This window comes from Vipera ursinii, assembly GCF_947247035.1.
Source record: "Vipera ursinii genome assembly, chromosome: 6".
NCBI lineage: Eukaryota > Metazoa > Chordata > Lepidosauria > Squamata > Viperidae > Vipera > Vipera ursinii.
The window spans coordinates 46,776,436-46,898,331 of record NC_139515.1 but is presented as its reverse complement, the minus strand read 5'-3'; the positions used below and the strand labels follow the sequence as shown (position 1 = coordinate 46,898,331).

Genomic DNA, 121,896 nt, shown 5'->3' with positions numbered 1-121,896 from the left:
TATAAATCCTTAATAGTCTTGTTTCTATTCTTTCAGAACTTATTGCAACACTATATGGTCCTGATTGCCATATTATTGTCCCAATTTACAATAATACACTAGAGATTTTAATTCTGTTACATAGCCATCACTATATTCATCTTTGTAAAAATGCCTTATATGACAAAAGCAAACATTCTCATAAAACATTATAAACATTCTCATAAAATTGACTTTAAATTTGTAGGCACTGGAATAAGCACCTGAACAACAAGTGAAGCAGATGTATTTCTTCTCATCAAGGTTCTCAAATTAATAACCAGCTATAAAAACTAAATATAATTTCATGAACATGTAGCATAAACAAGGTTTTACAAGCAAGGATGATGCATTTTACCGTTCTTTAGCCTGCCAGTCTCCCAGAATAATTTGCAGTCTGATATTATAATACCAAAATATTTTGTAAACTGCTGTGTCTGTTTTGGTAACCAAACCGAAACTAATTTAGATCAACTGATCTCTCAACAGAGGTGGTTTTCTCACTCTCTTTGCCAGCATTTTAGAATTCTCAAGAAATAACTATTTTATTTTCAGCTTTCAGAAGTTCTATATAAACACTACAGAATAATATATATTATATAAAGTATGTTATATATTATAATATTATATATTATATTATATATAATAATCAGATATACATATATGCTTAATATAGGAAAAGAGACACTGCTTGAAAATTGAACAGTAAAAAACAAATATAAACTTGTTATAAATGGTGACTCTTATGAGGAACCAAAATAAATATGTGCTGATTGTATTCATCAGCTCATGAAATGTATTGCCTATCACAAACTGGGATAGAAATTTGATAGAACAATTTGTGTTTTATCAAGTTCATTGAATCATTCTGGCTCATATATGTGCAAAGAATCATACAACTTATCACCATGGAATATTAAGTTCCAGGAAGGAAGTTCAGCTCCCATGGGCACAGGTGATGTTCTCATCCATTCTCTCTGTGAAAAGGAACAGAAATGGAAAGAAAAATATTGCAAGTGAATAATTGTTTATGAAGATGTCAAGAGAGATATTTGATTTCTGGGAACTTAAGTTTCTGTAGATGATGGCCTGTTGTTATAAGTTACATGTCACAAGGCATAATAAATATATCCTGGTAATAATTATTATTATGAAAACTTTAAAATGAATTCTGTAGGAGTGGAAACGAATCCTTTCCCAAAGTAAAGAGTTCACATAAAAATTAGTGCAATTACAAAGCAAGGAGAATGTTGATGAGAAAGTCAAAATAGTCAAAAAAGTTAAACTAGGCAACAAAATGGTAAGATAGCACCTATCCATTCTAACGTTCAAATCCCCAGGACCAGATGGATTACATCCCAGAATTCTGAAGGAGATGGTGGATGTGATCTTGGAACTACTGAACCATATCTTTTAAAGGTATTGGAGCATCAGAGAACTACCAGAGGACTGGAAGAGAGTTGATGTTGTTTTCTTTCAAAAAGAAAAAAAATACATCCAGGAAACTAATCAGCCTGACATCAATGCCCGCAAAGATCCTGGGGGGAAAAAATCAAGCAACGGATCTGCGAACCCTAAAAACAAGCAAAGCTATTACTGGAAGTCAACATGGGTTTGTCAAAAACAGATCATACCAGACAAACCTTATTGCATTATTTGACAAAGTGATTAAATTAGTAACCAATGAAATGCTGTGGACATCAGATACTTGGACTTCAGTAAGGCATTTGACAAATCAGACTGCAACTCACTTCTTGGTAAGATAGAAAAATGTGAGAGAATCACCACTAAAGGGATTCATAACTGACTGACCAACTACTCTCTATAGAGGGCGTTCTCTGTGGGCGCGCCTGACCTATGGAACTGTTTACCGGTTGAGCTCCGGATGGCTCCTGACCTTCGCTCCTTCCGACGCGACCTAAAAACCTATCTGTTTGAGCAATCCGGTCTGGTCTGAGGGGTTTTGTTTTAATTATTGTTTTAATGTAACTTATCTTCTGCATTTGGGCATTAGGGTTTAATTTGTTTTCAATTTCTGTATTTGTGCATTTTGATATTTATGTCACTGTTCACCGCCCTGAGTCCTTGGGGAGAAGGGCGGTATACAAATCAAATAAATAAATAAATAAATATATCTACATGGAAGGAAGCATGCAGTGGGGTACCCCAAGGTTCTGTCTTAGGCCCAGTACTCAACATCTTCATAAATGATTTAGAAGGAAACTCATCAAATTTGCAGTTGATACCAAGCTCAGGGGGCTAGCCACCACTTTAGAAGGTAGGCTCAAAATCCAGAAGGACCTTTACAGTCTTGAACACTGGGTCCTGTCTAACAAAATTCAGTGTGGAGAAAAGTAAGATTTTATACTTACGGAAGAAAAATCAAATGCACAGGTATAGAACAGGTGGTATGTGGTTCAACAGCAGTGATTGTGAGAAGGATCTAGAAGTCCTAGTGGACAATCATTTAAACATGAGCCAGCAGTGTGCTTCAACTGCCAAAAAAGCCATTGAAGTCTTAGCTACATCAACAGAGATAGCGCATCTATGTCACATGTACTGCTTTATACTGCTGTGGTAAAGACTACATTTGGAATACTGAGTCTAGTTTTGGTCACCATAATACAAAAAGGATGTTGAGACTCTAGAAAGGATGCGGAGAAGGGCAACTAAGATGATTAAGGGATTGGAAGTTAAAACGTATGATGAATGATTGCAGGAAGTGGGTTCTAACAAAGAGAAGCACTAGGGGTGACACGATAGTGGTCTTCTAATATTTGAGGGTTATCACAGAGAAGAGATAGTCAATCTATCTCCAAAGTACCTAAGGGCATGACAAGAAGTAATGGAAAATTATCAAGGAAAGATCAAAGCTAGAAATAAAGAGAAATTTCCTGACAGTGAGAACAATTATCCTACAGAATGTTGCCTCCAAAAGTTGTGGAAGCTCCATCACTAGAGGTCCAGAATGGTATAGGATCTCATCTCATGTTTGGGGATTGGACTAGAAGATGTCCAAAATCCCTTCCAACTGTTTATTCTGTATCTTTTCAGCAGACCTCTTAAACCACTAAGTGAAAAATCAGAAATAACATTGGTTCATAAAATTGATAAAAAATATAGCTTTCATATTTTCCATCCTTTTGCTCAGATTCATTTTAATGTAGCTTTTAATCCTTCTATGAATGACTACACCCTAACAATTATACTTTTTATAATAATTCATATGTGGGTGTTATGTAGATGTTGCATTATTTGAGGGGGGGGTTTCCCTGTTGTGTGCTCCATTTCAAAATGATAATTGCAAAGCACATAAGATTAAAGCTTTGCTTGGGTAAGATGCCTGGAGATGTGCAAGAGCAAAATTGTAGTTGGCTCCACTATAGAGGCTATGGATTCCATTTGTTCTTGCATCAACTTGTATTTTATTTTGTGATGCCAAGGTGTGTACCTGTCTCAATGAGTTCACATCTATGCTTGAAATGCATTGTTATTGGCACAATTTTATTATTAGGTGGTTTAAATATTTAGTTCATAAATACTATTTACAATTAGAAGATTAGCACTGCATCAGCAAAAATGCAAAATAAAGCCAGAACTTTCATGCTAGAGAAATATATATGCATAATATACAGAATTTGTACAACAAATTAAACCATACATTATTTTGTCAGATTACTGAATAATTCACATGCTATACTAACCAGAATGTTGGTCCGTGTCATACTGGGTTTGTTTCATCTGGTGCAAGAAGTCATGGCAAGGAAAGTAGAATTTAATACTTTATTTCTGTAAAGAAGCAAAGAGTACACTCAGGACCCAAGTTCAAAATCAAGCAGCCACAAGTCATGAAAATCAGCATCTTTTAGAAGAAAACCACTTTATCATTAGTTCCTATTTTTACCTAAGCATACACAGTACAATGTACTGTCCATAATGGGGTGCACTTAATTAGTTAATCTTTCCACCTCCCATTGTGTTTTCTAACATGCTAAACTCTGCTTTACCTTTGGACCTCTGTCCAAACAATCAGCTGAATATTACCTTACCTTCCTTTTTTCTAGTAATGGGTCCACTTATAAAGTTTCTTAGCAAGATTACCACAATCTTCAGCTAGACTGACACTCGTTTAGCTTCTACTGGCAAGCATTAAAGCAGGTGTTAACTAACTGCTGATTCTAACATTGGCTGTGTCAGGCAAAAACACAGACGAAATTATTAAGATGGAACAGTTCTGGCTGAGACTAATTCATGTCTCACTTATAAAAGCCCTAATAGGTTGCTAATAAGGTAATCAACTAGGCCCTCAAGAACATGATTTGCTATAACTTAACATTTTATGTGAACAAAATTATTTATGGTTAAGCAAATCCAACTAATTATCAAGAAAATTTGATTTATACAAACTAGTTTCTTGAGCTATGTAAATCAAGCCAATAGTTGAAATCATTTTACCGTACATGCACAGCAAAAATTAAACCATAGCAGGGCTGATCTAGTCATGTACAAGTGGTAGAAAATAGTTCTGGTAGCTAAGGAATCTCATCTTCCAGTTCTATAAAAGGAAAATATTGAATTGTGTCAGAAAGTGCTGGGTCAAGAAAGTTGAACTGATTATTCTCTAAGAACTCATAGCTAACAGCTTCTTAAATAAAGGGAAATAGATATGCCATTTATTATGATTATGAGACAATTAGATTCAAATCGTTCCATATTTCTCAGAGGGAATCTTAAATTTGCTAAATATTTGCCTTTTAGATAGAATTCATTTGTGTGTAACAGTCCTACTTAGATAGCTGTATAGTAGCAGATTTAAACATGAACTGTGGTTTGTTGGCAAGGTCAAAAATATTATTGTAAAAGTATCTTGACATACCACTATTAGAATACTTTCTGAATATATTATTACTGAAAATTTAAAATAACAGCATGATTGGCAGTAACAGATACTATAGCAACAAAAATGCTAATTGGAAAGACTTTACTATATTACAAACTAGAGGGATTTTTTTTCTTTTATGGAAACATGAGAAGTAATTGGAAGATACTTGGTTTCTCAGAGGCATAACATTTTTCTTTTAAAGCCTACAAGTGTTCTTTCCTTGTTTTTCCGTGTACAATAACCTCTTAACATCTTAAAAGATGTAAAAAGAGAAGCATTAAGGTAACATACAAAATGCAGAATTTTGCATCTCTAAAAATCCTATTATGTCAAGAGAGATATGCGTTTCTTCTGCCATGCTGATAAAACTAAAAAAACAAAATCCATCGGACTTTTAATAATGCTTTTTTATATTCCAATTTATTTTAAGAAAATCAAGATATGTCATTTGTCCGTTGTTATGATAAAAGACTTCAGCAACATTTAGTCCAGGGGTCTTCAAACTTGGCCCTTTTATGACTTGTGGACTTCAACTCCTAGAATTCCTCAGCCAGCTTTGCTGGCTGAGGAATTCTGGGAGTTGAAGTCCACAAGTCATAAAAGGGCCAAGTTTGAAGACCCCTGATTTAGTCGAACATTTCCCATTTCGTTTTTTGTTTTTTTACGGTGGGACTACCCTATTGTTGCAAATCAACCTCTCCTGAAACACTGTGCTCAGATAAAAACGAAATTACCGATGACTTAGGGGAAAAAAAATTGCAAAATCGTCGGACAAACTTAAGCTCACAGCAGCTGAGCCACGCGAGGAAGGCCTTCAGCTCAGGCGCTGGGTAAAAGCGGAGGGCGGCGCCTCCCCGTGGTTACCTCAGCCCCGTGCTGAGGATGCCCAATCACATGACTTTCCAGAAGGGCGTGGTTGGCTGCGAAAGGCCCACCCTTTTCCCCAGCGCTGACTCGCGGTCTCCGCGAGCGGGAGGTGAGGGAAGAGTTGTGGCCGCCGTTGATGAGAGAATCAAGCGGCGACGTCCTGAGCGGCAACGGCAGCGAGCGAGAGAGGCGGCGAGAAGAGCTGCGTGCGCGCCAGGCGGACCGGGAAGGGGAGGAGGGACACGCGTGCGTGGTTTTCCACCAGCGAGGGACAAGAGCGTGGTTTTCCACCAGCGAGGGACAAAGAGCAAGCATCCCGACGGGCGGGCGAACGGGATCCTCTCGACTTGCAAAAGCTTGCCCTTTTCCTCGAGCCTCTGGGTGCCCTGGCCCTGCCCCTTTCCGGAGCCGGAGGGTCCGGAAACCGGTGGATCGCTCCTCCCCCTTTGCCTCTGGACCCCTAGAAAGAGAGGTAAGGGGGCGGGACGGAGGGAAGCGTTGCACCAATCTGGTGCCGCTGCTCGGAAGGCGAAGCGTTGTCCCACCGAGCTGCGTCGTAGCCCGGTTCCTTGTGGGGAGGGAGGCGTGGGCGGCGAGGCAAGGCCAGACTCGTCCCCTCAGCGGAGCTTTTGGCTAGTCTTCCTGGCGTCTGCGCCCTGTTGCGTGCATGACCTTGGGCGCGTCTCTCGGTTCCCGGCGGCTCTGCCTTGGTATCGAAGCGAAAAAAAAAATTTTTTAAGATGGTGCTGATGATTCCAGTTGCGTTTCGTGACGGCTTTGGGGATGTGAACCGGAGTTTTTAATAGCACAGCTCTCCTGCCTCTTCGTATAGATTGGTTTCTTTTGAAATCATTTTTGGTTGTGAAAACAAAGGTGTCCCCATTGTCGCCCCGGTGTTTTGATAACTATAGATACCGTAGGGTTTGATAAAGGTGTGAGATCAGCTTTCTGCTTTCTAAAGCAGCGTTTTCCAACCTTAGGAACTTGAAGATGCGTGGACTTCAACTCCCAGAATTCCCCAGCCAGCTATGCTGGCTGGGGAATTCTGGGAGTTGAAGTCCACGCATCTTCAAGTTCCTAAGGTTGGAAAACGCTGTTCTAAAGCCACAATACTGGGGCACCAATAAATTTAACGAAAGTGTATAACTCAGAAATGGCTGTACATTAAAATTTGCTGCAAGAGCCCTGAGTAAGCGAACTAAGTAGGCAGATATATTGCGCTACCTGAATTGCACAAAAGCAGCACACCATGTTCCTGTTGCCAGTACCATTTAAAATTCTCAGTCATATAATTTGACTTACAGCACTGTATTCCTTTTTACCGTATTAATCAGCGCCCAGTTCTGCATCACAACCAATAGCTCATTCTGCCAAGATACGTTGCAGTATTTGTAAGTCATTATGAATACATGTAACTTGATTGCATAAGAAATGTATGTCGAAGCAAATCCTTTTGTTTCTGTGCTGCTTGTTTCCATGTTTGCCATAATTTAAAGCACCTTTTTAATAGTGTTTGAAGGTATAATCTAAATCAAGGATCTGAAAGTCAAATTGTTCATTAGCTTGAAGGCAACAGTAATGAAGCTTTTTTATATTTCATGATAAATATGTCTACTGAATTAAATATAAAGAGCATCACACTATACGATTAAACAAAAATATGTTAAATACATTTTTTAAAAGAACACAGATTGATTGTTAAACAGACCTACAGTTTTGTTGTTTCACTTTGGCCACTTGTTCTAGCACTGTTTTTTTTTTCATTAGCCAGAACACCAATGTTTACCATGAGTGTTGTTAAAAACAAACTTGAATGTAATCAAGTAAAATGTGGCAGCATTTATCCCCTCAGGAAAAACAACAAAGCCTGAATATTATATCCAGTTCTATCAAAAAATAAAAATGATATTGGGAATTTACAAAGAAAGAAAAAAATATTTTGTCTTTATTTTTACTTGTCACCTAATAGGAGGGAAATGCAGCTCATTTTTTGATTGTTTTAAATGAAATTCAGGCTTAAAAGGTTACTAATAAAATGCATTACAGTGCACAGGGGGAAACAGCAATGGCTTTGGTATTTTTCAGTAATAATTAACAGGGATGCATGCAAGTTTGGAGGGGAGGCTATCAAGTTTAAAATTTGAGTCTAAGCCTCTGAGAGGTTTGTCATCTGTGGGAGGCGACTGACTATTCTAGACTAGAAACGGGCCAGCCCCTTGAGGATTCATAGTGATAATTTAGTGTCAGAAAAGAGAGAGGGCAGTGTTGTGCTGAGAGACTCTATCTGAGCATAGCTCCTAAATGTTGCATGAGCTTTGAAGTGATAATTTTGCAGGCTCCAAACAGCAATGGAGGGCTTACAGACGCTGTACCAGGAGTGCATCTTTCTGCTGTTTGGGTGAGAGTGGCATTCCGTCCTCCTTCATGCAAGGAATCACACTTCCCCTCACTGTCAAGTTCTTGAAGACTTGGCGAAGATGTTGCCTCCTATCACTTTTCTGAAGCAGCAATCTGCTCACATCCTGTCTAATAGTATGGAATACTGAATCTTTCCTGTCCCATGTTTTTCTCCTCTGGCTAGAGTGGTTGAAGGAGGCCACCAACAGGCCCATATTTAGCTATTCGGCTAAATGCTTTTACTGTATTGTTTGGAAATGTGACAGAAAATATCTTTATTATGGATCTAGCATTCGGACTAGAAGAGCATTAAGTAAATCCAGTTTTCTCCATTGACTTTGCTTGTCAGAAGCCAGATGTAAAATACATGCTGGTTGCCAAATGCCCAAATTTTGATCGCATGACTGTGGGGATGTTGATATGGTTGTAAGTGCAAGAACCATTTGTAAGTCACTTTTTTCAATGCTATTCTAACTGAATGATCACAAAATGAGTGATTGTAAGTTGAGGATTACCTGTATAAGGAAACAATGATGAAATTTTTCTATTATCTGGCAAAGATGTAGTTTTTGAAAATGAAACCAGTGCTATGAGAATGTTGAAAAACATTAAGGCCACACATATAAAAGATATATGAAAAATACTGAGCTGGGAATGTGGTTACTCTTCAACATGTCACCATCATTCCCATACATATCTCTAAAGTGTCTTCCATTCTCTCATTTCAGTTTCATCCAAAATTATGTCATTACTTTCATTCTTATTTCTTATTTTCTTTGCTGCTTGTATAGCCCTTTTAACCTCCTTTCAAACTCTTTTTATCATTTCAGTGTCTTTAATTCTGGTTTTTCTCTATATAAAAATCTTTAATACTGATCTTTTGCAGAAATAATACTCAATTTTTCTTCACCACAGCTTTTCACTTCATAGAGCCATCAAACATATTTTTTTAAAAGACTTCACACTTTTGTGGCACTTTGCAATATTTTCACTTTATTCCAAGAAGTCTTTCTTTAAATCCACCTTCCTATTCATTCTAGGGAAATTAATGTTTTTCATACCGGACTCATACTTTCTTTTCTGACATTCATTCCTTCATAAATATTTTTTTAATGTGTATTTCTTCCTATATCCTCTCTAGGCACTACCAAATAATGGTCTGCCCATATTCAGAGGTTCATACTTTCCTCATATCCTTTGTTAATTCTCTAGCTTTCATAAAAAAGTCAAATCAGTCATGTTGTTACATTCATTTCTTTTGCAATTTATTATGTGTAGATTTATAATTAAACATTCAAAGAAACCTTTTACTAAACAGATCTGAACCTATTAATATTCCTATTTATTCTTAGTTTTGTGAATTACCCAATCATTTTTTTTTATATAATCTCTGTCCCATTCATTGTTGCAATCCATGTGCAAGCTAAAAGTTAGTATCCCCATCCCTGATTGCATTCATTCAGAATATTGGGCAATTTTCTTTCCATCCTTGGTTTTTTAATCATTATTCATGAGAGTATAACGTAATTATCATTAGCTTAAAAATTCTTTCGTACACACCCACTACAGTTTAGATGATACAACTTCATATATTACATTCCTTTTGCTCATAATTAAAAGATACCTTCATTTTCAGCTATATATTCTACATGATTTATGTTATATAATTTGATATAATTTAATTTATTGGATATTGAAGCCACCCAATTCCAAAAACTGGGTAGCTGACAATATTCAAAATGCATAGTTTAAAAAAACATGACAAAGCCACATCAATAACATTCACAGAAGATTCAGCGGGATATCCATAAGCATCCTAAGTCATTCCTAGAAACAATGCCTGGTCTCAAGAGACTTGTAGAACATTTGGAGGGTGGGAGCCATCCATATCTATGGTGGGCATGTTACTCCACAAGGCAAGGGCTGTGAAAGAGAATGTATCAGAATATGACAATGTTTAAAAGAGGGGGGGCATGGTTCACCTCCTATTTATTCAGCTTGGTTATATTCTTCCCGTTTGACTTTCACAAACATATAAGATCTGTAAAAGCAGAAGAGAACTGAAACAAGACATTTGTGCTGCTGCTGATGTTACCTTGCCTGGTGACTAAACATTCGGGAATTGAACAAGCTTGGAGAACAAACCGCCACCACCATCTACCACCCAAGCTACAAATATTTTCCACCATGTGTAATACCTATTTTTTATTTTTGTTTTTATTTCCTCATTCATTTTCAGTAGCATTTGTTCCTCTTCCTCTTAATCTTCATTTGTCAACAGACCTATTAATATTAATACCATTTTACCTTTACCATATATCATGGCTTTGTTGAACCAAGCCTTTCATATAATGTTTTTAATAAAAGAACTTACCAGACTTAGGTATATCAAAACCACCTACTGTGTTTTGTGCTAACAGTAAGGACACAATGACGGTCACTTTTCTTAAATTCTGGTTAATGTTAAATGTCGCCATAGCCCTGTCTTACTCAAAACATGCTCATTCTGTTTTCTAATTTAAAGATTGTCATGCAAGCCAATATATTGTTGCCAACAACCCATCAACTAGGTGGTAATATAAGTAATAACATTGTAGCAACATATTTAAAATACTCTGGATCTCTGATTCAGTGCATAGCATACATAATATTAATAACCTCATAATTCTACATATTTTGTTCTACAATAAGACTTTATCTGATGGGCTACCTGTTCCCAATTAAAATCTATATTGAGCTCACTATTTCAGCGTCCATAAGAAGGAATCCTGCAGAATTATTTTGTGATTATCCATAATGAAGAGAAAAGAGAACAATGTAATGTCAAAAATTCATCTTAATCTTTCTATGATTAATAGAAAGTCAATTCTCAGATTCTCAAGATTTTTAAGAAAGAGGAATCTGTGTATTCAGGACATATGTAATGTATAGTACTAATCTTAAAATTAAACTTATTTGTTCCACGCATACAGTATGTGACACATCAGATTTTAGAGAACTGTTTGTGTTTAACATCAGCAATATGGCAACCTGTTGTAATGAGATTGCATAAACTATAGCTGTTTACTAGGGGAGTTGATGCAATCTCCTGTGCTGCTGGCATTCATAAAAAATAGACTTGGAATTGTTATTTTCTGATTAGGTATTGTTAATAAATGATTTGGCCAGCAACTAGTTTGTGGTAATTATAGATATTTTCTGACCTCTCAACTTCTTATTATAAAAAGACAATTTTTCCCTTGTAAAATATCTATGCCCATCTCAAGATACTTCTCTTAACTTGTGATGTAGTGATCATTAATAGAATTTATAAGATGTAGTGATCACTAATAGAATTTATTTGAGATATATTTCTCTTAACCTGTGATGTAGACAGCGCTAATAGAATATTCAACTCTTTGCTGAATATTGATTGGGTAGTCAAGCTTCTAGAATTACTGTTTGAATTGGGAATTCTGCATATGCAGAGATTGGTTTTAATAGCTTTTGTAATTTATCAAATTTATTATTTGCATTTTTATCATATTTATTATTTATTTTATCAAATGTATATGGCCTTTTAAGACTATATGTATTTTTAATTACAATGCTTAGTATCACAAGATAGCATTCTATAATTTTTCTGATTTCTGATTCTTTTTTCTTCCTGCTTTAAACAGATTTTCACAAATTTTGCAAAGTTGTACCTAAGGTATAATTTATTGAATTTTCCCTTAAGAAAAAAGTTTCTTTCCCAAAATTCACATTTCCCATAGTCTTATTTCTTTAGAAAATAAACGAAATCTGGAGGACTTGATGTAGATTTTTAAAAAAGAAAAAAACACCAAGTTTCTTGCTAATACCAAAAGAGGACTAACAAATCTATAACTATTTTATCCAGAAATAATATTCTAAAACAGTTTTATTGTGTGTTATAAATGAATTCCCACACTACCATTTTTAACAATTTAATAAGTTATTTAGGACGAAAAGTGTTAATGATTCCAACATTCACTTTAAGCTTGTTCATAGTAATTTCATTTTTGCAATGTGAGAATTGATTTACATTTCCTGTACTGTTATATACAATCATAACTTTTTCTTAAATAGGAATGATAACTAGGGCTGCTTTTTAAAAATATCTGTGGTTTCTATGGAAAATGATGAGTGGTCTTCTTTATAAAGAAATGAGTGCTTAAATAAGCAGAGTAGGCTCCATACTGAAGATACCGTAGTTACTATTCAATTCACATGGAGTAGAGCCACCTATACACAATAATGTATGGAACATTTAGAATGCCTACTTTCATAAACAGGAGTATTTGTAAAAATTTTCAGGAAAATGTATACATGATTTCCCCCCCACACACACTTAATGAATACAGTGTTAGCAATTTTTTATCTAAATAAAACCACTGATTAAGGCTGTGGTGGTTCAACAAGTTTAATGACTGATCATTTGTTAATTTGTGTTTTTTCTCCCAAAATGGGATACAGTGTGCATTTTGAATTACCTTCCCCTTTACAGTATAATTCAGTTTGGTTAGCAGTTAGGAAATATAAGCACTAAGTTAACTCTGAATTAGTTGATATAATGGAGAACTTACAGAAATGAACAGAAGACAGCACCTAGCTATTTTATATGGGCAAATTTATATGGCCAGATATTCAAAAGGCCGAAGAGAAAATATTTTTTTTTCATTTCCTTGCTGTATTGGATTAAGAGGCTGACATCTCAATTGCAACTACAGTAGTTACCTTTAGTTGGAAAGGGAATTATCTATGAAAAAAGATGCACAGTTGCATACTTATTGATCTGCTCCTTAGAAATGTATTACCATAGTCTGTTTTTAATATACTCAATTTAATTTACTCAGATGAGCATGCAATGTACTATGCAATGATTTCCTGCTGAGATCTGTCTTTTCACCATGATTGCCATGATGAAAGATTTTATGTAACATAATTTCCTTTGGATATTGCTTTAAAAAGTTTGGGGTGAAAATGTGCGGTAGTACTAAATATTATCAACATAGGACTCATGCAAAATATGTTTATAGTGAAGTATATTAAATGCTGTTTGATATTCACCATTGTTTGATACAGAGAATGCCATGCTTTTCAGTTTCCTATGACTGCAGAGAGCACAATCAACTTTTGAAGTCAGTAAACAGGATGCTCAAAATTGAAATAGCAAGTTAACAGAGGAAGTGTTACTGAATGACTTTTTTGCTCAAGGATTTTTTTGTTGCATTATTTGCTATGGAGACATTTACTTTATTCCTTTAAACTAGGATTAGGATTAGGATTTATTAAATTTATATTTCACCCTTCTCCCTAAGGACACAGGGCGGCTCACAACAATAAAAATTAAGAGACATAAAATACAAAATTTTTTTAAAAAAATAACAATGAATATAAGAAAAACGGGACAATTTAACACAATAAAAACCAAATTAAAAACCATGGTCAGTCCAGGCCCGCTTGTTGGAACAACCATGTCTTCAGGTCACGGCGGAAGGATCGAAGGTCATGGGCCGTCCGCAGCTATAGAAATCATTTCTAGTATTAATATTAACAAGAGTTGGGAAGAGCATGGGAGTAGATAATTATTCTTGTTATGGAAAAACATAAACTCGCTTTATTTATTTATTTTCCTTTTTATAATTAATATCTAGAGACAGACTATGGGAAAAATTGGGAGTTATAAATCATGTTTTACTAAGTTTAATTGCAATATTGCATGAAAAGAAGTATATGCAAGGTAGATGGATTATTCCAGGAGATTTTCCGGTTTCTGTACTCATTTTAAAAAGAAGTAAACAAGGGTATGTCCTTGCTTTCCTTTTGTTCAATTGTTATATTTACTGTTAATATTCCAGAACAGTGTTTTTCAATCTCAACAACTTTAAGATGTATGAACCTCGAACTCCCAGAATTTTCCAGCCAGCATGAAGTCCACACATCTTAAATTGCTGAAGATAAGGGCATTTGTTAGGACAAGGGTTTTTAAATTTTTTCAGGCCATCAGCAAAAAAAAATCCAGAACCCCTAATTAAGAGACAAAACACTTGCAATAGAATACTAGTAATAGAATGAAACTTCTGCTTACTTAATTTATACAAATTTATATATTAAAATTACTTAATTTTTACAGAAATGGATGCCCCAATTATGGCATTAGAATGTTTCACTTTTTTCGCCTTTTGCTGTACTGTCTGCAATTACCAGCTTGTAAATGATCCATATCTTAAAAAATGTTATCACAACATAAATATCTGTTAGGCCTAATAAGAAAACAAGCTAAAATATACATATGCTGAGGATGAGGGTGACAGCTTAATATTATGAAGTTGAAAAAATTATGCAGCAGAATCAGCATTGGTGATGTAATTTAGAAAGCATATTTTACTTAGAAATGCTAATAGCATGGCATGCATAAACATGAGATGCTGCGTAATCAGAAATAATGGACTAATATAGCAAAATTAAATTCAGTTTTTTCCTCACTATAACAGCCTTGCTAAAGCCACTTTAGCACCCATCCTCTTCCTTCCTTTGCAAATGCAGTTCTCATATATATTTATTCTGGAGGAAATCTCACTCCTATAGGATTTGAAGCACATATAGTCATATACACTGCAGCTGGGCTGTTGAACCCTATGTTGCAGCATTAATTTCTTCATAGCTCAATAGATTTAATCCTGAGTAAGTTTGCACAGGATGCTGCCTTAGTAAGTAAGCTGACCAATCGGGGACATAGCATAAATATCAGAAATGGGCCTGCAACATAAAAAGAGATACATTGCTTCCAGGACTCTGTAGCTCTTGGGCTTTTAACCTTTTTACAAGACATCCTGTCTCTCTTTACCTCTTTTAGGAAAGGTGCTAATAAGACCAAAATCAGGAAAAAGATTTAGGTGGGAAGAGGGATTCATCCTGACTTTGTGCTGCCAAGTAAATTAACAACTCCCACTGGATTTTAAGCTCTCTGAGGTTAGGATTAGAGTTTTTCACCATCTAAAAGCAATAGTCCCTTTTAACTTTCTCACGCCCTTTAAAATAGTATTTTCTATTTAATGCCCTGGAACATGTTCCTTACAGTTCCAAGGCAGGCAGGAAATTTGATGTTGTGTATGTGCGTGTGGGAAGAGAAAAAAGAAAATTCAAGTGGTGGTGATGGAAAGGCAATCAGCTGCCTCCAGAATGGATTGCTTGCAGTTTTGACAACAAACTTTGGTGATATTTAGGTAATCCATTTAACTAACCTAATTGGATCCTTCAATAGAGTCAGTAAGCTCTAGCACTGAAAAATTATATACCGGTATGTTCCAAAACAAAGGCATGTTAATTGTCTTACCAATTAGAAAATAAATGTTATTCGCATCGTCAGATCATTGCCTTTTTGAAGGAAATCTTATTATAGTCCTGTATCTTTTTTGGGTGGGATCTCTTATACCATTATCCTTTAAAAAAGCTCCGTTTTCTCTATCAAATACTTCATAGTTATTTACCACCACCACCACCACCCTTCTTGTTTTGATAGACTGAAGAATGGAAGTACTTTAATGGAAAGAAAAGCTGTGCCCACAGGATGGAAATTGCTTCATTTGAGGGGGACTCTGATAGAGCTTCGGTGAGTAATTTTATACAAAGTAGTTGGCAAATAATACATCCATAGGGAAGGAATTTCCTAAAATATATGCCTGTATATAAAAAATATATTCCTTTCCATAATTAATTTTGACCAAGGTCAACTTTTAGATAAGCAGTCTCATGCCCCACTTTAAGCCTACTGTATATCCCTCAGTAATTTTAGTTAAAATTTTAAAATGGATAAAATATTAAGAAAGCTAGTTTGATATGGTAATTAAAGGAACTGATGTGGAAAACCGCATGAGTATGAGTTCTAATCCTTAGGAACTTTAGCCTGATGGTGGCAAAGTGGTGTTGCCAGTGCTCCAAAAGTGGAGTGGGGAGAGCGGAATGAGCATGCCCTGCTTGATTGCTTTGACTCACTGAGGTTGCATGCCACTTCTGGAGTGGCGGGCAGCCTTGGGGAGTCTCTCCCAAAGGCTTCCAGGGTGCCGTGATCTCATGCCTATGTGTGCCTGAAGTCCTGCGAGATCACAGCATCCAGAAGCTTCCAGTTGCCAGTGGGACACTGAGGCAATGCAATTTTGCTGCCCTAAAGCCGCCTGTTGGCATGCACTTTTCACACCAAGACTGGAAGGCTTTGGGGGAGACTCACCAAGGCTGCCCACTGCTCCAGAAGTGGCATGCAGGCTTGGTGAGTCAGAGAAACTGAGCTGAGCATGTTTGTCCCGCTCTCCCCACTCTGCTTTTGGAGCACCAGGAGCAGACACAGAAACCGCGGCAAAGAGGCTGAAGAGACAGCTTGCTAGATCTTCGCATGGTGAGTCTCCTCCCAGCATGGCAGGATGGGGGGAAAGTAAGTGTGGGGAGCATGAGGTATCAGTGAGTTGAGGGAGGCCTTGGGTGTCTCAAGCAGGTGGCCTGTTCCATCACTAGGCCCCCCATGGCCTTCCTCACCCTGAGATACATCATGTGCACTTAACAACCTGCACATTCGATTAGCGAACATGTGGGCGAAAACAGGGAGTTTTCACATTCATTTTACGTGATTCACTCCAACGAATTCTTGGGTTACGAATATAATTGACAGGCTCCATTACATTTGTAACTCAAGGATTACCTGTATTTATAATATGCTTATATCTATAAATAATTAATTTTTATCACATTTACTTTTTAACTTATTATAGGTCTGTATTTTTATTATAGTGCTTTTTGAACTAAAGGTCATAATAAAGGCTTTTGATTTTATACAGCTGCAGGGAGAAAGTAGTTACCTGGATCTTCTCAAATGTTACTGGATTTATTTTGGGCAATGAACTCAACTTGATTTCAAAAACTGCTTTTGGAGAGCTCCTGGCAAAGCTGGAACTATTGGTTGTAAAAGAATTCCCCATGAATTCCAAATAGAATTATTATAATAGTATTTGGCAAATCAATCTGGAGGCTATGAATGTGTTCACTGAGTAAACCAACTGAAGTTGAACCCATTCTAAATGGAATTTCCATTTGTTCATTGTGATTCTCAGCTGGATCCATTGCTGTGTCTGCAAATAAGAGGTTCTCCTATATTCACAATTACTGTTATATGGCTACGTATGGGCCATGAACAGAAGATCTTTTGCCCGGCTTCGGCTAGTGTGCCAATAGCAGCCCTACGTACAGCAGAATAACCTTGCAAACGTTGTGCTTTTATCACTTTGCAGGTGATGTGCTTGCATCACTATCGCAATGTCTACTACATAGAGCTGACTGTAAAGACCCCTGGAAGACTACATTTTGTGCAAAATGTGGCAGCCCACATATTGGCAGGTAGTGACCATCAGGGTCATAGAACGTTTTATTGGTGGATTGCATTTATAAAATTCTTCTAGAAAGAATTTTACATTCATCTTTGTTAAATTTCATTTACTGTTTTATTAAGATCATTTTTCTAACTAATTAAGATCATCTTGAATTTTATTCCTGTGTTCTCTATGCCAGCGGTCCCTAAACTTTGTGGCTTGGCAGCCTGGCTTGAGGGGGGGAAACAGGCTGAGATCAGCAGGCTGGCGTGCATGTGTGAATGTGCGCAGCTTGACCTGCACAAGTTTAGCTTCGTGCGTGTGTGCACGCACGCCATCCCACCGCTCATGTTGCCCGGTTCTGAATAGACCAGTGGTCCTCAATCTTTGCAGTTTGGTGCCTGGATGAGGAGAAGCAGCCTGCACAAATGGCAGTCCGGCACACATACACTCATAGGTCAACTGGCGCACGCATGCATGGCTGCCCGCCAGTCACATTGCCCAGTTCCAAATATGCCATGGCCCGATAGTGGGCTGCAGCCCAGGAATTGGGGACCCCTGCTCTAAGCTATTAGTTTTTGTGTCCTGCAGATTTGTTAAGCATTTTCTTCACCTTTTCAAACATTAGTAAGCTATGCTGAAGAATGTAAGAGTCCATAGTGCCCCATTTTGCACTCCACTTAACATCTCACTATAATAGATGGAAAATAGTTGATGAGCATAGCAATTATTTATTTGAAACTAAAGTTGAAATATTTCCTTTAAATCAGACATATTTACCATGATAAGGTATTTCATATCAATGAGACAATTTCACAAAGGTCCAAACAAATTTTAAGGATGGATAGACACAACGACTATGGCTGATCCTGAGATCTGGTCATTCATTCAGGGAAGAAGGATTCTTCAAATAGTCTACAGAAAGGTAGTTTGTATTTTTAAGATAAGACATCAGGCTTTTTAAACTTGGTTCATAAGGTATACTAGTATCTATTGTACCTGGAATTGGATCACTATTATATGCTCTTAACTACTTATCTCTCTTAAGCTTAGCATCTCCTGATCTGTCTTCGAGTACTGTGTTACATAGAATGTGTTTTTAGTAGTTTAGACTAGATTAAATCTGATTATGAATTGTAGGAAGTTCCAGGTGTTGTTGTTTTTTTTTGATGGCATGGCAGCTGATAAATCATAGCTTTGTCAGTGAGGATAAAAGTCTCTAAAAATAGTGTCACTTGAGATTTAACTTAAGAAATTTAAAAGTATGTACATAGAAAGAAAACTGGCAGAATTTCTTTAAAAATCTTAAATTTGAGTATATTTTAATTGGACCCTTGAATAAGTCAAATATCTTCAATATTTATAAATATTCTTGATACCATCTACTACTAAATATGCAGGGAATCCACAATGGCAATTTCAGTTTCATAATTTTTATGGGAGATTTATAAGATGGATAGGAATGGAAATTGTTGGGGAAAAGTTTAATGAAAATTTATTTACTTTTCCTTAAACAATGACAGTGATATCTAAAATATAGAGAAATAGAGCATTACTTATATGGAATCTCAATCAGTGGAGTTAATAAAATTAGCTGTAACTAAGAGATTTATTAGGCTAAAATAAATATTTGAAGGCACTTGTAGATTATTTATTTACTTATTTATTTATTTATGCTGAATATACAGTCCTATGGAAAAATGCTGCTCCATTTTGTCTTTCTTTTTGTAAAATAAATGATGACATGGTGATTGGTATAATACAAGGGTGTCAAACTGCCGGCCCGCAGGCTGGACGCGTGATCTGGAAGCCGCACCCACCCTATTGCCGGCAATGGCAAAACTCTCCCGATATGTTGCGCGACATCACGTGACATCGCAAGTTTGACACATCTGGTGTAATATGTCATGTGTTGTTCATCTAAGGTTGTATTTACCTGCTTTTAAGAACTGCTAAGGACCAGATGATTCTTACTATCTCCTGATAAACAAACCATAGCATTCAAAGAGGGTGTTTTTCTTTTTCACATGACTATATATTTAGGGAAGCCGGAAGAAAGTGAGCATTGTTTTAAAACTGGAGAAAGGAACTTCAGCAAACTGTGCTATACTCTAATAGCTGAAAATGGAAATGATCTGCAAGTAATGAAAACCATTGAACAGAGTAAAAAACACAAGGCTAACATATTCAGAACTTCATACAGTATAGAAAATTCAGGTTATGTATAACTCTACATTATTCATGTTTTCAACATCACTGAAACATAAGCTGTTAAAAAATTAATTCAGTACAGTTAGCTTTGTTTCCTATTTCTGCTTCTTGTCCTTCTTTCTGGCTCCCCACCCTAGTAGTCAGGGCAAGTTGTCAGTTTCAGCAGAGGAGTATTAGGGAGAAAGAGATACTTAGCTTTTTTTTTTGCAGCCATTTCTATTTTCATCTTAGCTGATTTTCTCCCCATTTGAGAAAAACCTGAAACAATCTTTGTTTTTCTAATAAGAAAAGGAAGTTCTGATGAATGTAGTCTTGAGTCAGGAATAGGGCTTAAAAACTCTTTCTGCACTTGACTTGCAGCTTCCAAAACCAACTATTAATAAGCTTATACAAATATGGCAGTCATTAAGTGAACCCATTCATAAAACCCATTCATAAAACAACTGATCATTAAGCAAGGACTACCTGTAATCTAACTTTAGTTCACCACCTTAGCCTACTAGTTCACTGTACTCCATAACTGTTTTTGCATCTTGGCAGTTCATCTATTCAACCATCTATCCAGCCAGCCAGCCATCTCTATTCTAAATTCTATATGCCCTCTGTACTCTACTTCAATCTCCCAATTTCATGTTTAAAATTGAATATATTAGCAATAGAATCTTAATTCACTGTTGACAATATTCTCCAAGGCACGTGAAGGGCAGGATAACTTGGAGTGCAAATGAACCATGTGGCACATCTTCATACTTCTCAGCATTAACTGCCTAAGGTTGCTGCCTCATTTTATTTAATCTCTAGCTAGCCCTGTTTGCATTTATGGAACGTGTTGCCAAATCCTATTTCCTCTTCATGGAATACTTAAAATTAGCTAGTTGAAATTTAACAAGATTGGTTATCTTTCCCCTCAGTTATCAGTTTCTCTTTCTTTACCCTTTGACCAACCACTCAACATAAGTGTATATTGGAAATTCACAAGAAAATTCCTTTTCAAGTTTTGGGGGATTTGTATATTGTGTTTAAAGGGACGTGGTGGCTCAGTGGGTTAGGACACTAAGCTTGTCGATCAGATGGTCGGCAGTTTGGCGGGTCGAATCCCGAGTGCCGCGTAACAGAGTGAGCGCCTGTTACTCGTCCCAGCTTCTGCCAACCTAGCAGTTCGAAAGCACGTAAAAATGCAAGTAGAAAAATAGGAACCACCACGGTGGGAAGGTAACAGCGTTCCGTGCGCCTTTGACGTCTAGTCATGCCGGCCACATGACCACGGAGATGTCCTCGGACAAGCGCTGGCTCTTCAGCTTTGAAACGGAGATGAGCACCGGCCCCTAGAGTCGGAAACAACTAGCACGCATGTGCGGGGGAACCTTTACCTTATATTGTGTTTGGTGTTAACTGAAAAGTGTCTATTTCTCCATACATAGGATTGTAGGGTTTGCATATTTGGAAGATTTCTGTTAATGGCTTGTGTTTTGCTTCCACTTAGTGGTCTCTGTCTTGCTTCCAGTTTAATTATTCAATCTATAATATGTCCATCTTCACTTGCTGAATTTGGTGCAACAGAAAAATACATACAAGTAGTAGCAGTGAGTTGGTTGTTGTTAAACTGAAGGCAGAGTGCTTGCTTTCATTCATTCCTTCATCCATTCATCTTTAATATATATTGGATGTACTTTTTAACTTCATCTCTTGATGAAGTATTTTCTTTCAAGTTTCTAAAAATAAGTATAGCCAGGCTTCATTTCTAATTTCCTCTGCCATGTAACACTTGGAGCAGGAATATTGATGAATAAATTAAAAGGACTTTAGGAAAAAATATGACTTTCCAGATAGTATTAGCCTTACAATAAAAAGCTAAAATTACCTTTGCTTTGCTAAATATACTTGCCTATGCTTTTTTTTTAAAATAGTTCTCTATTTTGAAGCTATTAAGTATTTTTTTTAAAAAAAAACACACTCAAATTTGATATGCATGTTATATGTTTAGTTTCAAACTAACCTATTTTCCTTGTTCTTTTCCTTTTCTTACATCTCCTGCGTTCCTCCTCCTCCTCTTTTCCTTTTCGCCTGGAAACTTTTGTTTGCCATTCTCCGTACTCAATTGCCCTGTACCTCCAGCACCATGGTGAGATCAAAGAATGGCAGGGAACTTCAAGTAAGTAAATAGTTTCTGCAGGAACATTGAGAGATCTATGTTTTCATAGGGCTATACCTTCATTTTGTTTTATTAGCAAATTCTGAGTATTTAGTAAACTTAGAAACAACGGAATAAAATGCATAAAATAGGAGACGGGAATATTAAGTGTACTGCCTTGAATTGTATAAAAGGCAGGATGAAATATAATAATAATAATAATAATAATAATAATAATAATAATAATAATAATAATAATAATAATAATAGTGATACAAGAAAAGAAACTGGCTCCTGCTCCCACTGCTTTTTTTAACTCACCGTTGCTCATTCTCTTTCTCAGTTTAAGTAAGGAAATATCTCTGAAACAATGACCCAACAAGGTATGGGTTGTCTAGTTATTGTTAAAATGCTTCATAAAACATTACTTTTAAAAATGAAAATCCTATTGAACTGAATTAAATTGTTTTCCATAGTTTGGTTCAGACACATTGCTCAACCAGTGATGTCCAGATATGGAGATTCCATTTAAATTGCTTGAAAATGAATAGATAATGCATAAACATTTTTATATGTGTCTCCAAATTATTGCAGTTACCTAATTCACTTCCTGTAACTTAGGGTTCTTCCGTTTCTCAGCTTTAACATTCCAATTACTTGTTAGTCATTCTATTCCCATTTTGTTTGCTTGTCTTACAGTTTACCATAGATTTTTGCTGACTAAATTATTCTAACAGGTGTGATCCTGTCATTAGACTCATTAAAATTAGTTAATATTCAGCAAAAATCTATGCCAATTAGTGTTCTTCATTTCCACTTGACAGTTTCAAGTTTTCCTTGATTCATATTTAAGGTTTAGGTTCCAATTAATCCTGGAGTTACAACAATTCACTTAGTGACCATTCAAAGTTACGACTTCACCCCTAAATGTACTTACGGCACAATCCCAAAGTTACAAATGTTGCAGCACCACAGCACTAGTTCACCCTTATCATCAACCCCCGAGACACTTGCAACATTCCCCATGCCTATTTATACACACACCCCACACAGGGACCTAACAGGCACTGGGCCTGTGGAGACTCATTTACCTTGCAAAGATCTCCATGATCAAGTGAACTATCTCCTCTCCTGCCTCTCTGCTGCAGTTTCTTTGTCTGCTTCTGGAACTCCAATCAGCAGTGATGAGACCAGAGGCAGAATGGGACAAGCGCGCCCTGCTCAGCTTGGCTGACTTACAGTGAGGGGAAAAAATATTTGATCTCCTGCTGATTTTGTACATTTGCCCATTGACAAAGAAATGATCAGTCTATAACTTTAATGGTAGGTTTATTTAACAGTGAGAGAGAGAGTAACAACAAAAAAATCCAGAAAAATGCATTTCAAAAAAGTTATAAATTGATTTCCATTTTAATGAGTGAAATAGTATTTGATCCACTATCAATCAGCAAGATTTCTGCCTCCCAGGTGTCTTTTATACAGGTAACAAGCTGAGATTAGAGCACCCTCTTAAAGGAAATGCTCCTAATCTCAACTTGTTACCTGCATAAAAGACACCTGTCCACAGAAGCAATCAATCAGATTCCAAACTCTCCACCATGACCAAAGAGCTGTCCAAGAATGTCAGGGACAAGATTGTAGACCTACACAAGACTGGAATGAGCTACAAGACTATCGCCAAGCAGCTTGGTGAGAAGGTAACAACAGTTGGTGCGTTTATTCGCAAATGGAAGAAACACAAAATAACTGACAATCTCCTTTGGTCTGAGGCTCAGTGATCATGAGAACAGTGAGGAATCAGCCCAGAACTACAGAGGAGGATCTTGTCAATGATCTCAAGGCAGCTGGGACCATAGTCACCAAGAAAACAATTGGTAACACATTACGCCGTGAAGGACTGAAATCCTGCAGCATCCACAAGGTCCCCCTGCTCAAGAAAACACATGTACAGGCTCGTCTGAAGTTTGTCAGTGAACATCTGAATGATTCAGAGGAGAACTCGGTGAAAGTGTTGTGGTCAGATGAGACCAAAATCGAGCTCTTTGACATCAACTCAACTTGCTGTGTTTGGAGGAGGAGGAGGAGGAGGAGGAATGCTGCCTATGACCCCAAGAACACCATCCCCACCGTCAAACATAGAGGTGGAAACATTATGCTTTGGGGGTGTTTTTCTGCTAAGGAGGTCAGGACAACTTCATCGCATCAAAGGGATGACGGACGGAGCCATATAGCTTCAAATCTTGGGTGAGAACCTCCTTCCTTCAACCAGAGCATTGAAAATGTGTCATGGATGGGTATTCCAGCATGGCAATGACTCAAAACACATGACCAAGGCAACAAAAGAGAGGCTCAGGAAGAAGCACATTAAAGTCCTAGAGTGGACTAGCCAGTCTCCATACCTTAATCCCATAGAAAATCTGTGGAGGGAGCTGAAGGTTCGAGCTGGCAAATGTCAGCCTTGAAACCTTGATGATGTGGAGAGGATCTGCAAAGAGGAGTGGGACAAAATCCCTCCTGAGATGTGTGTGCAAACCTGGTGGCTAACTACAAGTAATGTGTGACCCCAACAAGGGTTTTGCCATCACATACTAAGTCATGTTTTGCGGAGAGGTCAAATACTTATTTCATTCATTAAAATGCAAATCAGTTTATAACTTTTTTGAAATGTGTTTTTCTGGTTTTTGATCACATGGCCATGGAGATATTGCAAAAGCTGTAAATGTGAAAAATGGTCATCAGTCACTTTTTTCAGTGCCATTGCAACTTTGAATGGTCACTAACTGAACTGTTTTAAGTAAAAGACTACGTGAACTCCCTTATTCTTTGGTCTGGTCATGGCATCACCTAGAAGTATATTCATGAAAGTGCTTTCCCAGTAGCCATAAGAATGTCTTCTTTCTAGAGAGGCATCTGGCCCCCAAGCATGACTAAATTCTTCAGCCTTGCCCATATATTTCCCTCACAGGACTATAGGTATATCATTGTCATCTTTTTGAGTTTTTGAATTTGGAATTTCTATTTGTAAAAGAGCTGACTTGCTTGACTGACTCACTTCAGAGCCTTACCTGCCATCATACTGGGCAATACTCTTAGCTGTATCTACTATTTCGTCCATTTGTAAAAAGAAATAATATAAATCAGACACACTTTAGCTTTGTGCAAATGCTGACATTTCAAGACTTGTAATTTTTCTGGTATCTGAAATACAAAGAGCAATGTAAGAATGAAGAATAATGTGGTCTGGTTAGTCCTTTTCTTTAATCATTATCTCCCTGGAATAATTTGTTTCATAGATTCCCAAAATTATTATACATACTCTGCTTTCGCTACTTTGCAGTGAGATGATGAGACTAAAAAGAAACAGGAAAAGCAATGCAAAGTAAACTGGTAACGCATTGCTTTTTCTGAAAATACATTTTCCCCTCTAGTATTTAATTTGCTAGTTATTGTTATAAATAGGGCTTCTGTATTATATTCAGCATGATAGCTTCAAGAGCTGTGAGATTTTCCATCTGTGGAGCCCAGTCTAGTAATTGAGAATTTAGGAAACTTACATTTTTTTGTAATGTCTCTAGAGGGCACTGTGACTGTAAAATATCAGAAGAAGGAAAAATTATCAAGCGGTTGTATTGAGAGAAAAATAGGATTAACATCTCAAAAAATTCAAAAATATGTGTTTGGGAATTAGATTTTGGATTGATAAATCTATAGAATCTATAGCTTTTTAGTTTAGAATCTCAAACATTGCTTAAGGAATTTTATGTATGGAATTGGTAATTAAAAGGGAGAGGAGTTGATTATGGAGTATGCATGCTGATTATACATTATGTACATACAGCTTGATAATTTTCATAAATTTAATTTTAGGAAACTTCAGTTTTAAAGATAACAGAAAACAATGATATGAAGCAATATTAAAATGCTATGTTTTTATAATATTTTAAATTGGACCTGCAGATCATCGAAAAGTTACTACTATAATATGATAAGAAATCACCTTGCAATTACTTCATTCATGTTACCCCATGCTTCTTTCATGCCCTCCAGATATATTGGACCAAAGATATCATGTCCAGTTAATCAGGCCTTTGCAACATTGATTTAAAAAGAAGGAAGAGAAGCTGAATTTAGAAACAAAGCATGTAACCCTTATGTTGAACATTTTTCAATCAAATAATTTAAAATTATCTCACTTTTCCACTTTAAGTATTCAAAAGCACGGATGTGCCACCATTCAACTTTCTACATTTTCTGAGCAGATATCAGTGGGTAATATTTCTATGTAGCTTTTTTCACCATTGTCGAACATAAATAAATGTCCTATTTTCAAAACACTCTAAAACAATGTTTTCCCTTCTTTCTATTTACATATTTTCTGATGGAGCTCCAGCACCATTTTAATAGTCTACTGTTTCTTTATTCACCCTTATACATTCTCAAATCCCGCTTAAACTATGATCTTTAAAACTGACAGTTTACAGTGTAAGTTTTTTCTCAGTATGGCTTATTACAAGTCAGTTTTACAATATGTAGCTGAGGGATTCACATAGTATTTGCCTTTTTACTTTAGCTTTCATTTCCTTCCTTTTTCTGTGTTGCATTTTAGCACTTAAATTCCTTAGGGTGGAGGCAATTTCTACTGTATTCAGTGAAATATCACTCATCATTTTATGATGTTTATTTTACAGCTGCAGTAGCAAGCAGTGATGAATCTCATACTTCTACTCCAGGAAAAATGAGCCAGCGTCAGGCAAAAGAAGGATGTCTTACTCCAACCAAAGAATTACACCAACTTTCTTTGAGTCCAGGCCAAGGCCATGGTAAGAGCCATTTTGTTGAATACAGTATCAAATAAAATATCCTACAACACTTGCTGTACAGTGACCAGTTCAAAGGAACTCGTTTTATGTTATATAAACCATGCCTTAGTTTTGTATCTTGTGCAGAAATCAGCACAGATATTTCTCTAATTTAGAAAAAAAATGTGGTTAAAGATTTCTTGGTTTAATTGTGTAATAAAGGAGATGTGAAAATGCTGAATGTGGGGTAAGTCCTCTTTCATACATCAGTTCATTAAGTCATCAGCAGGCTTTCATGTACTTCACATATGTATTTCACTGGGAGGTGGGAATGTATTGGTTGAGCTAGGAAATTGATATGTTGTACCTTTAAGACTGTTATTACAAAATTACATTCCATTTGTTACCTTCTCACAGCCTGCTATAGGGCAAATTAGTCTTTTATATGCTAAAGGAAGTTAGTCTCATTAAATCATAAATTTAGTTTCAATATATCCAAAATACTTTGTTTCCTAAATGAAAATTTTGTCTTTTAAGTGGATCATATCTAATTAATTCCAGTTCATTTGGAACTCTTTGGCATAAATGAAGATTAACAGGTTTCAGCAAATAATTTGGAGTAACATTTTATTTATGGTGTTATTGTGACTGATAAACCATGTGAAGCCAATCATTGAATTGTTCGGACAGCCTCATCCTCCTGAAGGCTTGGCTGCTTTGAGTGCTTTCAGAGGCTTCTTCATTTGTGTGAATATCCTCTTAGGAACACTTCTACAAATTTATATTATTTATTTTTATTTATTTTATTTATTAAAATTTTATACTATATCTCCCCTACAAGGTGACTCTAGGTGGCTTTTAAGTTACAAAACAAATACAAATAATAAAAATATTAAAACTACATAGATTAAAAATATAATTAAAACTGTATTAAACCTAAACTAAGAGAGCTTAGAGATGGACAGGGATGATGTCTTCTTACCCCAGCAGCTACCTCCAGCTGCGAGCTCCCTCTCTTGGGACACCAGGCCAATCAAGAAAGCCAATTTTAATACCCTTCCGGAAAGCCAAAAGGGCAGAGGCAGTTCTAACCTCCAGTGGTAGAATGTTCCACAAGGATGTTTGCATAACTCAAAAAAATTGAATGTGCTTTGGAAAAGCATTTCCTATGCGCTTTCCAAATATCAGTATTTTTAAAAGAGAAATGCTACACTAGATTTTGTAAAAACAAAAAAAAGTATGATATATGTAGATTTTAGAAGTTGTCATGGTTGCTGCTAAAAAAACTACCAAGAATAGAGAGAAAAATTAACTTTAAAATTGCATTTCTCTTCAGATTGCAGTGAGATTTTGATACTGAAGCAGCTTTACCCCATGCCTTTCAGTGAATATTTAATCATATGAATATGTTTGACATCTTAACTTGTGGCTTATTCCTATCACACCTTGCTTCCTTCATTACAGTTTAACTCTTCCAGTAAAAAAGCTTTATTCTTATATTTTTAACATTTTCAAATGTAAATATTTCCCTAGCAACATGTCACTTTTTAAAAATACAACCAAATACATTCCATATCTCACTCTGTTTTCTATAAACTCATCTCTAAGTCTTCACTTCTCTTTATTAATCCACAAAAATGCAATAAAAATTAACAAGAATATATAACATAAGAATATAATCCCCCTTTCTTTTAGTCTAAATTCTCTCCATCTCTCTCTTTAACAGTTTAACATTGCAAAAAATAATAATAAAAACTATTAAACATTACCAGAAAGAATAACTACTTATTTACATATCAAAAACTAATCCATTACACCATTAAATGTTCCAAAAGAATAACTGCTCAATTCAGATAACTTCCCTTCTTTCTTCCAACTGCCAAATGCAGCCGTAAAGCCCCCACAAAAAGTATGGGTGTTGGTTCTTCTCACCTCACTGGAAGTCATCTAAGCTGCACAATTTCTGACTGTAAAGTGAGGAGGATTATACAATGTAGTTCTATTACATAACATGCTAAAGAAATATTACAGTACTGAAGATTTATACTCTATATACGGGAGATATATCATGTGTTATATGATTGCAGATATGGCAGTCTATGACCATAGTAAAGATTTGTTTTGATGATTGTATAAAATACTAGTAATGCTTACAAAAGTAACAATTCTATACTTATTACCCAGTATCATGTAATTTATTCTAGTGCTGTGTCTTCAGCCCAATGCCTTTTGTATAGTTGATTTTGTTATTTGTTGAACATGTCCTTTTGAATTGTTGATCAAGCTATCAAAGTATGTTTAAGTATGTTTACCAGAAGAACCAGAATGAAATGGGGGGGGGGGACATTTAGTTGGCATAGTCCAGGGCTGTCAAACACAATTCCATTGAGGGCCGCATCAGCATTATGGTTGTTCTCAAAGGGCATCATATTATGTCTAAGACGTGGGCCAAACAGGATTAACATTTCAAATATGAACAAATATTTCAAGTCTGCAAAAACAATTTTAAAACAAAGAAAACACATAAGCTATTTAGTTCTCTCTCTCATGCCATTTTGTCTGAGCGAGATGCTTGGCATCTTTTCTTGCCTACAAGTTCATTCATGTTTGAGGTAATGTTCTAAGCCAGACATGTCAAACTCGCAACATCATGTGATGTCGCGCGACCTATCGGAACTTTTTCCCCATTGTCAGTAATGGAGTGGGTGTAGTTTCGTCATGATGCATTCGGCCCGCAGGCTGTCAGTTTGACATTCCTGTGCTAAGCTGTGGAAACTCTCAGGATAGAGTGGAGATACGCATCAATGAGAAGATTTCTCTGTGTGCTTTTGTTCACTTTCATCACAGAAGAGTTGCTCATGCCGCTATGTACTACCAAACATGCAGAGTATTCAAGCAGCTTATAGGCAGAGTTGGGGCATTGTTTTAGGGATAAATCTGGTGAACTGTGTGGGCTCAACAGAATCATACTTTGCTTTAAGTATGCTGTTACATTAGAGTTCTATCAGCTCCATCTGGATGTTTACAGGTGCTTTTTCCACGTCAACTGCAAATGGATTACTGAGCAGTCCCAAATTGAATTTTTTGCTTTAATGTTAACAAAGTGGCGCGTAAACTCCATATGAAGTATGCTCAGTTTATCAGCAAAATGAGCATCTGAGAACACAAGCGGTGGAGATTTGGTTTATGATTGTTTGACAACAGAGAAAGTGACTCAAGTTTCCTTGCTGCATCTGAGTCTCCCACAATCGCAGCTTAACCTGAAAGGCTTTCATTGCATCATACATGTCTGTGATCATACGGTCCTGTCCCTGAAGCTAAAGGTTTAGCACAATGAGATGCTTAGTTATGTCTCACAGAAAAGCTAACTCACACAGCCACTTTTCATCCCATAATACTGTGGAGCCTTTTCCTTTACTTTCCATGAACTGACAGATTTTCTTACGCAATTCAAAAACTCTATTGAGCACTTTTTCTCAACTTAGCCATCACACCTCTGTGTGATAGGGGAGATCACCAAGTTCAGAATGTATTTCCTCCAGAAAAGACTTAAATTGATGGTTTTTCCTGGTGTATGATGCAGTGATATGCTGTCAGCAAACCTGTGCAATTCTTGCTCTTCCATCTTCTCTCACATCCTTCCCACTAATCCACTTTTTTATCCACACATCGAAGGTGCTCCATCTGTTGTCAGCCCCGTAAGTTTGTCCCAGTGCTAGTTTCATGTCATTTACATATTTAGATACTGCTTCAAATATGTCTTTCCCTGTGGTAGTTCCATGCATTGATTTCATATCCAAAAAATCCTCTGTAATGCATAAACCTGAATCTACTCCACGGATGAAGATTGTCAGCTGTGCTGTGCCAGTGGTGTCAGTACTCTCATCCACAGCAAGGGAATATGTAATGAAATCTTTTTCCTTTTCAATCAACTGTACTTTTAAATCAGTGGCAAACTGACATATCTGATCAGCAGCAGTATTTCTGCTTAGGCTTACATTAAAAAAATGCTTGCTTTTGGTCTGGCCACAAGACTTTGCACACTTTAATCATGCAGCGCTTCAAAAACTCCCCCTCTGTAAATGGCCAGGCTGATTTAGTTATCTCTTCTGCCACTATAAAAATAGCTTTCATAGGAGCTTCACTTTGTGATTTTGCTTTTCTGAGCAGACGCTGCTGTGACATCAGACGAGTTCCACCTTCTTTAGCTTCTGCTGTATGTCCACGTTTTTGTACTTGTCCTGATGTTTCGTCTCATAGTGCCGTCTCATCTTATATTCTTTAAGTGCAGCCACATTAGCTTCTCAAGGTACACGGCCTTATCTTAAGTGTCAACAAACAGGCACTCTGCCTCCCACCTCTTTTTAAAGCATCTGTTTTCCAAGTTCGCTTTCCGTTCGGCCATTTTTGGGGGTTTAAAATAGGCACACAGGTCTTCTTCACAGCAAATGTTGTATATATGGAGTATGAGACTGCACAGAAGTCCCAGGTGCTGCGTGAGGTGAGCAGTGGTGAGCGCTCTAGGTATCAACTCTGGAAGCTCAGTAGGATGCTGTGAGCCCAGATCTTATGGCGTATAAGGGGGCTGTATTCTTTGTGGCACTCTTAAGGTCCCAGAACCTGAGACCAAAGAGTCTGAGCAGTGAAGAGACTTAACTGCAGATCTCTCACCCAAAGGGGCAGCAGCAGCAGCTTCGAGGGAAGCGCGTGCACTTCAGCAGTACACGGCTCAGGTTTCTCAACTAGTTTTGGCCTGGGCCCGGCGTGTGCGAGCCTCCTGTCTTGTGTTTCCTCATTTCTTTTGGGGAAGAGTCTGCGAGGTGAGCGGCTACTTGTGGGAAAGTGCAGCCCAGAAGGAGGAAAGGGGAAGGCGGCAAGGCAGGGAGGGGTGAGAACTGAAGAAACATACCGCCTGAGCACCTTCTGTCCTTCCTTTCCTTCCCTCGCCAGCCACTTGCTCTCAGGCAGAGGGCGCTTTAGCCATGCCCACCTGCCCCTGTGGTTACCATTGCCGCACAGCTCCATGCGTTAGAGAGGCTCCGGCTGCCAGTTCTCTGCTAGCACTGCTGCCACTGGCAAGACACCCAACGAAGCAAGGAGGTAACTCTCAATCGCCTCCTTCTACTAGTCTGCTTGTGGGCCAGATCTTAAACACATCCTTGGCCAGATCTGGCCCACAGGCTTTGAGTTTGTCAAGGTGCTTAACCAGCACTGCCATCATTTCTCCTTATATTCATTTCCTAACTTTCTGATAGATTCCATTTTCTTTTAGATAAATTTTCAGTTTCCCAGGTTGCCTGGAGAAATACCAATAAAAAGGACTAGGATAAACAAAGTTGTAATTTTAAGTAAATAAAGACTATATTGAGTGTTACTGCTCCAATGCTACTCACAGATTCTTTTCTGAAGTTATTCACCCTCCCTGCTTCAGTGTTACTAGGGAAACCATTGTTTCCACTGTAACATCTAGCACCACCCTTAGATTCCTATTCTAAAGAACAGGTTCTCTCTTTTGTGTTATAATGTGTGTCATCATAATAATGGCAAAGCTGAAATTTGTGAACTTTCTCAAATAGTATTTTTCCCCATTACAGACCATCCCCGAGAACACTGGTGGTATGAAAGTTACATGCAAAAGAAGTGAGATTTACCATAGCTCCAATTAGTGTTTATAGTGCTGTAAGCTCTGTCCACAATTTAGTTAATAAAATAAGAAATGAAGTGTAAAACAGGAATAAAAGCAAGTTTTGATGGGGAATTCTTAGCACTGTCCTGTATACTTTTTCTATTGCAGTTATGGAAGGAAAGGAAGATAGCTGAATTTGACCTTCCTTTGTAATTTGAAATTATGTTACATTTTCATGATGCCAGGAAATGTGAATTATGTTCCTTGTTTTGAAACAATTGTTCACTTCTAATAAATGGAGTATATCAACTTATAAGAGTAGCAGTGATATTGAAATCTAAGTCTCTTAATACTAATTGTAAACTTCACAACTGAAGTAACACTATGTATTATGGTAGTTAAAAAACTAAAAGCAAGATTTTTAATTGAACTATGAAATAAGTGAATAGAAAAAAATCTGGTAGCTCAGTTTTATCTTGGACAAGTTTTTAGATATTTTGCTAACTTTTTTTGAGCATACAGATAATGTGTGTGTGCACACATTCTTTTAAACCATCCAATCTCACAATATTAAGAACTTGCCCTTTGTCCAAAATCTCTGGCAGAAAAATCAGTGGCTGTGGAAGACAAGAGTTAAAAATTCTAGACAACTTATTGTGTCATTTTTTCAGAGACATTTCCTTACCAGATTCCTCAATGTCTTCAATAATGGCAGAACTTCTAATTTACTGCCTTCACTGCAAAAGTTCATAAAAGTTTAGGGAGACATTTAGGAATATATCCACCCTGAAAATAGTCCATGTTGAACTGTATAGCATAATATCAGAAGGCACCACAAGAAATGTTTTATGACATTTTGCATTATGTCATAAAATGCTTTATGATTATTTTTATATCATAAAATGTTTTATAAAGTTTGCCAAGTTTCAATTCCATGGGTCCCGGATTTTGAACACATTCTGTAAGTTTGCATGTTCGAGGTACCTTGATTCAAAATTTGTTGCCCTGTGATCCACAAAATATTTTGCCAGTTAAAGATTGCATACAGACATGAGAATTTTAGTAATATACAGATGATGTAAATTCAGCTGATCCACTGAAAATGTCATGTTTTGCATGAAAAGCAGGCAAAATTGACTACCCAACACATATTAAAAGGGGGCAAATCTTCAGTTGTTTGTAGTCAGCCCACATTCTTATTTTTTTTTATTCTTCCTTACTCCGTACATTCTTGCCACTTAAATACGTAATTTAGATACTCAGTATCTAAATCAATTAAATTATCAGATATTTAAACTTTCAATCAGAAATTATACCTATATAGTGCTGTAGCTACATTTCTTTCTGTTAAAATATAGTTGATTTGTATTTTTTGAACAAATAATATATTTAACTTTTAATGATTACCTTCATGTTGAAAATATACCAGACTTTTTAATGGGAAAAAACCCTCCTAAAGCTGTATTTTCTTCAGGTTAATTATTCTAATCTGAAGTCTTCATGTAAAAGCCATGTCTTTTTATTTGAAATTAGTTTAGAAAGGAACTTTATTATTGAATGATAATTATTTTAATAATAAAGAACTTGTTTTCTAAAACATAATTTTTAATGTGCATTATTAATATTTGTGTAATATTGTTTTAAAAAGCAATGAATCCTTTTCCATCAAGCTTTTTTGTGGATCTAGAATTCTTAGACATTTTTTCTGGCGGGTGCTATTTGGTTTGCTTTAGTAAGACTTCATTTGATTGAGAAATTCATTTTATTTAGTAACTGTAATTTTCTGCTTTCTTTCACAATGTTGGAAATATACCCATGTTAGATTATTGTGTGTGTTTTAAAATGTTTTAAAGATTACGGAGTAGAAGAATTACTTTGATGTATTTGATCATGCCAATTCTCTGTAATTTCCAAACAGTGTAGAGTAACAGCTTGTCTTAGAACATACTAACTAAAATAGGAAATATTACTGATAGAGAAATGGTAACAACTTGACGTTATTACCAATGTACTTAGTATATCTTCCTTTTTCAAATACATACATGACTCTCTTACTTGCGGGTTGCTAACAATGGCAACTGCTTTCTCTGCAACGTTCTCATTACCACCAGCCTTTTGAATGACAAGAATAATTATATAGAGCATCTAGCTCATAAAAGAAGAAGGTCCTATGAGGCGTAGGTTTTCTCTAGGTGCTGGGGTTTTACTTCCTCCACAAACTGATGGCCGAAAGCTTGTTCGGAATGCTTCATTTGGAGGATGCAGTGAACTCTCGCCAGTCTTTCAAGGTTTGTTTTCTATTTTTTATACTGTCACAAAAGTGGGTTGCATTACTAGGTGCAATATTAACAAATGGGGTAGATGTTGACTTAAATTATGTTTATTGCTAAACAATATTTTAGAGGTTCAAAATTTTTGTGATACTCTAGGAATATTTGAATGTTGTTTCTAATACATTTAGTCAGAATTTAATGGGTTTGCCTTTAAAGAAAGTATACTTGGTATTTATAATTTTATTCTGTAGAAATTGTTGTAAGCTCATACGTTTCTTTTTAAGGTTTTGATAGAGGGAAAGATGATGCTTCGCAGAATAAAGATGATTCTTCACAATCAATGTCAAAAAGTAAGGTAAGTACAATGACTGTATGTATCTTTACCCTACCAACTTAGATGTATTTATTCCTTCTGAATTAAAAAGTGGACTTAGTTACAGCATGTGACACATTTACTTGTCTATACATATCTTTCTCTTGATCTTCACTCAGTGATCAAAAAAGGGAGATCCAGGATACAAAATAAATTAATATTTATACTTATTTTGTATTATTTTTACACTGCCTTGTACTGAAATCATATGGTAGTTTACTGATTAAAAAGATTTTCCATTTGTAAAATAATAGGATTCTCTGTCTTCATTTACAGAGGCATATCAAGTATGCATGCCGTTATATAGGTCCCTCAGTAGAAAGAGCAGAGAAGAAGTAAACAAGATGTTTATGGAAGTACTGGATAAAGGGAGAAAGAAAGGGTTGGGGGAAAATATGAAGAAGAGTGGAAGAGATGTTGTATCTAACTAGAAAAAGAATTAAAAGGAAAAAGACAATAGAATTATTAAATTCAGAAATTGCATATTCCTGTTCAGAGAATAATATTAGATCTTTTTCAATTATTTTCATGTTTAGAGAGTACTTGCCATAAGCCAGGGGTGGGGTGGGGGGAGAGAGAGAGATTTGGTACTACAGTGGAACCTGGGTACTCATGCTTAATTGGTTCCAGGAGCCATAATGAGTACTAAAAAGAATAAATAGCAAACAAATCATGTGACATACCACAAAACAGTTTGTTTTGGCTGGGAAGAACTATCTGTCCCTTTTCCTATATTAGTGACCCTCCTAGCATGGCCAAATTCCTCTCCACCCTCTGCGGCTGTCCCCCATTTCTTTTTGCAGCATGTTGAGTACCAAATAAAGACGAATACCAGGACAACATTTTCACATCAAAATGTATTGAGTACCAAATTCGATGTGTTTTGAAGCAATTGAGTACCAAAGTGCCAATGTATTTCTGATTCTTATAGCAATGACTAGAAAAATGCGTGTACTCTTATGCATTTTTCTAGAATTGTAGTGAGGCAGAAGTGAGGATAAATGACCTTTTCTTTCTTTCTTTCTTTCTTTCTTTCTTTCTTTCTTTCTTTCTTTCTTTCTTTCTTTCTCTCTCTTTCTTTCTTTCTCTTTCTCTCTCTCTCTCTCTCTCTCTCTCTCTCTCTCTCTCTCTCTCTCTCTTCCTATGTGTCTTGACTTCCTACCTATTCCCCTCATTTTTACTAGTATCTGCCTCTATTCAGTTAAAGGTAATGGGAAGGCAGCTACTTATGGAAGCTTTCAATAGTAGTTTAATCTTACACCTGGTTTAGATTTCTACCTTTCAATTTTATTCAATTGGGTTTCATATTTTTTCCCCAAAAGTTATTGGTTTAAAATTAAAATTTTGTATTCTGTTAACCCACAGTAAGTTGAGTATTCTGCATATCACAGGTAATTTTGTTAAATAGCAACTTGAATTACATCTGTGTTTAGGTTTTAGCAGACGAGGTTTATTGGTATGTTTATACATAATTATTTAAAGACAAATGTATAGACTGCTAAACAGAAGTACTAGTTTTTCTTTAATAAACTAATTGGCTTCTCTGAAGTAAATGATGATGAACTTATTTGAAATGTATCCCATTTTCATATAAAATTAATCAAGTGGAAACATGGCAGATTTGGAATTGAGATATTGAAATCACCATTATCTCTTCTTTTATTTTAAAAATATGAAGCGTGATAAATTTACAGAAGATTTCATGTTAATGGTGAAAGAAAGCATTTTCATAGTTTCCTTGTGTAATCTGTATTTTCAGTCAGAATCTAAAATATATAATGGATCAGAAAAGGACATCCCTGCTTCCTCTCCCACTACTAAACTCACAAAGAAGGAGTCCCTTAAGGTGAGTTATTTTCAGTATTAGAATACCTAAATCTTCATATTACCTTTGTCCCATAACACAATTACTGGTAGATTTGGAAACTGTGCTATGATGCTTCAGAAAATATTATGTGTTTGTTTGTATCCAACTTTTATTATTTGTAACTCAAGTCAGCAAATGTATCCAACACACCTTCCTCCCCCTATTTTCCCTACAACAACAACAACTGCCCTGTGAGGTGAGTTCGGCTGAAAGAAAATGTCCAGAGTCGCCCAGCTGGCTTTTATGGCTAAGGCAGCACTTAAGCTTATGTTCTCCTGCTTTCCAGCCTGGTGCCTTAAACAATAAAGCAAACTGTTTCGCACATAATTATGGTATATAAAAGTTGTGCAACATAGTCTTAACCATTTTTTCCATTACAGAAAGATGTATCAAATCAAATATCAAATATGTATTACAGTCAAGGACCAATATAATTAAAAATACTCAGAGTATATAAAAGTTTAAGAATAAAATAATAAAATCCACATTGAAATTATTTGGCAGCCTATCTCTCAGATGGACATAAACAAGACTGCAGCCTAAGCTATAATGTAATATTAATCAAATTATGAAAGCCTACACCCGTGGTGGCGAACCTATGGCACGTGTTCCACAGGTGGCACACAGAGCCCTCTGTAGGCACGCATGCCGACGCCCCAGTCCTAGGCCTTTAGTCCCATCCATGATCAACCTGCATCAATACCCATGCAGGGTAAGGTTGCCGTGCCCACCCCCACCTCCCCAAGCGTTTTTTGTTTTTGTTTTTTACTAACCTGCTTTTCAGCTGCATTCCGTTTCTCCATCTGCTTCTCAGCCTTCACTGCGTGTTTGTGGGACTATCGGTTAAAAAAAAAGAAAGTTCCATCAGACTTTCTAACTTCTCGCGAAATCTCAAGAAGTTAGAAAGTTGGATGGAACTTTTTTTTTTACCCATCGCCAAACACATGGCAAAGGCTGAGAAGCGAACAGAGAAACGGAATGCAGCTGAAAGGCAGGTTAGTAAAAAAAGAACACTTGGGCGAGGCGAGTGCATTTGGGCGGGGGCAGCAACCTTACTCTGCATGGTGGCGGGAGGGTAGGGCACGTGCCCTTCCCATGCCAGGCCAGTTCCTGCAGCCCCAGGGCAGCGGTGCTGGGCAGCGGTGGGCAGGGTGTTGATATGGGGGCCGGCAGGCTGACCAAAGCAGCAGGTGGAGCGCTAGAGGCTCGGGGAAGGCGCTGAAGTGGGCAGTCGGGCCATTGGCAAGAGCAATGCGTCTGAGCGGAAAGCGGCCTCGGAACAAGTGGGGCAGGTAAGGAAAGAAATCCTTGCTCCCCCCCCAGAAATTGCCTTTCTTTCCTTACCTGACTTCCAGCCCCGTGCTGTTGCTCCTTCGCAATCCGTCGCCTCGTGCAAGGAAACAAAGAAAGGTTTGGGGTAACAAAAGGTCAATCAATCAATTCCAACTTCTCGTAAAAGATCGTGAACTCCTGATAAATTCCTGATAAAATGTGTAATGTAAGTAAATCTATATGTTTATATAAACAATTGAAAGCAGATACTGTAGATTTCTCACCTTGGATTAACCATGCTTTAGAGTCCAGGTAAAGGGGTCTTTGTGTTCTTGATAAACATAGCTGAAAATTAAAACCATGTATTCTTTTATATGAAATTGTCCAAAAAAGAACTTCTAGTTAAGTTCTTTTGTTAAGACTTTTTTAAAAACTATTTTTTTCTGTATTTTAACAATTTTCAGCTGGACATTTTATTTTCAGATTGATTGGATTCGCTACTTCTTTCCATTTATTTGCTTTCTTTTCTCATTTCTCATTCATTCTTTACAGGTTCAAAAGAAAAATTACAGGGAAGAAAAGAAAAGAGCCACTAAAGAATTACTCAGCACTATCACAGACCCATCAGACATTGTTATGGCTGATTGGCTGAAGGTAAGAAACTGAGATGAATAAAAAAGCTGTAAATGCTTAATGTTTAATCTACAAGTAAGCAAAAGAATTAAAATTGTATTGAACTGCTAGTGTTTACCAGTGGCAGAAAAATATATTAATTGTATCCCAGAGGTTTAATATTCAATACATAGAAACCCAGGGGGAGATTTAGTTTAACATGGTTGCCATAGTTAGAGCAAATCTATAATGATTAATTGTGTTGATAATTTCCCTATGTTAAATATGATATTAACAGAAAGATATTCCTCTTAATAACAAGCATCTGAAATATCACTGATGTATTGAAATTTAAAAAATAGTTTTCTTATTGCAAATTTTCTTTTTTCCCTCTTCTACACGTGATGGTGTAAAATGTTATGATTTTCACTGTCTAAAAATCAATGATGGTATCAGATCTGCCATCTTCAGCATATTCTGCCTTGCTGACATCCTGCCATTAAATGTGGGAAGGAGGAAGAGGAAGAGAGATGGGAGAGGTAGCAAGGGGGAATGACAAGGTGACAGGAACCAGAGGCGTCAATCTGGAACAGACCAACCAATCAAGGGCGGAGCTGTGAGAATGGAATGTGAAACTCCACTAAAGAGGCGCCAGATTTCAAGGCCATTCCCAAAACATCTAATTTGAATATAATTGAACACTGATGGATTGGTTAAGGGGGGGAGGGCCAGGGAAGAGGGAAAAATGCAGGCTTTGCTTGGGAATATTCAGATCCAGCTTTGCTTCTGCTATAACCACTTTGGTAAAAGTAAACCTTTTACTTCAAAAATGGAGTCGAAAACCTTCCTTTCCTAAATGCTCAAGTTGGAACAAACCTGACAGATGGTATGAACAAACGAGAAGATTGTGAATGGAATGTGGGGATCAGATAACCCAAGCTGTTTAATATTAATGCTTTTTTCACATCAGAAACATTAAGTAACACTGGTCAATGATATATGTAACATGAGATGTTACTATTCAAAATTTCCTACATAGATTAAAATCAAAAGGCATTTACATTTCTACCCTACTCTTTGTTCAGATCACTCAGGGCACCATTTTATTTCTACAGCAGTACTCAGAATTAGAATAAGAGAAAGAGAGATTTGCTCAGGGCAATCATTCAAGAGTTACCAGATACCTGAATAAGGAAAGGAAGACATGGACAATTGCAAAGTAGAGTAAATGGGAGGGAAAAGGAGGACACACACTGTTTAATGATTGTATTTACATTCATTGGAGGGGAAGGGAATACAAGTAAGTAAACAGGTACTCAGTGGTAAGTACACATTGAGAGGAATGTGCTAGCAGCTGCTGTTAACCTAGTGCAGACATGTCAAACACAAGGCCCGGGGGCCGGATCCGGCCCGCAAAGTGGTTTCATGCGGCCCGCGAAGCCATCCTGGAAAGAGTGAGGGAACGGCCCCCACTGCTTTGGCCCTGGTCCAGAGACCCTCCTTTTGCCAGAGACCCTCAGATCTGTCCCACTCCTGCCCAGGCCCCCATAGGCACCCTTGATGCGAATGATGTAGAGCTGGCCACGCCCACCCAGTAGGCCATACGCACTCTAGCCACGCCCACCCAGTAGGCCACACCCACCCAGGCCACGCCCACCTGGCCCCATGATGGCAACTGCAATGCTGATGCGGCCCTCAATGAAATTGAGTTTGACACCCCTGACCTAGTGTGTTCAAGTTGTGAGTCATCAGCTGGTTATGAGGCAAATGCCTTCATCTTGTTACTGATTAAGGTCTTCTCAAATTCAGGAAGAGCTTGTTAACTTGCAGTTAGCACTTATTAGGGAGGCACAGCTCCATGAAGAAAAGCTGCTCAGTTAGATATTTAAAAAAACAGACCAGATGAAGGAACTGAGGACGAAAAGGAGGACATCAGGTAATCCTGAAATTAAATCACAATTCACATTTACTCTTCCATTGATTGCCCGGCCCCTCTTTTCAGACATTGGAGCTACCCAAATATTTACACTTACTGTATGTATTTAATATAATCTAATATCTGAGGGTAGCTTTATGAGCATTGCTATTTCACTAGAATTTAAAATAATTTTACAATACTAAACTTGTTACATATTTTGTAAAATCAGGTTTTTGCCTGGGAGTAAGAGACTAAAAAATACTTGAAATAATAATAATTAGATATATTTTTATTTTCTCCCCTTTTTTTCCTGGGAAGATTCGTGGTACATTGAAAAGTTGGACCAAACTTTGGTGCGTGTTGAAACCAGGAGTATTGCTAATTTATAAAACACCTAAAAATGGCCAGTGGGTGGGAACAGTACTTCTGAATGCTTGTGAACTCATTGAGCGGCCTTCCAAAAAGGATGGATTCTGTTTCAAACTTTTCCATCCTTTGGAACAGTCTATCTGGGCTGTTAAGGTAAGTGAGCTTGTATTCTTAATGGAGTTGGTGCCAACAGACTATTATACCCATGTCACATTAAAACTCTTTGTATCATTAATGAATTCAAAATGCTTTTCAGTTGTCATAGATTGGTCCAGATGAATGTTTCTTTTATAAAGTTGTTTGATCAGTCTAAAATTCTAAAGTTCAGCTGTTCAGTTGGTTTGGATAGTTAATGAAGACTGAAAAGGAAGATCTGACTTTTGACTATGGATGGCAAGCAGATAATTGTTAGCATTTCTTATTTCCATTAACCTATGGCACAATTATAGGTTTTCACAGTACATGACTTCCAGTGTTAAACTGTTTAGTATTGCTTTATTAAATTTCCATCAAACAAGCTGCTTATATCTGATTTTTAAAAGCAAAATTGCCTCTTTCTGCTTAGTGGACAATAGATAGTAGAATTGCCTTTTGCTCCTATCGCTTCCTTTCTGTGCACTCTTATTTATTTGGGTGCAAGTATCTGTACATGCAAATTCACTTTTGCTAATTCCGTTATGGTTGAGCTGCTTCTCAATTTCTATGGGGAAATAAACATTCAGATGGAGTTGTCATCACTATTCTTTCCATCAGCTAGATTATTTAAATGTATTATTGCTAATACATTTTGCTTGTTTTTCATCCAAAACTGAATGGGCCATGTAGAGTTCCTTAAAGCCGCCTTCTTAAAAGAGAAAGATACTGCTTTTGGGGTGCAGTGAACGGGAAAGTAAAGACGAAATACTCTCAAATTGAGCTCAAGTCTTCTTGACTATATCCATGCAGCTTTTTTTTTTTAGCAACGTGGAATAAATACTGCAGTTTTATCATGTTTTTGATTTCCCTGCCTGGCCAACAGTCACAAGTTGTTCATTTATGCAGTTATTAATCTGAGTATAATTTGTTTAGCATTGAATTACATCCACAGTTCGCTTGTGGTGCCATCTGGTGAACTAGGAAAAGGGCTCTTGTAAGATCTCGTCTAGTGAAAACTATTGCTTGCTGGTAAAATCATTTTTTAAAAAAGAATTTATGAATAGATTGTATGCAAGTTGATCTACAATACAATCAACTTAATATTGTTTTGTATTTTAAGGGTCCTAAAGGTGAAGCTGTTGGCTCTATAACACAGCCATTACCCAGTAGTTACTTAATCATTCGAGCAGCTTCAGAATCAGATGGTAAGCATTTATTTTGTCTTTCATGATCAATTTTTTAATTGACGTTACTTGAGCCAAGTGCCATTGACAATGGAATTTTAAAGTTTTGAATAATGTGTACATATTAGGAACATTGTTTTAAGTTTTTTTAAGTGATGTGTTTTATTTCAAATGGAGAACCAAGTAAACCATTTTTTAATTCCAACTAATTACTGGAATTGAGACATGATAAAGGTAGCATATCAGATCACTATTTGTATCCATGTTTTGGAGTATAAGCTAATTAGATAGCACATAAGCACAATACCTCCTCCTAAGACAGGATCATTTTTAGGCAATTGGATATATATGGCTTTATTTTCTTGAGGCAATCTTATAGCCATACTTTGTTTTATTGCACTTCACTTCGCTTTGCAAATATTTCTTCCTATTGTTAATCCCGCACTATTATATATACATACATTCATACGTATATATATGTATGTATGTATGTATATGTATATATAAAAGATCCTCCACCCAGCAAAAATATTATGACCCACTGAAAACTCAGATTATGATTAGCATTTTTTAGCAATAAAGTAGTTTTTTTTTAACTAAGGTATGTACATTTTTTTAGATGTAATATTAGAGCACACTTAATAGACTTCAGCGATAGTGTAAGCATAACTTTTATATGCGCTGGAAAACTCCCCAAAATTGTGTGACTCACTTTATTGCAATATTCACATTATTATGGTGGTCTGGAACAGCACTGGTAGTATCTCTGACGTATGCCTCTGTGTTGAACAGTTTTTATTATTAGGATTTTTTTCTAATACTCAGCCAAGGTCTGCTTCCTTCCCATTTAAACCCATTGTTTCTTTTCCCAACACCTCTACAATTGTTCATCACTTTTCATTTCAAAGTCTATTATCATCTTGATTTACTCCATTTTGTCAGTAGTCTTCCTAAAATGTGGAACTAGAATTAGAAAGAAAGTTGATTCTGACCAATCATAGTAGAAAAGAATTATGACTTTCTCTTCATCTTGACATTATAGTTTGGTTAATACAGTCTAGAATTGCTTTTTAGTTGTTTTAAGCTGTATTACATAAGCAACTAATGATCCCTCAAGACACTCAGACACTTTTGGCATATATTCCTTCTCCCTGCCCCTCATGAATTCTATACTCGTGACTTTGATATTTCCTAGGATAATGCCTTCATTGAAATTCAGTTTCCTAGTTTTTGCTTTGTTCAGCCTTAGGAACATTGATAATGTTTCCAAAGTGATTGCAGCCACCCTGTTTCTCTATCTGCAAATGTGATAATTCTACTTTCTATCCGTTTTAACCATTTATAAATATTTTGAATTGCATAGGGTATAGAATAGAATTGACGCTTCTCTAGCTCGATGAGAGGTTTTTGACATATTCTGCTTAGGTTCACTTTAGGAAGAAGACTAAAGCAAAGTAGGAGTTATTCTGTCCTCTCTTTGTCACATATTACTGTCCTACCATGCTCTCCAAGAAGTAAGCCTACCTTTACATTTTCCTTCTTTTACTACTGACGTAGTCAGAAAACCACTTTTTGTTGCTTTTAGTTTTTCTTGCAAGTTGTTTCTCTGATTTTGTTTTTAGCCTTCCTGCAGTACTAATTATTGCTGGTAAATTACCTTGGTGTTATATCTATCATTCTTTTTTCCCTGATTCATTATTGTATTGGTACATTAAATCTCTGTTTTCTGCTTCAAGTATAACCTCAATTTTATTATATTTTATTTTAATATATATTTGAAAGAAAAAACAATAAAAAAGAATGAAAAGCACAAATTTCTGCATATGTTCCTTTTAGTTTTTAGTGGAAAAATTTCTACATATCCACAATGATTTCCTAAACCCCATTTTCCCCCATCTCTAGAATATTCTGCAATTTACTGATTTTTAAAATATTCCCAGCTTTTCAGTGCTAACTTCGACTTGACGATTTATCTCTATGGGCCCCTACCTACTCTTACTTAAAGCTTGTTGAAATTGGTTCTTGTGAAATCTAATGTGCATATATGATTATGCTCTAATTTCTGTAACACAAGCAGAGTTAAGAATGAGTCATATTACTAAGTCAGTCCAACTTGAATTAAAAAATCTTTTCTAATATTAAAAAGTTTTGCTCAGTAGTATACATCAGCATACCACAACCTTTCCAGATTGGCAGCCCAGCTCAGAGGGAGAGATGGTTTTGTGTGAAGGGCAGGCATGTGTGCGTGCACAGATTCACTTGTGTGAGCAGTGGGGCTGCAAGTGCCGTGGCCCACTGCCAGGCTGCCCTATTCGCAACAGGCTGCTGTGTGCGCTCGCAGCCCCACTTGTGCGAGATTGGGGACCCCTATTATACATAAAAGTGACAAATAGCTGAAATGCATATAACCCTAACTGTTGTGCTTGCCCTGTTTTGAATATTATACTCTAAAACATGTTTATTTTTAGGTAGATGTTGGATGGATGCATTGGAGCTAGCTTTAAAGTGTTCAAGTTTGCTCAAGCGTACAATGATTAGAGAAGGTAAAGAACATGAACTGAATTTAGCAGATAGTACACATGTTTCATTCTATGGTCTGCTGCGTGCAAACAACGTTCACAGCACTGAAAGTTTCCCGTAAGTCCATAATTTTTGTTTGTTTATTAAACTTCATGGTTCATAGGAATCATCTTTTAAGGGTAGGGGTTATGTGTTGTTTTTTTGACTTCAACTTCCAAATTAGAACATTTTTGTTACAACAATCACACGAGGGTTTAAACCCTACACCAAGGATACAATTCCATCTGTTTATGTCCTAATAACTTATTAAATATACTTTTTAACTATACTTAATGTATAGAATACATATTTTAGAATGATATGGTTAGTGCAACTTTACTTAAGTTGTCATAGCAGAGAGTTATTGATATTACATTAAATCATGTTCTCATGTATGAGGTTCATATGACTTCTCTATCCTCTCCCTAGAGTTGAGGTGGGGTATTATTTTTAGTCAGTTTAAATCCTGTGGGATATTTCTACTTATATTGACCACCAAGAGGCAATATGTGACCAGTTTTGCCTTATTTAGGACTCATCCAAATAATATCTGATGAGTCTCAAATAAGAACAAAAACAGTCATGAATTATCTCCTGGTATACAGTATAAGTAGATATTTAACTTATACCACTGCTATTTCCTATAGACCTAAGCACTATTTTATTCTCTATCCTATGCTGATAACCAATAATTTTATACTTATTCTGTGATATAGCTATAGCTTTTTATGCTACACTAATTTCTTTATCCTTCCCAGAAAGTCCTAACTCAGAGTTACTTGCATTTTGCCTAGTACATATCTAATATTATCCTCTTCTTCCATGATGGAAAAGGGAGCAGAATAGGCACCAAAAGCTGATTGAATGAGAATGGAGGGGTTCCTCTACCTGAAATCTGCCCATGTAGCTCTTGGGGGATTTGAAGTAGCCTTAACACCAAGATCCATGAAAAGGCCTAGCAATGATGTTTTATGAGAATTTGATGATAGCCAAATAAACTGTTCCATAGGTAGCCTGAAGTAAGTTGCAGTATTTTATGTTGAGTTCTCTGAACAAACTCAGTGTACTAGTGAGGTAGTTCACCCATCACTTCTCACCTCCTGCAGATTCTCTGTGCTAAAGGATCTCCACTCCTTGGGCATGTAGTCTGAGCAGATTGGGAATTAGGGCTGCTATGACAAGTATGCTCCTACCCCAAGCCAAACATGTATTTGAAACATACTAGGAACAGTGTCTTAGATCTGCTTTTGGCCCCCAAGCAATTAATATATGACCTGAAGTGGAAGACAGTATCATTCCTTTGTCATAGTCAGATCACTCATAGTCACTTCTATTAACCTCTGTATGGTAGATGATCTGCCAAAGGCATCCTGTGGATTAAATTGAGGAGTTTCTCTGCAGTCAGGTGGGTACCTACATTAGACACTTAGTCATGTTCTGTAATACAGAGGAAATAAAAGAAGTGTTAGTTGCATTTAGTAGCATAGATTGTGTTCATTTTTTTGGAGAATCTATGATGGTTGTGGTGGGGAAGGAAAAATAGACCCCTTTGGAACTTCAGTGTGGAGTCCTTCAGAATTTGGCTTGTTTCCCTATTCTCTTCAGTCTGTGTGTGTTTTTTAGAGTCTTGGATGGAGTAGAACAAACAGACTGAATCCCAACAAAACAGAATTGCTTTTGGTAAAATGGCACTTAGGACCATTAATGTTCCATCTGTGATCTTAATAGATTACCTGAAAGACCAGTGATAAATCAGAAAATCCTGCTGGGCAATAGCTCTTACTAGAATAGCAGGTACTAATTGTGGCCATAAAACTGGTCTGCCAATGTGATCTCTTGGACAAGAAAGCCTTCTAGACAGTAATTCAACAGACTACTGCAATTGAATCTACAAGGGGCTTTCTTTGAAAATAATTTAGAAGCTGCAGCTGAAATGGAATATGGCTCCCTGAATGATGACTACTAACCAGTTTAGCAGAATAATATCTATGCTGAGGGATTGTGTTGATGACCACTAGGTTTTCAGTTGCATTTCAAAGTATACAAAGCCTATATAGTTTGATCCTTGCTTGCCTTCAAGACCATCTTCTTTAGTTGACATTTGTCTGACAAAAATCAGCTTAAAGGGAGAACTATAGGTCTCTAAGTTAAGGAATCAAGAGACAGGGGCCTGGAGGATGACATTCTCAGTAGCAGCTGTAGCAGCTTGCCACTTATTAAGATGGTGCTGTTCTACAGAGTCTTTGTGGGCAGCCCAATTAAATGGAGAATAATGGTAGATTTTTAGTTAGGGGTTTAATTGTAGTTCTATAATAATAACCTGCATAGAATCTTGCAAATAGGTGACATAAAAATGAATGAATGAATGAATGAATAAATAGTATATAGCCTTGGCCATCAACATATTGCACACCAATAATCTAAAGTAAGACTGCAGCTATGGTACCTTTCCATGGTAGAATGATGGTTAGAATTGGAGGCATTGTAAAGTAGTTTAATTGTTCCCTGAAAAATGATTCTAGGAAAATGTCTTATAGCACCACTGCACTGATGTATGGTAAAGAGGCTTCAAGTTTATTCCAGATTTTTTTTTAGCTTAAAGTTATTTTTTCTTGTTTCTTTTCTTTTTTCTTTTTTTTATTTTGGTAAACTTGGAATGAAAATGATTAAAACTATAACACTTCAGAAACTAAGGTGAATAAATATGACTCGGTATATAAATAATAATTCACTATTTTTTGCAAATAAGTTATCAAAGGCAAACAATCTTGGCCTATATATTCATGCACTCTCAGCTTTTTATTTCAATCTGGACAATAGCCATGATGACTGGTTATGTTAACTTATGTGTCACAATGCAAGTACTTTCCAGTCATTTCATCTGCTACACTATGCTTGTATCATTCAGTTCAAGGAGAAATTATCACAGTGGTTTCTTTAAATAACCTGTTATCTCTATAAATACTCTTATGTTCACTAATATTAATGTATGTAGGAAGAAATCTTGTTTGCTAATCATTAAACTAAGGGCATCCCTAGGTAAATTACCTGTATATACTGCATATAAAATGTAAATGTGTTTTAACATCTGAAACTGGGAATATAGCTTGTTTTCCTAAATCTTGTAAAGATTCACTCTGTGAAATAAGGTATCGTGAAAATCTAAGAAAGAAATTCATAGTTGATTGCATTTAGGCAGTAGTTCTTGCATTCTTTAGTGTATGTGTTCAACTTAATTGAGTGCTGTAAGATGCTGTTCAAAATAGCGATAAAGATATAAAGAATGGAAAATAATATGAATTAAGCTCAAGGATTCTTCTAATTAAATTGAATACATTAAATTGAATTGTAAGTCCTAATGATTTCATTGTGTTTAAATTTTCCCAATAAAATTAATTTGAATGAAAAATGCTTAAATTTAATTTTATTGACATTCGGTTTGACATGAGTTTTGCCGTGAAAAAATTCAGTAAAGTAACAAATTAACTAAATGTACTGTTCCTTACTATATAAAAGATTAACATGTCTCTTTTTGATAGGTTAAATGACAGTGAAATTGAAAGACAACATTTTAAAGATTCAGATATGTACTCTGATAAATCAGATAAAGAAAATGACCATGATCGTGATGAGTCAGATAATGATGGTTTGGTAGAAAGTGACACAGATACATCAGAGAGACAGGATGATTCATATATTGATCCTGAACCTGATCATGTAAAGGAAACAATTTACATAGAAGAAGACAGTGAAGAACTGGGGGAGGTAACAAGTTATATTTTTACTTCACAATATTTGAATTGTAAAATGGTTTGTCTTCCTTTCATTTTTTTTTATCCACTATTACGTGGTATGTCCATTTTAGAACTTCTGGTAAAACTGACTATAAAGAGATAGTATAAGATGTTTTATCATTGTTATGTTACCCTGTGGATTGATATCACATCCAAAATTTTGATTTATTTATATAGAATTTCTATTTCAATGTCATGAGATACCTAGCTTACTACAGGTTAATCTGTTAATTGATTTATATTATATTAGTCATGATTTTTGCTACTCATTTTAGCTTAAGTTCAATCATTCTTAAGTTCGATAACATTTATCTCTCCCTCTGTATGTATGTGTGTGTGTGGATGGATGGATAGATAGAGACAGACAGAGATATAGATATATTGATATATGAATATATAGAATTGATAGAGACCAATCTAAGGATGCAACTGAAATAAAATCATAAATATTTCCCAAGGCAGTAATAAAGCAAAATGAAAAATCCTCTATTTCTTAAATTCAAGATTGGTCTGGAAGTTGTAATATTTGGTCTAGTGCAGGAATCTCCAACCCTCCAGTCTGCGACCCAGTGCCAGTCCACTGCCTGGTAGGAACTGGGCTACACAAGTGGCGGGCGAGTATACATGCATGAGAAGCTGCATTTGCACAAGTCGTGCATGTGCATGCAAAACCATCCCCTTCCCCGCTGTTTCCATTGACAGTCTGCAGAGCTGAAAAGGTTGGGGACCACTGGTCTACGATTAGACTAGGAAGCGGGAGACCGTGAGTTCAAGTCCCACCTTAGCCATGAAAGCCAGCTGGGTGACTTTGGACCAACTGCACACACTTAGCCTAACCCACTTTACAAGGTGGTTGTTGTGAAGAAAATAGGAAGGTGTGTTGAATATGTTCACCAGCTTGATTTATATGTAAAAATAATAAAGGCAGGAAATAAGTAAGTAATAAATATTATATGGCTGTTACATTTTCATCCCATTTTTTCTTAATATGCATTGTTTCACATGCTGCATATTGAGCCACAATCAACTATAGGGCCAGGGTGCTGTATGGGGACACCGTTTGTTTCTTCAATATTAAAGTCACATGGATTTACATATTGTCCTGTGTTTAGAAAATAGGTGGGTAAGACAAACACATGGACAAATATGGCTTTGCAGCCATGAAGAAACTTTGAATCCTGTATCAGAGTGGCATGGGCAAATGTTTGGGCTGCTAAAAAAATTCTGCAATTTATTTAAATGCATTAATATATTTTAATATCTGCTCTTACTTCATTCTACATGCACTTTGCTGAAGGCAGGAGAAGCTTCTCAAACAGAAATAGTTTCAGAAGAGAACAAGAGTTTGATCTGGACGTTGTTGAAACAAGTACGCCCTGGAATGGATCTCTCCAAAGTGGTACTACCTACATTTATATTGGAAACACGTTCTTTCTTGGATAAACTCTCTGATTACTACTATCACGCAGACTTCTTATCTGAGTGAGTTGTTTGTATTCATCTGTAATAAGAACTATCTTGATGTATCGTGTCATTACTAGTTCAAAAGCATTTTCAAGAGAAGTTGAGTGATTTAATAGTGACAGATCTGAATTTTTAGAGAAAATAATGCCTCACACCATAAATGGGACTTAGAGCCAGCCACATGCTTCCTGGCCTAATTTTAAAAGTTGACTGCAAATGATGAATTCATATACAGTTGCAAGAAAAAGTATGTGAACCCTTTGGGATTACGTGGAGTTTTGCATGAATTGGCCATAAAATGAGCTCTAAACGTCATGTAAGTCACAACAATAGAAAAACACAGTCTGCTTAAAATAATACTACACAAACATTAGCTGTTGTCATGTTTTAATTGAACATAAGATGGAAACATTCACAGTGCAGGGTGGAAAAAGTATGTGAACCTTTGGACTTAATAACTGGTTGACCCTTCTTTGGCAGCAATAACCTCAACCAAACGTTTCCTGTAGTTGCAGATCAGACCTGCACAATGATCTGGAGTAATTTTGGACCACTCCTCTTCACAAAACTGTTTCAGTGTAGCAATATTTTTGGGATGTCTGGTGTGAATCACTCTCTTAAGGTCATGCCACAGCATTTCAATCAGGTTGAGGTCAGGACTCTGACTGGGCCACTCCAAAAGGCGTATTCTGTTCTGTTGAAGCCATTGTTTTGTTGAATTACTTGTATGCTTTGGGTCATTGTCCTGTTGCATCACCCATCCTCTGCGGAGCTTCAGTTGGCGGACAGATGGTCGTATGTTTTCCTGCAAAATGTCCTGATAAACTCTGGAATTCATTTTCCCATCAATGACAACAATCCGTCCAGGCCCTGAGGCAGCAAAGCAGCCCCAAACCATGATGCTCCCTCCACCATGTTTTACAGTGCGGATGAGGTTTTGATGTTGATGTGCTGTGCCTTTTTTTCTCCACACATAGTGTTGTGTGTTTTTCCCAAACAACTCAATTTTGGTTTCATATGTCCACAGTATATTTTACCAGTAGTGCTGTGGAACATCCAGGTGCTCTTTTGCAAACTTCAAATGTGCTGCAATATTTTTTTTGGACAGCAATGGCTTCCTCCGTGGTGTCCTCCCATGTCCTCCATTCTTGTTTAATGTTTTCCTTATTGTAGATATGTCAACAAAAATGTTAGCATGTGCCAGAGATTTCTGTAGGTCTTTAGCTGACACTCTAGGATTCTTCTTTACCTCATTAAGCATTATGCGCTGTGCTCTTGCAGTCATTTTTACAGGACGACCACACCTAGGGAGAGTAGCAACAGTGCTAAACTTTCTCCATTTGTAGACTGTCTTACCGTGGACACATGAACATCAAGGCTTTTGGAGATACTTTTGTAACCCTTTCCAGCTTCATGCAAGTCAACAATTCTTGATCGTAGGTCTTCTGAGAGCTCTTTTCTGCGAGGCATGGTTCACATCAGACAGTGCTTCTTGAGACCAGTAAACCCAAAACAGGTGTGTGTTTTTAAAGGGCAGGACAGCTGTCAGCAACACATCCAATATCATCACACTGATTGGAGTCAAGGTTGGCTCACTCCTGGCTCCAATTAGCTCTTGGAGAAGTCATTAGGCTAGGGGTTCACATACTTTTTCCACCCTGCACTGTGAATGTTTCCATCTTATGTTCAATTAAAACATGACAACAGCTAATGTTTGTGTAGTAATGTTTGTGTAGAGCGCACTTTATGGCCAATTCATGCAAAACTCCACATAATCCCAGAGGGTTCACATACTTTTTCTTGCAACTGTACTCTGGTGTACACTGCATATCCTTTCCTGGCAGCCTATTGCTTGAGGAAAGTAAACTGTTTAAAAATGAAAAAGGGAAGCACATAAGAGCTTGTGGACATAGAACACTTTTAACTATGCAGGTAAAAATAAGTAAGGAATTGTACAATTAACATGGAAATATCTAGAGTTATACCAGCACAGTTAGGTGAAGTGCATAGCAGAGTGTTTAAAACTGTGCTCCTTGGAACCTTAGGGTTTTGAAGAATTTGATAATTTCCATAAGAGACTAAGGGTGGGGGGAATCATCCCTACACAACCATTTTTCTACCTCATTGATATATATGATTTTTCAAAGAAAATGTTGCTTATGATTTTCAAATAGACCGATTGGCAACCCATCTACTTTGACTTGTTTTTCTAAGTGAAGACCAAACTCTCTTCTCCGATACACACATCTGGTTGATTCTGTGAAAAGTAACATCACAAATGATGCTCTTATCTTTTCCCCTCTCATAGAGGAAAATACATGTGCCATTCGTGTTTCAGGATGAAATGCAATTTATTTGCTTCTATGTTAGCAGTTTAGAATTCTTTAATATAGTGTTGCATAACTTTTAAATTAGTTGATGTTCTCTTACCCAGTTTTATTTTATCAGTTACTTTTTCCTTTTATTTTACTGTATGTTTGTAGTACAGCACACCATTTGTTTTTAGACACATTTTAGCATGGATGTAGGGGTTCCTGCCCAGTGGACACATTAGTTCCTGAATCCGAAAAACGTGACGAGCAAATAGTTGCTTCTTAAGGCATTCATTATCAAATGTTCTTATAAGGTTCTGATTTAGGAACTACTTACTTATCTTTGAGCTTCTTTATGGGAACACAACCTTCACACTTTTTATAAAATGGATTCTGATGTAGTTCAATCAACTCATCATGTCATTTCCTTGAGATTCTATTTTTAAACTATCTCAAATTGCAAAATAAAACAAAGAGTATGATTGCAGAAATAAAACTCTGAATCAAGGAGGACTGAAACATTCATTCTTTAAGTCTTGGGAAACAAGTATCTGAAAGGGACTGAGGTAGGCTCATCCCCGATTAACTGAAATGAAGTGAAAGGGAGATAAAGCATAATTGAGCTTGCACATCTCTATTATTATAGCCCGTTTCAAAGAAGTATAGTTCTAATCTGTCAGTGGAATCTGTTTCCCAGATCTACCCTGAAGGTCTGACATTGGCAAACAAATTTAATAAAGCTTAAGTAAAATAAATATATAGTGCAGATTTGAATTGTGAAAATCAAGATAAAAGAATAATTTATGTACAAAAAATGTACCCTTATTCAAATGTTTTCTCTAAAGTAGTCAGTATCTATCTGATTTATATATTTTACTAGTTAAGGTTTTTTATTCTGGCTTTTCGCACTGTTTGGATTCCCAAACGTGTAACCATACTTTAAGCAGTCTTTGATAGATTGCAGTGATTCTTGAAACATCTCTCCCAACAGTTAACTTTTTTTTAGAGGAATTAAGAATACTATTTCCTTCATTTCTCAAATAATTTTCTACTTCCATAGATTTCATAATTGCTGTTGGTTCATATCCACAAGGGGAGAAACAGTAGAGCAGTCTTCCTAGCCTTTACAATTATTAAATGATGTCACTTTTCCCGATCTTGGGATATTTTGCAGATGTAAACTGGTTGAGTTTACATCTGGGTTTGGTGGTTTGGCAACCAAGGTCTAGGACAGGGGACACGAGACCACTCAGTTGCTTGTGGTCTGCATAGCAGGTCACCTTGCCTCTGAAAATGCCAGCCACAGTTGCCAATGAAGCCTCAGAAAATCTGTTGTCTAAATTGGTCACTTTAAATGTTGATGATTAGGGTTAAATAAGAATGATTAGGGGGCTGGAGGCTAAAACATGAAGAATGGTTACAGGAATTGGGTATGTCTAGTCTAACCAAGATAAGGACTAGGGGAGACATGATAGCAGTGTTCCAATATCTCAGTCTCCTACAAACACAAGGGGGTCAAACTTGCAAAGCATTAAAAGACAAGTCGAGAAACAATGAATGGAAACTAACCAAGGAGAGAAGCAACCTAGAACTAAGGAGAAATTTCCTAATGGTGAGAGCAATCAACCAGTGGAACAGCTTGCCTTCAGAAGTTGTGGGTGCTCCATCACTGAAGGCTTTGAAAAAGAGACTGGACAACCATTTATCTGAGTCTCCTGTTTGAGCAGAGAGTTGGACTACAAGACCTCCAAGGTCCCTTCCAACTCTTATTATTTTATGTTATATGGTGTATACATTTCTTATCACTGTGTTTGAATATGAAACTCTTATATGGTTTGTTACATTGATATGGATAAAATTTACTTTGATTATAAGTCTGTATAATCTTTTTCTAGAGCTGCCCTTGAAGAGAATGCTTACAATCGAATGAAAAAAGTTGTGAAGTGGTACTTGTCAGGATTCTACAAAAAACCAAAAGTAATCCTTTGGCATTTTTTATCTAGTCCTTAGTTTTCAGCAGCTTTTCTTCTATTCATATTTGCAGAGTAAAATGCTCCCATTCCGTTTAAAATTAATGGGTGGGAGGCAGTTTCCCATTAAGTAAATACAGTAATTGTAAGCATTTCGTTACAGTCTTGAGAATGTTTTTGCTTATTAAAACTTCTTGTTGTTATTAAACATTTTTGGAATTGGAATGTATTTGTTATGTATTTACAAATATTGTGTATCTTTCAGGGACTTAAAAAACCTTACAATCCTATACTTGGTGAGACTTTTCGTTGTTTGTGGATTCATCCAAAAACAAATAGCAAGACTTTTTATATTGCTGAACAGGTAATGTGAAAATAAAAAAATAATAATAATAAATATGTGAAATAAATATCTGTGAAATATGTGTGAAAAACTATAGCAGCATTTTTCAACATCTACATTTGATTACATTAACTCAGAAACAATACCATACCTTCCTTATTCTAAAATTATTAATTACAATGGAGTAATCATTAGGTATACTGCATTTTCATGTTACTGGAATTATGAAAAAGGCAAGGAATTCACTTTAATTCCAGTTACAGGTGATCCTCAACTTACAAGCACAATTAGGACCAGAATTTCCATTGCTAAGCAAGGCAGTTGTTAAGTGAGTCATGTGCAATTTTATGACCTTTTTTCCATGGCAGTTAAGTGAATTACTGCAGTTGTTAAGTAAATCATGCAATCAATCATTAAGGAAATCTGGTTTCCCTGTTGACTTTACTTGTCAAAAGCCAGCTAGATTGCAAATGATAATGGCATGACCCTAGGATGGTGCATCTGTTGTAAATACATGCTGGTTGCCAAGTGCTTGAATTTTGATCATGTGACCATGGGGATGTTACAAAGGTTGTAAGTACGAGGATCAGTTGTAAGTCATTTTTTCCAGTGCCATTGTAACTTCAAATATGTCTATAATGAGTGTACCATAAGTATACATACCAGATTTTTTTAAAAAAATCCATTCCCACCCTTATGGGTGGTCTGTGTCTCAGGTCCTCTACCAGGGGCTTGGTAATTTGAGGGTTCTGCTCAGGATTTTAGCTGTCCTAGCACTGCATTTTTCTGGACAGAGAGTTCTGATGTGATTCTGGGATCTGTTGGAGTCATTCCAACTTAACTTAGGAGTGACAGTACCCAATGCTTTACCATCACTGGGACCACTTTGCCTTTTACTTTCCACATGCTCTCCAGTTCCTCCTTCAGGCCTTGATACTTCTCCAGTTTCTCATACTCCTTCCTGATACAGTACCTGCCTGCTAGTCTGGTCTGGAAGTCCCATAGGATTTTAGCTTTCTTATTCTTCACAGTCTTTTGTTGGATCTCCAATTTGGACTTAGGACGATCTAACCCATATTTTCTATAGAGGTTCCTGTACACAATGCCAGCTATGCAGAGAGGTCTCAAGACAGTGTAACACATATAGACATAGTGGCAAGATGTAAGATGTATATATTTATGCGTGCGTGCGCGCACACACACACACACACACACACACACACACACACACACACATCATCCTCTTATACCTGAGTATATATATTGCATATATGTATATAATGAGTATAGCGTAAGTGTATACCATATATAGTGCTAAGGGGACAACTGCCCCGGCATCTGGAGGACAAACTAGTTCTTATGAGGAACATTGATTTCAGTTGACTTCTATCTGCTTGTGTATACAAGAATTTTTATTTTTATTTTGCCCTTTAAGTCAGTGTGGATTCCTGACAACTGCCTCAACTATCTTTCAGATTTAAGATATCTCTTCTTTGTGGCCAGGTTCTCCACCCCAAAGTATACCGGAGCCTTCTGTTGTCTCATCCCAGGCTGATTTGTCTCATTGTTGAGATCACTGCCTCCCTCTTGTTCCAGAAATAATACTTTCTCAAAAGTTACTGATATTCCCATAAGGCCAAAAGGAATCCCCCCTATCTCTTTGTAGGTATTTGTATTCTTTATGCAGCTTAACTGGATTCTTCCTTTCTATAAGTGTTGATCTCTTCACTCAAGTTGTCCTGGAATCTCTTAGTGGTACTTATCCAACTCTCAACAAAACCTTTTGAACAGATGGCTATTTTTCTCTCTGCATTTTCTGACCATAAAGATGGTTTTTCTGGGGGTAATCACCAAAGCCCAGAGATGTTAGTGAACTTGGTACACAGAGATGATCTGTTGGAAAGACAAAATAGTTTTCCACCTGGATGGAGGGTATATCTCTATTTCACAAATCCCAGGATGTAATTCTATCATTTTTTCTCCCACCTGTCGGTCTTGGCAATAAATCATAGCCCTCCAAACACTGAATCTCTTGTAAAGACCTTGGCTTGGCTTAGCAGAAGATTGTCAGATACAGTTTGATTGACTGATTGAGTCTATCTCTTCCTTGACAAGAATGATACCTTAAACGTACAGAGCAAAGAATTCTGACTTTATACACATACTCTCCAAAGTTTGAACTCTGCTTCATCTGCCTGTCTTTCCGAATAAAATGTTACTTGGCAGTTTACTTGGTAACTTTAAGTAGCTGATAAATACCTTTGTTAATTGATCTCTCTAGTCTTTTAATTCCCATCTTGCCAGCTTCAGGCTTTATAGCAGCTCCAGTGGGGTCTTATTTTGGAACCTATGTTTCATGATTTGGATGTTATGCATAAACTAGTTCTTTTTGCATCTGGAACACAATCATTTCAGTAATTTGAATAGCATTGTGGTCATCCTGTCGCCTCTCAGTTATTTTTATATTAAAAGCTGATTTTACTTGTGTCTGTTCAGAATATTCTTGTATATAACATTACTAGCTGGATATGTATTGAAGAGAAGATACTTATTTTAAAGAATAGTACTGCTTTATCATGGGATTAGCTTTCCACATAAGCTCATTATTCTGCTATCGATGTTTTACACCAAGACCACAGGATAACAGAAAGTTGCCTGCCAATCACTGTGATTATTTCAGCAGTCACTAGTGTGACCTCACATCCCCTCCTGTCTTTGTCTCAACAGGTTGTTTTACTATAATCACATAGCCACAAATGATAATGCAGATGAGCAGATTTTGGTGTGCTGATGATGTTTATATAGTTGAAAATGAGCAGCCATCTCATCTAATCTAGAAAAGATTTTGTAATGTTATCTGGCATAAGTGTAAATGCATGGATGGCGACTGGAATAGATTTAACACTCTCTGAATGCACTTAGGGTTTTTCCCATATCATCTGCTAACTGCCATTTGAAAACATCTGTAACATGCAAAGATAGCTCAAAAGTTGATCCTGTTATTTTTAATGCATTCTGCCCACATCCAAATTAGCCTCTCGATAACTTGGCAAGTGCAAGTTATGACGAGACACGAGGATCACTGAAACATAATATTGCATGTATCATTTCAAATTAGTTGAACAATATATTCAGTTCATATTCATATTTACACAAACCCGAGCATACTCTTTGGTTTTGACGAAATATTTTATGGGTCTTTCTGATGGGATTTTGCATTTAGCTGGCATTAGGACAAGTGACTGGAGATGCCCTGTGTGGATTTCTATGTCGCTATTTTGGTGTGTACATGAAAGACTGAGAAAAGCACCTCAAACTACAGATAGGAAGAATGAGAGCAAGGCTTAGTACAGATAAGATATAATATAATCTCAAGGCCAGAGATGGTGTCAACGCCAATAACAAAGGATATCTACAAAACACTGTCTCAGAACATTGTAAGAAATAATGACAATGCTATCAAAGGTTTCCTAAAAACAAACAAAAAAACCCAGTAAGGTCATGATGAATATTAGAAAGCAACAATTATGAAGAGTCAAAACTAAAATAATAGAAAAATTATCCAAGATCTTCTTGAACAAGACATCAGGTTTCTGGATATTACATGAGGGGAGCAAATCTGGGTGGTAAAAATCAAGAGAGGCATGGTTGCACCTTTTTCCAAATGCAGGATCAGATTTGTATAGGATCATAAGCAAAAGGAACCAATCAAACGGAGAGCCAGCATGGGAATAGTATAAATATTGTGTACAAAAGCAAAGATACCCCAAAATAACAAGCTCACAGGGGAAGAGTAGGAAACTATTATCATCTTAGGTATATATCAGGACTTATGTGCACAGTCAATACTTACTCAGCATATTTAAGACAGATTCTGCCTTCATGTGCTGTGATACAAGAACTCATTTGAAAACTGCTTTTAGACATCAGTTTGCCTTCAGAAAATCTGTAAATATTTCTGTTTAGCCAGCACAGTTTTAAGGATTTGTATTTACTTCTGTGTTTGTGCTTTGTTTTGTTCTAAATTGTAAACTATGTTGAACATTCAGTTTAAACAGAAAAAGGACTTGTTTACTGAAGTGCATGAATAAATACAGATATTAGTTGGTGTTTTAATTGAAGACCATAGCAAACAGTTAAGTATGCCTGAAATAGAGAGCACAATTAGGTATGTGAGAATCCCAACTAACCTACCTGCAGTCAAGGAAAATGTTTTAAACAAAGTAGCTTTCGTCAATATTTTGGAGACATGTGTTCCGTTGATCTAAATGAGTATTTGTTGAATTACAATAGAATTTACATCTTTTGCTTATTTCTACTGATATTCACAGCAGGTCACTTCCACTATTGCTTTTAACAGGTGTCTCATCATCCCCCAATATCTGCCTTCTATGTAAGCAATCGAAAAGATGGATTTTGCCTTAGTGCTAATATTTTGGCCAAATCCAAGTTTTATGGTAAGTGCTTAAAAGCTTTCATTATGTTCAGAAAATACAAAAATAAGTTCTTTGTGAAGGATTTTTGATGAATGCAGTTGATTTTTTTCACTACTAAAATAAGTGGCATTTCTTTTTACTTAATCTTAGTCTATGATTACATAATTTGTGAGATGACAATTCTTTAGTCTGGCAAGTCTTCCTTTTCTAGGATGTAATTTTTTGAGTCTTTCATTTTTGTATTTCAGGAAATTCATTATCTGCCATTCTGGATGGTGAAGGCCGACTGATGTTTCTAAACAGAGGAGAGGACTATGTAATGACCATGCCATACGCACACTGTAAAGGTATTTAATTTTATTAAGTGTTTTTAAATACCAATTTGCTTACCAATCAGGCATCTGACATACTTGGAACCAATTTCCTACTTGCTAAACATCAATGACTTAAAAAAGACAAAGTGTTCTTGCACAAGTGATTTAGTATAGCAAGCAGAAGCAATCACTTTTGTTTTCAGTGCCAGATCAGCAAATAGTAAAGTTGAAATCATACATCGCAATCATGCTGGATTGTATAATAGACCTAGTTGGATTAGACTCTAGGCTCAAAATGGGCTCAGCTTTTCCCAACTCTATATTCAGTTGTGGAATAGACTAGAGTGAGAGAGATGACTACATTGCATTTGCCTGAATTCTGAATACAGATCTGGCCTGTATTGTGGGTATATAATCTTGAGTAATGGATGGATTCTGCTTGTCTAATGAGTACTTCGGTGTCTTGCAGAATTTCTGACCATGGCAAATCTGGGCTATCCAAATTGATTTCAGAGTCAGCGTATGTTGTTGGTCACATATTTTATTTGGTCTTTTGCTCTGGGCAGAATAGTGTTTAATGGGAGAATTCCAATTGCATTATATGGACTGATGTCTATTTAGTTAAAGTCAGGTTTATAATCACCCCTTAGCCCCTAGAAGTAGAGGACCAGTTCATTCAAAAGAAGAATTTATTTGTTGTTCATTTAGGCAGTGATTTGTAAGCTAAAAATCACTAAATATTATGGATTTCTGAAGAGTTTTTTAGGGGTGTTGATTCTACAGATGATTGTCACGACCCTCTGCTGTATGGGCTATAGAGGCAGAAAAATTGCTAGAGTGCCCTTGCAGAAGACTTGTCTTCATGCTGATAAGTTAAAGAATAGAGCCACACTGAGTCAGTACATACACAGAAAAAGCAATTGTTTTCTCACTGACTGCATTTGCAGTTACTCAATTAGCTGAGTTATTATAGCTGTCCCTCAGTCAGAATTAGAAGAAAAATATTAAACCTCTGTGGTGCTTTCAGTTAGTTCTTTGCTGGTAAAATCTGTAGGGTTTGAGGTGACTTGGATAACTGTAGAGTCAGATAGAAGTTGAGTGTCCTCATATGGGATTAGAAATGATTGGTTTGAGTTGATAACTCCTGAGGATGTGGATAGAATGCTTGGGTGAATATGATTTACCAGCTGTCCTTTTGACCCCTGAAGGAGATTAAGGGAACTACCTTGGTAAATATTATTAATGCCTTTTTCACAGAGGCAACATTTATTTATCTTTAAAGAGGGATTTTTAAGATTCCTACTAAAGGAGTCCTTCCTTGAGCCTTACACAATTGGAGGCCCAGGACCATCCACAGAGAGGGAAAAGAAGATGATGAACATCATGTTCACCATCATGACATAAGTTCAAGCTATTTTCTATATGTGTCACAATGTTCCATGCATGCCCAAAAGAAGTGGAGTTTGCACTGCAATACCACAACACTGCTTTCATCATTCTGACAAAAAGCTGCAAAAGTTTTTGCACAGTCTGTTAAAACAGATTCTATCCTACCATAGTTGGACAAAATAATCAAGAGGATTATGGCTTTTCAGCTCCATGTAGCCCTATAATATAGCTATTAGCTAAAGCCATTTCAAACCAGCTTTAGGGAAGCTACAGAGTTGAGACTACCTAAGTCAGATGGTCTTTGTTATACCATTCACCAAGGCATTCTTCTAGACCAAGCATGTCAAACTCTCGATATTACGTGACGTCGTGCGACATATCGTGACTTTTTCCCCATTGCCGACAATGGGGTGGGCACTGTTTCAGTATGATGCATCCAGCCTGCGGGCCAGCAGTTTGACATGCCTATTCTAGACCATATAGCATTTTTAAGAATTGGGAACATTGCTGTGGTTCCACTGCTGTGTCAGAAAGCTTCCAGAGAGTCACATATGTTAGAATTTACTAAATAATAAATACAATTTGTGTGGCTTAGAAAATATTTTTGAATGGCAGATGAACACATCTTTTATTTCTACATGTACTTCATACAGTTCTAAAAGCTAAATTTATTTCCCATAACCTCTCTTCTCAATGACATCCAAAAAGTTGACTGAATTGTTTTTGCATTTTATCCCAGTAAAAGTTATTCCCCTCAGACAGATTAGAGTTAAGTGATTGTTTAAACTATGTGATTTGGAAAATAATTTTACCTTTCTTTTCTTTTTTTAATGTTTTATTGATTTTTAAAAATTACAGTCTTTAATGCTTAGTGAACAATGTATTGTCTGGGTTCACATTTTTAACACTAACTTCTTCAATATAAATCTGTTCAGTACTGCACAATCCAGTATTTTTTACCTGATCCTCCTTACCCATATTTTTTTCCATTTTCCCCTCATTACACAGTTACAATTCTTGCTACTATTAATGTATACAAATTTATATATAAACATCAACATATTTTAATATTATACAAATAACTAGTATCAATTCATAAATCAATATCCTGGTTTTCAAGCTCTTGTTAAGGTTTGATTTCCCATCAATATTCGAAATATCTTTGCCAGTTATGATTTTCTCAATATTAATTACATTTATATAGCTAAAAAAATTATTCATACCAGCCATATTTTCCATATCAGAAAAATAAATAAAAAGGATGCTATTTTAATTCTAAATCATACCTATACTTTTAATCATATTTAAACATGTAATGCCCCCTCTAATAGGTCAAAACCTCTGTTTTTTAAATCTAACTCTCACTTTTTATCTTTGCCAAGTAGCTTTCCAAGCCAAGGCAATTAAATTGCCCAGGAATTTTCTTTATATTTTTGTAAAAGTTGCTTGGCATGAGGAAGACAATTTAGGTATGGTATTGGGGGGGGGGAATTCCACCTATTTATATTTCTTAAGCAAATCCCACTTTCCTTCTCCCTCAATTACTGTTTTCATTTTTTGTCTCCCAAGTTGTGACACTTCCCCTGACAGCTCTATATTCCATTTTTAAAAATCTTGTTCCTTATCTTCAGGTATATTTTGCAGACCTAAGGTATAAAGCATCTTTTCCATTTTCTTGTTATGGTTAAGTCTTGCATTATTTTATATGTATATGGTAGTTTATATTTCCCTTCTTTTATCTCTTCCAACTCTAGGTCCATTTCCTCTGCTTCAACATTCTGATTTCTCGTTTATTTGTTCATACTTTGTAGTCATTGTCTGGAAATTTTCTAGTTGTAGATTTAATTTGGAGATTTGCTCATTTGTATTATCTAAATTATTTTTAGTCTCATTATGGTTTCTTTTTGTGTCCTCTTTGTATGCAACAATTGTTTGGTGAATTAGTTGTAGTGTAGCGTATATTTCTTTCTGAAAGGTGTTTATTATTTTCTTGAGGCATCATTTCTGGAGATCCTCTAGTACACGGGTCGGCACCCCGCAGCTCCAGAACAACATGCGGCTCTTTCAGCTATCTCCTGTGGCTCCCAGTCCTCCACCACCATGTGCAGTCTAAAAAAAAAAGTGGGACTAAAAAAGTTCAATCAATTCAAATTTCTCACAAAAAAAAAACTTGTGAAGTTTGAATTGATTGGTTGAAGTACTTTGGTTTGTTGGACTGCCCACAAGCTGTTTGTGGGACTGCCCACAAACCTCTTTTCTTCCTTGGACTGCCGGAACAGGAGCAGCCAAACTTTCTTCACTTCTGAGGCTGTGGCTTCTTTATCTTCTTTTGCTTCACTTCACACCACTTTGCTCAGTTGAATTGTGCCACAGGTCCGCTGACCCGGAGACCTGCCTGTCATGTCCTTCCTCCCTCCCCAACCCACGCTCAGCAGCCCGGAGGCTGCCAGAGCCCACTGAGTTCAGGAGGAAAGCCTCCTCCTTCTCCAAGCCCCGTTTCTCTCCCTGCAACCCGGCAGCATAGCTGGAGAGGCGAGCAAGCGGGACATGGGCGAAGATGCAGCCCGGTGCCCCTCATGCCCTACCTTGCTTGGCGGGGGTTTCTGCCAGAGATGGCACGTTCCTTCTGGCTTGCTTACCCGCCCGGCTCTGCCACAGCAGCCACGGTGAATGTCGGGCAGAGTGGCGGGGCTCCTTGGTTTTGTTACTATTGGCAAGAGAGCAGCCAGGATCAGTGCTGCCACTATAGAAACTGGCTGTTCCCGCCACCAGCGACGTCAGGGCGGGGAGGGGGTAGGCACTTTCAATCGTTCATTGAAGAGTATTCGGGCTTCTGCTTCCCATCCCTCCATCTGAGGTGAACCTGTCAGGCAGAAAGAAAGGGGGAAAGGCTGCTTGCCCCTCTCGTTACAGCCTCCTCACCCCCTTACTGTTATTAAGAGATCCAGCCAGGAGAGACGCAGATGCATGGAAGGATGATCTATTAAACACACCAGTGCTCCTGCTGCCACAGCCGCCAAAGACGGCAAGCGCGGTGGCTCCCCGCTGGGGGGTTCCCATATTCCGCAATCCCTTGGCAGTTGGACATAATAGTGTGCAAGCATGGCACTACCAGTCCCACCTGCCACTGCCTCACAAAGTAAACTGGACAGGGAGGCAAGAAGCGCCCGCCCACTGCCATCGAGGGCGTGGTGCGCGGAGCCGGGCTGCCTCTAGGAGGTCGTGCCTGCCATTGGCTTCTCCTGCAGTGGAGGCTGGGCTAGGCAAGCTGGGAGGGAGGGCAGGGAAAGTTGCTGGTTGCGCCATGCAGTTCCCACTTGACCCAGGAGTTTGCACGGGACTGGCGGAGCCGGGAGCCCAGGCGCAAGAGACAGGTAAGCTGATGCCAGCTGGGCTCGACAAGTGCGGCGTGTGGTCCAGGACAAAGGGCTCTTCTTGCGTCCATGCCTTTCCTTGGCTGAGCTTCGCAGGCTGAAGCCTCTCCTCAGCATCCTCGCCCTCCAGGCCCAGAAGGCAGAGTGACAAGTCCGGTCTCCTGTCAAGTCCCAGGTTGAATCAGCCCTCTCCTCCCCGCTTATGCCCACCTGAAGGGGTGGGGAGGAATGTCTGGCCCAATGATTTGACCGTGCACATCTTTCCCTGGAAAGGCCAGCCCTGGAGTTGGCGGGCTTCGCCTTCCTAGCATGGGAGGTATCCGTAGGGCAAAGTGAGGGGTGGGGTTGTTTGGAAATGAAGCGCCAGAAACTAGGCATGGAGCTTGTTTTTAGGGTGTGGGGAGCGGTTCATTGGAAAAGTTAGAAGGAGAAGGGATGATTAAGGAAAGTGAGGGCTTGCCATCTTTGGTGGTATAAAGGCAGGAGCAGTGATGTGTCCAGGCAGCACCACCTGCCTGCTGAGCAGTAGCAACAGGAAGGTGGTGGCGGCTGTTGGGGCAGCCTAGTGTTGTTGTCCAGGAGCTGCAGCCGCCAGAATGATTGCCTGGCACTTGGGGCCTGCGGCTGCCATGGGGGCCGGCATGGGAATTTGGTTCTGCGGGGGAGGCGGAAGCTGGCAAGTGAATGAGAGTGGAAGCAGGCCGATGCATGTCTCGCCTTAGGCTCCACTCATCAAGCCCCCTGTTCTGCGCATGCACACGCAGGTGCACATGCTATTTGCGGTTCCAAGTTTTTTGTGAGGGAACTGGTTCCGAGTGGCTCTTTCAGTGTTTCAGGTTGCCAACCCCTGCTCTAGTATCACTGAGCTTAATAAGAGTAGAACAAAGTTTCATCTAGTTTTCTGGTCTTTATGTGTAACTTTTATAATCCAATAGGTTCCAGAATATGGAACCAGTCCTAAAAGTATTTTTTTGTAATGATCCTTTATCTCAGGTGTCCAGGAATTGTCAGGCAAGGTTGTAATCCACAATGTTCAAAGTGTTCACAATATTCTGCCACCCTGAAAGCAGCTCAAAAGTCTCTCCTGGCCAGACATTGTCAAAAGTCAAACTTTTCTTTCTCTCCCAATAGTTCTTGAGGTTAAAAGTCCAAGCTCAGTAGGTGTTTATAGTCCAAGAAGGTCAGGGTAATAAATATGCCAAAATATTTTCCTTTATTGCCAGCTGTTCTCCATTAAGCTAGGAGTCACCAAGCAGCCAGTAAACTAGTTGTAGTGCTATACTCAAATCCACCATTAGATGTCACTCAAAATCCATTTTCCACTCTTAAGACAAAGGATTGATTTCTTATATTTCACCTCAATGTTATTTTTTCAAAGAGAAAATCTTAACAATTATCTCAGTTCTCAAATTTATCAAAACTATAGCTTTATATTACTTGCACTTCAGTATTATGTATTTCTGTCCCCCATAAAAGAAATTAAAATGTTGCTTCTGTTCACGTTCGGAGGTTTTAGCTTCTTGGGAGCCTTTCCCAGGAAATTCAGTTGTAAAATAGTAAAGAAAGGATCAATATTCTCACCCAGTTCCAAACATGCTGTTTACGATACTAATTAGTGCTTTTTCGGTTGTCAGCAGCTAATGGCTGGCCACAGGAATGTAGCCAGTCTTTCTCCTGCCAGTTTGGAGGGCTTTCCTCAGATCGATGATGAGGCACTCATCCTTCTTCATTGCCTCTTTGGGGCAATTTTAGGCCCTTTTAGGGACCCCAGCAGAGCAAAATCAGGCACGGCAGGCAGAGCCCCTCCTTCCTGCGTCTGTCTCACTGCGACACAAAACCGGAAGTCTCAGAAAATACTTTGACCTTTCTATTAGCTTACCTTTTAATGCAGAAGTGTTAATTTTGAATTATGGTTTTTTGAACCAACCATGAATAGTCTTTTAGTCCAGGGGTCCCCAACCTCCGGTCCGTGGACCAGTACTGGGCCGTGGCATGCCAGCAACCGGTCCGCACAAACAAGCGAAGCCCCATTTGCAGGATGCAGGCAGCACATAAAACCACGCACTCTCCAGTCCATGGAAAAACCTTTCTCCACGGAACCGGTCCCAGGTGCCCAAAAGTTTTAGTCAATATTTAAGTTTATTACGAAAAAGGAATTTCCTGCTTTAAGTATGACTTCTATTATTTGAAGGTTTTACTAATATACATGGAAAAATTTCATTATTTGAAATTATCATAGCATGGCACTCTTTGTGAATGTCTTAGTTCATCCTTATTTCTTTAGTAGAATGTCCTGATTTTACTGCCATTTGAGGTATTTTCAAAGACAAGGGATGTGTTAGTGCTATGTTGGCAAACTTTTTCTATAGTAATTTTACTTGCAATTAATTATGTCTTCTTCCATAGTTATGGATGGTTGGGAACTTTGGTATATCATAGTCATTTATTTGTATAAAAAGGAAATACTTAACATAAGAACACTTTCCAACAAAATAAACTGATCTTATAGGGATTATATACGGCACATTGACTTTGGAGCTTGGTGGAACTGTTAGCATCACATGTGAGAAAACTGGATACAGTGCAGTCCTTGAATTCAAGCTAAAGGTTAGTAGAATCTTTTCAGATGCACTAGAGCAGGGGTAGGCAACCTTGGCTCAGGAATTCTGGGAGTTGAAGTCCACGAGATAAAAGAGCCAAGGTTGCCTACCCCTGCTAGAGGTTTTAAAATTTAAAAAAAAATGAACAGATGCTTACTGTTCAAAAGTTTTGTTCTTTGAACTCTTTGTGCTTTGTCTTACTATATAAAATGAATACTATCAAGTTTTGAAGTATTGAGTAATAACTAAGATTTTGCTGATTAAAGTAATATAAAATAAATCAATAAAAATATCAGTACTAGTTCATATAATTATGTTATTTTTTATATAGTACCCTGAAGCTAGGTAGCTCATTATGATGTGCACTAACTCCATGAGGCAAATGAAATACATTATTTGTTGTCATAATTTCTTTTTATAATGGTGGCAGTACTGAAGATAGTCCAAAACCTCCCTTTGGAGGACCCCCGGACATTCTGATAACACTGATCTGATTCAAAGAACTGATTTGCAGAAAACTACCAGACCATTTCCAGAAAGGATGTTTTCACCAATTTCTCCTTTCGTGGCCTCTGCATTATCCCACAAACTTGTGGAATACCTGTGAGGGGAGGAGTAACTGAATAAAATGATGTTCTTTCAACTTTTATTTTAATGCAGTAGTTTATGCACTTCCAGTAATTTAAGATGGCTTGCTTGTTCTTTTTATAAAAGGAACATTGGGAAATTATTAATTTTAAGTTCCGTGAATGTTATTATAGCTTTTTTTTAAAAAAAAAAATCTCACTTTTTTTCATAGCCATTTTTGGGGAACAATGAAAATGTTAATCAAATAATGGGGAAAATTAAACTGGGAAAAGAAGTTCTAGCCACTCTAGAAGGCCATTGGGTAAGTAAAATAAGTTTGGCTTTGTTTTGCTTTTTAAATATTGGGTACACAATGGTATCTTAGTATTTGATGCTTTGAAACTCATTGAATTTGGTAATTGATGCATTTTGACGTGAAAATTTTGTCCCAGTACTTATTTTTGGTACTTGATTCATAAGCTAGAACTTGTTGTTGGCTCCCTTATGACTTGCTACCCTTTCCAGCCAAAACAAAGACATTAGAGATGTGGCTTGTTTGATACTTGTTGTTTTTAGTACTGTTGTGCCTCCCGGAACCAATTACTGATAAGTACTCAAGAACCATTGTATTTTGATATATACAGTATTTTATATCTGAATTGTTTGATATATATTGTTATTGATTATGACATATGCATCAACCTTTTCTTTATTTTGCTATAGTTTTTTCAGGCATCTGATCAGAGTAGCACTAAACTTCCAAAGTCAAATTTGCACGTTTAATGTAGATCTGCCATATGGATAAATAAATGAAAATGCTTCCTAGCTTTCTTGTCCTTGCCTTGCAATAAGGCTAATATAATATCATATAAAAAAACATAAAACTGAGTATAATGGTTTGATGTTGGACACACAATAAATAACAATAGCACTTAGACTTATATACCGCTTCATAGTGCTTTACAGCACTCTGCATGGCTTACATTAAATATTACAATGTGTACCCAGGAGAAAGTGGAAACTTGACATGAATTGCCATTGGCAGGCCTGTTCTCTTGAAATACATAATTCTATCCTTCAAACCAGCTAAAATGGTTATTATTGTAAGACCAAAGCAAAACAAATAATTATTGACATTAATTGCTAATTTTTTGATATACCTAGATTCTTACTAAACCAAATTTCAGTTGGAAAGAAAAATAGACAGGAAAATAGAGGGAAAATCTAGAAATACACTATGTGAGGATGAGCAATACGATAAGAAGGATGTTCTGAACAACATGAAAGATTCTGAAAAAAACTCATTTTAATATGGAAACAGAACAAGAAGAACATGGGTGAAGCACTAACAATTTTTTAATTCCACTCATCCTGAAGTGATAAAGCATTCTGATTATTATTAGTATTAATTGCTAGGAAGTAGCTGACTGATGGGCTTTTATTTATGTTACATTATGTTATGTTATTTACACTATATCAGTTAAGGAACAGATTTTCTTAATATTTCAATTTAGATAATGCTTTAGTCCAGAATTATTACTCCAGAATGTGATAATTCCAGTCTGAATTCATGCAGTTGTCTTTGTAATAAGACAAAAATGTTTTTACATTAGCTTTTCAAAAATTTATACAGCCCTGATATTCATTAGCATACTCCCATCCAATTACTAATCAGATCTCATTCTGTTGGCAAAGTATTGCTATATTTGATAGAACACAGTTAACTGAAATATAATTTTACAATGCTTAAACTATATGTTAAATGTGTAGTAATTTCACATGCAGTCGTTTATATATTTCATTGTAGCCCAATACATTTGAAGAAATGTATTGAGATTCACATGCAAAAATTCCACTGTAAAAAAATAAAGCACAAAATGTTACTGAGAATGAATACATGCATTACTTTAATTCAAATGATTGAAACTAAAATAAGGAAATAGAATATCAAGTATGACTTTTAGCTGTCCCTGACTATTTTTGCCAAACTAGTTACAAATCTTTTAATTGTGAAAAGTGACTTTCTGAAGGAAGTCTTATTTTTCCTGACTTTGAAAAAATGCTTTGCCTACTCAAGTAATCTAATATGTTAACATTATAGGACAGTGAAGTTATTATTAGGGATAAGAAGACAGATGCTACAGAAACATTCTGGAATCCAACACCTGAGATCAGGCAGCGCAGATTAAGAAGATACACAGTGAAGTTTGAGGAACAAGGTGACTTTGAATCAGAAAAGTAAGTTAATTCTAAAACTTTTTTTCTAATTGATTATGCAAAAGTCTTTAAGCTTTTCCCGGGCACATTTAGAAAGTTGAGAGCACTTTATGGGCACCCTCATAAAAATGACTAGTAGATATGTTTGAACTAAGGTGTTGTTCCATTCTATTCCCTCTAGCCTCTGTTTATCGGGTTGAAGAGTAAAACAGAAAGGATAAGTTTGGAAGCCATAGCCTATCTTTTCCTTGGAGAAAGAATCCTTTATTTTAAGTTTAATTGGTTTTTATACCATTCTTCATTTGTTATTTTTAATTTGGGGCTTTTTGTGTTTGTTTAGATGCATAATTTTGATGATATCTTTGTGTATCTGTCCTAGAATTATATTGATGAGTATTAACTGGAAAAAAAATAAATTCCAGGAAAGTAAGATGCTAATGGAGTTATAATTGTATAATAATTATAATAATACTATTAGAACCTTATTCTAACGATATAACAAAAGAAAATTTTCAAGCAAAGCTCTTCTCCCCAATATCTGACCTTTTTGGTGCTGTTATTCTTACCGGTTAGACTTTGGCAACATGTGACTCGAGCTATAAATAATAAAGACCAAACAGAAGCAACTCAAGAAAAATATATTCTGGAAGAAGCACAAAGGAAAGCTGCCAAGGAAAGGAAGGCACTAGATGAAGTGTGGGTCTGCAGACTATTTGAGCCAGATCCACTTACGGGAGAATGGAGTTACAGATATGCAGAGTAAGTCTTGGAGGAGGAGAGCTTTTTTCCCTTTTCTGCAAATACTACCGTGTGTGTGTGTGTGTGTGTGTGTGTGTGTGTATTTGATTACACACATACATTACCACTGGGCTCATATATATATCTTCTATCACATTTTTTTCTGTAATATTTATTTTACCTGTATCATGAGTCAAAAAGCCAAGGTACAGCTCTATATTGTGATTAGAATGCTGCTTCTTAATATAGTATAAATTAAGTGTGTAATTTGCCTGTGGTTTAGGGAGAAGTAGCTGTTACCCTTTCAAGAAAATTTTATCACTGTATGTGTAGCACTTTTCTATTTCCACAGTTCCAGTCAAAGAGAATATATGTAGCTCAGGTTTTAACTCTGGAGTCTTTGGTGCACTCTGATCCAATTTGCCAGTTATAATAACTGATGGTAACATTCCTCAATTCCAGATTGTGTCATCATTGCCTAGATCTAATGTGTGACCTCAACTGAGTTGGGCCAGAAATAACTTGTATCAGGTCCATGTTCATCATAGTGGCCCTGAATTCTTTTTTTTTTTAAAAACAAGTTTATTAATTTTCCAGTTTCCAGTGGCCATGAATTTTTGAACTGCTCTCCATTCCACATGCATGAAAGGTAGATTGATGTTTTCAAGGACCATAAATGCCAACCTGGCCATGTGTTACCAACCTGTGCCACAAGTTCAAACAGTTCAAATAGGGACATTTCTTTGCATCAGGGAGGTGAGGTTGGTAACTGCCAATCTTGCCACAGATTCAAGCAGCTCAGGCAGGGAGATTGCTAGCCACAATCTCTGATCCCAACTTCACAAATAGACCTCACAACTTGTTATCTGCAGAAGAGCACCCCATGGAAGACATCAGAGCTTCTCAGATAACATAGTTACATCTTTGCCCCAGCTGTGGGTTTGTGCTTGTGCTACACATGGAACCCAGCTAGGTGCACCTCTGTGAAGACATATACATGCATGTGCTTCAGTAATGCACATAAGATTGAATGTCTCATTCACCGGTCATGGATGAGGGAATGTTTATTACAGGCTGACCAACAACAAGTAGCAACAGCCAGATACCTGTAAGATGCTATTGCTATACATTTTTAAAATATTATAAATACTGCTTTGCTGAAAGTAATGGGTGTGATATGTTAATCCTCAAAAGATAAGATAAGATAAGATAACCTTTGTTGTCATTTTTTTTACTGTGGGCACAACAGCACACCTCAAAAATGAAATTTAGTTGGCCACTTTCAAAGTGAAACACATACATGACACACACCTAAACATACTATATACAACTTATGTACAGACCCACACCCCTACATATACATAACAAATAAATATTAAATGCTGTCCATCTTGAATATATAACGGAAGGAGGAAGCTTGAGAGTTCACAAGGTTAATGCTGCATGGAATGAAACTGGCTAAATCTGGATGTTCTTCGGATACCACGAAGCCTCCTCCCAGAAGGTAACAAGGAAAACAGGTCATGAAGAGGATGTGTAGTGTCCCAGATAATCTTATGGACCCTGCTCAAGCAATGCTTCTGTGCTATGTCCTGGATGGGAGGCAGGGAACTGCCAATGATCTTTTTGGCCATCCTCACCACTCTCTGCACCGCCTTCCTGTCTGAAGCAGTGATGCTTCCAAACCAGACTGTGATGCTGTATGACAGGATGCTCTCAATCGTCCCCCTGTAGAAAGTGGTAAGGAGAGGAGAAGGAAGATGTGCTTTTCTCATGTGACGCAGAACATGCAGGCGCTGCTGTGCCTGCTTCACCAGTGTCTTGTTGTTGAGCGACCAAGCCAGCCTACTTGTTAGCTGTACACTCAGGAATTTGATGCTGGTAACCATCTCCACAGGTGACTCATTAATGCACAGAGAAGTGTGGCTGTGCCTGCCTTTTCTGAAATTGACAATGATCTCTTTGGTTTTTCCAGTATTTAAAACTAGGCTGTTTTCCTTGCACCAGTTCACCAACCCCTCAACCTCCTTGTGGTAAGCATCCACATTGTCATCATAAATAAGGCCCACTACTGTTGTATCATCTGCAAATTTCACAGTATGGTGGGTGGCAAACCTAGCACAACAGCCATGGGTCAACAGGGTGAACAGCAGCGGACTTAGGACGCAGCCCTGAGGAGAACCTGTGCTCAAGAAAATGGTATTAGAGGTATTTGTTCCAACTCATACATATTGGGGCCTGTTGGTAAGAAAATCAAGAATCCAGTTGCACAAAGGAGTGTTTCAGCCTAAAAGGCCGGGTTTGTCTATTAGATGCTGGGGAATTATTGTGTTAAACACCAAACTGAAGTCGACAAACAACAAACACGCATGAGTATTTCTTTCTTCTAAGTGCTTCAAGCTCAGATGGAGAACGGAAGAAATAGCATTCTCCGTAGAGTGATTTGGTCAGTAGGCAAACTGAAGCAGATCAAATGCTGGTGGGAGGCTAGATACAATAATGTCTTTTATCAGCTTCTCAAAGCATTTCATAATGGTGGGTATCAGTGCGACCAGATGGTAATCATTGAGGCCTGTAATTGTGGACTTTTTTTGGTACTGGCAAGATGATGGTCGTCTTAAAACATGATGGGACTACTGCCTGCTGCAATGAGAGATTGAAAACATCTGTGGGAACACAAGCCAGCTCATCTGTGCATTCCCTAAGGACGCATCCAGGGATGTTATCTAGGCCTGCTGCTTTCCAAATGTTAACTTTCTGCAGTGTTTTCCAGATAGAGGTGACATCAAAGCTTAGCACTTGCTCATCAGGATGGGGCATAGCTTTCCAAGCAGGAGTGCTATTTGATGCCTCAAATCTACCTAAAAATGTATTCAGTTTGTTTAAGAAGTCTGTGTCTTCCTTGCATCTCGATGGAGTCACCTTGTAATCCGTAATGGCCTGGATTCCTTGCCACATTCACCTGGTGCTTGTTGAGTCCTGAAAAAAGTTCTGAATTTTCTGGCAATGGGCTTGCTTGACACCTTCTATGGCACTTTTCAGATTTGCTCTGGCTATTCTAAGTGGCAGCATGTCACCAGATTTAAAAGCCACATTCTGTCCTTTCAGCATCATGTGGACCTCATAAGTCAGCCACAGTTTTTCATTTGCCCTCACAACAATGCTTTTTCAGGACACAGACATCTTCTAGGCACTTTTGGTTATATGTAGACACCGTGGTGGCATACTCCTCAACATTTGTATGTTGGTTATCAGTAGCTGCTTCCTTAAACATGCCCCAATCTGTGCACTCAAAGCAGCCTTGTAATGCTTCTATAGCTCCTGCTTTACTGTAGGTTTCACTCTGACTAATAAAGGTTTATATGCAGAAACTTCTGGTTTGCTGCCATGGACGCCTGGGAGACGAGCTCTGTCTCCCCCGTCCAGTTTCGCATCGCTGGGGGACCCTGAAAAGGGTTGAAAGTCGCCCCGTAGAGGTGACCAGCAAGGAGGGGCTCTCGCTGGATCGCGGGAGAGCAGTAGGTCTCCTGCTGGAGCTGGCAAATCCCTCCAAACCAGAGGGTAACAGAGAATTCTCTAGGCAGAGAGAAGGGTCTGCATTTGATGGTCAGAAGCTCCACATCTGGGGAGCACAGACTTGAAACCACCTTGGCATTATTACACCATCTGTCATTAATATAAAAACAGACACCCCCCTCCCCGGGATTTGCCACTAAGAGCAAAATTCCGGTCCAGCCGAAATGTTGAAAATCCCATCAAGCTAACAGCACTATCTGGGACAGAGGGTTTTAACCAAATTTAATTACTTTATCTAAAGTATGTTCACATTTTTTTGTGTATAGTACAAGACCATGGGATCCACTGAATGACATGATACAGTTTGAAAAAGATGGCATTGTTCAAACCAAAGTAAGACATCGGACACCAATGGTATGTTCTTGGCCTTATTTTTATTACTACATTATTAAGTTGAGATTTCTCTAGGGACAGGAGAATTCCATTGAAACAGCCTCTTTCTGCTTTCACCTCTCTGACAAATGAAGTATATCGTTATGAGGAGTACAACCTCTGGCCTGCTTGCAGCAGTTATTTTAAAGCTTATGCCTTTTTGTTTTTCTTACAGACTTTTTCCTTCTGCGCTCTGTGCTTTATATTTGTAAAATGTGTATGCCATCCACACTTTAGACAGTTGGTAATGTCAAAGTAATAATAAACTAACTGCTTATATTTCTCTTCTATAAAATGTTTCTTGTTCTGAGAGCCACAAAGTGGTTTTCAGACACAACCTAGATCAGGGGTAGGCAACCTTGGCTCTTTTATGACTCATGGACTTCAACTCCCAAAATTCCTGAGTCAGCTATGCTGACTCAGGAATTCTGGGAGTTGAAGTCCATGAGTCATAAAAGAGCCAAGGTTGCCTACCCCTGACCTAGATTTATATTTATTCAATATTCTGAGTGTCATGTCTAAAATAATGACTTTTAAAATCAACAGTAACCTTAGCTTTATTGTACCACAAACATACATCCCACCTAAATCTCAAATTGAATCCTTTTAACTCTAATAACCTTTTATTTCTCAGCAACACCCACTTTTTCATCCAAGCTAAACAACAAGCAGCAAAGTATAATTTCAAATCCGATATACCCAGTCCTGCCATTTCTTCGCATTTTGTAATATCTTATATTTAACTAGTGGTTTTTTTTCCTTAAATATATTCTTCTTAAAACAAGGCATCAGTTGTCAGAACAGCTATTTTCTGAAACAAAAATAAAATTCTTGGTAAAACCTTCAACTGAATCACAAAAATTCTCCCCAGCGGTGACTATTCTATTTTTGCCAACCTTAACATAACTTTTTTTAACATCAACCTATTCTTGACATAATTATTTTATAACAGTTATATAGTTTTATAATATACAGTTCAAATTTGTCATATTAACACCCAAATATTTGACCTACTCCTCAATCTTAAAACACGTTTTATTCATCAATTCTGTTTGATCTTGTATTTCCATGTTTTTGATAAACATCTCTTCTTTCAGTTTATTAATCTTAAAACCTGCTAATTCACCATATTCTTTAATTTATTCATTAATGATTCAATTCCCTTTAAAGGGGCTTCCCAAGGTAACACTAGATCAGGGGTAGGCAACCTCAGCTCTTTTATGACTCATGGACTTCAACTATGGAGTCAGCTATGCTGACTCAGGAATTCTGGAAGTTGAAGTCCATGAGTCATAAAAGAGCCGAGGTTGCCTACCCCTGCACTAGATCATCTGCAAAAGCTCTTAATTTATGTCACCCCTTTAATCTTTACCACTACAATCTTCTCATCTTGTCTTATGTCTCTATTCTATATTTTAAGAGCTAAAGTAAACAAGAAAGGGGACAATAGGCAAATTGTCTTTTTCTTTTTTTGTATCTCTCATAGTTTGGCTAAATATCCATTAAGAATTATTTGTGCTGTGTATGAAGTATAAATTGATTTCACCCATTTTATAAAATTATATCTAAAAATTCCTGTCTTTTGGAGAAGAGTGTTCATGTCCTTTATGCAAATTAGAATAATATTGATAAAAAAATAAAACAGTCACATTATCCATTAATATAATATCTCCCATTTATCATTTCAATATCATTTTCTTTTCTCTTTCTCTTCAAATTGACAAACCAACAATTTCCCTTGGTTTATTCACAAATTCAGAATTACTTTGTTTTTCATAATTCAGTTTTATATTGATTTCTTTTATTGTAAACATGGAAATTCCTCCCAGAACATAAATTAATTTGGAAAAAATATTCCATTTTAGGTATTCCCCTTTCCTCAAAGGTTGAGGTTTAATGACTCTCATCTATCCATATCTAAAGAAACCTCTTTATTGAATTTATGTCTAACGTTACCAATTGAGCCATACAGTATCTTTCAGCATGCATGTATTTAAATATTTAATGGTTGAGTACAAATATGGTATAGATGTTTCTTTAAAGGATGGATAACCACATTTTCACCTACTGGCATCAACCTCTGTTTGGAGCAGTTAATAGAATATCCTGCTACTTTATTAGGCTTCTCTCATTTGCATCAACACTGGAATAATAGTGTGGTAGGTTTAGAAATAAGCAGAAGAATGTTGCAAGGCATCTTATTTTTTGCTGCAGAGCAAATCTCTGTTCATAGATTAATGTTTATATAGGCTATATTGCAGTTATCACTGTGGATGGAATCCCAAGATTCCCAGCAGCTCAAATCCTAAACCATTGCAAAAAACTTTGTTTCTGCATGTTTTTACACAGAAAGAGCTGCAGTTTGGAGTCCATATGGGTTATTTTAGGATTTCCCTTTGATTCAGGGAGATTGTGACACCCAGAATCCACCCTCCAGCCAGAGTTTTCAGCTGCTATCTCTCTCTGCTTTTTCAGCCCACCATAATTCCCTACCAAAAGTTTCCTTTTCCCAACTAAAAATAGAGGAAAGTTTTGTTGCTGATTTTCAGTTGTAAATTGCACTACTGAAATTAACCAAGGCCACAAATAATACTACTTTGGGATTCATTATAATTATGAAAGATGGCTTAATCATTTATAAATGAATAATTTTAAAAAATGATTTGCAAGTCCTGCCCACCTTTGCTGTATAGGATTGTAATCATATTCGCTTTTCTGGAACCAGAAGATAATAAAATTATTTATGCTGAAAGAAATGGCCAGAATGTTCATTGTCTCAGTTAACTTTCTTCTCATTGTCATCTATTGTCCTCCAGTATGGCAAGTGAAGTGAGGTTGCAAGAAGATAGTGTAAACAAAGATTTCTACCACTCTTTTTGCACACCAGCAGAAGGCTGCTAAGCATAACTGTCGTTTTGTTTGTGAGCAATAAAACTGACAAAAATGTATACTACAGGTTACTGTTGCAAAAATAAAACGGTCTGCTAAGTCTAAGAAAGAAGAAAGTGGCTTCTCCTCACCAGAGCCTGATAATCCAGACTCATCAGGAAGTGAAGGTAAATGCTACATTGCTTTGCTTTGCCCTTCTTTCTAAAACTATGATTAATAAGTACAAGCACGCCTAAATTTCATTATCTGTAAACTAAAGATACAATTTTTGATTTTTTGTTTTGGTGGCTTCAAATCATTATTGATTCATGGCAATTGCCTGGTTTAGACCCTGCAGGTTTCATGATAAGATTTTTTGGGGTGGTTTGCTGTTGCCTCCTTCCTAGGGCTTAGATGGACTGGCCGAAATCACTCAGCTAGCTTCATGTTCAAGACAGAAATAGACCCTCTGTATCTGGTTTTCTAACCCAGTGCCTTAAACCACTACATCAAACGGTTTCCATGTTAAATTTATTTAGTATTTAATATCATTTTCTGTCAGATCATTGTCTGACAGAAAAAGAAATCAACAATGTCAAGAGATCATTGTCGATTTCAGAAAGGGCAGGCATAGCCACACTCTTCTGTGTATTAATAATTCACCTGTGGAGTAGGCTGGCTTGGTTGCTCAACAGCAAGACACTGGTGAAGTGGGCACAGCATTTTCTGCATGAGAATAGTGCATCTTTCTTCCCCTGTCCTTACCACTTTTTATAGAGGGACGGTCGAGAGCATCCTGCCATATTACATTAGAGTCTGGTTTGAAAGCATCACTGCTTCAGACAGGAAGGTGGTACAGAGAGTGGTGAGGATGGCAGAAAAGATTATTGGCAGTTCACTCCCTTCTATCCAAGACATAGCATATAAGCGTTGCTTGAGCAGGGTCCACAGGATTGCCTGGGACACTACTCATCTTCTTCACGACCTGTTTTCCTTGTTACCTTCTGGGAGGAGGCTCTGTGGTATCTGAAGCAGAACATCCAGATTCAGCCATAGTTTTGTTCCATACAGTATCAACCTTGTGAACTCTCAAGCTTCCTGTTTCTGCTATGTATTCAAGATGGACAGTGATTAATATTTATATGTATTTATATGTAAGGGTATAGCTAAACATATGTATGTATGCAGCATGTTTATATGTGTGCTATGTATGTGTACACTTTTGAGAATAGGCAACATAATTTCATTTTTAATGTGTCCCAGTTTGCCCACAGTAAAAAATTAACAATAAAGGCTATCTGCTTGCCTGCCTGCCTATCCTGGTTTGTAAAATCTTTTCTAAAATGAGAAAAACTTGACTTTTAGTTCATATCTGGTAAACTAAAATAATTTGGTTTCTACATGGTTTATATATTTTACCTGTTTAACTAATTTTGAATTACTTCTGAAGCACAACTCAAACATAACACAAGAATCCGAAAGAAAACAGTAGATCTTGCTGAACTGCAAAGTGCCATTGAATCTATAAAGTTAACACAGGAAGATATTCGGAGGTATGTTTGCAGTACTTTTTAAAAATCTCATTCCTAATCTAAACATGACGGGACCGTTAATGTTGCTCCATGCCGCACTCCCTAAATTCCCATAACGCTCCCTACTACTTCAGCATAACTTCTATTGGGCACATATCCCAAAAAGCACTAGGCTACACTCATCCCTCATGTTATACTCAAAGCATACATCTCTGGGTTCTACATCAGCTCCAGAGATATTATTGAAAACATAGATTGTGCTTGACACTGTTGCTTTGCTGCATGGTAGCCTCCATTTTATTTAAGTAAAATAAAATCAGGTGGGGCAGAAAATCATGGGCATTAAGGGGGGAAATGTAACTAAGTACATAAAAACCTAAAGATGCCAATTTATTGACCTGGGATTTAGAGCAAACCTTGACCCTTTAAATGTCTAGATAACTAAATAAACTCTGGTGAGAGATAATGCTACAGTTATGTTCTCTTAGCCAGTATAAGATCTGACTAAAATACACATTTTCATATGATAATTTTTAAAGTTTCTGCTTAAAACATTTCTATCATACCTTTCAGTTCCAAAATGCAAAACTACTGAAAATCAGAGATCAATGCAAAAAAGGTAACATTTTAATAAAAAAAAATATGGGGACATACTTACTAATATCTTGGTGTGAAAGCAAAGACTTTTCCAAGATTTTCCCTTTATTATTCGGTATAGTGCAAAACAAAATGTGTGGAGTGAAGGGAAAGAAGATTTAGCATAGATGGATTAGATAGTAGGTACACCTCCTTTAAATGCAATTGATATATTTTCATATCTTTATATTCCTGGAAGATCCTTACTCTGAAGCATATTCTATGTAATTTCACAAATGCTTCAGGCTACTTCTTGTTTAATTTCATGCATAAGTATATATATTTGCACCATCTAATAAGGCCCCTTTATGTAGATTTCACTTTCATATTTTGAGGTCAATCTTCTAAATTGATGATAACACTGAAAATGTTACATGGTTGGGTAGTGAAATGTCTGCAAGAAAACAAGCTCAGAGAGCACTAAGGAACATAACTTGCCTTTTAGTTGATCATGCCTTAAAGTAGTCCATTGATGTTGTTGCTAGTTGTCTTCTCTTTTCTTCCATTTTTCTCAGCATTATAGATTTCTTAAGATAGCTAGGCCTTCGCATAAGGTGTCCAAAACATGATAGTTTAATCTTGCTCATTTGTCCCTCAAGAGAATTATAGATTGATTTGTTTAATAATCCATTTGTTTGTTTGTTTGGCTAACCATGGAATTCACAGAATTATTTTCCAACACTAAATTTCAAAATGCTGTTTCTTCAAAAGTCAAATTTTGCTTCCATAAAGCATCACAGAATACCATTGTCTATATTTGTAGGCAAAGATACATCCTAGCTTTTTACAAGGCTTTCACTGCTGGTTCCTTTAGTATTGGTCCTACAGGAGAAGCTATTCTTCAATATCTTTACTGTCGTTTACAAAACTGGTTGCTGTACCTGTTGTTGTTACAATTTTATTTAACATTAGACCCATTTTTTCATCCTGTTCCTTGACTTTCATTACTACAGCTTACAAATCCTTTGCATTTTCTGCTATCAAAATAATGTTATCAGCATAACATAGGTTATTGATTTTGCTTCCTCAACTTTTAAAATCTTTAAAATCTTCTTTCCATGCAGCTTCCCCCAATATATATTGAGCATATATTTGAATAAATAAAGGGAGAATAGCCAGCCTTGTCTTAATCTTTTGCTGATTTTCTGTCTTTTGCCATATTCTGTCCTTCATGGCTGTATATAGGTTTCTCATGAGGTATTCTGGGATTCCCATTTATTTTAATAAGTAAATAGGAATCCCAGAACATGAGGTGAGCATATGCCTACTTACAGAAAAAGATACATATTTTTCTAAATGCATATACCTTTTTTTAGTAAGAGTTAACCTTTCAGATTCAGTGAACCATTCAGAAGCTTTGTGGGACATCATGTCATCCTGAAGCTGAGCTTGTAATGGGTACTTTTTCTCCAGAAATAGTGCTTTGTAAGCTTCAGAAGTAGATCCAAATGCCTTGTACTGACCCAGTGAAGAACAGTATGAATTTGGTTCTTTAAATATACTTACAATAGACATAAAACATAATTACAACAGTAAGAGAGTTTGTGAATTCTCCAAGAACTATCCATAATCTTGCAATACTGTGACCTACACTATGATCTGAACTTCACTAAAATCTTGTTAATAGATAAAAAGATCCTTGTTAAACAATCAAACACTGTATTGCAGTGGTGCCCACATCAGGGATGAAAATAGTCAAAATTGAGGGTCTTGATTGAAGCTCTTCTTCATTTGTATATTATGATGTGTAGAAAGGAGCAGGGGTTTCATCATACTGCTGCTACGCTATCTTGACAGTTTTGACACACACATACTCCTGGAGAAACTATTGGTATGCTTGTCAAGACTTTATTCAATACACTGTGAATCAGTATTCAGTACCTCCTCTGACATTTGGAGTATTTCATCCCTTCAAAATGGTTTAATGTACTTTAAATGTTATCATGCTCTAATGAAAAAACAACAACAACAAGGTAGATATTTAAATTTATCATGTTAACTAATAGGAAAAAAGATTATTTTTAAAAATCTGAATTTGCTTCTGATCTGGGAGCCAAGTCAGAATGTAGTACACTTGTAGTGATATGAATTATAGGGGGTTATTTCTGCAATCCAGACCAGGCAATCTTCCAGAATGCTTATTGGATTTTCTGATCAGATAGGTGAAGTGAATCTCCATTCATCACGCCCTCACAATTGTGATGCTGATTGACAAGGGTTTAATGAATTTGTGGATTTTTAGGAAATACAAGCCCATAGTTATTTATTGCCTACATTTATTTCTATGTTACCTTTAGTATATTTAATATTTATATACTTAAATATCTAAAATTTGATCCTCTACATGTCAAACCCTATTAAATCATTTGGAATTGAGGGTCAAGATATGCACTATCTATCATCTGTTCATGTGATACTTAATAAATATGTGACTGTACAGTACGTGTATGATAGTAAAACAAATTATTGGAAGGAACATAAGTCATAGGTTAAAAATTAATTCAGAGGTAGTTTTAAAAATTGTTGAATATATGGAGAGAAGAATTGCATGAATATGTTTTTTTTAAATGTAATAAATGCTACAATTAAAAGATGGAATAGACTGCCTAGCCTTCTAAAGAAGCAATCAGTCCAGTGGGAAGGGGTTTTTTTACACAACCCTTTTGAAATGTATAAGAGCAATGCTTCAACTTGGGCGTCCTCCTGGATTCACTGCTCAGTTTGGAAGATCATATAGGAGCCGTGACCAGGGGGGCTTTTGCCCAGGTTCGCCTGGTGCGCCAGTTGCGGCCCTATCTGGACCGAGATGCCCTACGCACAGTCACTCATGCGCTCGTGACCTCCCGGTTAGACTACTGCAACGCTCTCTACATGGGGCTGCCCTTGAGGACCACTCGGAGGCTTCAGCTGGTGCAGAATGCAGCCGCGTGAGTTGTGAGGGGAGTCTCCCGATACTCCCGTGTAACGCCTCTTTTCCGCGAGCTGCATTGGCTTCCAGTTGCCCTCCGGGTGAGATTCAAGGTGATGGTGATGACCTATAAAGCCCTAAATGGCATGGGCCCGGATTATCTTAGGGAGCACCTGCTGCCAGCATCAACTTCCCATCGTCCTGTGCGCTCACATAGGGAGGGCCTTCTTAGGGTGCCGCCGGTCAGGGAGTGCCGGCGGGTGATCCCCAGAGGGAGGGCATTCTCTGTGGGCGGGCCTGCCCTATTGAATGATCTACCTGTGGAACTCCGGATCTCCCCCGACCTTTGTTCGTTTCGTCGGGACCTGAAAACTTGGCTCTTTGATCTATCTGGCCTGGACTGAGGGGTTTTAAGTTTTAAACTTTGTTTTAATTTGCTGGGCTAGTAATTAATTTAATTTAATTTAATTCTATTTCTATTTTAACTTTTATATTGTTTTTAAACTTTGCCCTGTAAACCGCCCTGAGTCCTTCGGGAATAGGGCAGTATATAAGACTAATTAAATAAATTAATTAAACAACTTTGTTTCAGTATGCCATTATCCAGTCTTCCTCTTTTTACTTTACATATATCTGTATCAGCTATATACCATGTCTTATATCTTGATAGAATAATTTTGTACCAGAATTTCCCCATTATAAATTACTGCAAATTATTGATAAATTACTGCAAAGTCCAATTAACTTGAGAATTAAGCATTTTAAGATTCCAGTGTATTATTACCCTGCTTGAGAAATCATTTTTCTGAAATTAAAGTTGTCTGCCCAATCATTTTTTCAAATTTTTGATGGGTCTATAATGCTTACTTAAGAATTGGCAATCTGTGGATTTAACTAAATTCATTGTTTTTTTCAAATAGGGACATTACAGCATTAAGAACACGAATGACTTCAAGTCTGCCAACACCAGATAATAACTTCTTTCAATTCAAGCACTATGTCTTCATTTTGCTGATGGTTCTTCTGCAACTTATAATCAATTACTTATTCAAATAGAATATCTGGACAGAAGAATATCTATGAAATGGAATTATTACGGGATTATTATCTTCATGGGACCATCTTTAAAGCTTGGTTTGGCTTCAAATAAGGCAATATTATCTAGCGGCCCAGAAGATACAGACCTTTGACTCAAAAGATTGGCTCATATGGAATAGTTTATTTTTCCATCCTAGCCAGATGACGTGGACAATGCTTATGTGCCAGTACTTCCTCTTCACATCTTCCAAATGCTGGATAACTGCCTTGCATGTTCTAAGGTGTCATAAACTATTATAAATACCAATATAGAATATACCAGTTTGGAATTTGAGGACCCTATTTTGTTATAATCCCTATTGGACATGCTAGCAAAAGAAATAAATTTTGACCTAAGACTTTTCTTCCTAAGTTTAATCAACCTTACTTCAATAAGAAAATAATGCCAAGGGATAACTGCAGAAAAATTAAACTACTTAGTTGTTAATGGTCATTAAGAATATGTGAACTATTAATCATTAACATCGCATTAACTGCATCAATTTTCAGGGATAGTTAATGAGGGTTTTTCCCTTAGTTTGTAACAGTGGATCTTTGCTAATAGTATTAGTCAGTTTGAGAGAAAAAACATTTCAGCTGTCCAGAGAAGTAAACCACTTTTGTGCCAAGCAGTATTTTGATTCTTTTCTTTCCAAATTGAAACTCTTATTGACTGTTACTCTTTATTTAACTTTAGACAATATAAACTTTAGACAATGTAAAAAAGAAAGCTATTTTAAGTTAGCCATAAAATTCTTAGGATTGACATATAAGATCCTATCTGTATTTTAAAAGTATGTTAACATTTGTTTTGTCCTTTCACATTACATAATTTGAACATAACTGCATCTGAATATTTATACTGTAAAAATAAATTTTGGGTAGCAACATTTTAGTTCCAAGAATAAGTGACTCTGGAAAGTTCATCTGCACTCAGTTTCTGTTTAAGAAATATTTGGTTTTAAATGCTTCAGAATATAGCACATTTACCCTTACTTTCTTTCTGCTAAAATATTGAACTGTTTAACTGAGTCTCTGTAAGTAAATTCACCAAATCTGAATTGGGCTGCATTAAATTTAAAAAGATAGATCAAATTACAGCTACATTACTCCCGCTATTCTGTTTTTTATATTTTACATAGTATTTATTGAATACTTATAGTCAGTTTACAGAACAGCAAGAAGCATATATCTTACATGATTTATATATTTATAGCAAACATAAAGTTTTCATTTAGAGATACATAATTTACATTTGGCCAGTTCAGGATTCTAGTACTTCCATCCCAAACCTAACTCTTTTAAAGATGTTGGAATACTTCAAAATGGAGTTTTATAACATCTGGGAATTACTTTCCCAACTTCTTCTGAGAATACCAGAATGAAAAAAGCTGTAGCCCACAGTTACAGTTTCCTGCCTGCCTTATATTATGTTTTAAAAGTGCTACGGTTTAGAATGAAAAATTTATTACCATTGGAGTAAACTGGTTGAATGCAGCCATAATTCAGATGCTTTATAAATTGATTGAAATGCAGTTACTGGTATGTATGATTTTATAAAAGAATAGCATAAAGTACAAATGCATATGTTCTGATTTACATTTATTTATATGCATTTGGAGCAACTACCTATCTACATAAATGTTCAGTGATTGTAACTGTTGGATTTATTTGGTTTCCACTGTTTTGACAATGTCTCCTAATATAAATACCATATTACATCTATTTCTGTCTGCTAATATGTCTTCAGTTATAGCTGAACTATTATTCAGATGCTTTCTTTTAAACATTTCTCTTCTAAATTCCCAAATCAGTTACATTTTCAGTTACATTGTTCCTATTACTGGAGTCTAAAGCACTCCTGTGTCAAGCTCAGCTTAAAAGCTTAAAATTTTTTTTGCATCAAGTAAGTTCCTAGTGTGAACTGAGGAATCTGTTGCCTAACTACTTTTTGTATGATATGCCTGGTATAACCCAGTCAATACAATGTTTATATATTTAATTTTATGAATATGATTCTACATTCTTTCATCTAGATTTTTTCCTGCATATACTAATAAGGAAACTGTGACCTGACAGTTTGTAGACCTCTAAGGGCAATAGTTTCCCTATAACGTTTAGTACTTAAAAGTAGAAAATAATCAGAATTGTGTGTTGTTTGTGTGTTTGTTTAAAAGAAATGCACTATAAGCCTTCAATGTGCCATGTAATCATCAATATAACTACAATGAAATGTGTTGTGTAAAATAGTAAATAGACTACTTGCAATATATAATTCTCGTATCCTACGTTGAGCTGCTTTTTAACTTTTAGTTATCGCTTAAGAGTACAACATACTCATTTTTTGTGAAAAAGTTGCTTTTGACAACTATTCTGTAAAATATATCATGATTTTACAGCTCACTACCCTCCTGTGCCTTCAGGAAGATCTTCTTGCCAACTCAACATTAATGAAATGGGATGAGAGTAAAAGTTGTTTTATTTACCATAATGTTATTTCTTGTCTTGATGGATGTTTCTTCTTTAGGATTTTTAATGCTATTATATTTATAGGATAGCTAACTCTGAACTAAATGATTACTGTGTTTCTTTCCTCATTTTTGGCACCTTTTGAGAATGGGTGATAAGATACTTGATTTATAACAGTGCCTTGATGGAGTTCGCACAGCAATGAGGTATGTATATATAAGTATATTTTCAAAGTTGTACCATATCTATTTACAAATGTTGTGGTATCTGTTACTTTCAATTTTAATTTGGGGAAAATGTAAAAGGATGTATAATTACAGAAAAATACATCACTTTTTTCTTTTCTTTTGATAACTATGAAGGACCCAATATTGGAGTACATATTCTTGTACAATGAAACTGCAATGTTGTTTGTTGATACTAAAAAATAGCCATAATAAAATTCTAACCACTGACAACCAGCTTCATTTTTTTGTTTTAACAAAGTGTAGATTTCTGAGCAAAATGACTGAGGATGAAAATAAAAATATGTACAATGTTTCAATGGGAAAGACCTGTTCTAATATTTCCTTGTGTAGATTTAAGTATCCACTTGTGTAATGGATGTAGATCTTGGCTATTTAAATGCGTAGCCTTCAACTCTTCTAGAAATCTTCATTTTTCCCCCTAGTTTCTGGAATAACTTGTTAGCATTTTTAATTATCTTGCCCTTTTTATTTTAACACTGGATTTTTATACTGCTTCACATTTTTTAACTGAAAATAGGCTGTTGTATGTTAAGGACCAGTGTTTAGTCCAATGCATATATGTAATGAAAAAATGTGAAAACATTTACTCATATGTACGTATGCGGGGAACTCCTATTTCTGTAATTTTCCTATTTTTGCCTATCATGTAAAATACCATTATTATTGCACTGTTTTCTTTGCAAATCATGCTGCATGCAGTGTGATGAAGGAAATTAATTCCTTTGAATGTACTGGATTTGTGTGTTTCATCCATAATTATATAGCTGAGTTCAAAAATTTGTTTAGAAGTACATTTGTAAATTTAAAGTTCTACCACTGGTCAGTAGTTTTGTACAATTATAGAATAAAAAGCTGTAATCAATACACTGTGTTTGAACTTTACTTGTAAAACTTTTAAGTACAATTTCTTGATAATTCAGTACTGCTGGAGGGCATGTAATGAAGATATAAAAAACCAGTCTACTTCTGTTTAGCATAATCACTGAATTTGATAAGGTCATTTTGGAAAGATTGAAACAGACTTATTTAAGCAACACAAGCAACACCATGTTATTCTGTTCAATCCAAATCTATAGCATCCCTGCATAGAACAGAATACAGATCTGTTTGGAGACACTTAGTAGATGAATAGATTGAACACCACCTGAATGTGCACAGCCCTTCCAGACATTAATTCCTACCTTCTATCACCTAGTCAAATTGTCTTGATTTTTGAAACAGCTAAAGAAGTCAGATTCAATTGGTATTGGAGAGGACACAGAAAATTCCAGGGTTATATAAGATAGATATTGAAGTAAAAAAACACCCTAAAAGAAAGCAATAAAAAACTAATTCCATCATACTGCCAAGAGTCAATTCAAGATAATGTATACATTTTTTATTAAAAATTAATAGTTTACATATACATATATGGTTGGATTAATGCTTATATTTTCTCTTGCAATAACTGTTATCTGAAAGCAAAATATCCTTTTATATAGCAGACGTTATTTCTATTCCTGAAGAATATAGTTTCTTAGGCAAAATTGGCAGTTCTGTTTTGTCAGTTACATAGACACACGTGTGTGTGTACATACACACAGAAGGGGAGAGAGCTTCTGATAATGGGCTCAAAAGTTTCATTGGAGTCATAAATCTTTCAAAAAGTAACACAAAATATGCAGCAAACTCGGAAACTCACTTCTCAGAAATCAACAAGGGAGAAAACAGTACAGAAGCAGTTTCTAAGTACCATTATATGGCTTCATAGTCTTAAAATTACTTCAGAGATAAGGGACAGGGATAGACCTTGACATTGTAGCTCCCATTTTATAATTAATTGCCCCTTTCCATCTCATTCAAAAGTGGCTGTTTATAATACTTCTTAATATTCACCCTCATCTGCCCTATGTGATGGAGGCTGGAACTTCCAGAATTCCCAGCCACTATATCCATACACCTGAAGGAAGGCTGCAAAATCATCCTCTTATTTAAAATGAAAGGTGATCAAGGGAGTGTCTTCAAAAGACTTATTATGTAGTACCATTTCTTCAATTAAAAATATCCAAAGCTGGTGAGATACAGCATACAGGTAATCTCTTGAGTTATGACAGTTCAGTTAATGACCATTCAAAGTTACGACCTAACCCCCAAGTACAATGCAGTCCCAAAATTATGAATGTTGCAGCACCATGGCAGTCGTTCACACCAACGCCCACAGAGCTCTGCAACATTCAGCCTGCCTATTCTCTCCACCACCACCCCCTCCTCCGGCTGGGTCTCTACAGGCACTAGGCCAGTGAATATTCACCTTGTGAAGATCCAGGGACCCTTCCGTTTCTTGACCTTTTCAGTGCTTCAGGCCGTTGGTGCATTTGCAGAAAATGGAGACCTAATTTACCACAAGATCATGCGAGATCAGTAGCATGAGATTTTGCACACTGAACTCGCTGTCAAATTTTCGACGTATGGGCTTTTCAAGTGACTCTAAGGCATTGTTTACCTTAAAAGTCCAGGCCTGCAAATGGAGGCCTGGACAAGATCTGTGACAAAAACCGAATGAAGGTCTGAAACATTGAAGCCTTCCCTCCATTTGTAAAGTCTTTTGCCGTCTTTGCAAAAAGCCTTTCATGATGAGAACAGAGGCCAGGAAGGACACAATCCAGGACTCAGTTTACGTCAGCAAAACCCTTTCCTCAAGCACTTTGCTGACTAGACCAGAGGCCCGGACGACTGTGTGCATCCCTCTGGGCCTCCATTCTCATCAGCAAAAGGCTCTCCAGGGCTCTTGTTTTCATCAGCAAAGAGCTTGAGGCCTCTCCGATGAGAACAGAGGCCTGAAGGGACGTGCGCACCTCTCCAGTGCTCCATTTTCACCAGCAAAGTGCTTGAGGCCTTTGCTGATGAGAACAGAGGCCCAGAGAGTTGCACACATCCCTCCAGGCCTTTTTTCTTCAAGCACTTTGCCTATGAAAATGGAGACCCAGAGGGGAGCATGCATCCCTTCTGTCCTCCTTTTTAATTGAGAAAAGCCTCCTCATGCTTTATGGGGCTCTTTGTAGCACTTTTTGGCCAGAGGCCGAAAGCTTCTGGGAGCCATGATCTTGTGCGACTCCAGGCACCCATCTGCTTTGCAAAAAGTGGGTGCCTGAAGTCCCACAAGATCAGGGCACCCAGAAGCTTTCAGTCTGTGCACGAAAAGCATTTGCAATGAAGCAACACGATTTTGCTGTCCCAAAAGCATATAAATGCTTTTCCAGGGCAAGCCTGGAAGCCTTTGGAGGAGACTCATCGAGGCTGCCCGCCATTCCCCAACCTGAGATACCTCTTGGGCACTTAACCACCCGCACATTCGATTAGCAAATGTGTGGGTGAAAAGGGAGTGATCGCAGTCAAGTTACACAATTCACTCTTACGAATCCTTGGGTTTTGAATGTAACTGGCAGGCTCCATTACATTTGTAGCTCAAGTACTACCTGTATTGCATTTGTAATCTCGTGTTTTCCCAGCTTTTCTTCCACCTTTTTTCCCCTAATTCGATTGACTTGTTAGAAGGAAATATAAATAATCTGTCTTTTGAATGGGAGGGCAGAATTCCTCAATCTGGAAGCTCTCTACCATATTTATTCTTTGTTGTTGACAAAAGGGAACCCTGGAATTCTTACAAAAGAACACAAAATGAACAACAATACAATCCTGCCAGTATCTTTTATTCACACTATGTTCAGTTCCTAAAGGCAGAAAAACAATATTACCATGTTTCCCTGAAAATAAGACCTGGTCTTATATTATTTTTGCTTCCAAAAGAGGCAGTAGGTCTTATTTTCAAGAGGTGTCTTTATTTTTTTTCTCGACACCTGCCTTGCCTCATGGCGGCGGCACTGACAACAACATCCACTAGGAGCCCGGTGCCATCGCCGCCACAAGGCGAGCCAGGTGGGGGAGAGCTGCCCCATGTGCACCACACCCACTTACTGCAGGACCGCAGCAGCCAGGCCTTCTACGCCCTGACGTCTGTCGCGCCACCCCACTTCGGCTGCTTATGGCAGGATGCCACGTGGCAAGTTACGCCAGTGCTGCCGCCACCACAAGCAATAGCAGAATGCCCCGGGGATGGCTTTGTTGGTGCCAGCTGTGTGCTATTTAACTCTTAAGTGCCTAGACCAGAGCCTCAGCGGGCTTAAAGTAGACTGCTTCGAGGTTGCAGCTCTGAGGGGGAAACAGCAGTGGAGCACTTCGCTCGTTACCTGGCCTGCCCCATTGCAGCCACCATCCCTGCATGGAGCCTCCGCCTCCTTACCACTCCGAGGCTTGGGTCTTGGTGCTTAGGTTTAAATAGCACACAGCTGGCGCTGGCAGGACCATCCCAGGAGGATTCTGCTGTTGTGTTGCTGCTGCTGCTGGGCTGGGCTGGCCTGGGCCATGCCTGCCCTGCTTCCCAAGCCAGCTGATGCACATAAAAATCCTGGGCAGCAGGCGAAGGTGGAGCTTGGGAGGCAGCAGCGGGGCATGGCCCAGGCTGGCCCAACAGCAGCAGCAACAGCAGAATCCTCCTTGTGTTGGCCATGCCCACCCCTCGGGCTTATCTTTGGGGTAGGCAGGGCTTTTTTTCTCATAGAACGCTCAGAATGGAGTTCCGGCACCTTTTTTGGATGGAACCTTGTAGGGTAGGCAAGGCGGGTTGTATGACGTGTGAGTTCCAGCACCTTTTTCTTTTACAAAAAAAGCACTGGGGGTAGGGCTTATACAGTATTAGGCCCACCCAAAAAAATCAGGCTTGGGCTTATTTATGGGGTGGGTCTTATTTTCGGGGAAACACGGTATATTAATCACAAAGCTAAGATGAAGACATTGACTCCTGTCAATGACTCCTGTTAACAGGATGAGAGATTCTAGGCTTCATAAATAAAATGCCTTAGAGGCAAACTGAAAAGAAGGATCTAAATATTCTGATATAGCATTTAGCATTTTCACATGCCATTAAAAACATATTCTGTTTTTAATAAAGATTCAAAAAAAGCAATTTCCTTGCATTAACTATCTTTCCATTGACCTTCAAATATTTTAGCAAGTAACCTTTTTTTCCAGTATCAACTATCATTTATCATTTATTTTCTTCCGCTGCTTGAGCATATTTCAAGTCATTAATATGCACGGCTCTCTCTTTCGTGTAGCCTCTTACAGTATTTGTTTCTTTACCTTTGCTAGTACAACAGCAGAACACAACAGCAGAATCCTCCTGGGATGGTCCTGCCAGCGCCAGCTGTGTGCTATTTAAACCTAAGCACCAAGACCCAACCTGGCTCTTGAAATCTAGGCAGTTCAGAACCAGCTGTGATGACAATATTTGGCACAATAAGGTTCTTAGGAGGAACACTCCCATCTGTTATTATTTCATTCAGATTGCTTTTGAAATATAAACAATTGCCCTTGAACCTACTATCACTGGTATAAAATGAGGAATGAAGACAAAGCCCCAAATTCCTTGACTACAAAAAAGCCTCAAAACTGTATTATAAATAAAAATAATACAGTTTTATGAGCTGAATGCATGCAGCACAATAATGTGAAAATACAGCAAGATCAAAAGGATAAGATCCCTTTGTAGTGAAGTATTACAATCCTTAGATCAATACCATTGGGCCAACTAGGTATATGGTTTCATCGTTTTATGAAAATCAAGATAATGCTGTTAATATAAAACTCAGGGACTAAGGGATGAAAAAAGTGAGCTCAGGAATACTATGGCTGGGAGCCCCAGTTGCCCATTGTTGATGTGTAGGTTAGGGGCCAGCCTCTTAACATATTCTTACCCTATAATATAAATCACAATTTATGGACAATTTGGAAAAATAAATACTAATTAATCAGTAAAGCAACAAAGTGCTTAGCAGATAAGTCAAACTACCTGTTAATTATCAGCAAAGATAAAAGAAGCTACTATTAAGGTATTACAGAGTTGGCATTTTATGTTTATTTATAAAGTCTTCTGTGAAACTTTAGAGCAGACCTGGGCAGTCAGGCCCAGGGCATTGACAGCATCAGGGGTTGGGCAGTGGAGAGGACAGGGCATCAGTGAAACAGTGGCAGCAGAACAGTGGCAGCCCTCCACAACAGTCTGGTTTCTTATGTGGCCTTTGGGAAAATTAATTGCCCACCTTTGCCTTAGAGGGATTATTAAATTCATATTCTAGTTTAAGTGGTGTATGAAACAGGCAAACTTTTTTCTGCACTTTGAGATTATGTTTTCCTTCCTTCCTTCCTTCCTTCCTTCCTTCCTTCCTTCCTTCCTTCCTTCCTTCCTTCCTCCCTCCCTCCCTCCCTCCCTCCCTCCCTCCTTCTCTAAAAACAGTTCCCCAAGTTTGAAGCTACATTGAACTTTAGCTTTCTTCAATCCAGACATTTAAAATCAATTATAATTCCTACTCCACATTCTGAGTAATAAATCTGGGAGCTGCAGTACAAATATTTATTTATTTATTTATTTTATTTTAATTCCATTTATATCCCGCCCTTCTCCAAAGACTCACGAGGTTGGTGTATTCTATTGACACTTGCAGTTGTATGTTAAAATGGAAAAGTGGGGCAAGCTCCCATCAACAATATGATTTCATATTTCTATTGAACTATTTAGGATTATATGAATAAATAGCATCAGCCCCTTCCCCCCCAAAATGTGTAAAACTGAGTTAGTAGTGCCTTGTCATAACATCTTACTGCAGGAATCTTCAAACTTGGCCCTTTTATGACTTGTGGACTTCAACTCTCAGAATTCCTCAGCCAGCATGCCTGGCTGAGGAATTCTGGGAGTTGAAGTTCACAAGTCATAAAAGGGCCAAGTTTGAAGACCCCTGTCTTACTGTAAAAACTTCAACCTAAATCTTAGAATGGCTGGGATGAAAGTAGTTGTTTGTACTTCGGTTATAAGGTGAAAAAACCCACATAGCCACAATGTATTGGAAAATTATATTTATACTAATCTATATTCAGTGAACCACCACGTAAGCTAGATTCACAAGCCATTTTGAAACAGCAAACATTTTTTCCATCCCTACTTTAGGAAACATCATCACTGTTGCCAGCAGATGAATAGGCGGGTGCACAGCAATCAAGAGGATTAATATACAGAGAAAACTCCTATGGAGCAAAAAGTGAATCAGGAGCTTTGAAATGCTAATAATTGAATCAGTAAAAGAAATTCCAGGGGGATGCTTCTGTAAAATCATTCAGCCTCATCTGATTTTATATTGTTTAATTAATGTATGAGGCAGCATTTAGTTAAACATTATTGTATTAAATCACAAAAAGAAAGAATTGCTGCCAGGTAGAGATAATACAATACAATATAGTGAACTGAAATATTAGAGACTGTGTTTTGTTTGTCCATTATTATCTCAATATTTTTAACAATGAACCCAAATAATATACTAAGAAAAATCACAAACAATAATTTTGTGCAAAATACATTTGTAAAATCTCCAAATTGAGTTTTCAGTGGGGAACTCTAGCAGGGTAACGTCTCCAAAGGAGCAGAGAGACACCACAGCTGAGAATACTGGCTGAAAGGCAGATTCAGGAAGGCATAATTTTCCTGGATCAAAGGGAAATCATGAGATAAACTACTTGCACCCCAGACACTGGTGCCTGGGGATAAACTGCAGAAACAGGAGTTTTTGGAGTCATTTCAGGAGTTGAGTTGCCAGAGGTCCTGAGATACTATCTATACTCCTAACTGCAGTCTAATCTATAAGGACATTAAGCCTCCTTTCTTTATCATGTTGGGAAATAATTAATTTACAGATATAGAGAGATTTCCTTTGCAGCAAAGATAAAATTCCTTGCAGAAAATTTACAAAAAAACAAACCAAAAAGAGAAACTTTGATTTAAAGATTCAGGAATCTTTTGCAAAAAGAGTAAGAAAGAGAAGATTTAAGAAAATTTAAAATAGATAAGGGGAGAGTCTCTGTTTTATTTTTTTTTAAATATTTATCATTTTCTTTTAACAAAAATGCTTTGGTTTAATTTTAATTTGCACTAAACCAGTTAAAGAGATCAGTCCTTTATGGGAATGCTTGCCATTACAGATGCACCTAATTGGTGGACTTTACATAACAAAAGATATGGTAATGAATTAGACTGTGATGTTTCATTGCCATGGAGATATTTTGTGTGCTATGACTTGAAGTTATGGAGAGTTACTAAAAAAGTGCAAAAACAAAGAAAATGCAGGAGGGGGGGTCACTAAAGCAACTGCTAGAAAAAATATTTACATCAGATATTCTTCATATATTATTTGAACAGGTGGAAGATAAATGGGAAGCTTTTGAAAAAAATGGATGAAAGATTTGTAAAATTGAGATAAGAGATGAAAGAAGATACTAAAAATAAGGAAATTTCTGTAAAACAAATGGGGAAAAATAGTGAAAAACTAAATGAGTCAAGATGCTCTATGGTAATAACATCAAAAGTCTGGATGACGACAATCACTACAAATAATAACATCAAAAGTCTGGATGAAGACAATCACTTCAAGCTGACAACATCAAGTATACTGAAGTCAAGATAAAGGTTAGAAGTGAATACATCAAGAGAGTGAAGATTTTAAAGTCCAAACTCAGTGGAGAAAATACATAAAGGCAATTAACACCTGGCAATTCCAGTCTTTAAGTACACAGCTGGAATAGTGGACTGCACTCCAGCAGAACTAAAAGCCCTGGATAGGAAGACCAGAAAAATAATGACAATGAATCATGCACTTCATCCTTACAGCTATGTTGACAATCTCTACTTACCAAGGAAAATATGTGGGCATGGAACAACACAAGACAGTTGAAGAAAAAAAAGAGGGTATTGGAAGAATATCTGAAGCGCAGTAAAGAAGATGCACTAAAGCTACCAGGAAAGCCTACTGAATACTGAAGAGACCACATTGGCCTACAAGAAAGACCAAATGAAGAACAGAAAAGAGACATGGGGAGATAAAGTATTACGTGGCCAGTACATTAAAAATAACAGACAAACCAGATAATAACAAGACCTGGAAATGGTTAAGAGCGGGAAAATTGAAGAAAGAGACAGAGTGGCTAATTCTGGCTGCACAAAAAACCAAAACCTAAAAACAAATGCATACAAAGCCAGAATTGAGAAGGCAGATAGACAGCCACTTCTGCAAAGAAGCTGAAGAAACAGTGGACAACCTGGTTAGTTGCTGCAAGAACACTGCACAGACTGACTACCAAAAAATGGCATGACAAAATAGCAACTATGATGCATTGGAAGATCTGCAAGAAATACCATTTGTCTGACAGCAAGAACTAGTGGGACCATAAAATAGAAGAAGAGGTTCAGCCAATCTCAATGTATACAAGTTGTACAAGTTGGCAATAAAGGTTCATTCATTCAAGTCATAGAAAATGAAGATGCTAAAGTGCTCTGAGACTTTAGAATTCAAACAGACAGGCACCTGCCACATTACACCCCAGTAACAAATGTTGATAAGAAAGTCAAAAAAAGGTGGATAGTGAATGTGGCAGCCCCTGGAGACAGCAGAAGAGAAGAGAAAGAACCAAGAAGATAATACAAAGATCCGCAAATAGAAATAGAACTGTGGCAAAATAAAGCAAAGGTAGCACCATTAGTAATAGGGTGAAAACTCAAAAACTTCTGGAACTCCACTTGTACACCATTAGCATTGACAAAATCATCTTCAGTCAATTACAAATGGCACCTTTACTCAGAACAGCTTAGAGCAGGGGTGTCAAACTCAATTTCATTGAGGGCCGCATCAGCATTGCGGTTGCCCTCAGGGGGCCAGGTGGGTGTGGCCTGGGTGGGTGTGGCCTACTGGGTGGGCGTGGCTAAAGTGCGTATGGCCTACTGGGTGGGCATGGCCAGCTCTACATCGTTCACATCAAGGGTGCCTATGGGCAGGAGTGGGACAGATCTGAGGGTCTCTGGCAGGAGGAGGGTCTCTAGGCCAGGGCCAAGGCAGTGGGGGCCATTCCCTCACTGTTTCCAGGATGGCTTCGTGGGCCGCATGAAACCACTTCATGGGCCGGATCTGGCCCCCAGGCCTTGTGTTTGACATGTCTGGCTTAGAGCCTGCAATGATATCTCTAACACAACACACAGTATCCACAATTGTCTATCTCAGGTCTTTGGGAAGGACTCAGTAAGTGGATAAAAATGCCAAATCTAGTCAGAACATCTGGCTGACTGTAAAATTAATCATAGTAATATAATCTCCCAAATTGGTTTGAACTGGGTTCTTCAAATACATAACTTGGCAGGCAGTAATATAATTCATCTGAAATCTATATAAGATTAGAACTGAGTAAGACTGCAGAGTTTGTATATTTTTAAAAAATGTATGTATATATGTATGTATGTATGTATACAAACACAAATAAATACAAACAAAACCAAGATGTCTTAATCACTTAAATTACTTTCACTTTAGATCAAAATAATTGTAATAATGTACTGCAGATTAGGACATTCTTATGTTATACTTATTTATATGTCTAGGGAAACAGTGGCCTTCACAAAATCAATAGATCCCAATTCCCAACAGACTCAAGCAAAGAGCTAATATTTAGAGATGATAGGAAGTCTAAGCAGACAACCTCTACTAAAGCTTTTGTTAGTACTTAATGAGGAAACGGCTGTAGGCTGTAATGGGCAAGGTGATAGGGCAAACTGGAATGTTTTATTCTTTGGATTGTTTCTTAACTGTAAATTAGGAATTTGTATCACAAATTTTAAAAATTTTTTACCTTGAGGTGATAGAAATATCTGATTTTCAGCACCTATAGTCAAAACTAGATAAAGAAATGAATTGTAGGCCACTTATTATGCAGTTGATCAATGATGGCTAGTGAACCATACGTTGCTTGAATAGAAAGAATATTAAAGAAATAAAACAAAAAGCATTTTGTACAGGTGGCCAAAAGGAGTAAATTTGGAGCAATACTGTGAGGAATTGCTATGTACTTTTATTTAATATAGTTCCATTTTTGTTTCGGAAACAGTATGATATTCTCTATTGGATACTGGCATTTTACACATCTCACCTTGAAATCTTTGATGAAGATATGGCTGAATATGCAGCCACTGCGGCACTCTATGCAATATACTCAACAGAGCTTTTCAATCATTTGCACAGCTCTTATTCATTTGTTCTTGTTGTTAGTTGCAAAGTTGTGTCCGACCCATCGTGACCCCATGGACAACATTCCTTCAGGCCTTCCCTTCCTCTACCATCTTCTGGAGTCCATTTAAGCTCACACCTACTGCTTCAGTGACTCCATCCAGCCACCTCATTCTCTGTTGTCCCCTTCTTCTATTGCCCTCAAACTTTCCCAGCATTAAGCTCTTCTCCAGCGAGTCCTTCCTTCTCATTAGGTGGACAAAGTATTTGAGTTTCAACTTTAGGATCTGGCCTTCTAAAGAGGTTGATCTCCTCTAGGACTGACCGGTTTGAAAGCCTTGCAGTCCATGGGACTCGCAAGAGTCTTCTCCAGCACCATAGTTCAAAGGCCTCAATTCTTTGGTGCTCAGCTTTTCTTATGGTCCAACTTTCACTGCCATACATTGCAACTGGGAAGACCATAGCCTTGACTATACGTACTTTTGTTGACAGGGTGATGTCTCTGCTTTTTAGTATGCTGTCTAGATTTGCTATGGCTTTCCTCCCCAGGAGCAAGCGTCTTTTAATTTCTTGGCTGCAGTCCCTATCTGCGGTGATCTTGGAGCCCAGGAAAATAAAATCTGTCACTACCTCCATTTCTTCCCCATCTATTTGCCAGGAATTGAGAGGGCTGGATGCCATGATCTTGGTTTTCTTAATGTTGAGTCTTATTCAAATATATCCTTAAAAGGCAGCTAGGGCAATAAAAAAACCCTAAACAATTACAAAGATATATGATCAGAATATTAGCAAAGGCTACAAAAACCCACAGCATTCTTTAACATGTATTTATTTAATCAGTTAATTTGTATGGCTGTCCGTCTCAACAAATAACTCTGGACAGCAACAAATATTACAATAAAATTGAAGCAATCACAATCAACAATACAAAAACTAAAACACATTGCAGCTGAGGAAGGCATCAAAACTGACAGTCAGTACCATAGCCAGGAAATGGGTTCATTCACACACTTGGGAGTCAAGGCGTGGGCCCCACAATGGTTCAGTTACCAATCAGCCTTCATTATTTAAAAACTGTTTGAGTCTGATGCAGGACATAAATACAGCTGCAACTGATGCATTGTACAGATCAAATCGTGGAACATGAGATTACCAATAGCCACTGTTTGTATTGCCAACTCTCTAATCTCAAGAACAAAAGGTCTCAATACAGATTATTTGGGAATATGAGCAGGAAACTATGTAGATCCTAAGAATAGATTGCTGAGCTAGTTAAGTGTTTGGCCCAGCACAACTCTTTACACATTCTGATGAGGCAAAGAATGATATCACTGACAACTAAGGCTTCTTGGCAAACTTTCATAGAAATTCCCAAACATTTGGCATAGCTTGGTTTGGCTGCTAGGCTTAAACTCAGTTAAATCTCTTAGACTTAGACACACAAGGCGGCACAAAGGTAAGAATCTTCATTGCCCACTAGAATAAAGCCAGATAAAGAGTTGATTGTCTTCCGTTTGAGTGAGGTTATACATTCCCTCTGATATCCACAACCATTCAAATCCACCCCTTCTTTTTAGCCACATTTCAACAGACTCTTTGTTGTATATTTCATGGCCTTGAAGTTGAATGAGTGATTTGTTGACTGTTTATGTAACTTACTTCTCTGTCTTGGGAATCACTGACTCTCAGTTTAATTCTCACAAATGACAACCTCTCTCTCATGTATATATTCTGACAGATTTTATTCAAAACTGGAAGTAAAAAGCATCTTTGGGAATAACTATGACCTGGATGACTGAGAATAGACAATGATGCTACATATTTTCTCTGCATTGGTCTCCATGTGCAACTAGCTACGTACTTACTATTTACCTCATTTGAAGCTTCCAAAAATAGTTCAAAAGTAGTCTCATGTACAGTGATGACAGTAGACCTCTTGTGGACAATCTAATTCCCAGGCTATTTGAACTGTTTTTATACTTTCAGCTCTCCTTCAGTCACGAAAAGGTAAGCTCAGTGGTAAGGTTTCCTTCCATTTTACATTATTCCTGTGTGTTAATAGGCAATATCCCAAGGCAATCTGTGTTTCACTAGATTTTAGTTAGAGCAAGGCTTGGGAATATAGCTGAAACCCCACCCCTCTCCTATGGCCTCCAATGTCCCCCTGAATCTCTACTCTAGACAATCAGAGTTATGTATATATGCGTTTGTTTACTTATTTACTCTTCACATTTCCTAACTGCTCAGAGGTATATACTTTCTTCCATTTTCAAAGAGAAGCTGAATGTTCTAACCCAGAAAATATACTTATTAGAAAAACATATTTTAACTTCTCCTCCAACAGGATAAAATAATAGGGAATTTTGACCTAGGTAACCATGAAATGTTTGGGTCTTGCCCAGTTTGCAACCTAACTCCATATGCTGTGACTTTTAATTTCCTCTCTCCATATTAAACGTGATCTGAAGTCATCAACAGGGTACTTCCTGCAATCAGTTCTTGAAACTACCACCTTCTGCTATGCACATACTGCACACCCAACTGTGCACTCAGACCTTATGAATAACTTCCACTCAGATTTGTGGACCATTCTACTTATAGTTATTTATCTCAACTATTATTTTTATTCTGGTCCTTCTCATCCATCCCCAAACTGCTTTGCAACACCTATTTAAGTCTTTTGAAGCCTCTCTACTACTTGTAGTTGATAGGACTGCTAGAACTGTGTACCTTCTGTTTGTCACTGATGTATCAGCTCAGACTTCTCCTTGCATTGCATATAAATACTAAAAATCATGAGGAGAACCATGTGTAGCAGCACCCCACAGGGACTGCTGAAGTCCGGGCCCTCCTGGCTCCTCTTGACCTGGCTGCCGGTCCAAATAGGTCTCTCACTTTGGCACCTCTGCTTAACAGGGGCACGTAGTGCAGTGATGCTCAGTCACAGTCGGCAGCCACTCACGTGAGGCGATGATGGTCAATCCCAGGCAGTAACAACTTACAGGGGATGATGGTAGTCAGTCCCTGATGACAGCTGCTGGCGTGGATGATGGTAGTCAGTCCCTGGTAACAGCAGCTTGCATAAGATGATGGTAATCAGTCTCTGGTAACGGTGACTTGTGTAAGACGATGGTAATCAGCCCTTGGTAACAGCAGCTTGTGTGGAGTGCTGGTGATCAATCTCTCTCTGAAGCTCACAGGGACCACTCTCTCCACTCTTGTCTCTCTCTGCCCTAACTCCACATAATCTTCCCCTTTTCTGTCTCCTTTGCCTCTTCCAGCTGGTTCTACAGAAACCATTCTATTCCCCATCTCCAACTTTTCCCCACTAAAAAAAATACATTCAACCCGGTCAAACTCTTCCCTCACTCTTCCTCCACCCAGCTTACTCCAACAAAGGAAAAAAGTAAAATTTCCCCAACCTACCCTCTCTCCCTCTCTTCATCCAGCCTGCCCACAATGAAGAAAAAATGATAAAATACTCCACTCCCCCCCTCTCCACCCGGCTTGCTGGCAATGAAGAAAAAGAAGAGGACACAACCCCCCCTCTCTCTGGCTTCTTAACGAAAAAAAACTAGCAAACTACTCTCTCTCTCTCTTCGTCCTGCTTGCTCCCCCGACATCCAAAAATTGCCAGCTTCCTGTTTTTTTCCTCCCCCCCAGTTGACTTCCTCCTCCTTTTTGATCCCTCCCAAGGGCCATGCCCCACTACCAGACCAGCAGTGGCTGCCAGAGCTCCTCATTTCCCTGCCGAATCAGCAGGGCTCCAGCAAAGCCTCTCAGTCAGCCCCAATCTCACCCCAGCTTTGCTACACATGGAACCCTGAGTTACTCCAGTGGCCATTTAGTGTTACTTTGTTGGAAAAGAAGGAAGCCAGTGTAACATTATGCTTCTGCCAATAGTTAACTATGGCTTACTCTTCATTCTAGGAGCACAGTGGCTCAAATGGTTGGAATGTTGGGCAGGAGGTCAGCAAGCCCACGTTTGAGAGCCAAGAGCTGCTGTGGGGTGGGCTTGAGCTCTCATCCTTCACTCCAGCTCCTGCTGGGGACATGAAAGGAGCCCCCAAGTGGGCATTCCCAGGGCAACACTGATGTCATCAGCTAATCCTTTCAACCTGGAAGTGCCATAGTGCTTCTGACAGGAGTGCAAACTCTTCATTATAAAATATTGCTTTTAATATACTAAGGAAAGAACATAATTGTTTGTTTTGCTCTTTTGTGAATATTTGTGAATGCTCAGTGAACAGATGCTGCTGATAGATTTGCTGACAAAGGTATTTTTCATCTTCTTGCCAGAATTAAGTTATTTGAATTTTTGCATTGATTGTGCATTAGTCTGACAGCAATTTTGAATGTACTGCATTTCTTCAAGTTGTGTAAATTAATGTGTCATACTCCTATGATTTCATGTCAAGGTATATCTTGTCACCTTGTTGATCCTGAGAATGAAGGAAAATTTTCAGCAAGATAAATGAAATTGGATTAGCCTCACTTGTCTGACCTAGCAGAAAAATGATTCCTGTGTAGAATCTGCAGCAAAGAGCCAATTTAGCAATGTGACACACCCTGCATCTGACATAATCTGGAAAGAGCTTCTAAACTTGTCTAATTTCCTGCAAGGGTCAATATCAAAAGATACTGAAGCATCAGAATTCAGGTCTTCCAGTGGTATGCTCATTACCACTGTAACCAGTGGTGAGATTCAAATAATTTAGCAACTGGTTCTCTGCAGGGGGGGATGTAGGGGGGCACTGCCACAAGGAAGTGGGGGAGGGGGCAGCTGGCCCATGCTCCCTGCTTACTGTGCTGAAGGGCCTCCTCAGCCAAGCTTACCACACCCCAACACCTGACATGCCTTGCCTGTTTGGTAGTGACTTCTTCCACTTTCTCCTTCTTCCTCCTCCTTTGAACAACCCTTTGCTCCCATTGCTGCTTTTTCAGTCCCAGATCTTGGTTTGTCCAAAGCTTATGCAGAGGTCTTTGGAAACGAAGCACCGCAATGATTGGGTGGGATGGGAACATTCCCTTTGCTTTCGGACCGGCTCTGAAATGGGCTGGAACCAGCAGCCCAAGGACGCCAATTTGGCTTTGCAGCAAGCAAGGGATTGAAGGCGCATGAATGCACGCCAGTCTGGCATCTCCAAAACCAGTTTTTTTCCCCTGCTGAATTTTCACTGCTATACAGTTTAAGTTTCTTTAAAGCTTACTTAATGCAGAATGGCAGTGAATATCTGGCAGTGGGGGGAAAAACCCTGGTCTCATGCACGGGGAATCTGCACTGCCCACCTCCCCCCATACCTCTGCCTGCATGCTCAGCCTGCTAAACCTCATTTCTAGCTGGGTGATCAATTTAGTGAAGGCACAGGGGGAAAGCAGATTCCCAGTGCATGAGAAGTTGGCAAAGGAGGAAGTGGCAAGAAGGGCCACCGAAAAGAGTGAAGTCTCTGTGTGCGCCTGCCTTGCCCGAATCAGCCATGTTCTCCACAGTGCACTATAGCTGATCCAGGGCATGGAGAGCAGTGAGCTTGTAGCAGGTTATCTTGTAGCAGGCACACACACAGACTCCACTGTTTTTGGCAGCCCTTCTTGCCGCTGGGGCTGCCAATTGTCTTCCTCCTCTTGCATGAGAAATTGGTGAAGGAAGAAGCAAGTGGCAGCCCCAGCAGCAAGAAGGGCCACCAAAAACAGCGGAGTCTCTGTGTGTGCCTTCTACAAGCTCACCCGTCAGCCATGCTCTTCATGTCTCAGATCAGCTGTGGAGAGCAGGGCTGACTCGGGCAAGGCAGGTGCACACACAAGACTCCATTCTTTTTGGCAGCCCTTCTTGCTGCTGGGGCTGCCCCTTGCTTCCTCCTTCACCAACTTCGCCAAACCCTCTGGGTCAAGGAATGCATGGGCAAGGTCCTGCCAGGGTCCTCCTAGGTTTCCATAGGTCACAGATTCTGGCTGCCATAGGGCTGTGACGTGGGTGGAAGCACCTCCTGTTGGGTGCCGATCGTGCCATTGCCGCCACTTGCTACAAGACTCCTCAAGGCTCATCATGCCAGTGCCGGCACTTGCTGCAGGAAGCCATGAGGCTCAGCATGTGATTGGCACAATGAGCCTCACAGCTTCCTGCTGCAAGGGGTGCAACTGGCACGATCGCCGCAATGATCCTCATGGTGTGACAGGTGAGCCCATAGCTGGTGCACACACAGACTCCATTGTTTTCAGCGGTGCTTCTGTGCCTGGCTTGCCACCTCAGATTGGCTGCAGTGAGCTGTGGAGAGCATGGCGTACGTGGGGCAAGCGCGAGGCAGATGCGCACATGGACTCCGCTTTTTTCAAGTGCCATTTTAACAACTGATTCGCCGAACTGAAGATACATTAGGTATCAGTTCTGCCAAACTGGTGCAAACCAGTTGAATCCCACCACTGACTGTAACCGCTTCCATCCCCCTTGCTGCTATTCATTCTCTTCTTCTCTTTCCTTCCACCTTTCCCAGCATTAGAGCCTTCTCTAGAGCAGGGCTTTTCAACCATTGGTACGCATACCACCGGTGATACATTGGCACATGGCAGGTGGTATGTGGCCATGCCCAGCCTAGCCAAGTGTAGCAGGGGAGGGAACGAGCCAAAGCGGTGCAGTGCAAGACTTGCTATGAGAAAGTCATCAGGAGCAGCAGGATTGCTGGGGCAAGGTGCCAGGATCAGCACTTCTGGGGCACTTCCGGGGAGAATGGAGAGGAGATTTTAAAAAAAAAGGAAAAAAGTGATGAAGGACAGGTAGTCCTCGACTTACAACAGTTTGCTTAGTGACTTTTTGAAGTTACAATGGCACTGAAAAAAGTGCCCCCCAAGCCACAGCCGAGCAAGACACCTGGCTGCCCGCCCAGCGGCGCTCTTCCTCCTGTCCGAGGTTTTCATTGTTGTGAGCATTTCTGTTGAGGATTGGCAGTGGGGATGGGGTAGGGGGTGTTTGGTTTTTATTCCCCCCATCTGCTGGGTGGTTGCAGCAGGTTTTGGTCACTTCACATGACCCTGGGACACTGTGACCATCATAAATATGAATCAGTTGCCAAGCATCTGAATGTAAATCACAAGACCCTGGAGATGCTGCAACATTCCAGCTGATTGACGCTTCTTCTGGGCTCTGGAGCCTGGCGCTGATCCTGGCATTTCCACTGAGCCCTGACAGCCCCGAAGAAGTGCTGATCCTGGTGCTTTCGCTGAGCCCTGACAGCCCTGCAGCTCCAGTCATCTCTCACTCAGGCCTGTGCGGTGCTGCCACCAGTTCAGCTCATTCCCCTCCCCCACTACTTTTCTAGGATGGTCGCATACCACCTGCCAGTTGCCAATGTACCACAGGTGGTACCCGTATCATTGGTTGAAAAGCCCTGCCTTAGGAAATGTAAAAGTGTGACATGGTTCATATGGAAAAATTTTTTTAAATGTAATCACTTTTTGAGAAAATCTTAACCAGTAACAATACCTAGAACAGACATGTCAAACTCGCAACGTCACGTGACGTTGCGCAACGTATCGGGACAGTTTTGCCATTGTCGGCAATGGGGTGGGCGCAGCTTCCACATGACACATCCGGCCTGTGGGTCGGCAATTTGACACCCCTGACCTAGAATTTGGTGGGAGAAATAAATTAAAATAAAGACTGTAGCAGGATCTATGATAAGGCAACCAGAATAATCAGATAGAAAAGAAATATTATATTGATGAGATTATTTTTAGGAATATTGGGAAATATATATACATTTAATTGCAATCTATCGAAACAATAGGAATTGCATTAGCAATGTTTGCAAAAGAGGATATTGTGGGAAAAGAGGAAATCAACTAAAACTATTATGTGGATTATGGATTATGGAAATCAATTGTTAGTGATTGTTTTATAAATGTAAATCCAGACAACACGCCATTCACCAATTATTAAGTGATTTATGTTTTTAAAAAATCAGTAAACTATATTACAAAAACAAAAAGAAGAAAGGCAGCATTGGCTGGAGGTGAGGCACTGAGGGAGGGAGGAAAGAAATGGCAATGAGAAATGGGGAGGAAGGCAGCAGGAGGGAGGGAGGGAAATGGAAAGGAAAGAAGTGTTGGAAGAAAAAGCCGGGGGATTGCTTTTCAGCCAGGAGGCTATACCTTTAAGAGAAAAGAAAAAAAATATGAAGCACCGCCATTTGAAATAGGCGAGAGGAAGCTAGCTGCTCCGGCTGATCAAGAGGAGATGTTTATTGGCAGAAGCGAAGTGCCATTTCAGTAGTTCGGTTCTGAATCAGCTGAACATAGAGCCTTGGTGGAGCAGTGGGCTGATGCCTCCTTAAGTAACACCAGCTGCCTGCAATTAGTGCAGGTTCGAGTCCCACCAGGCTCAAGGTTGACTCAGCCTTCCATCCTTCCGAGGTAGGTAAAATGAGGACCCAGATTGTTGGGGGCAATTAAGCTGACTTTGTAATAATGCCGCTTGGGGGTGGGGTGAAAGCCCTAATAAGCAGGCATATACATAGAATGAAGGCTACTGCTAAGCTTGTAAGCCGCCCTGAGTCTTCGGAGAAGGGCGGGATATAAATGGAATTTTTAAAAAAAACCGGGAGAGTGGAAGGATTCTTATGTGATTTTGCGACTTTGAAGTTCTGGGATTTGTGCAATGTGGGCTTTGTGTTCTTAAGGAGCGTTTGGCAATTTCTATTGTGGCTGATGGCTTGTGTTGGATTTTGGGGTGAGGGGTTACTGGTTCTAATTCTATTGCTCTGCTTTTGTTAGCTGTAAGTTTTGCTGCAAGGGATTTTGAAGTATTTTTGTCCTGAATGGATTTTGCCTATACCATTCGTTTACTTATGAAGGGAGCCATTTGGCAAGGCTGCCTTAGCTGGCAGCCAGTACTTGCTACATTTGGTTGTTGTTGTTTTTCTTAAGTGCCGGCTGCCAGCTCCTGAACTTTCCTTTCTAGCCAGTAGCTAATTCTTTTTAATATATAAATATTTTATTAATTTTCTATTTTTACAAACAAGTGCTTAATAGACAACGTGTTGACTGGGTCCATTACTAATTCCGTGGTACATATAAGCTTCTTCAAACTAAATCCAATATTACACCATCCAATACCTCCTCTCTTCTTCTGGTAATAAACATTTTTCCACATTAAGCAAATGCAATTCATTAATAAATATAAAGTTGAATATCAGCATTTATTACAGTTTTCTAATAATATCAATGATATCAGTTTAAAATATCTTTTCTAACCATAACATATCTTAATTGCATTTGCACTCAGTATCCATTTATTCAGTCAGTATCCTATTTGTGCTTTTTCCCCCAGTTTTAATTTCCCATCCATATTCAAAATATCCCAATCATTTATAGTTTCAAAACAAGTTATATTTGGGTAACCAAAAGCTTCCCTTATTCAAACTTCTTAGCATTTTCTTATTTCCCTTTTCATGCCAAAATATGATATTCTGATTACCAATCTTGTCTATCTAGTTATAATAATATTTTTTATTTCTAGCAATCTATTCTTAACCATATTCAAACATCTAATTGATAATATAATATCCCCTTTTATAGGTCAAAGCTTCTGTTTTTTTTCAGTCTTACCCTAGCTTTCTTCCTTTGCCAACTAACTTTCCAAGTCAATGCATTTGGATCATCAAATAATTCATCCTCTATTTTTGTGCATATTATTTGAGCAAAAAAACCCCCAATTTAGTTAAAGTATTTTTGGAAGAACTAGCGGCCCAATGATATTCATTAAACAACCTCCCTCCTTCTCCAATTCCCCACAGTTCTGGTAGCAGCTCTATCTTCCATTCCACTGGCTTTCCTTCCTTATCCTCCAGTAAGCTCTGAAATCTTGGTTGATAAAATGTCTTTTCCACTTCCAATATTATTGTTATGTCTTCTAATTCTTCATTTGTCTGAGTCTGGCAGTTAGTTTTTTCCTTTGGGTCCTCCATATTTGGGTCAGCTTTCTCTAGTTTTCCTTTTATTTTCTGGGTTGCTAGTTCCTTCTCTGTGATTATTTTCTGGGTTTGTAGATTTAAATTAGAAAATTGTTCTTTTATTCCTTTGTGTTAGTTTTAATCTCATCACGAGCTAAGGCAATTGTTTCTTGTGTTAATTTCAACCTGGAGAGAATTACTTTCTGTGATTCATCAGTATTTTCTTGGTAGTATGTCAAACTGAGGCTTCTGGAGACAGATGTTAAGGATGTTTTTTTTTACCATTTAGAGCTAAACATGAAACATCCCTTTTATTTTTTGTAAATGGTCTTTATAGAAATCTGACTACCAAGCCAAACTAGCCAACCTACTCCAAGACCCCGCTTACAAACCTCTAAACACAGACCCCACCACCTACCTGGAAAAAAACCACCAAATCCAAAATAAAAGCCTCTCCCATCAGTGAAGAGATCCAGCAAAGAATCATCCCAAGAGAAATCATCCAGATGCCCCAAGCTCTACGGCCTCCCCAAGATACACAAAGAAGGAACACCACTCAGACCCATAGTCAGCTCCATAGGCTCACCTGGTGAATGCTCCAATACTGGAAGTTTTTAAGAAGAGACTGGACAGCCATTTGTCTGAAATGGTATAGGGTTTCCTGCCTTAGCAGGAGGTTGGACTAGATGACCTCCAAGGTCCCTTCCAACTTCTTCTTCTTCTTCTTCTTCTTCTTCTTCTTCTTCTTCTTCTTCTTCTTCTTCTTCTTCTTCTTCTTCTTTTTCTTCTTCTTCTTCTTCTTCTTCTTCTTCTTATTATTATTATTATTATTATTATTATTATTATTATTATTATTATTATTATTATTATTATTATTATTATTATTATTATTATTATTACCTCTACAGAATCTTGCCAAATTCCTTGCCAAACAACTTCAGTCCTACACAAAATCCATCACCTCACATGTACAAAACTCACTCCACTTCATAGAAATAGAGAAACACCCCCACAACATGAATAAATGTGATGATACCTCCCGCCTACCAGACATCTGGAAACTAGCCCTAGTCAGCAAACGAGTCCCAGCCACAAAAACCAACATTGGACTCACAACAACACAGGACACCACCACCAATCACCCTCACCAGACTCAAACCCAAACCCACCCCATAGACAAAATGCAACCACCATCCAGAAGCCAAACCTCGGCAGCATCTCCAGCTGCTGCACACACACCCCCGACCCACACACAAAGCAAATTGACATACGCCATGAACACAGGGCCAGACTGCAAACCCGAAGCCAAACCAAAGCCCAGGATGTTACACCACAGCCTTCTGCTCGGGACATTACATCACAGAATTCAGAAGGTTACAATGCTAAAACCCGGGATATCACAACACAGCAAACCACCCAGGATATTTCAACACAGAACTCAGGAAATCACTACAATAGAGCTCAGGATGTCAGCACACAGCCCATTACCCAGATTGTTACAACACAAAGGACTAACGAGCACACAGCCAGCACCTCAGCCACACAGGATGTTACAAATCAGCCAACTAATCCCCTAACAATAACCCCATCAACCAATCATGATGTAACATCACAGCTAACCAATCTGCTTACAGCAGCAAAGCCAGCACCCCACACAACCCCAGCAGTATTTATAGAGAGACGGCAGCTCCGATCACGCTTCGCTCGCACAAGCATGAAACCGAAGACACCAGCCTGAAGATGATGAGTGGGACCTCATTGAAATGTCGCCAAGACACCCTCAATCCTACATGGGAAGAGGCCCAAATACGCCAAGACCTACATACCTATACCCGTGAAAAACTACGAAACATAAAGACAGCATCAGGTCTCACCCAGCTTCATCCACGTTGCTGTAATGTTGTTTGATGGTGCTTATTTTCTTCTATTGTCAGCAGCTTAGGACTCGCTATGCGATAGCCAGTTTTTCCCCCACCGGTTTGGAGGGCTTCCTCAGATCAAACAGGAGGGCTGTTGCTCCCCTGCAATCAACGAGGGTCTCTTCTTGCTTGTCGCCTCTATGGAGCAACTTTTGACCCTTTCCAGCGTCCCCAGCGTGGTAAAATCGAACGGGAAAGATGGAGCCCTGTTTTCCTGCATCTGTTCCACTGCAACATCAAAACCAAAAGCCCAGCCAGTAGCTAATTCTTAAAGGGGAATGCGCCTTTTTAAGCCAGTTCCCTCAGTGGCTTGTCTTTTCTGTTTCTGGAGGCTTTTCCTTGTTGGATAAATATATGGAAGAGGGAAAATATGGGAGGAGGTTTCAAATTCTTCCTTCAGAAAGAAGGAGATGGGAATGAGAAAGAGAGAGGGAGGGAGAGAGTCAGTGAGGGAAACAGGAAGGGAGGAGGGAGAGAGATTGGAATAAAAGGGAAGGAGGGTCTGAAGGAAGTCTTGCCTTAGCACTTGGGCACCAGCAGCCCTGCCATTGAATTTGCTTGTCAAAAGGTTGCAAAAGTGGATCACATAACCCTGGGACACTGTGACCATCATAAATATGAATCAGTTGCCAAGCATCCAAATATAAATCACATGACCCTGGGGATGCTGCAATTGTCATAAGTGTGAAAAATGGTCATAAGTCACTTCAGTGCCATTTAACTTTGAACAGTCACTAAGTGAATTGTTGTAAGTCGAGGACTACCTGTACTTTATCACTTTCCCCCCCTTTTTTGGTCATCAAATTTTTGATACCTTGCCAGGTGGTACTCGAATATTGCCATATCCTAAAAGTGGTACAATTGGTGAAAAGATTGAAAACCCTTGCTCTAGTCTAGAGGATTGGGTTTTTGCATAATGAGTCCAAAGTAGGATAATTTGAGCCTGCTTATTTACATCTCAAGTGAGAACTCTGAATTGATTTGTTCAATGATCTATTTTTTGTTTTCTTGGCTATCCATAGTATCCTCAGGAGAGTTCTCCAATACCAAAATGAAACCAAATACACCAGAAAAGAGTAGCAATAGTTTGGGAAAAGAAAATTAATAATTAAAAAAGAAATCCTAATAAGGAAGCTATGTTGTCCTACAGTAAAGTTCAAAGCAGATGTTATTAAGAAAAAACAGGGAACGTGCAGCGGAGAGCCATTCCTGTCTCTGCAAAATAGCCAAATTGTAGGAATTGACTTAGACAAAAATAAAGATAACACATGAAAAAATGCAAAATTACTACAACAAAGGTAGAACTATGCCTAGTAGCTTGCATTTGGTTATCTGCAGGGAGAATACAGGGAAAGCTGTTTGTTCTTGCTCTCCAAAAATGGTTGAGGCCCCTCTTTTCAGAGACAATCACATGCACTCTTAGACTTGGTCTTTCTACCTTTTGAAACAATTAAGAGCAGGGCTTTTTTTCTCGTAGAACGCTCAGAACGGAGTTCCGGCACCTTTTTTGGATGGAACCTTGTAGGTTAGGCAAGGCAGGTTGTATGACATGTGTGAGTTCTGGCACCTTTTTCTTTTACAAAAAAAAGCACTGATTAAGAGTAACACTGCACTGCTGAAATTGCTGACACCCAAAATAAATAAATACCTGGAAAAAGTAGCATTCTGTAATATTAGGAAGAATTGCCTTCTATTACTATGACAAAACAAAGGTAGAAAAGAACAGCTTGAGGAAATTCTCACCACAGCTTTGCTTTAGTGAATGTCAACAGTAAACTATTGATTCACTGCAGAAAAGCACATGAACAAAAACAGATTGAAACCGACTCACACATGCACACACACAAATTCAACAGAGAATGTGCTTGTACAGATGGATTATGAATTTACATTTGAGCAAAAAAGGAAGGTATAAGATCTGCTTTCTTAAATGCAGAGAACCATTAGTCAATCTTATTGCTTGCCATCAAATGTAGAAATAATACCAGTATCTGTAGAGCAACACTGGTTTTTCTCTATCATAAAAGCTTTTCCAAATTTAGAACAAAAGTCCCACAGAGGATGTTGCTGCTGAAAAATGCTGCAGGCGGAATTACATCCATAACAATGGTCTATCAAGATCTTTCAGCCTCAACATTTAGAAATGGAATTGTCAGCTGTACTGACTTCCATAGTAAATGTATTTTCAAGGAGATAAAAGTAAGATTAATATCTAATGATTTTACATAATTCTAACAATGGAAAATAACTTTCATCTTGCAAGTTCCTATGTCTAAGGACTGTTTGGAAATTTAGCAGACTAATTCTGATAAGAGTAAATGTGAATTTGGTTTCCCTATAAAATTCACTAGAAATACCACGTACACTTTCTCAGCTGTTTGGCTAAATAATTCATAACAAAAATTGAGTAGTTTCTATTACATTATCTGTGTTCTTTTCTTTCACATATTCACTTCCAATGTGTATAGAGATTTTAGCAAGTATGATTCAGTATGATATTGGTATTTGAAATACCAATATTTCAGTCATTTCAAATACCAATATCATACTGAATCATACTTGCTAAAATTAGAATAAATTATTTTTTTATTCAGGCTCACAATTATGCGAAATTTTAATATGTCTGTTATTTCCATGGCTCAGTAACTTTGGAATAATGCAGCTATCTTTGATTACCTGTTAAAAGGACGACTCTGAATTCCAAAAATTCACTTCCTTTGGCTAATATTTGATATTTCTTTTAATTATTAGATGTTTATGTGATAATTGTGCACTGAAGATGTTTACCAGCACTTTGTCTTAGAAATTATTTTATCTACTATTTTCATTCAAATTTCATCCAGCACTTGACTGAATTACATAAAGAATCATCTAGCTCAACATTTTTAATAAACAGGGTGCCACAGATGTAGAAATACTGTTGAAAGCATGTATATATTCAAAGTTAAGTGATCTATGCACAACATTTACTTCATGGGAGTAATTATTTTAAGCACTCCTTACAGTACTAAGCAAAAGCACTCTACAACAGTCTTTACGAAGAAATTTATAAAATTAAAACTTGTCACTGCAGCCAAAATAGAAGTTGGAAATCAAAACTGTGTGTAGCATGTGTTTTTGTTTCCATTCAGGACAGAAATGCAGTCTTATTGTGATAAGATTTTAAAGATATGCAAAGCAGCATCATATCCTGTATGAATTTTAATTTAATTTAATTTAATTTTAATTCCATTTATATCCCGCCCTTCTCCGAAGACTCAGGGCAGCTTACAAGCTTAGCAGGAGCCTACATTCTATGTATATGCCTGCTTATTAGGGCTTTCACAAACACACCCCAAGCGGCATTATTACAAAGTCAGCTTTGTAATTAATTATTAATTAATTATTAATTATTATTAATTATTAATTATTAATTAATTAATTATTACAAAGTCAGCTTAATCTTGATAAGTAGGATGTTTGGAATGGCGTGTAAAGGTAATGATTTTTCAGGATTTGTCTCCAAAATGGTTCAACAACAAAAACTATGTACCAAAATTTGCTTGGCAGCAGACCAAAGGGGATAAACTATTTTCTTTTTCCAATAATGTTTTGTTTATCTCTGGTTTTCTGAAAAACCTTTAGAAAAGTTTTTTGACTGGGATGTTTTGAAGCAAAAAGAGCAGTTGTTTTATATTTAATATTTAATTTTTTAAAAGAAATAATTTGCAGAGGTACAGTAAATAATACTTTGTTATTATGTGTTTTTAATTTCCTTTGATGAGACCTCCATAACTGTTGTCTTGAAGGCTGATAAATATCAGTTGATTATCTAAGTTCTCACCAAATTTCCTTGTTGTGACTCTGGCATATAGATTATAGAATAAATGATATTACTTTTGATTATTCATCCTATTATATAATCTGATTTCATATAACTATTTTTTAATTTTCCTTGTTGATATTATTTCTATTTTTACTTACTTTTTGTGTATACTAAGTATTGTATGTGCTGCTTCAATTTTTTAGGAAGTTCTTTTAAGTCATTAAATCTCCATACATGCCTAGTTATATAGAACTTTCAATCACCGTTTTAAGGATTGCATCAGATGACAATAACAGAATTTCAATATCAGTCCGCAGTGTGAATCATATTGTAATAGCACACTATTCTTGCAACAACAACAATAATAAAGTTGGAAGGGACCTTGGAGGTTTTCTAGTCCAACCCCCTACTCAGACAAGAAACCTTATACCATTTCAGACAAATGGCTGTCCAGTCTCTTCTTAAAAATTTCCAGTGTTGGAGCATTCACCACTTCTGGAGGCAGGTTGTTCCACTGATTAATTGTTCTAACTGTCAGGAAATTTCTCCTAGGTTGCTTCTCTCCTTGATTAGTTTGCATCCATTGCTTCTTGTCCTGTCTTTGGGTGCTTTGGAGAATAGCTTGACTCCTTCTTCTTTCTGGCAACCCTTAAGATACCAGAACACTGCTTTCATGACACCCTTAGCCCCAAGCTTTGGGATTCCGAGAGGTGGCTGGGCTTAGATAGGGGCCTCGAGTTAAGACATGCGAAGAGGCCCCTGATAAAATTTTTAGCCGGTTATTTTAAGAAGTTAGGGAGGGGGAGGGAGGGGGGGGATAGGGAGGGAATCTTTAACCGGCACTCAGTCTGGTCCTGTTAGAGGTCCTGACGGGACGGGGTCTGGGGAGGTGGCTGCTGGTTCTGGGAACGTGGGGGTGGGGCTTCAAATCCCCACGGCGATAGGGAATGGCAGCAGGTGTTTGCGCGGAGGGCCATATCAACATCTGGGATCACGCCCCCGCTATCTTCGAGCGGTGGCGTGCTCCGACCCTCCGGTTAGCACCCTCTTACCCGGGGATGAGGGTGATCAGGCCCCTGAGCTCAGGTTGGTCTATTTTAACGCTAGATCCGTAGTTAACAAAGCTCCCCTCATCCGTGATCTGATCGAGGAGGAATGTGCGGATCTAGCGTGCATCACGGAAACTTGGTTGGGTTCGGAGGGAGGGGTGCCTCTCACCGAGTTATGCCCGCCAGGTTTCCGGGTGCTGCACCAGCCACGAGCTCAGGGCAGGGGTGGTGGGGTGGCAGTGGTTATTCGGGAGACCTTGTGTCCCCGGGAGGCCACCATTGTCCAGATGGCCGGGAGTGAATCCCTCCTCTTGAGATGTGGTCCTCGGGTTCAGTTGGGCTTGTTGCTCACATACCTGGCGCCCAGCTGTGTGGCAACAGCCCTGCCTGGGCTGCTCGACACCCTCTCGGGGTTGGCGGTGGAGTTCCCCAGGCTTATAGTCCTGGGTGACTTCAACCTGCCATCACTGGGGGGGTCGTCGGAGTTAGCTCAGGAGTTCATGGCTTCCATGACGGCCATGGGCCTGACCCAGGTTATTGAGGGCCCTACTCATGAGGGGGATCATACTCTCGACCTGGTGTTCCTGTCTGGACAGTGGTTGGATGATCTGGGAGGGGGTTCTCCATCCATCACCCCTCTGTCATGGTCAGATCATTACCTCCTGAGGCTGGTTTTCCGTCATGCCATCCCCCGCCGCTGGGCGGCGGAACCGACCAGGTGGTTCCGCCCCAGGCGCCTAATGGACCCGGACCGGTTCCAGAGGGCGCTTGGGCCGATACCTATCACCCTTACCCACAGCCCAGTCGATGCTCTGGTGGAGGCCTGGGAAACGGCTGCCACCAGGGCACTCGACTGCGTTGTACCCATGCGACCTCTGATTCGGCGCAGATCCCGTTGGGCCCCATGGTTCTCTGTGGAGCTCCGGGAGATGAAGCGTCGGAGACGAGGTCTAGAGAGTGGTTGGAGATCCAGCCGATCCGAATCCGACCGATTGCAGTTAAGAACCTTTATAAGGTCTTATCTTGCGGCGATAAGAACGGCGAAGTCTAACTACTTTGCCGCCCTTGTCGCATCCGCAGATAATCGCCCGGCTGCCCTGTTTAGGGTGACTCGCTCCCTCCTTAACCAGGAGGTGAGAGAGGATCCCTTGCAGGGACGAGCCGAGGAGTTTAGTCATCATCTGGCGGACAAAATCGCTCGGATCCGGACCGGCCTGGACTCTGACTGGGCAGAGTCAGATGTGGAGGAATCAGGCGGTCTTGAGCATGTTATCTGGACTGAGTTCGACCCTGTTTCCCCTGATGATGTGGACAGGATCATGGGGAGACTGAGCTCCACCACCTGTTTGTTGGATCCGTGCCCCTCCTGGCTAGCTTATGCGGCTCGGGAGGGAACACGAGGCTGGTTCCATGCAGTAATAACTGCTTCTTTGAAGGAGGGTGTCTTCCCTGCCGTCCTGAAGGAGGCGGTGGTGAGACCCCTCCTCAAGAAGCCTGCTTTGGACCCGGCTGTTTTAAACAACTATCGTCCAGTCTCCAACCTTCGCTTTCTGGCGAAGGTTGTTGAGAGTGTGGTGGCGCATCAGCTCCCTCTGTTCCTGGAGGAAACTGATTATCTGGACCCGTACCAATCGGGTTTCAGGCCCGGACACAGCACGGAGACGGCATTGGTCGCGCTGGTGAATGATCTCTGGAGGGCTAGGGACAGGGGTTGCTCCTCTGTCCTGGTCCTATTAGATCTCTCAGCGGCTTTCGATACCATCGACCATGGTATCCTGCTGCGGCGTCTCAGGGGGTTGGGAGTGGGAGGCACCGTTCTACGGTGGTTCTCCTCCTACCTCCAGGGCCGCTCGCAGTCGGTGTTGACAGGAGGGCAGAGATCCGCCCCGAGGTCTCTCATTTGTGGAGTTCCTCAGGGGTCGGTTCTCTCGCCTCTCCTGTTCAACATCTACATGAAGCCGCTGGGCGAGATCATTCGTGGTTTTGGGGTGGGGTATCACCAGTACGCTGATGATACCCAACTTTTTCTTTCCACCCCGAACCAACCCAGTGATGCCCTCTCCGTGATGTCCCGGTGCCTGGAGGCGGTTCAGGTCTGGATGGGGAGAAACAGGCTTCGTCTCAATCCCGCCAAGACTGAGTGGCTGTGCATATCGGCGTCTCGGGTTAACCATGTTATTCCACCTCTAACGATGGGGGGTGAGGTGTTGCCCCCCGTTGATAGGGCTCGCAACTTGGGCGTCCTCCTGGATTCACGGCTCAATTTTGAAGATCATATAGGAGCCGTGACCAGGGGGGCTTTTGCACAGGTTCGCCTGGTGCGCCAGTTGCGTCCCTATTTGGACCGAGACGCCCTACGCACAGTCACTCATGCGCTTGTGACCTCCCGTTTGGACTACTGTAACGCTCTCTACATGGGGCTGCCCTTGAAGACCACTCGGAGGCTTCAACTGGTGCAGAATGCGGCCGCGCGAGTTGTAATGGGGGTTTCCCGATACTCCCATGTAACACCTCTACTCCGCGAGCTGCATTGGCTTCCGGTTGCCCTCCGGGTGAAATTCAAGGTGCTGGTTATTACCTATAAAGCCCTACATGGCCTGGGTCCGGGTTATTTGAGGGAACACCTGCTGCCGGCATCAAACGCCCTTCGCCCAGTGCGCTCCCACAGGGAGGGTCTGCTCAGGGTTCCGCCGGTGAGAGATTGCCGGCGGGTGACACCCAGGGATAGGGCCTTCTCGGTGGGAGCGCCTGCCCTCTGGAACCAGCTGCCGGTGGAGCTGAGGACTGCCCCCGACCTCCGATCATTCCGCCGGGGCCTGAAGACCTGGCTCTTCGAGCTCTCGGGCCCAGACTGAGGAGGAAATTTTAATTTGGGGTTTTTTAACTGACTACAGGGTTAATTTAATATTTTTTAATTGGGTTTTTAATTTTTGTATTTTGGATTTTTAATTCCCTGTAAACCGCCCTGAGTCCTCAGGGAATAGGGCGGTATATAAATATAACTAAATAAATAAATAAATAAATTCTCTTCATTAAATTAGATATACCCAATTCTTTATATGTTTTAGCCTCCAGTCTCCTAATCATCTTTGTTGTTCTTCTCTGTACACTTTCTACAGTCTCAATATCTTTTTTTCATCATGGTGACCAAAACTGGATGCAGTATTCCAAGTGTGGCCTCTGTTAATGCAGCCTAGCACTGTGTTGGCTTTTTTGGCAGCTGCAGCACACAGCTGGCTCATATTTAAGTGATTGTCCACTAGGACTCCAAGATCCCTCTCACAGTCACTACTATTGAGCAAGCTACCACCTATGCTGTACCTGTGCATTTGGTTTTTCTTGCCTAAATGTAGAACCTAAATGCGCGCGCACACACACACACACACACACAAACAAAAAAGCTATTGGGAGTAAAAAGAACAGTTATTGAAATCTAACTTAATTTCAAGTGGATTAATTTTGTATATGGATGTATAAATTCCTCAACATATTTTTATGATTTCAAAAGGCATAATATTCTTGATTTAAATCTACTATGAAAAAATATCTGCAAATAATGACTCTGTGATGTTTACCAACTTGGCTGCTCGCTTCCAGCTTATTCTACCTCTTCCTGTTGCTATGTAAATATAATTCTGCAGGTTATTTTCTATCAACAGAGACATCTGATAGTCATTGCAATAAAAAATAAATGATTTATTTGACATTTTTGGCACAGTGGGTAGGGTTACTGTGAAATGTCTAGTGCCTTTATTACTATCTCTCTAAATCCAGCATAAGGTACTTGGATGTAACATCAATGTAATTCAGAAACAATAATCATTAAAAATTGTGACTGTGGGAAAGAAAGAAAGAAAGAAAGAAGAAAGAAAGAAAGAAAGAAAGAAAGAAAGAAAGAAAGAAAGAGAATGTTTCTGTTCAGCCTCACAAATGTGGGTGTCACTCTGCATTGTTGCTAAAAAATTTCTAGCTAAATATGTTGCATGGCTTAGCATATTTGAATCTAATCAACTGCTGAATAAAACACAAATGCTTAAACAAAAATCATGTTCAGGAAAATATGTGAACCTAATTTGTTGTTATTTTTGTTTTGGATCTGTTCATTCTGTAAACCTAGCTACTACGTTTGTAAATCATGTTTTGTGGGATATGTAAATTTAGCTAATTATGAGACTTGACAATTGTGACTTGCCCCGGCTCCTGCTCACCTAACAGTTTGAAAGCATGCAAATGCGAGTAGATTAATAGGTACCACTTTGGTGGGAAGGTGACAGTGTTCTGTGTGCCTTTGGTATATGGCCATGCTGGTCACATGAACATGGAAAATGTCTTTGGACAATGCTGGCTTCTTCAGCCAAGAAATGGAGCACCACGCTCTAGAGTCAGACACGACTGCTTAGAGGAAACCTTTACCTTTACTTGTTACCTATAGTTACATATTTTACTTGTTAACTATGGTTAACAGCATTGCATGATATTACATACAGTAACAGTGAACACATCCAAGGGTGTTTCTGGGTGTTTCCTCTCTGAAAAGAATTGCTGCCATTAATCTGATTGTGATCTCTATCCTTTGTTCATAGCACCTTTAGACCTGTGATTTATCAATGGCTGGTCAGTGACATGGCTGGAATATCCACTTGACCGTATCTTCCCACATACCTCAGACATTCTTTTGGTCACATCTTGCAACGAACCATCTGATATCACCTCCCAATGCACTTGGACCTCAGGCCCAGACACACAGCCAAGGCTTCATGTCCTTACAAAAAGCCAGCAGGGCCAGGATCTTCCTAAACTTTGAAGGGAGAATACTCCAGAGGGCAGGGGCTACACAGAGAAGGCACATCTCCTGGTCCCTGCCACCTGACATTCCTTAGCTAATGGGACCCATAACATATACATTGATATATATTATATCAATTGTTTGATACAACAATGCGAGTGAAACAAACCTTGCTTTGCCTAGAGAAAACGAGCCTATCCTTTATCTGTTGTAGTTCTAACACTTCTAGGGGACATGAGATAGGGAAAAACTCTTCTTGAAGGTTGAGATTATAGTGTTTAATCATAGAAATTCAGTTTAAAGAATAGAATAAAAGAGCCATGTACTAATTACATTTCAAAACTAGATTCTGTTTCATTCAAGTAGCAGTTATGTCTGTAATGTACAATTCAATAATAATTCCCACATCAAAAGCAACAAAGGAAGGAAAAAGCTTTTACTAAGTGGTAGACAGCAACTGATGCAGCAAGTTCTGCAAGATGAGCTTTCCACACAACATCATCTTTTACCTCAGAGAAAATGGCAAAGCCGTGCTCCCTGATTTCAAAAACACATAACGGTAGAACATTCTTATTGCTGCTCGGTACATAATCAAGAGCAAAGGTAAGGTATAGAAAATAAAAGTCATGTGCATCTAAGCCTCTTTGGTAACGCAGCTTTCAGCTTTTGCAGCAAATAACAGTTTGGGACTCCTTATGCAATATTACCTGAGTGGCTGGGGAATATTGGATTTCAAACTCAATACCTCTGGAAAGACAATAGGTTGGGGAAGGTTGATTTAATGTCTATCTTATGATCATTGCTCTGTTTTCTAAGTGGCTATTGAGCTTTCCTTAGAAAAAAATTTGGTTTATATGCTGCATTCAATATTTAACTTTATACAACTTTCTTTTTTTTATTGAAAAGTTTTAAAATACATTTTATCTTTAACAATCCCCCCTCCCCCCCTACCTATCCCTCCCTCCCCCTCCCCCCCTTTCCCCCCTCCCCCCCGACTTCCCAGAGCTAAGTACAGGGTATAAAAACAAAAAACAATCATAAACATCCATAGGCTACCAACAATAAATTCTTAAATCTATCACTCTCTAGCTCATATAAGATAACTACAAACAGTACTAGTATTACATATATAGAAAAAAAAAGAAAATAGAAAGGAAGACTTATTCAAATGCTAAATGAAACTTTTTAGTCCCATATTTTTTCTGGATATATTCAATCCATTTTCTCCACTCCATAATATAACGTTCTTGCGAATGATCTTTCAAATAAGCCGAGATCTTTGCCATCTCTGCCAGATCAGAAACCTTTAAAGTCCATTCTTCTATAGTCGGCAATTGCTCCTTCTTCCAATATTGACCTATTAAAAGTCTTGCTGCTGTAATTAAATTCAACATCAACTTAGTGTCCACAACAGTAGCATCTGTAATTATACCCAACAAAAAGAGTTGCGGACAAAACTTTATCCTTTGCTTGAAAATCTTCTGCATATTCCACCAAATTTTTATCCAAAAAGCCTTGACCTTTTTACAGGTCCACCATATATGAAAATATGTCGCATCTTCGCCACCACACCTCCAGCATTTTGGCTGATAATTCGGATACATACTTGCAAGCTTTTTAGGATCTAAATGCCATCTGTAAAACATTTTATAAAAGTTCTCTCTTAAGTTTTGAGCTTGTGTAAATTTTACGTTCCTCACCCAGATCTTTTCCCACGTGTCCATTGTAATAACTTCTTGGATATTCTGGGCCCATTTTATCATACAATCTTTAACAAGTTCTGTTTCTGAGTCAATTTCTATCAACGCAAGATATATCCGTTTGATATGTGCTGGACCCTGGTTTCTAATTTGCTTTATCAAATTTTCATCAGTCATTGCAAAACCAGTTTTCTGATCTTCTTTCCACCTGGCCCGTAGCTGAATATATTGAAACCAAGTTTGAACAATCTTCTCATCTCGCAAGAGGTTATACGGCTTCAAACACCAGACATTTCTTTCCAAACTTAAAATCTCCTTATACGTAGTCACATCATGTTTGAAACCAACATTTATATTTTCTATTGCGTGTTTTGGAATTGCCCACAATGGCATCTTACAGTCTAACTTATGTCTATACTTCTTCCAAACTCTCAACAATGCCTGTCTTAAAATATGCACTTTAAACACATTATCTACCTTCTTATCATACAACAAATATGCATGCCAGCCAAATAACAAGTCGTGGCCCTCAAGATTTAATAATCTCTCTTGTGTCAAATTAATCCAATCACTTATTCCTGCTAACGCAGCAGCTTCATAGTATAATTTAACATTGGGCATTTTAAGACCACCTCTTTCATGAGTATCCTGCATGATCTTAAGTTTAACTCGTGGCCTTTTCCCTGCCCAAACAAATTTATTGATACCCCGTTGCCATTCTTCCAAATTAGAATCTTTCTTAAGAACCGGTATCATTTGAAATAAGAATAAAAATTTAGGCAGGACATTCATTTTCACTGCTGCAATTCTTCCCAACAAAGACAATTGCAGTTTTTCCCAACTCTCCATTTCTTTTTGAATTTTTCCCCATAATTTTTCATAGTTATTTTTATATAACTTTGTATTAGAGGGTGACAGAACCACCCCCAAATACTTGACCCTTTTAGCAATCTCAAATCCAGTTAATCCTTCTAAAAGAGCCTTTTGCGATACTGTCATATTTTTGGCCAGAATTTTAGTTTTTTTTGCATTAACTTTAAATCCAGAAACCCTCCCATATTGCATTATTATCTCCATCAGGTCCACAACAGAATTTTCTGGCTGGGTCACTGTAACAACCAGATTGTCTGCAAACGCCCTCAATCTATAATCCTGATCTCTAATTTGTATACCCTTAATTCTTTCCGAATTCCGTATTTTTACTAGTAATATCTCCAATGTTAACACAAATAGCAAAGGCGACAACGGACACCCTTGCCTTGTGCCCTTCTCAATATTTCATGCTTCGGTCAAGCTATTGTTAACTATTATATGGGCAGTTTGTTTTTGATATAATGCCCTAATTGGTTGCAAAAATTTATCCCCAAAATTCATTTTATCTAACACTTTCATGAAAAATTGCCAATTCAATTGATCAAAAGCTTTTTCAGCATCTAAAAAAATTAGCGCCGCAGGGATCTGGTTGTTCCTTTCCAAAAACTCTAACACATCAACTATATGCCTCACACTAT

The 121,896-nt window shown here is 38.3% G+C and overlaps 1 protein-coding gene across 7 annotated transcripts; it reads left to right on the top strand.

Annotated features, from left to right (window-relative positions):
• The first annotated feature begins 5,855 nt into the window (after nucleotides 1–5,855).
• On the top strand, nucleotides 5,856–86,266 carry OSBPL8 (oxysterol binding protein like 8). 7 transcript variants are annotated; one of them, XM_083365129.1, is made up of 25 exons: nucleotides 5,856–6,239; nucleotides 15,690–15,779; nucleotides 21,850–21,886; nucleotides 26,554–26,685; nucleotides 34,848–34,918; nucleotides 36,696–36,782; nucleotides 38,628–38,729; nucleotides 40,924–41,127; nucleotides 42,230–42,314; nucleotides 44,762–44,930; nucleotides 48,392–48,617; nucleotides 49,944–50,128; nucleotides 54,318–54,399; nucleotides 54,658–54,756; nucleotides 59,096–59,192; nucleotides 59,420–59,518; nucleotides 66,758–66,855; nucleotides 67,648–67,737; nucleotides 69,517–69,653; nucleotides 70,206–70,391; nucleotides 74,213–74,300; nucleotides 77,275–77,374; nucleotides 78,637–78,739; nucleotides 79,292–79,337; nucleotides 83,183–83,299. In XM_083365129.1, the coding sequence occupies exons 1-24, from the start codon at nucleotides 5,904–5,906 to the stop codon at nucleotides 79,311–79,313; spliced, it is 2,925 nt and encodes a 974-aa protein (XP_083221255.1). In that variant the 5' UTR covers nucleotides 5,856–5,903; the 3' UTR covers nucleotides 79,314–79,337; nucleotides 83,183–83,299. The 7 variants fall into 7 exon arrangements, with proteins under 7 accessions (XP_083221255.1, XP_083221254.1, XP_083221256.1 ...); XM_083365132.1 differs by lacking the exon at nucleotides 79,292–79,337 and adding an exon at nucleotides 19,567–19,664 and having other exon boundaries at nucleotides 6,119–6,239; nucleotides 83,183–86,266; XM_083365134.1 differs by lacking the exon at nucleotides 79,292–79,337 and adding an exon at nucleotides 19,567–19,686 and having other exon boundaries at nucleotides 6,119–6,239; nucleotides 83,183–86,266.
• The last annotated feature ends 35,630 nt before the right edge of the window (nucleotides 86,267–121,896 follow it).

Excerpts from the sequence above, each read along its gene's own strand:
- OSBPL8 (XM_083365128.1), top strand. The coding sequence starts at position 5,904 with ATGAGAGAATCAAGCGGCGACGTCCTGAGCGGCAACGGCAGCGAGCGA. Across the intron at positions 26,686-34,847 it reads GAGTCCAGGCCAAGGCCATG|GTTTTGATAGAGGGAAAGAT; the intron begins GTAAGAGCCATT and ends TTTCTTTTTAAG. Across the intron at positions 69,654-70,205 it reads GGTGACTTTGAATCAGAAAA|ACTTTGGCAACATGTGACTC; the intron begins GTAAGTTAATTC and ends CTTACCGGTTAG.